Consider the following 141,612-nt stretch of genomic DNA (forward strand, 5'->3'; position numbering starts at 1 on the left):
GGCACGGGAGGGCACGTGACCTACACCTTTTTTTCCGGGAATCATGTGCAATGCGTTGCGTCAACAGTGAATAAGAAGAAAACTTGTTAATATTCTGAGCTAACAAAATGTTGTTCGATTTCAACTAATCTTCTAAATTTTATGTAACAAAACAAAACAAAAAAACACAGCGATTTTTCTTTGAATTTTTTTTCGAGACATATATTTTTTGAATATTTATACAGGTTTCATCCATTTTACTCCACATAAACTAATAACGATTAATAAAATATTTAAAAAAAATCCGAGCTTCTTCACTAAAATTTAAATCCCACTGAACATCAGACGTACCACACCGTCACTGAACCTTCCTGCGACAGGTGATGAGATTTAGGGGGGTGTCCCCGCAGTGTGGCACCTCTATGACCATTAGTATGCCACACCACGCATCATTACGAATGTTTGCGGAGGGATTTGCTTGCTTTGGCGCGGATTAGGTCGTGTATTTCGGGCTTGTGGACACATCGCATATATTGTGCTTCCAGCCTGGTGCATTCCGCCAGATTAATCTCTTCGCTTAATTAAATTTTTGCATTTGCAAACACGTAATTCGACGCGGTTGCTGTTTAACATACCTGTAGGCGCAGTCTCGATACATAAAGTTGTTTTGCGCAACATTTAATCCGGCCGGTGATTGCATAATTTCAGGGGACAAAACAAGTTTTGAATAAACACGTGGTAATTTTGTATTTGGAACAAACTACTCAAAGTACACCCCAAAAACAGTGACAATGATAAAATAGGCCGGAGCTTCGTGGGCATAGTTCACGTAAGCGTCCTTTTCCGCGTCCCAGACAAAGCGCATTCCAGCGTGAAAGTCCTGCGAAGTTTTGTCCCCGATCGTGGCCAACGCGACAATCCGGTACCGCTCGTAAGCGCGCCCTTTCAGCATGTTCCGCAGCTCAACGGCCAGATTCTCGGCCATCCGTTTGGCGCGCTTCGGGTTGTGCTTGTAGCTGGACAAAAAGTACTCCATAAACCGGTTCAGCATCGTCTGGACCTCCTCTCGGCGGAAGGGGCGACTCGATTCCAGCACGAAGTTGTTTTGAAAACGGGGAACTTGATACTGTTGGTAGAAATGTTTCTAAATACTTAAAAAATAGAAATTTTAAACGTAGTCCTTACAATCGTACTTCGGCGGCTGGTAAACTCCCGGGATGCGATTGGATATCCGGAACTCATCAAACGGTTGAACATGTCCGACGCTGATGATTGACGGTGATACTACAAAATTTTAAGATTGTTTTAAGGCCAGTTTAATAGTTTTAAACGTCATACCCACATCTGCCGGACTGCCATAATCCATGCTTTGGCGGATGTTAACGAATAATGACTTTCGCTGTAATATTTCAAACAAATTGAGCTTTTTTGAAAAAAAACTTCTATTTCATAAATCTTACGTAAACTTTTTTCTTCTTTTTATCGGAGCTGGCGGCTTCGTCGGCGGCAGGCTCTAAAATTAATACTCCTTTTTTCTGTTGAACGAGAACATTAGTTTCTAGTTTTTAAACGTTTTTTTTTTAAGAAAACCAACCTTGGGTGTAGATTCAGCCATTTTCGGATACTTTTTTCCGATTAGAAGGAAATGATACAGATGAGTTATCAATTAAAATTTGCTGTGACACACAAACAAATATAAAGACTCTGGTAACTATGATGGGATTTTACTCTGCTTAAAAAATCATCAAAATAAATATTTTTTTCTGCTCAATCATTTTTTACACTATTGTTTCCATAGCGCGAACAACGAAAAATGATCGATCAGCAAACCTCAAACTTTAGTGAAGTATTTTAAGAGCGAGTCCACGAATAGGGCATATCCCTTTGTATGGGACGTCGTTTGGACTCCACATATCTGCCTGAAATTTTAAGGGATTGTTTGTACATACCCGATTTGATGGCGTTCTCAAAGTTCCGAAAAAAAAGATAATTTCACTATAAAAACATGCATAAAAATGCTTATTTTCATCCATTTTAACCCTTTAAAAAATTAAAGTTCAAAAATTCTTAAATTCACATTTATTGAAAATCAAGTTCGTTTCCAAGGGTACTAGATGACACCAAGAAAAAGCAGCTTCCTAATTTTTTTTAACTTTAAATTTTTTTTAAAGTGATGGATGAATGAAACTTTTTTTTTTTATTTTGCAAATTGTGCCATTTTTTCACTAAAGATTTAACCAATTGGGATGCTCTACTCCGCATTTTGTTGAATTTTTCAAGCCCTTTCAGATGCATTTTGATTTTTGAAATTAAATTGAATTTTGCCTTTTTAAGACTTTTTACGTTTTTGAACCATAAAATTTTGTGTCCCGATTTGTCCCACTTCCCGTTGACCTAGATTGCTTATATTTTGACCAGTTGCTAGTTTTATATGAACAAACAACCCCTGAAAATTTCAAGTAGTTTGGTGATGCGAGATGGGTATGTGGACGAACAATTCAGGGAACTCAGAAAAATCATTCATTTGTAAATTAAGCATAATTCCGATGATTTGAATGGCAAAAAGGTTGCACATAGTATATGTAAATATTATTTATGAATTGAGGATAATCAATAGAAGGGTTGCATAAATTTAAGTATTTCAATTTTATTATCACCCTGCTATGGAGTACCTTCTTAGAATTTGTAAAACAAATCATTTAGCTCTTTTTAAATAATAGCCGTGAAAACAAGTATAATCAATATTTCTAGAGTTTTTTTTCGAAAGATTCATTAAACTATTATGTTTCATATGTTTATAGGACCTTTTCAAATTAAACCCTAGATTTGGTTAAATGTATTTGACAATTTCGTTTTCGACATAGCAAATCGGATGATCCAGCGGAGTATGATTTTTTTGAAAAACAATGATACTTGGAAACAATCTTTAAGTCTTGCATCTAAATTTTCAAAATTTCACGATTTTTTTTTTTTAACATTTAAAGTCGGAAACTTCAATTCTCCAGTTTCTTTTTCATTAAGCCGTTGGATCACAACAACTAGAGGTTCAATCTTCAATGTCTGTTAGACTTTTTTAGCAATTTTTCCAAAATTTTTCTGAACCTTTAAAAAATATTTTCAGAAGTTGTCACTATTTTTTTAAATAAAAAACTGAATAAATTTTGCCGAAATCAAGCTTTTGATAATTCAATCTTGAATACGGGACTTTATCAAAAAATCTGTGAAAAACTTTTCGATTGCAAATTGAATTTCCATAAAAATGAGGTAAAAAAATGCACGTAGAAATCTTAGATTTTTTTTCAAAAATCACGATTTTTTCAAAAAATCATAACTCGGTTGCAAAATTGTTGACCATACTTCCTTAAGGCTCAAAAATTGGGGATTTTGTCCCTAAAACTATTATTTAAAATTAATTAATTAAAAAATAAGCAACAACATTTTTTCGTGTATCTATTTTTTTCTGAATGGTCCTCAACAATATCAAAACTTTTCCAAAGACACCAAATTAATCAGAAATCCTTCAAAACTTACAGATTATCGAATATTTACGTACCACTTTTGTATGGACAGATGGACAAAATTGTATGGAGACTTGTAAAGCTAAGAACAAGATTGTCCGTGCGACGCAGTGGTGAACGCAGAACGCTGTGCCAGTTCGATTTTTCCATCAACTGTCAGTCGAACAATCTGCAGGGGTTGCTTTGTTCGATGGTCGATGACTGGCAGGCTATGATAACAGGCGCAAAATTTTGCGTTTGCGTTCAGGCCTGACGGACAATCTTGTTCTTACCTTTAAGGGTGAACCAATGACACAAAATGGCGATTTTGGTCATAGGGAAGGCCCCCTTACAGTTTAGCCAAATAAAAAACACAAACAATAATAGTTCTGGTCGAGTTTTTCAAATTAAAACCGCGGTCGTCCATGGATCAGGCATGTCACATTTTGAAGATTTTCGGGCATATCACAAAAACGCAAACGAGTTTCACTTGATGGCAAAATAATATTATCAAAATCTGTTTTTAACAAAAGAGGCAAAACGTTGTTCTCTTTTTCATGAGTATTTCATTTAATTAAAAAAAATATCGAATAACATGGCAAAACAATACGTTTGAGCAATGTGCCTGTGCTCGAAAATTTGCTAATGTGGCATCCCTGCCATGGATACACGATCACCATTATGGTGACGCATGGTGTGCCAAAGTTCCAACCACATTTTAAATTACGCCATCTCCATGTCATTCTTGAAAACTCCTGAATGTAGACTTCAATGCTTCCGATGTTTCCAGTCTTTTTGTTGGCAAGTCAACCTTCCTTCCAATAGAGTTATCTAAGCCCGATCTCACGCACACTAGCTTACCATTTGTTTTTGCTGGTCGGTACAAAATTTAACCTCAATCTTTTTCGTGTACGTACACGCAACACATGCGCACGTAGATAACTCTATGGATAAACTCTCACACCAATGTTCTTTCCAGTACGGGGCATCCACAAACGACGCATCCTAGAAGATTGATTTCCCATTTTAAAATTGAAAAACATGCAAACCTACTTCATTTTTTGAATTTTTGTTTTGATTAAAAAGCATTCAGATATTTTAAAGATTACTTTTTTCAATTAGTAGCGTGCTTTCATCACAAATCAGCTCAACAAATTGTTAAAATTAGATTATATTTATTTAGCTTCGTAGTTTATAGATTACCCCTATGAAAAAAAATCAAAGCAAACAAAGCGAAAAACGTCAAAAGCAAGCGCGAACGAAAACAAACACGCAAAAGTTTTCGCTTCTTCCGAAAGAAAATGCAAATTTTCCGAAACCAGTGCAAAAGTAGCGATAATGTGCAGTGATAATTAAATCTATATTTCCTAACGCAAGCCTACAAACCAAAGAACCTGCCAGCATGATGGACCCGTCGACCGTCGTCCCGTCGGGGGAGATGGATTTCTCCGCGTTTGTGCTGGACCTGAATCAAAGTCCCAAAATTGACTGCACTGCCGTGACGGGAACCGAGATCCACCGGTGCTGCGCCCCCGAGTCCCGGCTATCGGCCGAGTTCGAAAACAAAATGCAAAAGCTCATCACCAACTTTGACCTGGACGACGACTTGGGTATGCCGGCGATGCGCTTCAGCGATCCGGAACCGGTGCTGAACGGTAAGAGTTGTGTCTCATGATTCCCTTCGATCTGTTAATGTGTTAAAATTTTCGCAGATGAACTGGACGGCACCATCCTAGCGGACCGCGACTATCCCATCGAGTCGCTGGATACGACGGTGGACAATGAGGACGACCCGCTGAACCTCACCGCGGATGATTGCGACGATAGTGGCGATGCCGGTTGTAGTTCCGACGAGCAGCAGCAAGAATCCCGCTCCCTGTCCCTGTCGTATTCCATTTCGCACGCCCAGGAAAACTTTTCCCAATACTCGCAAAGCACCGGTCTCTCGAAGCGGTACGATTCGCCGTGTTCCTACGAGGATGACCGGGAATCGGAAGGCACGAATTTTGACAAGCTGGACGATTGGTCCGACCTGATCAGTGGACTCTACCACTTTTGCCAGGAAGAGCAGCAGACGGCGGCGGAGAAACGAAACAAAGGTAAGGTTTAAACATAGACTAACAGATAATTATTCTAGCGAAAATCATATTGGCCATCAAAATTATGTTGTTAAGGTAAAACTGGACGTCCACCGTTTAAAAACTTCTATGTGACTTAAATCTATTTTTAAAAGCGACAGCTCATTTACCATCTGCCAAACAGAGAACTTTCTAAGATACGATGTATTTCTTAAAACTGGTTTCAGAAACGCGAGTCGGGAATGCATATTTTCGCTATTACAAACTCCACCAAAATCCTTAACTTTCCAACGCCCAAGGCTTCAAAAAAGTTGGAACGGTAACTTCAACTCGCGGGTTCTCGGGCATAACTCAACCAATCAAGATGATTCTTCTTTCCAGTGATTTGTTAGGATGTCTAGATGATTCTAGAACTTTGCAGAACTTAATTTGATCAAATCTCTAATTTTTGCGATCAAAAACATCGTTCCAACTTTTTTTTTTTCGAATGTAAAAAAAAATTCGCCGAAAATTCCGAGGAGGCAGTTGTTTTAAAAAAAAGGTGGAACGATCTTTTCGGTCGCAGAAATTACAGATTTGTTCAAATCAAGTTCTGCAAAATTTTAGAATCATCTAGACATTCTTACAAATCACTGGAAACAAGAATCGTCCCGATTGGTTAAGTAATGCCCGAGAACCAGCGAGTTGAAGTTACCGTTCCACCTTTTTTTGGAGGCTTGGGCGTCCGTGTAAGTTGGACATGCGTTGGGCGTTCCAGTGTTAAAAGAAACTTTCAAAAATCATTAAAAAAAAAACCCCCTTCAAAAAATCCCAAAACGGAACTCTCAACAAATAATGTAAAAGCGGGTTAAAGCCAAGTACGGAGCTCGGAAGGAACGCGGTCAAGAAAAAATGCGTTTTCTTTTCGTGAATTTCTCAAGAAAAGTTAACAGTCGTCGCGCGCCTTAGAATGGTGCGTGCGCTTGAGGAAAAAAATAAAATAATACATCAAAATTACAAAATTCAAAAAATATCAGATTTTCAAAATTTCGAGCTTTTAATCATTTTTGATTTGCAAAGCTTTTTTCAATTTTATTTTTTAGTAAACTTTTAATTTCAAAAATTAAAGGTCTGAGATTCGATAAAATTAAGCTTAAATTTGGGATATTATTGTTCACAACAATAAAGCATATTTATCTGCGTTAAATGGCCCTTTTTTGTACAACCGCAAAGAATTTAAAATGTGTGACTCTTCTTGACAGAAAAGGTCCAACTTTGACAGCTCGTTCCAAAGGGACTATAGTTGATTCATCGAAAAAATACTGTCTTGTCTATTATTTGTCTATTATTAGTGATCAGAAACGGTTTTTTGAGAATAAGCAAATGAAAAGTTAAAAAAAATTCCGGCAATTCTAAAACTCAAAAACTTAAATTATCAAAATTCAGGATTTAAAAAGATTCTTACTAAGATTTTTTTTTAAATTCTTCATAATAAGAAGGCCGAGACCGTGGTGTAAGGGTAAGCGTGATTGCCTCTCACCCAGTCGGCCTGGGTTCGATCCCAGAAGGTCCCGGTGGCAAATTTTGAGACGAGATTTGTCTGATCACGCCTTCCGTCGGACGGGAAGTAAATGTTGGCCCCGGACTAACCTAAAAAGGTTAGGTCGTTAGCTCAGTCCAGGTGTAGGAGTCGTCTCCCTGGGTCCTGTCCTGGTGGAGTCGCTGTTGGACTCACAATCCAAAGGTCGTCAGTTCGAATCCCGGGGTGGAAGCTAAGGTTTGCAATTGCCTCAACAATCAAGCCTTCGGACACCTAGTTTCGAGTAGGAATCTCGCAATCGAGAACGCCAAGGCAATGCTGTAGAGCGAATAATTTGATTTGATTTTTTGAATTTTTTTAATTCTTAAACTCTTAAATTCTTAAATTCTTAAATTCTTAAATTCTTAAATTCTTAAATTCTTAAATTCTTAAATTCTTAAATTCTTAAATTCTTAAATTCTTAAATTCTTAAATTCTTAAATTCTTAAATTCTTAAATTCTTAAATTCTTAAATTCTTAAATTCTTAAATTCTTAAATTCTTAAATTCTTAAATTCTAAAATTCTAAAATTCTTAAATTCTTAAATTCTTAAATTCTTAAATTCTTCAAATTTCAAATTCGGTTTTATTGGTGAATAATCAAGATACAATAAGTTCTTTTGAAGTACAAAACAGAGTTTTGGAGTTCCTTTCAGCTGTGTGTTACATCATAATCCATTTTGGAACAGTTATTGCTTGTAAATAAAGGTGTTACCAAGAGTAAGAAAAATTTAAAAAAAAACTTACTAAACTTGCTAGGAAAAGGGGATAGAAATAGAGAAAGCTTAAAACTAGATCACAGTTTTTTATCCTTTATAGATGTGCTTAATCATTAATTCCCCGAGAGCTAGAAATTGCTCCGCCTTGTTACGGCAGCTCCGAAACCGCGTCATCATCTCCTCCGCGAGAGCAAAGAACTCCGGCAGGGTAAAGAGATCTTCCCCGGTGACTTCTTGCTGGGCCGCATTGCCGCTACCGTCCGCGACCACGCTGGCAAACGATCGCCCCCAGCCAGGAGGGATCGCTGGGTTGTCCGCTGGAACCGTACGCTGGCCAGCTGCAGGAACGGCTGCACTCGTACTTCGTTGAGGAGGGTGGGACACTGCTGCTTTCTTCTTCCTCTTTTCCTGCTCCTCGAGGTAGGACTTGCGCGCGACGCATCCGCGGTAATTACCGGTATGGTTACCGCCGCAGTTCGCGCACTTTACGCGCGGCTTGGTTTGTTCTGCGTTTTCCCCAAGTCCGCCTTTCGTGGCAGTGCGCACACCTCCGAGAGGTGTGACTCACCGCACTTCACGCAGCGGGGCTGGAGGTTGCAGTTCCGCGAGCCGTGGCCGAATTTCTGGCAACGGTGACATTGCGCTGCGTCCGTCGGATTTTGGAGTAAAACCGCCAGTTTACCCAAAACCGTCCAACTCCTTAGTCCGCCGCAGGTCTTGAATCTTGACGGTGCCGCGGTCGAAGTACAACAGGTACAGTGTGTGTGTACCTGTGACTGTTGTCTTCCGCGAGAGGACTTTATGTCTCGCGGCGTTATTCCGGCACCCGAGAGGTGCTCCTTGAGGACGGAGGTCGGGCGGTCTTGGTACCCCTGCAAGACAATCTTTACAGCGGTCTTCTGCGCGGGGTCAAATGTGTAGAATTTGAAGTTTTTACGCTTAAATTTCTCCACAACCAGGTCGAAGTTCTTTTGGTCAAATGTGAACACTTGCACTGACGCTTTACCTATTTTGAGGCAGTACACGAGGCCTTCCAGCTGCTCGTCAACATCGTCCACCAACGTGTCCAAAACAAAAATTGGTGGTGGTCGTTGTTCCTTTGGAGTAATTACTTTTTTTGGCGTCGGCACTTTTTTCCGTGCACGACCATCGTCGTCGTCGTCGTCGGTAGTGCTACCGTCGGTGTTGTTGTAGCTGCTTTCCTCGTCACTCAGCCTCGCGAACTTGTTACTGGTGGGAATGTTGGCGGATGTTGAAGCGCCATCGGTCGACGGATTGCCGGAAGTAGCTGAACGGAGCCTAATAGGGCTGCGATCCTGGACGCGGTAATTAGCGTGTAGTAACTTGGGGTCGAATCCTTTGGCGCTCACACTCCCCGGCGCGATGGCGGTCGACGCGGCGTTGGTTTGTTTACCTTTTTGCACACGGCCGGTAGACGAACTTCGCGGGTTTTTCGAGGCCGCACTCGAATTGCCACGGCCACGGCCGGCCCTTGGCATGCTGTTGGAGCAAACTCGCGGCTAATCACGGTAAATCACGGCGAAAAATTTCGAAAAAACGATAGAGCACTGAGCACTTGACTGCTGCTTGCACTCGTGCGTACACGGAGGAATTTAACTAAAATGTTCTTAAATTCTTAAATTCTTAAATTCTTAAATTCTTAAATTCTTAAATTCTTTAATTCTTTAATTCTTTAATTCTTAAATTTTTAAATTCTTAAATTCTTAAATTCTTAAATTCTTAAATTCTTAAATTCTTAAATTCCTAAATTCTTAAATTCTTAAAGGCCCGTTCTTACACGCGATTTTTTCGTAGCAACTCTGGTTACGGCATTTTCTTTAGAACTGTTATATGTGGGAATGTTCGTTTATTACGTAAGTGAGTTAGGGGGATGTTGGTGTCTGTTACGAAATGTTACGAAAATTGGAAAAGGGGGGGGGGGGATTGCTGAAACATTCTGTTGCGTTACAATAAATTTCATATCGCTCATCTGTTACGATTTGTTAGGAAGGTGGGTAAAAAATCTCAAATTTTGTGTAACGTAATAAAAGAACGCCCCCTTGTCATCTTTTTCAATCTTTTTCATGTACGTATCTGGAGTTTTTTTTTTTTTTGAAAAGGTCCAATAAACCAAATTTCCAGTTTTTGCTTTTTGGGTATTTTTACAACCGCCTTGAGTCAGGGGTATTAAAAAACACCCAAAAACCAAAAACTGAAAATTTGGTTTATTGGACCTTTTAAAAAAAAAACTCCAGAAAAATAGTTTCACTTTTGCGGCCAGTTTGCGGCATGCAGCTCATTGAGCATATTTTTGCAGACTTTTGCAGACATTTTGAAAATAAATATTAAAATGGCATCCCTGAGTTCAGAACTCATCGGCTGCTTATTTTTTAGAGTGCGATACATAACTTTGACATTTCCAGTATTTTCTTCCAACAAGTCTAGAAATTTTGCTTTCGAGGCAAACAAAAATTTCTGTTCAATTTAATGTGAAATTACAACATTTTATTCGCATTCCTGATCTTGAAGACGTTCGCTAAAATGATACGCTGTAAATGGATCGCAAGCTTTTCAATTTCCCCTATAAAATAACGTAACTCCTCCTTTCCAGACTCCCGCCCGGACACGCCAGCCCTGGAACGAAAGGCAAAGGGCCAACACAACTATCTGGACTACCGTGATCCCGGGCTCGCGGACTTTGACGACGATGCCATGATGCAGGGTGCCATCGACGACAACTCGAACGTGTTGCTGATGACCACTACCACCGACGGCGTCGGAGTGTTCCGGGAGCAAGGTATCTCCGTGAAGCGCAAAATGTGCGAGGACAAAGAGGACTGCGAGCGGCGGCTGGAACTGATTGTGGAAAAGTTTCAAAAAACGGACATCGTTCCGGACCGAGGACAGCATGCTCGGCTGCTGGACGAGCAAACGTTTACCCGTTGGTGCCAGATCGACTCGACGCCGACGCCAGTTTTGACCCCCTCCTGCATGGACGCCGACGCAGAGAACCAGACCGACGACGAGAAATTGGTCATGCTGGACGGAGAGGAGGACGCGACGGACTCTCCGGTAGCCACGACTCCGACCAATCCGCGCAACATGCAGCGGCTGTTCAGGACACTGGCCAACGAGGAGGATGGCCTTGGCCAGGCGGATGAAACTCTCGAGCAGCAGCTTGCCAGCGAATCCGACAGTCAATTATTCACCAAACAGCGTTATCAGAAGAAACTGGTCGGAAAAATTGATCCGGCCCAGTCAGTAGCAGGTTCTTCCCGGAAGACGCTAAAGCTACCCCTGATGAAGCAACAAAAGTAGATTGCTCCTGGAGGTGAAGTTTTTGTTCCTTATCAGCTCCATGTTTCTTTCTGATCTCGACTTTATTATTTTTTCATATGATTATTATTTCTTTTGACGAAGAGCAGGATTTTTCGTTCGTCAGTATTTTGTTGAACCATTTTCTTAAATTATTTCTTTTCTTATCGTTTCGAGAGCGATTAACTGCTAGTCAGGCAGATTTTCTGAGTCTGATCAAATCAGTTCTGCCACAAGATATGATCGGGCCGGTAGAATACAACATCGTATAAGAACAAAAAAATAATACTCTACACTTAACATGCTCAAGCAAAAGGCTAGATTTTACCTAACAATAACATTTGTTAACTGAATTGGATCATTTAACCAAACAAAAAGCAAACTATTACTCATATAATACGGAATGTTATCACTAAAAACTGGACAACTTTCAATGAGAAAAGTTGTCCCATTTGAACTTTACTAATTTGAGAGAGTGTGAGTATTTGAAAATAAAAATAGATAGCTTTACGAATCTAAGAATGAAGGAAACCTTTTACCAGTACCTATAGTTTGGCCCGAGTGGTAGGCCTCATCAGAAAACAGAACAGAATCTTTAAGCAAAGTAAAAATAAAGTACCATAACGAAGAAAAATTAAACATTATAGACTCAACCCCTGAAACAAAACCGAAGAAGACTTAGTAAAAATATACTAGATTACAGTGAAACAGTGCGTTGTTGTTGTTCTGTGTGTGATGTCCGAAATCCCTAGAAAGTGTTTAAAGCAAGACATATGTTTGAAAATCAAGCTTTGATTGAAGATCGCGTTATTTGGGACACCCTGCAGATTGATAAGAGTTGCATACAGTCTAGACTTGATTATACCTCCTTTCAAAATTAAAAAAAAATCAATTATAAAATTATAATAAAAAATTAATAATAAAATTCATAAATTCTGAGTTGAACAAGTACACTCAACCCCTGGTGGTTAAACACTTTTTCATTGGCAATTTTTAGTTTGTACTCCGTTGGTTTAACAAAGTCAAACTTCACTTTTCACTTCATCCACGGCACTCACGCCAAGTATATAGAATAGTAAGGTAAGGCGGATTTTCCAGCTGTCAAAATAGTTAATTAGCACGAATCCCGGATTTTTTATAAAGATTTTCAGAAAATTGAAAATTTCACCATTTCCCGGAAAATTCCACCAGATTTTTTTTCTGGGGGGTTGTTAAGCATGCCAAACTGAACCGAAAAATGCGTTTATTTGAATATATTTTTTTGAAAAAATATTTCCAAAGTTTTCTTATTTTTAATTTTTTTCTTTGTTTTTTTGTTTTATTGATTTCTAGTCTTCTTTCGATTAGGTCATATGAACAAATGTAAAAATTGAGTGTGTCCCTCTCACACTTTATGTCAATGTCCATCTGAGTAAGCAGGATAAACTAAATGTTTACATTTAATTATAGGACTTTATAAAAAAGTCGAAATTTAAATTTAAATTTACCTCAATTTTATAATTTATTTCAATCTCTAATTTTTTAAAGGTTTTATTTTTAATCTGTTTAATTTTTCCTGTGTTTTTTTTTAAATTTTTGTATTTATTCTTTTTTTGGTTTTTAAAATTATTTGTCACTAGATTTGTCATATAAATCTTTTCGAGGGGTATGCCTTGTTTGCTTTTTTAATCTATCCAGGTTTTTAAGCGAAAATGGCGTTCGAATATTGAACGTCCGAAATGTCAAAATCGCGCAGTAGCACCAACATTAGAAAAAAAAATGCGGCTGTCATGCCATGGCACACTTTTTGCGTAATGTTGGTACCACTGCGTTATTTTGACATTTCGGGCATTCACCATTCGAACGCCATTTTCGCTTAAAAAGCTGGATAAACTTATTTTTATTTTTATTTTGAAGGATTTTTTTCATTTTCAAATTTAATAAATTTAGAATTTTGAATATTTACCATTGTAAATTTTATCTTCAGATTATTTCTAGATTTTTGTAAAGGCCCAATAGAAAAAAAAAATAGAAATATTGAATAATAGAAATTGTTTATTTCTAGCAAAACAATGCAAAAGGGCCGTTATGGGTTTGTAAACAAAGAGTGTATCCTGCTTACGCTAGAAGATGTTAATTAACATCTGGCATGAAAGGGACACACTCTTTGTTTACAAACCCACAACGGCCCTTTGGCGCAGCGAAGCTTAACGAAGAGTTCCGGTTCTCTGAAACAGCATGTCGGCTAGTTTCGTCATTTCTGGGACAACGGCAACAAGCAGTACGAAGCGTAAACGGAACTTCGGCTATGAGAGAGGTAGTTGATGGCACTCCACAAGGCTCGTGTTTGAGTGCGCTGCTGTTCAGTCTCTACATTAACAGTTTGCCGGCGACTCTCAAATGCAAGTATCAACTGTATGCCGACGACCTACAGATATATCTGTCTGGTCCAATCTCGGAGGTCGACGAATTGATAAGAACCGTTAACGAAGACCTCGATGCGATAACGCGGTGGGCCGCCGGGAACAGCCTGCATCCTAACCCGAAGAAGACTCAGGCCATCATCTTCAACAAGACGGGAAGAGTTGAGCCGCAGACGGACATCGTCTTCGACGGAGTGGTAGTGCCGCTGTTGGACACGGTTACAAACCTGGGACTGCAGTTCGACCACAACATGACGTGGAAACATCAGGTCAACACCGTGGTCCAAAGGCGTTCAATACACTCCGAACGTTGCGTCGCTTCACACCAGTACTATCAACAGCCACGCGCCGGAAGTTGGTTCAAGCCGTGGTGGTACCTATTTTTACGTACTGTGATGTAGTGTACTATCATGGGCTCTCGGCGTCACTCAAAGACCAACTTCATCGCTGCTTTAAGTCGGCGGTGCGTTTTGTTTATCGCCTCCGAAGGCGGGATACAACTGCGGCCGTCAGAAGTACCATCCTGGGACACGACCTGCCGTCGAACTACCACCTCCGGACATGTTGCTTCATCAAGCGGGGGTATGATGGCAATCTGCCTGAGTACATCCTGGAACATCTGACACACGGAAAACAGCAGCGGACGCGGTCACTCATCATCCCGAGGCATACGACAACCAGTGGAAAAAGTGTCCTGGTGGCGGGAGCGTCTTGCTGGAATAACCTGCCTCTGGAAGTGAAGCAGAAACCCACCATGCCTACTTTTAAGAGTGCTGTCAAACGTTTAGTTTTAAATCAGGATTAACTTAAGTTCAGTTTTGATTTGTTGAATTTTATTTTGGATCCTACAGTAATCAATCGATATGATACAATCCTTGACCTGATGCACAGTTTATACTAACAGGCTATCGTAACCAATAAAACAACAAATTACAAATTACAAGTTTTACTAGATTTGGAAATTAATTCTTGAGCACCCCCAAAACAACCCGAATGCATCACGCACACCATCACACACACAGAAACGCGCGATAAAAACATTTCACATCAGCTGTCAAAGCAAACGCGCGCGCCGACTGAGATCGACGTTACTTTTTGCGCCAAATCGCTACAGCTTACAAGTTTTACAAGTTTTCCAAGCAAAAGTGTTCGATTTTCCCGATATTTTCCGGCGATTCAGCGAAATGTCCACCCGTCGTAGTAGCCGCGGCTCCCGGCTGAGTGAAGTGGTCCAGTTGGAGGAGCGTGAAGAGGCCAAAGAGAACACAACGCCCACAAAGCGGCGAGGTCGGCCGCGCAAAACGATCGGCGGAAGTATTCCGGAGGAGGAGGATGACCAGCAGCCGACGGATGCTTCCCCGCCGAAACGGGTTAAAGTGTCGTCCAGGAAGAAGAAGGTGGTTGAGGAGGAAGAGCAGGACAACGCGGAACCGGTCAGTGTGACCGCGATCGGCAGTTTGCCCGAGCGGGAGCGGGAAACGGAAAATTTGGCCAAATACATCGAGGACATTCTGGCGGAGAATGGGTCAGGCAGTTTGTACATCAGGTTGGTTTAAGGTTTTTCGTTTTTAAAAGGGTTAAAATTATCAAGAACTTTCTTTGTAGTGGTCCGCCTGGAACGGGAAAAACGGCAACGCTCACCAAGATCATTAGCGATCGCAAGCTGGCCACCAAGCTAAAGATGGTCTACGTAAACTGCACCTCGATGAGCAGCGCCGGAAGTATCTACAAGAAGATCTGCGAAGAGCTGTCCCTGTCGGTGGCCGGGACAAGTGAAAAGTTTTACCTTATGGCCATTGAAGAGTACCTCAAGCGGAAGCACAAGACGGTGATGCTGGTTCTGGATGAGATTGACCAGCTGGCGAGCAGCAAGCAGACCATCTTGTACAACATCTTTGAGTGGCCGGCGAAGCGAGAGTCCCGCCTCATCCTAGTCGGGATCGCTAATGCGCTGGATTTGACCGACAGACTGCTCTCTCGACTGCAGGCCAGATGCGAACTCAAGCCACACCTCATTCAGTTCCTTCCGTACACCAAACAGCAGCTGGTCGCGATCCTCAAGAACAACATGGTCCAGAACGACACCACCGAAATGTTCAACGATGCCGCCCTCCAGCTGCTCGCCGCAAAAGTGGCGTCCACTTCCGGCGATGCTCGGCGTGCCCTTTTCCTTGCTCGACGACTCGTCGAGAACGCCTCCAAAGAAGATCGCGAAACCAAAAAGGCCAACGCCAAACTACAGGACAAGCCCCTTTCCTCACCCCCCAAAAAGCCCGTCCAAATCGGTCTCGTCGTCAACACCCTCAAGCAGGTCTACGGAACGACGCAAACCATGGCCGACGACGAAGCGTTCCCCCTCCAGCAAAAGCTGCTGCTCTGCTCCCTTCTTCTGGTGCTTAAAGCCGGCAAGAGCAAGGACATCACCGTTGGCCGGCTGCACCAGGTTTACCGTGCGGTATGTGCCAAGCGAAACCTCCAGGTCGTGGACCAAACGGAGTTCCTCAACATGTGCTCGCTGGTGGAAACGCGGGGCATTTTGCGCCTCCAGGGAAAGAAGGAAGCGCGGCTAATGCGTGTGCAGTTGCAGTGGGATGAGGACGAGGTGCACAACACGCTCAACGATAAGCAGCTAATTGCGGACGTCCTGGCGGACACCTCGTGCGCGCAGGGGAAGTAAAAGGGTCGTCGAGAAGGGAGGTTGGACTGTTTTTAGTTTAATTTAAGTTATTATTGACGAGTGATGAGTGAACTGTTTTTTAATGAATGAACAAGGTTAATATTTGAAGCAACCTAGTATTTTTACTATATTTTTGACATCCTTCATTTTGGAACTCAGTTTTCAGCATGTTGGCAATGAGCCATAGGGACATATAATGTTGTTCTTTGCCACAGTAATCTGTTTATTTCAGGGTTGGCTAACTACGTGGACAACAATAAAGACTTTGACACTACGAACCCACTTCAGTGGTTGAGGACGATAAGCCTAAAAAATGTAAGGTTAATCGCGAATGAGTATGTTGCGTATTCTACGATTACGAAGGCACCCAAACGTGACGTTACACTAGTTTCCGAAAGATCTGGAATCTGTGACCGAGATTTTGTCATGCAAAAGATTAAGTTGGGATGGAATATCTCAAGCTTTTCTGGCAAGTCATAAATAACAGGTAAGATGAGATAGTAGGGTGCTTCAAAATTCAAACCCAAGTGTATGGGGAAAACGACAATATACACACACGCACCCTAGTGAGACAGGGGAAAATGGGGCAAGAGGAAACAATCGCTCGTACGATGGTTATTCTTACAATTTTTTAAATATTTTCAATATGAGGAATTGTTACAAGCAATGCAATTAGTTTATTCTACTCCCACATAACTGCCAAAACAACGAAAACGCCTCAGGACACAAGATTGAATGATGTTTTTTCAAAACCTTTGTTTTTTATAAGATTTGGAAAACCCAAAAAAAGACTTAGGGCTCGTTTTTAAGTTCATTTTATGAAAATGCCATTTTTCCTAGATTCAGTAGTGTCCCTATCAATGATTTGAACTTATTATAAAGTATGATTTATCATTTGATTATTTTTGTTGAGATTATTTCAAAAACCTTTTTCAGGTGGGGCAAGTGTACCATATGGATTTTAAGCAGTGTTGGTATTATCGCGCTCTCGCGAGAAAATTTTCTCTCTCTCGAGTTCTCGTCGCGAGTCTCGAGCTGCCGAGAGAAACTCACCGATTGCCCGTGCTCTCCTCCGCTCGCGAACGGGCTTTCTCGCGAGCCAGAATTGCCCGTTCGCGAGAAGTTGAACGTGTTAGAAACGAACAAAAAACAACACAGCGATTGAAGTTACAACTCTATACCATCGCCTGGTTCATATTCATAAGCCTGATAAACAAATTGCTAACTTGGGACGAACGGCTAGCACGTGGCGCTCGCGAGCGCTCGTGGCGAGAGCGAGAACGCGAACGAAAATGCGAGCGCGAGCGAGAAGATAAAAGTACTACAAGTTCTCTCCCTCGTTCGCGAGCGAGAAATGCTTTCCTTCTTCTCGCTCGAATTCCAACAATGAATTTTAAGTGTGGAAAAAAATAAGAATTGCTATTTACAACATCATATTTAATTGGGAAGTAAATAGTAAATACATAAAAGTACTTAAAAACTGATAAACAATTAAAAAAAATTCGTCCCTGCAAAATATGGTGATATTATGAAAATTTACGATTTATCATCAATGTAATTTATTTTAAATTGTTTATTTTAAAAACATTAAAAATATTAGTAAAATATTATTATTTCATGTAAAAATGAAAGTAATGTTTTAAATACATTTTAATGTGATGCGTCTTAGTGTTAGCAAATTAACATGTTTTTTCATTCATTGTTTCTTATGCCCCACTAGTTCACTAAAATCAATTGAGATATTTTTAAATTTAGGGGTTTAAAAAAAATGAATTTTGAAGTTTAAAAATTTGAGAATTAAAGGACTTGTAAATTGTAAAATTTTATCCAGTATTTAAAATATTCAGAATTTTTTAGTTTTAAGTTTTTTTTATTAGGAAATTATGAGTTTTTTGTTTTGCGGATTCATTTCTTTTCTTTTGTTTTTTTTTTTCAATTCTAAATTTGGACCTCCGTGTACACACGAGAGCAAGCAGCAGTCAAGTGCTCAGTGCTCTACCATTTTTTCGAAATTTTTCGCCGTAATTAATAGCGATAACCCGCGAGTTTGCTCCTGCAGAATGCCAAAGGCCAGCCGTGGCCATGGCAGTTCGAGTGCGGCTTCGAAAAATCCGCGAAGTTTGTCTATCGGCCGTGTGCAAAAAGGTAAACAAACCAACGCCGTGTCGGCCGCCATCGCACAGGGGAGCGTGAGCGCAGAAGGAATCGACAAAAAGTTACTACACTCCGGATATGTTCCAAGATCACCAGTGCGAACCCGTTCGGGTACCTCCGGTGCCACGACCAACATTCGCATCAGGAACGAGTTCCAGATGCTGAGCGACGACGAAGAAAACAACAACACCGACGGTAGCAGCACTACCGACGACGACGACGACGATGGTCGTGCACGGAAAAAAGTACCGACGCCAAAAAAGAATAATTCTCCAACGGAACGAAGACCACCTCCAATTTTTGTTTTGGACACGTTGGCGGACGATGTTGACGAGTGCAAGTGATCACACTGAATAAAAAGAACTTCGACTTGGTGTTTGAAGAATTGAAGCGTAGCAACTTAAACTTCAACACATTCAACCCCGAGAAGCCCCCTATTAAGGTCGTCTTGCAGCGTTATCAAGACCGTCCGATCTCTGACCTAAAGAAGCACCTTTCGGACGCCGGACTAAAACCGCGGGAGATAAAAGTGCTCTCGCGCAAGACAACGGTAACAGGTACACACACACTGAACCTGTTGTATTTCGACCGCGGCACCGTCAAGATCCAAGACCTGCGGCGGACTAAGACATTGGACGGTTTTTGGGTAAACTGGCGGTTTTACACCAAGAACGCGACGGACGTAGCGCAATGCCACCGTTGCCAGAAATTCGGCCACGGCTCGCGAAACAGCAACCTCCGGCCCCGCTGCGTTAAGTGCGGTGAGTCACACCTCTCGGAGGCGTGCGCACTACCACGAATGGCGGACTTGGGGGACAAAGCAGAACAAACCAAGCCGCGCGTAAAATGCGCGAACTGTGACGGTAACCATACCGGTAATTACCGCGGATGCGTCGCACGCAAGTCCTACCTCGAGGAGCACTGCCCATGTTCGCATAAATGTCCCATATGCAAAAACAGCAAGCTGAGAAAAACACATTTGAAGTTCGTCCCGTACATAAGGCTACGTGTTAAGTTTTCGCGTAAAAAAAAGATTTCCTCCTGATTTCTAGAACAAAGTACTGGATGTTATAGGCTCTTTTGAAAGAGTACACGATTTCAAACCAAACTGCGTCAATAACTCCAAAGCGATGAAAATGCATATGGGACATTTATGCGATCAGGGGCAGAGCAGGAAAAGAGTAAGAAGAAAGCTGAAGCGTCCCACCCTCCTCAGCGAAGTACGAGCGCAGCCGTTCCTGCAGCTGGCCAGCGTACGGTTCCAGCGGACAACCCAGCTTTCCCTCCTGGATGGGGGTGAACGTTTGCAAGCGTCGTCGCTGCCGGTAGCGGCGATGCGACCCAGCAAGGAGTCACCGGGGAAGATCTCTTTACCCTGCCGGAGTTTTTTGCTCTAGCGGGGGAGATAATGACGCGGTTTCGGACCTGCCGTAACAACGCGGAACAATTCCTGGCCCTCGGGGAGCTTATGATCAAGCACATCTACAATAGATAAAAAAAAACTGTGATCTAGTGTAAGCTTTTTCTATTTCTATCCCCTTTCCTTTGCAATGTTTGTAAGTTTTTTTTTTCTATATTTTTTCTTACTCTTGGTAATCTCTTAGTTATAAGCAATAATCGTTCCAAAATGGATTGAGATTTAACACACAGCTGAAAGGAACTCCAAAACTCTGTTATGAATTGCAAAAGAACTTATTGTAACATGATTATTTACTAATAAAACCGAATTGAATTGAATCAATTCTAAATTTGCTGGACTCTTGAATTTTTAAATTGTTAATTTTTGAATTTGTGAAACTTTTCTAGACCACGTTCCATGCATCTCCGTAGCGTGGTAGCGTACTAATGGTAGCAGAGAACAATATTGATTGGATTTTCTTTCAAACAATCAAATTGACAAAGAAAAGGTTTACTAGATTCAGTAATTTATTTACTTATCCAAATCTCCATTGGTTTGTACAACAGTGTTTGCTGAAGATTCTGTCTGTGTGTTTGTGTGTGATGCGCTGCCTTATGTCCAGCCGTTGTGTGCAAGCTTACCTAGAAGAGCTGAGCCCTTTTTATTTCTTTACTTAATTCTGCCTCTTCGCCAGGTTTTTTTAGCTATGCTAGTTTGCTTGCGATGGAATAAAGATTTGTTTTATATTGAATGAGTGGATACTTTTTTGATTGACCGCAATTTTCTTTTTGTTATTCCAAAGCAAAAGTATATAAATATCTACAAAATTGAAGTTCCCTTTTTAAGAGTTTTTCGTAAAGTGCGCCACACAAGTTTGTCTCTTCTTCTCGTCGTTCTAGTTCTATCCGCTACCCGGGTGCCCTAAAAACTAATCGTACGGTTGCAAAAAAGCACTAACGCTAACCAACCACAGAAAAAAAAGATAGAGGTTTAATTTACGTCCATGGAAAGAGTAACACTTACTAGGTAGAAGAGTAACGAAGAAGTAACTAAACAGCACAAAAAAGTGGGATTTGTTTTTGATTTGTATTTTTTTTTTTTGGCGAGCTGCAAACGAGGATTTAAAAGTAACTACTTTTTACAATTATCCATCTTACAGACTACCCTATGGCGAGGAAACGGGTTGATTTCCTCGATTAATTTAGTTTTGTTTTGCATGTTGATTGATGTTTCGTTTCAACAATAAATTAGTCTAACACTATGAACCGCTTTGTTTGATCAATGTTTTTAAATTGAAGCTTGCTTCTTCTTCTATTTGTGAATAGATATAATCTTACTAGCTACAACTGTTTATAACTTCTTCTTCTCGTTCTTTCCTTTTAGTACAGTCTAATATAATTAGAAACAGGCTTGGTTTTAATTCACTCTCGCTGGAAACGTGAACAAGGAGTTTTTTTTTTTTTGCTTGCAATTGTAACAATCGTATAAAACGGACGAAACAAAAGCATTTCTTTAATTATTTTTTTTTTCTTGTCTTGGAACGGAAATCTTGCACTGTTCCACTTGGCAAGCAAGTGAAACCGCGCAATAATCGACACCCAAAATGATGAAGACAGAGGTTGAGCTTTCCGCGCTTGAGTCTCAACTCAACGTGGCCGCCGCCTCGACGAGCGTTACTTGTAGTAGCCCCGGCGCGACGGTCATCCCATGCTGGCGTGCTCCTTTTCGGTGAACTCCAGCTGCGAAAGGGTTTTGACGACCTCGCCACGGTGCGCCGGTGAGAGGGCCTGACAGAGGCCGATGACGGCATCCAGTGCGGCCTCCGGGCAGTCCTAGTTAATGGAGGGAGAATTTATTTAAATGTTGATTGTATCCCCAGAAAATCATTCCCCAGTATGAACCGTTCCCCAGAAATATTTATAGTGGTGATTATCATAATTTACACAAAATTTTAAATTAAAAAAAAATAAAATTTCTAAAATTTCCATGGATTTAAAAAATTTCAAGATTTTCAAAACTTCTCAATTTTCTAACATCTCTTAATTTTTGAAATTTCTAAAATTTCTAAACTGTTCCAAATTTTAAATTTTTCCGCTTTTCAAAATTTTAAAGTGTCAAAAATTCTAAAAATTTCAACAATTACAGAATTTTCAAAATTTCTAAAGTTACTAAGAACTTCAAAACTCCTTCAGTTTTTAAATTTTCTAAAATAATAAAAATGTTTAAAATTTACAAACCTTCCAACGATTCAAAAATCTTCAAGATTTTTGAAACTTCTAAAATTAAAAAAAATGTAACAATTATATTTTTTTTAAATTTGTAATATTCCTGATATTTCTAAAAGTTCTCAAATTTCTAAAATTCCTCAAATTTTGAAAGTTTTCAAAATTTTAGAAATTCCCAAAGTGTTAAAAATGTCTAAATTATTAAAATTGTAAGCATTTGAATTTTTTTTTAAATTCCTAATGCCTCCATTTTTTTTAAAATAACTATTCTGAAATTTTTTAAAATTCCTTAAATTTGTTTAATGTCTATACTTTTTAAAAAAAATCTAAAAGTTCTAAAGCTTTCAAAATCCTCAAAATTTCTAAAATTTCCAAAACTTCCAAAAATCTACATTTTTGAATTTTCAAAATTTCTAAAAAAATACATTTTAAAATTTAAAAATTTTGAAAATTTTAAAGGCTTTTTAAATTGCCTTAAATATTTAAAATGTCCAAAATTTCCAAAACATCTCAAGATTCAAAAAAATTCAAGATTTTTAAAACTTCGCAAATTTCTAAAATTAAAAAAAAAATAAAATTCCTCTTATTTCAAAAGTTTTCAAAATTTCTAAAAATTTCTAAAAATTTTAAAATTTTAAAAATTCTAAAGTTTTTGAAATTTGTAGTGTCCAATTTTTTTAAATTTCAAATATATAAAAATTTCTAAAATTCCTAAAATTTTAAATATTTCTTTTATTTTGAAAAATTCTAAACGTTCTAAAACTTATAAAATTCCTATAATTTATAAAATTTCCTAAACTTCCCAAGATTCAAAAATTTTCAAGATTTTTAGAACTTCTCAAATTTCTAAAATTCAAAAAAAAAAACATCTAAAGTTCCTCTTATTCCGAAAGTTTTCAAAGTTTCCAAAATGTTTAAAATTTCTAATTTTTAAAGTTTTAAACATTCAAAAGTTTTTAAAAATTTGTATAGTTTCCACAATTTTTACAATTTTATTTTAATTATGAAAATTTCTAAAATTCCTAATTTTTTTAAAATTTCTTAAATTTAAAAAAATTCTGAACGTTCTAAAACTTTTCAATTCAATTCGGTTTTATTTGTGAATAATCAAGTTACAATGAGTTCATCTAGGTACAAAATCTAAAACTTTTAAAATTCCTAAAATTTATAAAATTTCCTAAACTTCCAAAAAATCTATATTTTTCAAGATTTTCACAACCTCTAAAATTTCTAAAAGTCTATACATATCAAAATTTTGAAAATTTCTAAAATTGATTCCTAATATTTCCAATGTTTTCAAAAAATTGTTTTAATTTTAAACTTTCTGAATTTTTTATTTCTAAAATTTCAAAAATTTCTAAAATTTCTAAAATTTCAAAAAAAAAATAATTTTTTTTTTAGAATTTCTAAGATTTCTAAAATTTCTAATGTTTTGTAAAATTTCTAAAATTTTCAAAGTATCTGAATTTTTAAAAAATCAAAAAAATCGTAATTTTTGAAATAAAAAAAAATCGTTTTTTTATATCTAAAAATAATTTAACTTTGAAAATTATGTTTTTGATTTTAATTTTTTTTAATTGGTTAAACAAATAAATATGTATAAATTCTTAAATTTCAAAAAATATATTTTTTTAATTGTTATTCCTTTATTGTTTTTTTTAAATTTCCAGTTCATTTTTTAAAATTGAGAAATTTTAATATTAGTGTGTAGTAAAATTTCAAATTTTTATATAATTTTGATTTTTAAATTTTTGATTTTTGAAAATGTTTTCCTTTTTGAAATTTTGGTAGCTTTCTTTTTTTGACCATTGAAATTTTACGATCGTTATGCAAGAAAAAACGATTGAAAAATTACAAACGAGCTAATTAACACCTAAACTCCCAAGCTCGAGAAAAAGGGGGAATTTGTATGGAAATTCATAGGTGTTAATCTTGTGTCAGCAGAAATTGTAAGTCAAGAGTTTGTCACCTTAAAACAAATTTAGAATGTTTTTTTAAAATGATTCTAATAAGGTCAATTCAAAGGTCCATTAATTAATCCAATTTAAATTTTACTAAGAATTTTCCAAAAAGAAATATTCGGCATTCGTATAACAAATTTAACATGACTGAAAAAGAAGGGTAAATTTTTTAGAATAATAGAACGAGTCAGGCCGATGTTACATTTTCTATTATTTTCTCAAGAATTGTTGCTAAAATGAAGGGAAAATTTCTTGGCAAGGATAAAATTACTTTGTCCAATTTTATATATTAGGGGTTATAAGATATTCTAAATAAAATCTTTGAATTTACTTAGCGACTCAATTCCTAATATTTTTCGCGAAAGAAACTTTTCTGGGGAATGGTACATTCTGAGGAATAGTTTTCTGGGGAACGTGACACAATCTAAATGTTTTTAAGCGTATTGGAGAACTGGCTTACCTCAAGTGCCTTCTGAATTTGCGACACAATCGCGTCCTTCTTCACGGCGTAAATGTTTCGACAGACGGTGGAATCGCTCTTCTTCTGGCCCTCCAGCCACTCAACCACGGGTTCGTTGTGGTTCTCCCACAGGTAGGCCTGCAATCGAAAATCACTTTATAAATTGCTGGATTTAAAAAAAAAACAGCCACAATTCTCACCTCGGTGGCACCCTTGTCCTCGACGAACCACCGGCGCAGCATCTCCTTGGCCTGCCCGACCGCCAGGCTGTCTTGGGCGCTCAGGATTTGCTTGATAAAGTGCTCCTCGAGCAGCATCCGCCGCAGGCGCCAGTAGAAGTAGCTGCGCGAACTGCGCCACGGCACGATCTCGCTGATGCAGCCCTTCTCGAGCATCCGCTCGGGGGTGTCGTGCAGGTCGGCAAAGTGCACCGCCACGGTGTGGTACACGTGCAGCAGCGCCGTCACGCGCGTCTTCAGCTGGCTCTCCAGCTCGTTGACGGTCTCCTTGTTGGCGCCCGCGTTCGCGATCTTTTGCTTGAGCTGGAAGAATTAGTTGATTAAATTTCTGTTGCAACATCTCGAACGCCTAAGAAAAAACTCACGTCCAGCACGACCGGGTCCAGCCGGTAGATGGCCTTCAGGATGTCTTTCTCCTTGAACTTGACCTCGACGATGCCCTCCGGTTCGAGCACTCCGGCGCGCGACTCCGGGTCGGCGTACGTCTCCATGAAGCGCGGGTTGATGGTCGGGTCGAGCACGGCCCACGCACCGCCGCGGAGTTCCGCGTTCGGCGGCAGGTACACCACCACGGGTTGGTTGTACTCGCGCAGTCCGTCCACGATGTACGCGCCGAACTTGACGATCTGCTCGTACATGTCTGAAAGAAAAAGGACGTCAGAAATTTCAAACTGAAAGCAAGATCTCCGGCGTACCTTTCTGTCCACCGGAGAAGCCTCGCCAGTTGGCCAGGATGATCAGCGGCAGCTCTTCGCGGCCAAAGTCCTTGATGGCCTGGGCCGTCTTGTAGGACGAGTCGGGGAACCACACCTGGCCGGCCTGTTGGAATGTTTTCGCCTCGGAGTCGAGGTTCGCGGGATCGGCCGGGATGGTCAACTCGACGGTTCGTGTCTCGACGGCGATTACGCCCACCGGGATGCCACCGAGCTTGGCGCGACCCACCACGACGGTTTGGGCCCAAGGTTCCATGATTTCGGACCAGGTGCCCCGATCGAAGAAGCCCGTTTCCCACTCGGAAGGATTCGCGGGATTAACTCGGCCAGCAAGCATCCAGCGGGGATCGTACGGCGCCTTGGTGGGCATGAAATCGATTGGCCGCTCGATCGGGTCACTGGCGGTAACGATGGGTAGCGTGCCACCGCGCACGTCCGGAATGTAAGAGAGCCAGTACAGGATCGTGTAGACACCGTCCAGGTCGAGAGCTTCGGTTTTGTGCGTGACGCCGTTGTTGTGCATGATCTGGATGCCACCGAGCTGGTTGTTCGAGGCGTACACCTTGCGGCCAAGCAGCTTGTTCAACGCGGAAAATCCGGTCAGGATGATGTGCGAGTTTTCGATCTGAATGACACGTTGGCCCAACCGGACCAGGTACGATCCGATACCGATCGTTCGGCACGTTACCATCGAAATGGTCACCACGTCTTCGTACGCCCGTGAGGTCTCTCCGGCAATCATACCGGCGTTGCGCAGATTCTCCACACCCAGCCCGTCAGTTTTGCCGATGATATCGGTAATCTTGTACCGCTGCTCGCCTTCGTCCTCGATCAGAATGGCACGAACCGAATTTGTGTTGGCAATCTTGCTGTAGTCCTCCGTCGTCAGGTAGAGATACTTGAAGCCTTTCTCCGGCTCATCCGGATCCTCCCATGCGATTTTGAACAGCGATTTCACCTCTTCGGCGAGCCCAATTCTGGCTCCACTGTTTACCGAAATGTAGATTCTCGGACACTTGCGCTGCCGCGACAACTCGGAAGCTTTATAGAACAGCAGATCCTCCTGCGGACCGAACGAACCAATAAAGTACGTCAAGTCGTTCGCAATCACGACGATTTCACGACCCTCGGGGAACTCCGGAGTGGCCAGCACGATGCGCCACGCCACCATTCCGACGTTGTTTTCACCCGGCAATCGCTGAATTTCTTCCAGCGTGTCACCCTTGAGTACGAGCTCGTTGCAAACGAGCAGAATCTTCTCCGGAATCCGAATGTCCTCCGTAGGCCGGGCCTTGGAAAACTCCTTCCACAGCCGCTCCGTCATCTGGCGGAACATGTCCGGGATGTCGTACACGTACGTCGTTCCGTTCGACTGCGCCTGGAAGCGCTTCTGCTGCAGGTAGTCTTTGGTCATGTACGGCGACGAAATCGGCAACATGTGCAGCGGTCCCTGCCGGCTGCCGTACGCCTGGAATTTGATCACGTGCGTCTCCGGATCGGTCACTTCGGTGTACATCGCTATGTCTAAAAAGTACCCTGAGTCGTTGGCAATACAAAGGCGAACTGAGGTAGTGGGCGATTGCGTGTTCTGTCGGATGACCATCTTCAGCTCGGCCTGCAGCACACGCAGCTTCCAGAGCCGGGGTCCGTACCGGAGCACCATCTTGGTGACCGATTCCTCAATCTTGGCCGGGTCCATGATGACCGTCGGGACAAAGTTCAGGAAGATGTGATTGCAGTCGGTGCGCTTCGCCTGAGGATGCGAAAAGGCCACCTCCAGCTCGTCCATCGCTTCCAGCAGCACTCGCTCGCCTTCGTTTTGCAGGTACTCGAACGACGCCTCCTTCGTGATCAGATCCGAGTGACGGATGATCGAGCGGATAAAGAACCGGAAATCGGTAACCTCCTGACCCTTGGGCACCTTGGCACGACCCAGATACAGGTGCATCTTCTGATTCGCCGTCGGCAACGCTTCCAAATCGTACGTACGCATACGGTTCAACTCCAGCTGGAAGGCACACGCCGGCTCCAGATGGCGGTAGATTCGATCCTCCTCAAAGTTATCCCGCGCACGGTACGTAAAGAACTTGGGGAATTGACGCCTGCAAACACAAAAACCCAAAATTACAAAACATCTTCCTTTTCCAACCCACCCAGCTCCAACTCACTTCTTCAACGCGGCAAACGTGATCCGGCGCACCCGCCGGCTCAGCAGCTCCTCCCGGTGCTGCGCACAGAACGCCCCAAACACCGCCTCCATCTGCAGATCGTCCATGTCGCCCATGTCGCGCACGGCAATGCTCAGAATGTGGATCGCTTCCGCCGGGTGGGGTGCTGCAGCGAAACAAACCAAAAAACCGCCGTTCTAGTTTTCCCAAACCTTGCACAACTTTAACGCACTTACCAACCGCTCCCTCGGTGCTCACGACCGACGCGCCCGACACCTGCTCCGAGATGGACACGTTGATCGAGGTGCTCATGCGCCGGTCCGAGTCGCCCGCCTCGACCGCCTCCAGCATCTTCGGGTTGACGAACGCCGTCGAGGCCATGTCCTCGAGCAGGTCGAGGATCTCGTCCGAGTACTGGGTAAAGTGCTCGTACGAGTCGAACGCCGCCATGCAGCCGGTGCGCATGAACGAGTCGGTCAGGTTGTCCGACTCGGTGCCGTCCGGAAGGAGTCTGGAAAGAATGTAATTTTTAGAAAGAAGTCAACCTTTCAAGCGGAGAAGAAACTCACTTGTAACGATTGGGATGTGCCGTCGGCAGCAGGAACTGGAAGTGCACCAGCGGCACTTCGCCGGACAGCTCCAGATGCTGCAGGCAGGTCAGATCGTACGACGTGTACGCCCGACGGACGTAAACCTCCAGCGCGGCATTACACACTGCGCGGTTCGAGTGGTAGAAGAAGTCGTGCAGAATGTCAAAAATGGACGTCTCCGACAGGATCAACCGCTGCAGGTTCTCCGGGTGGAAGTCGTGCCCGTACATGTCAACGGCCGACAGGAAGATGGACTCCATCTGGTTGTGACGCAGTTCGTAAGCCGGCTGGTGGGCAGCGATCAGGACCTGTCGAGCGCGAAGTGCAACACGCGAGTGTTCCGCACGGTTCAGCGAGGTAAGTTCGCTCAAAGTGGCGGCCAATTCGTCCGTAAGCCCGGGCTCGTTTGCCCACAGATGATCGATGAGCAGCGTCACCAGCAGGTTCTTCTTCGCCACCTGGCTGTGGGAAAAGATCGTTCCAACGACGACGTCCATGTTGTCCTTGTGTTTGTCCCGGATGGCCGCGACGCACTTGTCGTAGTGTCCGTGCTGGAACTGAGATTCAACGGCGTAGTACTGGCGCAACAGTTCGTGCACGGCAGCCTTCATGCGGCCGCGGATTCCGTTACGGTAGCGCTGCACCAGCTGGACGATGCCCTGTGTCGTCAGGAAGAACACGTCGCGATCGGTGCGCTTCTGCAGGGTGGCCGCGTGCATGTCAATCACGGACGCAATCTGCTGCGAGGGGAACTGGGCCAGCACGCTGGTGATGTTGCGCTCGTACAGCTGCATCAGCTTGCGAATTTTCTTCTCCACCGAAAGGGGGATGCGTCCGGAAATGGAAGCAATCACTTCCTGCAGCTCGAGCAGTGGCAGCGAAGGATCGCGCAAGCTTTGCATGAACTTTTCGATGATTTCGCGCAGCCGTGGGGCATTGTACGGATCCGGCAGGCAGTAACCAGCGAGAGTGTTCTCGAGAATCATCTTGTACGACGAGTGAACACGGTTGAGCTTCTCGGGCATTTGTACGGAGTCACCGGTCAGTGGCCAAGGGTTCTTGTACGGTTGTGCTTTCGTTACCAGCGAAGGATCGTCCAGTTCAAGGTGTCCGAGAAGCGAACCGGCATCCAGCACAGCTCCAGGGCGTCGTACAAACGAAATACTGCCGGTTTCACCGGCCGTCAGCGTCATGACCATCTTCATCACTTCAATCTCGGCAAACGGTTGGCCCTTGTTCACGTGGGCACCGTCTTCAATGAGCAGATTGATCAGCTTTCCAGCCGATGGCGATCGCAACACCGAAGGATCGTTCTCTTTGTCAAAAACGCACGTCTGATTGCCAATAACGATCCGGTAGCGATCGACTTCTTCCTTCATGTACGTCGTATAGCTGGATCCATCAAGCGAAATCAGCATTCCACCGTCAGACAGTCGATGAACCTCAACTTCTTTGAACGATCCGTTCATCACCAGGAAGTACGTGTTCAGTCCACTCTTGGCCGCTTGCACCTTGTAACGAATGCTTTCGTTGATCAACTCCACGTCAACCACGTTCGTCAGCGTGTTAGCCGCCTGAATCTGTCCCTTCTCCATCGAAGTCTGGAAGCTCGTAAAAGCATCCGTAATCTTCCGATCGGCAATGTGCAACGCACCACAAATCACACCCAGAATAATGTCCGGTTTGTCCGACTGCACACGCTCGGCGATCAACGCGTCCAGCCAAGCCGTATCGATGGTATTCTCCAAGAAGCTGTTCGTCTCCAGCAGCGTAATCAAATATTCCACCGTCGTACGGAAGTCACCCCGAATCGAGAGTTCCTTCAGCGCAATCACCAAATTCTCACGTGCCATTTGTCGATTTTCACCCCACGAGAAGCAATGTCCAAACTGAGAATCGGCAAACTCGTGCAGTCCACCGGACGCGGCCACACTAAAGTAACCCCACACGTTCTGGCTCGATCGGAAGTTCAACTCCTGCACCGTACCCGAGCTGGGCTTGAAGCCCTCGTCCGGATTCTCCGAAGTGATACGCGCCGCAATGACGTGTCCACGTGGTCGTGGCTTGTTGTTCGGATTGTCGAAATCAATTACCGAAGATCCCCACGGATTTTCTCCGTACAGCAGCCGAATGTCTTTAATCCTGTACAGCGGAATGCCCATTCCAATCTGCAGCTGACAGGCGGGCAAATTCACCTCCGCCACCATTTCCGTACACGGATGCTCCACCTGAAGACGAGGATTCAACTCCAGGAAAAAGTACCGACCCTCGGCATCGTACAGATATTCAACCGTCCCCGCACTCACATACCCCACCATCTTGGCCAACCGAACCGCTGCCTTCTCCATGTCCTCAAACACCTCCGGCTCGGCAATGATGGCCGGCGCTTCCTCAATAATCTTCTGGTGACGACGCTGAATCGAGCAATCACGTCCAAACAAACTGATCGCATTTCCGTACTGATCGGCCAACAGTTGCACCTCCAAATGTCTCGCCCCACGCGCCAACTTCATCACGAAAATCGGCGAACCAGGCACCTCGGCCTGCACCTGTCGGAACAGCGCCGGGAACTCATCCGCGCAATCAACCCGTCGAATTCCCTTGCCGCCACCACCCTCGGACGCCTTGATCATAACCGGGTAGCCAATCTTGGCCGCCGCCACCAAACCATGCTCCGACGTCGTGACGCAACCCCGCGCAAACAGGTCACTGGAAATCTTGATCTTCTTGCCACTGTACTGCGCCTTCAGCTCAGACCCCGACCACGGCAGCGTAGGAATCTCCGCCGTTTGTGCCACAATCGACGAGGCCACCTTGTCCCCAAGCGCCCACATGGCCCGCTCCGGCGGCCCCAGAAACACCAGCCCCTTCTTGTGCAGCAGCTCGGGCAGTTTCGGATTCTCGGACGCGTGACCCCAGCCGGCCCAGACGGCCTGGACCTGCGTGCGCAGCGCAATGTCCACGATGAGCTCGACGTTGGCGTAGTTGTTGTTGTTCGATCCGCCCGGAACCGGCACGTAGTGGTCGGCCATCTTGATGTACTCGGCGTTCGCCTTGAGGTCCTCCGGCGTGACCATGACCACGAAGCGGACGGCGCGCTCGTTTTTGAACATCTCGTACGACCAGCGGCGCACCGAGCGCATACACTTGACCGCGGCGATGCCATTGTTGGCGATCAGGATCTGGAAGGAGTGTGCGGGAAGAGAAGAAGGTAGAAGAGTTGGAGATTAGTTGCATTGTCACGGGTACTTGGTGGGATGGGATGCTGTGTGGAGTTGATTGTTTGCCAAGTCGATGCAAATAGTAGGTACGCTCAAATGATGACCTTACTGGGGATGAAAAAGTACGGCGTGGAGTGAAAAGAACTCGTAACACCAAGTTGCTTCAGGAAACTTCCAAAAGTTAAAAAAAAAATGGGGAAATCCCAAAGTCTGTGTCTATTTTAAAATCTCTTGTGCTTTTGTGGAAGATCAAAATTCTGGAGAAGAATTTCCAATATTATTCAAAACATTTTGAATTGCATAATTCGTAATTTGATCGAGAATCGATCGAAAAAAGGTCTTGTTCACAACTGTCGTTGCATGGTTGTTACGAAAAGTCGAAAAAAAAATCCGCGCCAGATCCAACCAGATCCGCAGTTATTGTAACATATTAAATATCGTTATTTTGAACACTAGCGTGCACAGGGTGGGGCAACATAGAGCAGTTGCCCCACCATCCTCAGAAATTTGCTCTAAAATGGCTAAGGGGGTGTCCATAAACGACGAAATTTTCAAAACGCTCATATTGTTGCCCCACCTTCCTTGAGGATCTGGGCACGCTAGTGGTTTTGAAAACAAATTCTGGAAAAATACATAAAATTTTAAATTCAAAATTAAAAAAAAATAAAAGCATAACATTTAAATATAACAAATTATTCAAAACCGAAAATCTAAAAAATTAAGAATCTAGGGATTTTTTACACGATAATCCTCGCCAAAATTTTACTCCGGAAAATCGAAACACAAAATTTATATTATTTTCTTCTCAAAATTTTTCTAAACTAAAATAAGGCTCTGAAAATTATACAAACTAAGAAAGTGGCAAAAATGGCGGTATTTAAAAATTTAAGAATTGAAAAACATATTTTTTTTAATGTTGAGATTTTTTAATTTGTAGGAAATTTTCTGGTATTTTTTTATTTTTGCGTTTTTCAGTCTGTAAGTTTTAGAAATTTCAAATTATTTATGCTATTTTTTTAATATTTGAATATATAAATTCTTAGATTTCTAAATTGTAGAATTTCTGATTTTTAATGTTTTTTTAATGTTTAAATTTCATTTTGCTTGGAGATGGAAATTTAGGCAGATTGCTTAGTGGATTTCGTTCTACCTGAATCAGAGTCTCAACAAAAAAATCAATTTTGCAATAATTTTTTTTTATTTCATTTTTTATTGAAAAAGCATTGGAAGCCTGTACCGAGCTCCAGAGTGCATCGAACATTTACCAAAATATGCGCGAAAATAATTTCATTTGTTTGGCTACAAATCGTAAAATTTAAATAAAATATTTCAAAAGGTTAAATCCAATCCGGATATACCCTAAGAAGCATTTGTGTACGTCCTAACATTTATATCTTTGTAAAAAGTTTAAATTATGATTCAGAAGATAAAAAATTATATGTATCCTGTGAGTAATAACAGAAACAGATTGAAACCAGGTAAGCAGATGTTAAAAAAGAGTTGTAGTGAAATATTGAATTTATATAACAACTCTTAAAACATTTAACAAAATAATCGCTTCTTGAAGATTATTTCGAAGTTTCGTATAAGAAAATAAAAAAAAATCAATATTTTTTAGAAGAAAACTTTCTTCACTTATACCTTCTTAGCAATTGATGTTTTTGCACTCACGAAAAAAATGAATTGAATTTAATATTTTCCTTTGTAACTTGAAAGAAAATCTATCCTTCGGGAGCGTTATTTTATTACGTAACGCAAAAAATCGGATTTGTATACCCCGTCCCCCCGTCCCCCTCGTAACAAAATTTCCATACAAATTTTAAAAAATTTGTATGGAGCGTAACACGGCCTCCGACCTTCTTACTGCGTTACGTAATAAAAGAACACTCCCTTCTCAATTATTTTATCTATCAAAATTGCTATCCGCGCGACAGATCCGCGCCGCCCGTAACAACCCTGCGTTTAGGACATTTTGAAAACTTGCCCGAGATAATCCGGCATAAATGCTTTAGCCAACTCAAAAACATTAGAGTGAATCAATTCTCCCCAAATTTCGGAAATGGATTTTATTTCTGTTTTTTTTTATTTCACAAAAACTTTGTGGGATTTCTCGTGAATTATTTTTTTTGTCCCGGTTTTCCAATTTTGAAAAGAAACATTTTTTTTGTCAAGAAATTCAGATTTAGTTTTAAAAATAGTGGAACAATTGTATACTTAGTAATCGATAGGATTTTAAAGCACTAAAATTTGCATTGGGCATACAAATATCTCCATAAATTTGACTAAATTAGGAAAATTGTTGGAATTGTAGTGTACATTTTCGTAAATTGCCTGTCTCTTTGAATTATTCATGTAATGTCATATATTTTTAAAAGTTTGATTATTTTACTCGCCTATCGTCACTAGTGTGCTATGTTGTGACACTATCGTTTTACAGCAGATATGTCACAAGATAGCACATAAGCGACGTAACTTATATTTGTTGATATTTTCTACACCCAAAACTGGCAGCGCTAGTCCGAGAGAATGATTGTTTCGAGTCGAGAGAATTGTGGTACCATTCACGGACGCAGAGAACACAGCTCGAGATGGGCGATAGAACTATTCTCTCGAGGTTCATTTGCAAAAAAAGTTCATCCGTCAAACAAAAAACCAAAAGTGTCGACAACGGGATTCGAACCAGAGACCTTTGACAAACCAATCCAATGACTTAGCTGCCTCGGCCACCACAGCGTGGTGACCAAGGAGAAGTCAGAAGTCGATGTATGACACTTGTTGGAGATTTATTGATTCAACTAACGAATGAACTCATTTGTTATGATGGTGTGAGTTGGTACCATTATTCTATCGATTTTGGCACTGAGCCAATTTTGAGAGAACGATTATCTCGACTCTGAATTTTGGGTGTATTGTTTTCGGTTAAGTCAAGAACATAGCAGTAACATTGGCAAAATTTAATGCTGCAAAATATATTGTCTCTATTCAGAATGTAGTTCCGAGTTGCTCAAGTTAACGGTAATTCTCATAGTTTTTGTTTGATTTTTTTTTAAATTATCAAATACATCTTATAACTTTTCATTTTAATTAATAAATTTTTAAGAAACTTATATAATAAAAATTACATTAAATAAAGAATTCATGGAAATCAACGAATTCAATGATTTCATGCTTTAAAAATATAATGAATGCATTGAAAAATTGTATTTTATGGTTCTTCCAAAAATATCCCAGGAATTCCAGGAGTTTTAAAAATATTTTTTATACAACTTTGGCAGCTGTAGATTTGGGAGGAATATATTTATTTTTTATTTTTTGTAGAATGAATAAAAGGGGCCAAAACTCAAAATTTTAGCCATAAAGAAGAACGGACAAAAGACTGCCAAGTATTAACGTAGTTTTAGTAGTAAGGAATCATCCATTAAAGTTTCAAAAAAGTTTCCACGTAGTTTATGGATGGTACTTAAGCTTTTATCATAAACAAGCCTTACCCGACAAACTTCGTTCTGCCTTTTTCGTTTGTTGACGTTTTTTTTTTGCTTATTCAGCCTCCTGTGATCAAAATTTGACTTTACGTAACTTTTCCCATACAATCTGCAGAATTTTCGAAATCGGTTCCAGAGTGGCCAAAGTTGTAACTTTTTGGCGTATGAACCTTCCTTGGACTTATACGAACCCAATGCAACAAAAAGCACCTCGATCCGACGTTCCGTGTTGAATTGATTCGCGTTCGAACAAAACCGTCGACATTTTTTATTTATCATAAATTTTGAAGTACCGTCAGTGAAGGTGACATTGGGTCTGGGGGGTGAGATTGGGCCAAAGTGATTCTTTACGGATTTTACCATTTCCCAGGTTCTTCTCAATGAAACTGAATTCTGTTAAAGGGTTGTGTAACGGACATCTTAAGATGACTTCGTTAAAAAAAAAATCTTGAGGCACGTTTTTGACCAAAAATGACCTCTCGAAAAATCATTTTTCTAATATTTCTGTTGGAATTGCTCGAAAACTACCCAAATGTTTGAAAATCTCCACTTCAAACATTGTAGCATGTCAATACGATTCCCTCGAACAAGAAACACTGTTGGAATACCTGTTTTTACCATATCGTTGTATTTGAGCATCATTTTCGTTTCATTTGACCTAATGTCACCCCCTCTAAGGGGTGAGATTGGGTCAATTTTCAAACTATTGGCATTTACATTTAAGGTAGTGTTCATCAAAATCCCCCATATTTTGGGAAAACAAATCTACGTTGAAAGATTTTCGATGTTATTTAAATTGTTTTTGTTATTAAGAAATTACGAGAGGTGTATCGGTTTTTTGACCCATAGTCACTCCCACTGACGGTACTTAACTAAAGTTTACAATTTCCAACAGGGACTTATGGGACCCCAAGATGGGTCGAATGAGATTTATACAGGTAAAACCAGTTCAGCTAGTGCCGAGATAATCGAGAGACATTTTTTGATTTACGTCCCTAACCCTAATTTGATTCTGAGCCTAAAGGTGGACTTCTATGAGGTCTAATTAGGAAGTTCATATATATTCATAGGGCCATGTATCTCTCAAAATAACTCAAATAAAACCAGCCTTTCAATCGAAACTTTTCGAATCATTCCACTTGCGACTTTTGTACGCGGTTAGCGCCACCAGTAGTGCATACTTCCGCTCTGGTGTTTCGACATGCAGAGTCTCCACGGCAGGTATAATAACATTGCTCATTGCGCTCAACAACAACAACAACAACCGCTCAAGGACACACACATGCGTGAAGATCATCCGCATGAAAGCGCAAAGACGGTGGTAGCCTTTCGCCGATCTGTTTTTTTTTTGGTTTGAACCTGGTAATAAGGCGTCATCCATAAAGTACGTCACGCTCTAGGGGGAGGGGGTTGTCGTAAGTGTGACAAAGTGTGACAAGGGGGAGAGGGGGGGTACGTGAGACTGTGACGTCACGCTAGACTATTTATTTAATATTGAACTTTTTTTAAATATAGCTTTAAAATTTAATGTTTGATAACTTTTACTCATAAATCAAACACGATTCAAGGCTTTATGAAACAGAGTTTTTGATGATAGATTTAATATGCTTCAAAAACTGTAATGGTGATTTTTATCACTAAACATTGAACAAAATTTAAAATCCAAACGCAACCTGTAAAAATAAAAACACTCTCGAATGAATTCCAAATTTCAAAATCATCCTTTTTATGAATCATGCCACACAGTAAAACAATGTTTACCTCAATTTAGACTCAAAAAGTGTCATTACACCAGAAAAGTGGTAAAATTACTCATTTTCAGAGGTAAAATTACACATTTTTTCTGACATAAAAGATGTACCCCTTCCCAGATGTAATATTACCATGATTTTTTACTGTGTAAAATTGTACAAAAAACAAGATAGTGCGGAGGGGGTCCGACAAAACGTGACGTACTTTGTGAGGGGGGGTCAGAGCCAGCGTGACAAAGTGTGACATAGGGGGGAGGGGGGGTTAATTTTGGCCGATTTTAGCGTGACATACTTTATGGATGACGCCTAACCGCAACAATAATGTGTTATTGTTCGATTTTTACTATGGGATTCGATAGTTTGAATTTTACGATATTTTGCGATTTTCCCTTATACGTGATGCACGATTAATTGCCTTCCATGCAGGTAAACAGTTTATGCGAGATTTAATTAGCCAAGTGTGCTAAAATGACCCTCGTCGAAACACAATTTGCGTCGCACTTCGAGACGAGCTCACGTCAAGCGGCGTGTAGCTCAAACAAGTCAGTCAACAACTTAGGAATAGCTATACCGCCCGAGAACTTCCCGGCTGGAGTACTCACCTTGGTAATCGCACGTGTTCCGTTGAACTTCTTGACAAACTCCTCCGTCGTGGACAGTACAAAGTCTCGCTCTTGGTAGCGTTCTTGGCCCAACCCAGTTCCGTGGGACATACTAGGCCTGTAAATCAAGGGAGAAGGAAAAAAAACACGCTGCAATTAGTGCTCAATTACACGACGACTAGGACGACGACAACGATCAGTTTGCTAATAATAATTGTGCGGTAATCGGGCCTTATGTAAGCCAAAACTGATATGGACAGCTGCTCAACCAGACCTCGGTGAAGTTTGCGTTTCAGCAGACTCAACAGCGCTCGACGTTGACGCGGCTGCCGATCCTCCTCCACCGTCAACGAGCGGACTCTGGCGGGACCCACTGCGGCACAGAATCGCGTCCAGAACTTTGGACCCCGTCTTGCGACCTTTTTCGATTTTCTCCTTCATGATTGCTCAAACATTAAGCAACGCAACACCATGTTTTCACCACCACTCACGATCGCGCGATCCAACTGGTCCGACAGTTTTCACACCACTGACCGCCGAGACGGTGTGGCCAACGTCGAAGGAGGACCCTCGCCGAAAAAAAAACAACCATCGTTCGGTGATTACGTCCACTCTTCGTGAACGTTTTTTTTTTCGACTATTTGTTACAATTATTATGCTTGTTGGTAAATGGATTCGTACCGACGCCGCGAGCGTCGTTTCTTTTCGGAACACGAAGCGCGAAGATTGCTGCACCTGTGCTGGTAGGTATATCTGTGGGTGGCCGTCAGAGGTCATCGTAGAGGACCAACCAGCAGAAGATGACGAACACGGAGACTTTTCTAGTGATGCGGAACGGTTGCTGGGGCTTTACGACCCAAAACCCAAATAAACAGACGGCGGTGCAATGTGTGTAATCTTACCTACTAAAACATTAAACGAACGTAACGGAGACGATTCGTAATTAATTTCCAGTGGGTGAACTTGGAATTGAAATATACTCACGTATTTATTGATAGGGTTGTGACTAGACCGCTTCATGTACTACAGTTGTACATTAGCAATGCACTTAGTGCTTTTAATTGAATGGAGAAAATGAGTTTTTTCGTTGTGTCGTAGCGCTTACGAACGCTTGCACTAGTTAATGATATACAATATAATTTTTAAAGTTCAGCTTTAAATTATTCCACTTTTTGAACTTTATTTGGTACTGTCTCTTTTTCTGAAGAGGTACATACTGCCGCTCTAATCTAGTCCGTCCCATATGTATTTTTGTCAAAATTGAGATAAACTTGACAAAAGTATTAATTTTACATGTACTTTTAGCCTATTGAATAAAAAAGTAGTGTTCGTTCTAAAAAATCCAAAATAAATATGACTTTCGTGCTGTCCCATATGCAAAATAAAGGCAAGTTAGTTCCTCATATCGAAATGTCTCGCAAATCGTTTAAATGGCTTCGAAATTATTTGAAATCTACAGAGTATGTTTTTAATAGTACGTATAACTTGAAAATATCATTTATTGTTCATTCCTGAAGAAATAGTTGAAGATTTAAAAACAAGATACTCTAAACCTTTAGTGACTTTTTTCTTTTGAAAAGTACAACTACGGATAGAAAATATAAAATACATACCGTTATTAACCATAAAATTAGTTATATTTTTTCTTGAATGAATAAGTTTGATCCTGGTTCTTGGAGAGACTCCACCAACGATAAGCGTAGTTTTAAAATTATTTTCAAGAGCTTAGCAGTTGAGAATTTGCCTCTGTAATATATTTCCAATTTCCTGGTGTCGTTGCAGATCACATTTTCATATCCAGGAACTTTATTAAATACATTATTTAAAGCAAATAAATCTGAAATAAACATTTTTTTTTTATAATTATTCACTTAGAAAACTACCAAAACAAACCTGAAAATGACAGTTAAACCATGTTGAAACTGTGTTGTAAATGTTCAAGCCTACCTTGATATCATAACTGACTTGCCTTTATTTATGGACAAACAAAGTCAAGTTGGTCTCTTGCTGTAAATTTCTCAAATTTACCTCCAAATTGTGAATTTTTTTAATCAAATTTATGGTACTTGCGTTTTTAAGACTGATATTGAAATAACAGTATAAATAATTATATAGAAATATTTAGATTAGAACGGGAAAAATGGTGAAACTTTTTTTGGGTTTCTCACAGCGTTATCTCAACACTCACTTTTTACATATGGGACGGACCAGATTAGAGCGGCAGCATATATGTAGAAAATCTAAAAAAAAAATTATTTCCGAAAATACATTAAAATTTCAGTAAAGGTGATTTCCAATCACTCCTGAAAGTTTCACGAAGAAATTTCATGGTTAAAGTGAGAAGAAAACGATTTAAGTTTAAAGTTTTGTCATGCGCAAAGCGAACTGTCAAACTTTCTTTTTGCGATTTAAACACGCCAATAACATTCCAAAAGGGTGTAGCTCCAAAACATCACTGTTTTCACGAAATTTGATTTCAGATTCGGATTCAGCGGCCAAAATTACTATAAGAAAGCATACCCTGGCCTTTGCGACACATGCTTGCAACATCGTAGAATTTGTAGGCCTTGCTTCTGAATTCTGAGAAATTTTGAAAATTGGCACTTTTTTCTCACTAAAACTCAAATATCTCAGCTCTGGAGTGTTAAAATTGCATTTTCTCAGAGGGAAAAATGTTCGCCATGAAATTTCCTACAAGCTGCATGTACCTATTGGTTTTACTGGGAAAAATAGGCTACCCTAAATTAAATGAGCATTTCTGAAAAAAGTTTCGAAAAAATGCGATTTTTTCGACATAAATCCGCCTGGGAGAGTCCAAAAACTTAGGTTTTGGTCGAATATTGATAGTGCAACTTAATCTATGGACAAAAACCTATCGTTTGAAGATAATGCTCACCAGATCGAATTAGTTTTTGTATTGATTCCAAGCGATTTTAGAAAATTTGTTAAAAAAAGTGACTTTTTTCAGTAAATCGACTAGTTGTCTAAGAAAACATTGTTCCTAACATCACAATCTATCATTTAATAAGTGAGCACTTGAAATTCTTCGACATGACCTCAAAATGGGACAGGCTAATGACCAAGCTCGATTTTCACAAAAAATAAAAAAAATCAAATACTGCCTTCTTCATACACACAGGACCGGTTTACCGAGTCTTTACCAAAATTTTGAGCCAATTTGGTCAGAGAAGTGTTAAGATATCGTGGCACCCATTTTTTGAAACGGCTAACTTCAAATAGCTCAGGGAAATATACCCTTTCTAATCAAACACCTATCTTCGTCATATGGAGAGTTTGATGCTCGATTAAAGCTCCAAAAATACTAGATATTTAGGCTATGAACATACCAGCAATAGCACCGCCTCAAGCAATCACGCAAATTTATGCCATTTACTGGCCAAAAAGATCAAATTTGATGCACTTTTGATCATAATTTCTTTGGTGGCACACACGCAAGATGAGAGGTTAACTGCTTAACGAAAGTCGCCATCAATATCTCTTCACTTGCGCTAACGTTTTTAAAACGCTCAAGATATAAAATTGCTTTCAACTACCGGCAACATGTTCTTTTGCACATTTGTTGCTCACTCACTTGGAAAATAATCCCGAAACATGTAAAAAATTAGCAAGCGCCATCAAAAAACACACTCGCCAAGTCTTTTGGCGTTTGAATTTTGACTACCCATTCCAATCGAAGACTGAGGAAAACCGAGCGAGAAGCAAAGGCAAATAAAGAACAAAGGATGGCCACCAACACCACCAGCAGCGCCTGTCGGAGTAAGCCGGTGATGGCAGGAAATTTTCCCTATAAATGCTACTTTTCGTGAGTGTTCGCTTAAAATTTCATCAATTTTGGCAGCACTAAGCAGACCCAAAAGAGTGCTAGAAGAAAAAAGAACTAAGCTGAAAATAGGCAAATGGACGTGGCCCAATGCACTCGACTGATTAGAATGCATTTGGGAAATATTTTTTTGCTCTACTCGTTGGTGTACTTGGTTTTAGTAAATTTCAAGGAACGCATCCAAATGTCTTCATATTTATTTTGTTAATACAGTCGACTCTCTGGCTGTCGATCTTCTCGATATCAATAATGCTCCATGTACCGATGAATTCTTCAGTCCCTTCAAACTGCATACTTCGATTGTCTTTATTCCTCGATATTTTCTCTTGCTTGAAGGATCTTTTCCTCGACGGTCCCTTGAATTCTATTTGCTTTGAATATCTATTCCGGTTGTCAATAATTTCACTTTCTCATGGCTTGCATAGACATTTTTCTTTGAGAAACGAAGCTTTGAAGGGTGTTTGACATTTATTTGTTTTTGTTTGCTGGACGTTGCCATGATTCTTTCCTATAGCTGGTCAGCAAGAAAAAACAAATTTCAATCGAGTCTTCATTTTGCATCGTTCTGTAAACTGATGATTCTCTTCCTCGACGGTCCCTTGGATATTGACAACCAGAGAGTCGACTGTAGATGAAAATGTATATTTTAATGCCCTGCAAAAAGATAAAAAAAAGTTTAAATGTGTGCTCATACCAATCTCGGACATTTTTTACGATATATATGTATGAAACCCATTAAGAACCTTCTTCCAAAATTTCAGCCAATTCAGAAATTGTGGGATTCTAAAATATTAATTTGAGTATTTTTATTGATACCCTTTTACTCTACCAAACATTTTATTGCATTTGCGTAATGCGATAAATAAAAGTCAAACATGAAATCTCGCTTACTTTTTCAAAAGGTCCTATAAAAAATAATTGGTAACACAAAAATAACCTCAATTACACCTAGTTCTGCAATCCGCACTTTTATATGAAACAAGCCTTATACGACAAACTTCGTTCTGCCTTTTTTTCGTTTGTTGACGTTTTTTGATTTTTTGCCTATTCAGCCTCCTGTGATCAAAATAAGATTTTACGTCACATTCTCCCTATAATTTGCCGATGCTCCGGAATCAGTTCCAGAGTGGCCAAATTTGTAACTTTTTGGCGTAAGAACCTTCCTTGGGCTTATACGAAGCCAACACAATAAAAAGCACCTCGATCCGACGCTCCGTATTGAACTGATATCCGGTCTTGAAATAATCAAAAATGCTATTTTCTTCATCCTTGAATTTAAATTGTTTTTAATTTCATACAACTCTCCATTCTATTTTGACAGCTGTCCATTAGGGTGCCCACAAGCGGAAAACGGGTTTTTGGGTTATTTTAAGCATCTGTGTAAATTTTGTGCAGAATTGGATGAGATTAACCCATTGATACCCGAGCCTAAAGTTGGCGAAAAAAATGTTTTTCATACAAAAATGACTTTTTTAAATCGCTAATAACTTTTCAGGGTCGAGTTTTACAGCTTTGGTATGTTCTACAAAGTTGTAGAGCATTAAATTTTCAATAATAATCTCACTGGGAATATTTGGATGTAAGTAGCGTACCGTGCAGACCAAGCCGTAAGAAACTTAGGGTTTTTCAAACATTCTTTCGATTTTTTCCATACAAACTTCACCTCCGAGTATCAATGGGTAAATGATGACCGATTTTGCTCATATTTGGCCCAGAGTACTAAAATAGCTAAAGGAACAGAATTCAGCTTGTGGAGCGAGTTTTTGAAAAATAGTCCCATATTCTGGGCACCCTACTGTCCATACAAAAATGGTATACGTCAATATTCGAAAACATAGCATTTGATTTAAATTCTAATTAGCAATCGAAAAGTACTTAACAGAAATTTTAATAAAGTGCACCCTTTTTGAGAAGTTTATTTTAACAAAAAATGCAGTTATTTGTTTTTTTTTTTTATTTTTTTTAAATTGCCTCATGAGTGCACCATTTCTGACTTTTTAAAGGTTCAATAATAATGTGTTTTTTTTTTCATATGAAATCAATCATCAAAATGAGAATATTAAATATCATTAATGAGAATGATGTTCCAGTTATGACATTAACAGCAAAATTTATTGAACGAATCATGCTTGAATTCAATGTTGGACACATTCTCCGGGCTAGTATACCAGTGGGAAAATTTCAAAATATTAGAGCATTTCAGCTATACAATTAATATGCAACAACTTTTGAAAAAGAGATAAATTCAAAAAACAAAATTGCCGTTCAGCAAGCAAGGACTAATTCCTTTTTACCACAATCATGAATTATTCAAACCCAACAACCCTTCACTGTTCAATACCACGTCACTTATCTATCGATTAAATACCCTCTTCCGCCTACAGTAGAACCAAAAAGCCTTACTTCAATCGTCCACTCTCGGTCAGCTTCAGGTTGTGCAGTGCCGGAACCTTCAGCTCCCCGGCACCCGTATTTCCACCGGAACTTCCGGAACCACTTGCGCCGGAATCGTTTCCTCTACCAGCACCACCCACCTCCGGTGGACAATCCTCACAGACGCTACTGCTGGCGCTGGTACTGCCACTCGGGACGGCCGTCTCCAGATTGATGACCGGCAGTAGCGGTGGAACCGGTGACGTCACCTTGCTTCCCCCACCCTCACCATTGTCCATCGTAATGTCCCAGCTGGGCTCTTCGCCAGTTTCCGCCAGAACAAATCGCTTGCTCGGCCGTCTCTTGAGCATGGCTCCGTTGCTGATGGCCAAAGAACCCACTTCCCAACGACGAGGAGGAGGAGGACACCACTTGCACTACCCGCCACTCCAGATTTGTTCTGTTGATGAGTATTTGGCTGATTTTATGTTTTTCCTCCTTATCTTCACTGTTTGCAAAGCACTCAAAGTTTGCAAATAGTATCTTCCATTCACAATTTGTTTCCTTTTTCCACTTTAATGCACTTTTCTAAAATATTCGCAATTTAAAATTAAAAACAAACCACCAAGTTTACAACACACGTTCACATTACGCGGCCCCAACTAGTTGAAAACACTCTTTCAGCAGCGATAAAAATCCGATCAACCGCCTCGTCGGCAGTCAATTCGATAATAAACGAGCGAACCCAGCCAGGGCAGGGATATCCAGTCAGTCTGAGAGAAAACCGCAACCGTCATTGAAGTTGCGAGCGAATCTGCGATGAACGCGTTCGTGTTCGAGCGAAAACGTACAGGTATCGTACGATGATGACTAGCGAGTCGAGTTGTTAGAATGATAGTAATGTTGAAGTTTTTCCCCAACTTGATGAGAGAGGTTTTTTCCCCTAACATGGAACGGAGCTGCGGGGTAGCTAATGTCTTAAAACTGATTTAAAAAATAATATATTTTTTCAATGTTTAAAAATAAAAGTTTGACCATTTTAGAATGTTAGTCTTGATTCCAAAATTTTATTTTTTTTTGCGGAAAAGCTCCGAAAATTTCACAAATGTTCGATTTTTTTATAATGAAATGTCTCTTGGGAAATTTTACTGGAAATTTTCTCAACTTTTCGAAAAACATATTTTATGGAATGGACAATCATGAATAATATTTAAATATTCAAAATTCAAACAGTAAATTTTACAATTGCAAATTCAATTTTACATAAAAAATTAGAGTATACAAAAATCGAGAAAAATGTTATTTTTTCCAACAAAAAAACACACTCACATTTTTTTCACAAGGATTAAAATCAGCGCAAAATTCGTGTATTTTTTCCATGGCTCAAAGGTTGCGTCAAAAATGATTTAATTTTGTGTAACTTTAAGTTTTTTGTCAGCGATTTTTACTTAACTGGGATTTCAGAAATTTAATTTGCTAAAAAACCTAACATAAGATGATTTCTAGAGTTTTTTTTATTGAATAGGTGTTATAAACATACGAAACACAATAGTTTATAGGACCTTTAAAAAAAACTCTAGATTTTTTGAATTTCAAAAAAAAAATTGATTTATGATAAAAGATATCAATTGCATTCAAAATAATTAAAATTTTTGGCGTGCTGCCTACTATCCATGTTCACATAAATGTCCCATATGCAAAAACAGCAAGCTGAGAAAAACGCAAGAGAAGTTTGTCCCACACACGTGTGTTAAGTTTTCATGAAACAACTGGATTTCGTCCTGATTTCTAGAACAAAGTACTGGCTCTTCTGAAAGAGCACACGGTTTTGAACCAAACTGCATCAATAACTCAAAAATGATTATCGAAGGCCTTTGCAAAATTTCACTTCGGATAATCGAAACACGAAAACATTTTTTTTCGTTGAATATTTGATTGTTGAGCTTAAGTATGACCCTCAAACTACTCTAAAGTGATTTAGAATTTTTAAATCCAAAATGTTGGTGAAATATTGAAAAAGTGATTTTTCAACCATTCAAATTTGACTAAAATGGGATCGAATTTTATGTTTAAAGTAAGAAAATAATATAAAAATAATAAAATAAAAATTTTGTTCGTGATTACATACATACAACCTTCCGGATAATCAAAACTTCGGATAATCGAGTCTGAACTGTATTTTTTAAAGTCTTCAACTCAAATAAATTGTGTTCAAGTCAAACCCCATCTAAAGTCTACTTCAGAGCGAGTTTTTCACCAATGTGTAACAGGTCGTATTGAGGTGCTCCGATTTTGATGAAACTTTCAGCGTTTGTTTGTCTATGAGATGAGATGAACTCATGCCAAATATGAGCCCTCTACGACAAAGGGAAGTGGGGTAAAACGGGCTTTGAAGTTTGAGGTCCAAAAAACGTAAAAATTCTTAACTCCAATACTCTTAACCTACGTGAAACTTTCCGAGGATTCTGAATATGTCAAAATTGAGACCAAAAATTGCCGCTATGGAAGCATACAGGGCAAAAACCACCGTTGTAAAATGTTTGTTATAGAAAAATCGAAAAACTATGAAAAAAAACTGCGATTGGCCAAAAAGTTAATACCGTAGGCTTATAGTCCATGAACTTCCTTAACTTTTGACTTATAGGAGTATGGGTGTTGGAGGCTGTTGCAAAAAGATATCAGGGTTTAAAAAAAAAACCTTTTTTAACAGTAATTTGCAAAAGCTATGAGAAAAAGTTAAACCAATCCTGGATGTCTATGGCTCATTTTGAAGTGCTTCAAAAGACCTTTCGAATGCATCTAAGAGAGTTGGAATTGATGAAGTTTTACGGAAATGCGAGCAATTTCAAGATTTTTTACGTGTTTTGGACCTCAAACTTCAAAGTCCGTTTTACCCCACTTCCCTTTGTCGTAGAGGGCTCATATTTGGCATGAGTTCATCTCATGTATAGACAAACAAACGCTGAAAGTTTCATCCAAATCGGAGCACCTCGATACGACCTCTAGAACAAACCGAGCAATATTTACAAAAACTGCCTCTTCAGAACACGAATTTTATGCTTTTGGGGTAAAAAAAGTGACTCAATTATCCCAAGTTCCTAAGAAACCTTCGGATAATCGAATTTGGGATAATCGAAATATAGGATAATCGGGGCTGAGGTTCAATAATTTTGTAAAACTTTCAAGCTAGCAAATATTATTCTTGTTAGAAAAAAGTTTTATACGTTGCTCAATTATCCGAAGTCCTCGACAAAATCTTCAAAAAAATGTGTAAGGAAACTGCCGTAACATGTTCTGGCTTGCAGACGATAAATATAACAATAGCAAGAAGTTGTCCAAGAACTGGCGTCCTGTTTTACCTTAAATTAAAATTTCTGTGAAATTTACACAGAACCTAACCCGAGTGGCCACCCTGTCCGGAGCACATGGCACCGTTCAGGGGCAAACACGCGACCAAAACGCGTGCTTTTCCGTGTTGTTGTTCCATGCGTGGCACTTGTAACGTGATTGTGTGCGCGTGAGAGAGAGAGAGAATTTCCAGCAACCCCATCGTATGATCCGAAGGTCTTTTCTCTTTTGGCACACAACGCAGCTTATACTATTCCAATACCAGCTCAGTTCGCCGTATCGACCATCATCATCAACAACGCTGATGAGTCAGTAAAAACCACAACGAACGGGTTAACTTTGGTAAAGGGAAGGGTTGGGGGAGTGGTGCGCGGGCAGCACTATGACGCCATTGAGCCGGCTTCTTCGGTTGAGAAAAATCGAGTTGAAAACAAACCACTTCACGGCGACGTCACTCGTTGGCACGAGTCTGGCGAGCCAGCTACACAGAAAAAAAAAGTTGAATTTTGGAATGTTGAAAAATTGGTAGGTTGAATATTACCTCTTTTTTGAGTAATATTACATAAAAAATGTGTAAAAATGTGAACCTGATGAATATTCATCAAAACCTGATGAATATTCATCATTTTCAAGGGTAAAATTAATCATTTTTTTGCAACAATATCAGTCACCATTTCCTGATGATGATGGTAATATCTTTTTTTTTCTGTGTACCAGCAGCAGCCAGTGTGCAAATTGAGCAAAACTTGTTTTGGAACGGCCAAATTTTTCGTCTGCCTGTTCAATTGGATTGCATAATTCAAAGTCGAATCTTCTCGCACAGGTGGTTTTTTGATTTCGACAATATCAGTCAAAACCTACACAAAACACTCTTACAGGTACTACTAAAATACCCATTGACATTTTTAGAGAAAAAAAACTTGCTTACATTTTTTCAAACTTTCTACGAAAAACGTTTAATATCTTAATTTCAGTAGTGCAATTTTTGGTAAATATTCACTGAAAACAACCCATAGTATTTAGTACGATAATTTAAGTTTGAAAAATATGGGCAAAATTGCAAAATTTGATTTTGTTTTAAAACTAGGAGAATTAGCATGGGAGACCTAAAATTCTTTTTCAGACAAAACATGAGAGTATCCGAAATTTCTGGAACGACAACAAAACACATCGCCTCTCTACAAACTGTATTTTCAATGCCAAACGACGCCACAGGTCAGTTGAATGCATCCAGTTCCGGTTAGGTACATCACCACAATCCAGCAACTTGAACGCCACAACACATTTTCGTCACCATTCATCCCTGGGCTAGTAATTGTACTGCATTTCCAGCGCAAATTCCAAAACCATAAACTGACCAAACCAGCTTGTGCTGCTACAGCAGCAGCTGATGCAGGTTACGTCCGTTCAACCTGTTTCACCACGTAATCTTGGTTCATTCATTCCGTGGCGTCTCCGTCTAGTCTGAGCTTGCATCGTCACAACAACAACAAAAACCTCCCCGCAGTAGTAGTGGACAGCCAAGAGTGAAAATTTAAAATCAACAACATCCAACTGGTTTTTCTTCAACGGGGCGGCCCACTGACACTCTGACTTGCAATGTGAAATGATCAACCAGGGTACACAGTGGGTAATTTAGAGGAGAAACTTCGAATTCCAAGCAATTATTTCACTTCAATTTAATATGGAGTAAATATGGAAAAAAAACTACTAATTTCAAATTCCACCAAAAAAATAAAAATAAAATGTCCGTTATTTATACTAAATTTGACCCACTGTGCAGAGGGACTTTCTCCCTGTTGCTGCTGGCGCGACCAATTAATGCACGAACGGTCAACGGATTCCGAATTCCGTTAGCAACGAGCAATTTGGAACTTTTGGTGTGCAAAATTTTGGCATTTTTTTACTGTAAACATTTCGCGAACTTTCAATAACTTTTGCCCAACAAAATCAAGTTGCTCGCTAGGCTTTCGATCCCACAATGCGACGGTTGATGAGTGAACGTGAATTATATAACTTGGTGGTTTCCCTTCCTTCCGACACGGTGATCTTCACAATTACTGTACAAAAGCTCAATCCTCTGAACACTAACCGCTATGGGTTGCGCTAACTTTACATTCCACTATATCCAATTAGGGGACACCACCTTAAGGAATGCCAATTTTCAACAGACCAAGTCGTTCGTTTAAATCTTCTTCATTTTTTGCGTTTGAAAAAAAAAACCCTAATTGAAAAATTGTCCAACAATACACAGATCAAAAGGCACGGTGTTTGCCAACTCGCGTGCAAGTCTCACAAGTTTTGTGGGGACGCAACCTTAAAGTCCCCGCGTTCCGTCGAAATCGCGCACTTCCGAAATCCGCCACGTCTCAGTCGCAACTGGTCGTCGTCGCTGGGTCGTTGGGATTCGGGCCTTAGCCCCAAAACGGAGGGGTAACAACTGGTTGGTGGTCGACGGTGGTGGTGGCCTGACCAGGCCAGCAAGGTGCCTGTTTTTTTTTCTTCGCTCAAGCATGTTTCTGTGTGCTTCTTCTCCACTCTCGGCTCTCTTTCAGCGGTTCACGGAGGTTTTGGATGTCGTCGATGGGAGAGACGAGAGCAAAAGCGGCTCTGTACTAAACTACTGTTTGTCTTGGGCTGCATAAATTTAGCAGGTTGGTGAAGACACTAACTATTATGAGTTGAGGTATAGTGCATTACAGATTTCAATATGTACTAAACTAATTACTAATTTTACCACATATTTGGATTGTTCAAACCAGCCACCGTAAAAAAATTTGGTTGACTATATTCAACAAAAAAAAAAGTTTGATCAAACCTTGTACAGGCTGATCGTGCAAAACATTTTTCTGTGTGCAGGTTCACATTCCCAAAATGGTGAATCAAAAAATACTATGCCCATTTTAAGCCTAATAAGCGGTCGTGTTAGAATGATGCTTGATAATCTGGATTGTTCCTTGAAATTCACTAAAACCAAGTACACCAACGAGTAGAGCAACTTTTTGTGAACATTTCTGTTTATTTTCACTTTTATCAAAAGTTATGCTATTCCTTGTACAAGCATTTAAAAAAAAAATATTTCAAAAATGCATTCTAATCAGTCGAGTGCATTGGGCCACGCCCATTTTCCTATTTTCAGCTTAGTTATTTTTTCTTCCAGCGCTCTTTTGGGTCTGCTTAGTGCTGCCAAAATTGATTAAATTTTAAGCGAACACTCACGAAAATAGCATTTATAGCGAAAGTTTCCTGGCAGCACTTGATCACTTTAACAGGCGCTGCACCAGCATGTTGGTGGTGTTGGTGGCCACCCTTTGTTCTTTATTTGCTTCAGCCTTCGTTTGGAATGGATATTCAAAATTGAAACGTCAAAAGACTTAGCGCGTTTGTTTTTTTGATGGTGCTTGCTAATTATTTACATTTTTCGGGATTATTTTTCAAGTAAGTGACTAACTAATATGCAAAAGAACATGTTGCCGGTAGTTGGAAGCAATTTTATATCTTAAGCGCTTTGAAATCGTTAGCGCAAGTGAAAAGATATTGATGGCGACTTTCGTTAAGCAGTTAACCTCTCATCTTGCGTGTGGATGTTTGTGCCACCAAAATGATGAGAAATGGTCTCGCAAAATAGAAATTAAGATCAAAAGTGCATTAATTTTGACCTTTTTGACCAGAAAATGGCATAAATTTGCGTGCTTACTCGAGGCGGTGTTGTTGCTGGTAAGTTTATAGCCTAAATAGTATTTTTGGAGTTTAAATCGAGCATCAAACTCCCCATACACAGAAAAAAAAGTTGAATTTTGGAATGTTGAAAATTTGGTAGGTTGAATATTACCTCTTTATTTGTGTAATATTACATAAAAAATGTGTAAAAATGTGAACCTGATGAATTTCATCAAAAGCTGATGAAAATTCATCATTTTTTGGGGTAAAATTATCATTTATTTTGCCACAAAATCTGTCACCATTTCCTGATGAATATTACTATCATTTTTTTTCTGTGTATGACGACCCAAGTAACCAGAAGCACTAAATCAAAACTCTAAATCCACTCTAAATAAACTTTCACGATGCTATGACACTTTAAATCGTCTTTCCCAATGTTTCGAAACATTTGTGGCTTGAAACATTATTATCTACTGTATAATGACATATAGAACAGCCAATTAAAGTTTCAAAGCATTTAGCTCAATAATGTTTCAAAGCATTAATGGTAAGCTTTATATATCAATGTAAAGTAAGCTTTTAAAGTTACATCACCTTTGACATTTCTTCAAATGTTTCAAAACACTAACTCAACATTAGTGAGAGCAAAGAAAGTTTGGCAGTATTTGGTGGTATTTTTGTTGATGCAGGAAAAATCGTTTGGAGGAGGTCCAGGTTTTCTCCGACGAGATCGTGTTCGGAGTGGCATACGTCTACGCCAGCTTCAACGATACCTTCGTCCACGTTACGGATCTTTTGGGCAAGTAACTATCTGGCGGAGCACCGGCGGCATGAAGGTCAAGGCTGATCGTGACGAGGCTCGCTTTACGCTGCTATGTGGCCGCTTTGTACGTAGGCGGAAAGTGCAAGTCCCTCGGAATCACCTCGCTGCACATGAAGCTGCGTGCCGCCGGCGGAACTTGCACCAAGACCCCGGGACCGGGTGCGCAATCGGTGCTCGGTACCCTAGCCCGTTCGTCGATGAATATTGTGAAGATTATCAATATCTTGTAAAGGTTTGAAGTGTATTGATTAATAAATATGTACTTTGTTTCAACCTGGCTAGTGTATTCTTTTTTCATGCAACTAACTGAAGGAAGACTCTATCGACAAAAATCATACGTGTAAACATATTTCAGGACGGGCGAGATGGTTGGCGCAGGGCATCTAGGTGAAACATCTCTGAACATCAATTCAACACGCAGTTTAGAATCTCGAATGAAGCACAACACAGCAAAAAACACAAACAAGCTTTCAAAAACCGTCATCCCAGCGTGAAAATCACTCTCCCAAGAGAGAGAGAGAGTGCCACGCAAAGCTTTTTTTTCTATTTCAAATACTGTCGGTAACGTAGTATTTTGACGTTTTACCGCGGTATAACTCTATATCAACTCTACCAGTCGCCACTCAATTTTACCTCCATGCGTATAAAGTGAATATAAAGTTTTGAGACTCTGTATGCATACTTTATATGTTGATATAGAGGGGATTTAAAGCTACCATATACAGTCCCACGGTTACTTGGGGAAGATAGGTGTTTGATTAGAAAGGGTATATTCCCCCATATGTTTCGATAACGGGAATTGATCCCAAGACTACTAGCTTTGCGATGCAGTGCCTGGGATTAAACCCAGCCTAAATGAGATGACAGGCAACTACGCTAAAGGAGCTATTACACTACGGTAAACAAACAAACAAACAAACAAACAAACAAACAAACTAGCACTTTTTGACAGTTTGCCTGCACGAAAAAAAATCAATTCTCAAAATCGTGAATTAAATTCACGAATGCGAGAACCACAAAGGAATATATTCACGTTTATAGTGCAAATGCACCAAACTCATGAATAAATTCCTTCGTGGTTCTCACATTCGTAAACTTAATTCACGATTACGAGAATTGATTTTTTTCTGTGTGCTTTGTTTGTTTGCCTGGTTTTGTTTGTACAAACGTCAGCTTGCATACATTTCGCATTGTTTGTGAGTTTGTCGCAAACAAGTTTGCGAGTTTGGCAAACTGTCAAACACGAAAAAGTGCCAGTTTGCTTGTTTGTTTGCGGTAGTGTAATTGCTCCTTAACCACTACTCCGCCGGGCCCTGCAATTGCAAACTTATCACACCTGAAATTTGACCAAATATCTACAGATTTCGATCATTTTTAAGGTATGGATCTTATATACATTAGAATCTATAAAATAAATCTTTTAGGTAGAGCCAAAATAACTTTGGCAGAATATTAAATATTTGGCACTTTTGTAATGTTAGTCTTGACTCCAAAATTTTCAAAATATTTTTTCGATCAGAAAATTGCACGATTGTTTTATTTTTTTACATTGAAAATTTAATTATTAAAGAAAACTGGGGACTGTTTAGGCGAGACTTTGAAAACTTCAATTTTCTTGTTTTATGTATCCGCTATATCTCAGCAATCAGTAGTCCAATCTTTAATGATTTTTAGGTGAAATCTTTAGAAAGTTTTCTGAACTTTTTGAAAAAAAACATAATCAGAATTGGTACTATTTTGAAAAATCGAAGGCTACAAAATTTTTAGTAGAGTGCATTTCCATTGAAAATTCGTAACTGTAGTCCAAACTTTTTTTTTCTGTGAGATTTATATTTCTTAAAAAAAAAATTGTTTCAACAGTAAATTATTTTTTGCTATAATTCAATGATACGGGTTTTTCGAAAACAATACTTTTAATTTTATTTTAATCAAGACTAACATTTCAAAAGGGAGTAATATTGAATGTTTGGCCTTTTTGAAATGTTAGTCTTGATTTTTTTTAAAGTATCAAGAAATTAAAAGTGAGAGTGTGTGCAACATGGAGTTAAACTTTCTATGAAGTTGCAGTGAAGATTACCATAGCACTTTGAAAAGTTTAACTCCATGTTGCACGCACACACTCTCACTTTTAATTTCTCGATTGTTTTCGAAAAGATCGAGAACTTCACGAATGTTTCATGTTTTATCATTGAAAATCGGACCACTATTTGCTGAGATATCGACATTAGAAAATGGTGGGTTGTTTGGGTGAGACTTAGAAAACTTCTATTTTCCTGTTTCTTTTTTCTTTAAGCCGCTGTATCTCAGCAACCAGAGATCCAATCTTCAATCAATGTTTCTTAGACAATTTTATAGCAAATTTTCTGATATTTCGCCAAATTTAAACCTTTCTTTTCTATATCTTGATAATGGAGTTCTTTATCAAAAAAAAAAACTGTTAAGTACTTTTTGATTGCAAATTCAATTTACAAAAAAAATAAGTTTTTTTTTTTGCATGAAATTTCTTTTTTTTCCAAAAATTGCTATTTTTTCTTAAATTCTTAACGGCAGATTTTTTGACCAAAGGGACAAGTGTAACAAGCAGGGATGGAATAATCGCAAAAAAATCAATTTCGCTGGCGAACTTTCTTCACCCGCGAAAGAGAGAGGAGGCAAATCATGCAAAATAAAATCACTCCCGAAATTCTCCAAGAAAATCAATCTGCTGATGATTTTTTGTGAATTTCCTTGTCAGCACCACTTTTAAATATTTATTTCGCTTTGTTTACACACATTGCCCATCTACAAAATGTGACAGGTCATTTTTCGACGTGTGACGTTACACTTGCAAGTGTAATAGTGAAAAGGATATTCCACCGAATAATCAAGATGATGATTTTTTTTAATTCTTTTTACCGATCTTTCGTGCGCGAGAGAGGAGAGCCATGCTCCTTTTGGATTTTTTCTCTTGATGAACGTCCAGAGATTTTCTTTTGATGATGATTATTCCATCGCTGGTAACAAGCTAAGAAAATGCTCGTTATGACCAATTAAAAATGTTAAAAAATTTGTCGGATTTTTTAATAATCATCTTATCCCAGGTCTTGACAAGGACTTTGATAGAACAAGTTTTTAAAAAACCCTGTTTGGTAATGTAAAAAATTGATTTTATTTTTTTTTTTTTGATTTTCCTTACGTTCCACTCAACTAGTGGGGCAAGACGAACAACCCTCTGGGGCAAGAGGAAAAATGCATGAAACATCATGTTAATTTGCTAACTATTAAACTGTTATCACTTAGATTAATCAGATTAGAATGTATTCGAAACGTTTTTTTAATTTTTAGATTAAATTATAATATTTTACTAAAAATTTGATCGCTTTTGAGCAATTCTCTACGAAATCGGCCTTTTTTCTTCAATTTTAATTTTTGTATTTTTTAATCCGGCTGAAACTTTTTTGGTGCCTTCGGTATGCCCAAAGAAGCCATTTTGCATCATTAGTTTGTCCATATAATTTTCCATACAAATTCGGCAGCTGTCCATACAAAAATGATGTATGAAAATTCAAAATCTGTATCTTTTGAAGGAATTTTTGATCGATTTGGTGTCTTCGGCAAAGTTGTAGTATGGATACGGACTACACTGGAAAAATAATACACGGTAAAAAAATTTGGTGATTTTTATTTAACTTTTATCACTAAAACTTGATTTACAAAAAAACACTATTTTTAATTTTTTATTTTTGATATGTTTTAGAAGACATAAAATGCCAACTTTTCAGAAATTTCAGGTTGTGCAAAAATCACTGACCGAGTTATGAATTTTTTAATCAATACTGATTTTTCAAAATCGAAATTTTGTCGTAAAAATTTTCAACTTCATTTTCGATGTAAAATCAAATTTGCAATCAAAAAGTACTTTACTAAAATTTTGATAAAGTGCACGTTTTCAAGTTATAGCCATATTTAAGTGACTTTTTGAAAATAGTCGCAGTTTTTCATTTTTAAATTAGTGCACATGTTTGCCCAGTTTTGAAAAAATATTTTGAAAAGCTGAGAAAATTCTCTATATTTTGCTTATTCGGACTATGTTGATACGACCTTTAGTTGCTGAGATATTGCAATGCAAAGGTTTAAAAACAGGAAAATTGATGTTTTCTAAGTTTCACCCAAACAACCCACCATTTTCTATCGTCAATTCTCAGCAACTAATGGTCCGATTTTCAATGTAATATATGAAACAATTGTGAAATTTTCCGATCTTTTCGAAAAAATATTTTTGGAATTTTCAAATCAAGACAAACATTTTAAAAGGGCGTAATATTGAATGTTTGGCCTTTGTGAAATGTTAGTCTTGATTTGAAAATTCCAAAATATTTTTTCGAAGAGATCGGAAAATTTTACAAATGTTTCATATATTAACATTGAAAATCGGACCATTAGTTACTGAGAATTGACGATTTGGGTTGTTTGGGTAAACTTAGCATCAATTCCTGTTTTTAAACCTTTCGCAATATCTCAGCAACTAAAGGTCGTATCAACAAGTCCAAATAAGCAAAATATGAGAATTTTCTCAGCTTTTCAAAAATATTTTTTCAAAACTGGGCAAACATGTGCACTAATTTAAAAATGAAAAACTGCGACTATTTTCAAAAAGTCACTTAAATATGGCTATAACTTGAAAACGGTGCACTTTATCAAAATTTCAGTAAAGTACTTTTTGATTGCAAATTTGATTTTACATCGAAAATGAAGTTGAAAATTTTACGACCAAAATTTCTATTTTTGAAAAATCAGTATTGATTAAAAATTCATAACTCGGTCAGTGCACAACCTGGAAATTTCTGAAAGTTGACATTTTATGCCTTCTAAAACATATCAAAAAAAAAAAAAAAAATAGTGTTTTTTGTAAATCAAGTTTTAGTGATAAAAGTTAAATAAAAAATCACCAAATTTTTACCGTATTATTATTTTTCCAGTGTAGTCCGTATCCATACCTACAACTTTGCCGAAGACACCAAATCGATCAAAAATTCCTTCAAAAGATACAGATTTTTGAATTTTCATACATCATTTTTGTATGGACAGCTGCCGAATTTGTATGGAAAATTATATGGACAAACTAATGATGCAAAATGGCTTCTTTGGGCATACCGAAGGCACCAAAAAAGTTTCAGTCGGATTAAAAAATACAAAAAAAAATCGAATGACCGAAATCCTAGAGAACTGCTCTTTTATGAAAAAAAAATATTACCTAGAAGATAAATAGTAAATTTTCATAATATCACTTTATTTTACATGGACAATTTTTTTTACAATTGTTTATTAGTTTTAAAGTTCGTTTAAGTATTTATTTCCCAATAAAATATGTTGTTACAGCAATTCGTATTTTTTCCATACTAAAAATCTACATGGTATACCATGGTACACTTGCCCCACTTATGACCCAGCTATTTAAATTTTATTAAGTGTTAAAAAAATGCTAAAGTATATCAAGAACGAAGCACACCCTAAACGCCATAATCGTCAAAAGTAGAATCGGTAAAATAAATGTAATACAATCTTATTTGCTTTCTAATTTACAGCAATAGGGAAGTTTAAGTATTGCTATAGAGTTTAGGCAAAACTTTATAACTTTTTTTAAATTTTTTTGATAATTACACAATAAATTTAATTCATTTTAACATGCATAGTAAATGTAAATATGTGAATAAAAACATAATTTGAAATAAAAATTCATATTCAATATATATTGTTCATCACATCATGGTGGCCGATACTGTAAAGGCGCAGATTCGCCATGTCAAAGGTTTTGGGTACGATTCTCGATATTTTATGATTGGCCCTGCTTTGGGGACCGGCCATGCAAAAATTGTTATTTTTGGAAGCTATCAAAGTTTTTAGCAAAAAATCCTAAAAATATGGTGTCTTGGGGAAATTTAATGAAGATCTTAGTTCTGAGGATTGCGCCTTACACAGATAAAAAAACTGAAACAGTTGCTTTTCTCCATACATTTTGATGTTTTTTCCCATACGAACTTCAAGGGCTTTTAGAGGGACGGGTTCCCGTGGTCAGATTGAGCTCAAAATTGGAATTTAGCTTAGTTATAGGTCAATCTTTGATTTCAGGGTGAAGTCCTGAGTAAGCCCGGATGTGGACCACCCTAGGGTGTATGGCAATTTTTTTTGACGTTATGCAATCTTTAAATAAAAACTGTAATACCGAAAAGTTTAAACTTCAAAATATTTCTCAAAGATTCTAGACGCAAAAATTGATTACGTAATCAGCGACCCCATCATACAAAGCACGGTCGTACGTTCAATTACGACGCTAAATTATCAATATTTGTCCCAGTCACGGTTTACGTCAGCAAACACCGATCGGGCGCAGTGCGAAATCCGCCTGATAATCTTGAACATCTCGTTCCTCAAACATCAACCAACGGGTAAATACTCTGCCCCAGCACTGCAAACTACCTCAAACCGTACAAGAACACAACTTATGAATCTCTTTTTATGACCGATTTTTTGTTTATCTCTGGGTCAAATTATCATTTCCGTACGTGAAAAAAAAAACACAAAGATCAAGTAATTACCTCAGCCGCCGTCGCCGCTCGTTAAGATTCGTTTCGTACGCCGCGTGCGAACCGTGCCCAGCGCCGTTCTCCATCGTCTGCGGGAACTCATCCTTGGACTCCTCGTCCAGCTCGCCCACGGAGAAGCGCGGCCGGTCGCCGACCTCTCCCGGTCCTGCCCCGGACTCCATTGCGCCCGCACTGCCCGCGATTGTATTTTCGTTGACCGAATCTAGCGTGGCGGCGTCGGTGCCGTTTTCGACGAGCAGGTTCGCGCTGCTGGTCCCGTTGGAGCTGTCCGAATTGTCGTCGTCACGTCCCTCGTAGATGTGATTGGCATTGGAGAACGAAACCCGTTTGATCTGCGGTTGGTGCTGCTTTCCGGCGGCGGCGGTGGTTGGTGTTGTTGCAATGACGTTTCCGTTGGTCAGCGACGCTGGCGGCCCGACGACGACGGGTGGCTCTGTGTCGCAGTTGCCCTCGGTCGCGGAGTCACCTGGAGGAAGGAGGGAGAGAAGGAAGTTGGAGTTAGAACTTGGTTAGTGGATGCGGAGAACAGACAAATTACCGGTGATTGGGAGGAAGGAATTCAACTAGGGGTGGAAAATCAAAGAAAAGAGGGTTCGTTGGTTACGTACAAGGGTCACGAACGGTTTGTCCTTTCGATTCGGGTTCTGATTCGTCCCGATCTTTGGACCACCAATTTTGCAGGAATATGTAAGCGAACAACACTACACCAGTGAGCATCAGGTATATCATTTGGGTTGCTTTTGGCGTTTAGGCACTGATTTTGAAAAACATCTTGGACCTCGTCCTCGTTCAACCTGAGGGAGAACGAGAGAAGAAAAAGATTCAGATTAGCCCCAAAGATGCTCACTGATTGATTTTGGGAAAGGGACAAAAAGAACTATTTCAATAAAACTTAAAATCCCCCAACACACCAACCTCGCACTCTACAGCAACACTACAAATTTGTATTAACGGAATTCCGAATCGCGACGGAACCTCACCAGCGTCGGTTCAACTGGTAATGAGACCAGTTCATTGAATAATCCAAAATGCGACCAACTTAAACCCCAGCAAGGGAAAGCCTTCGTTCCCGATCGTGACCGAGTCAGAACTGAAAGTGCAACTTTCTGGGACCGACCGTCCAACCCCCATCGTAAATACGTAAGAACGTGTGATCTATGTACCGTTCACTGATAGTGGAGCACTTTGAAATATATATAACATGCCAAACGAAAAAAAACGCTTACACAAAACAGTTCACCTATAGCAAGATCAAGGGAAGCTCGACGATGTTGAATAATCCGCGATAAGGGCTCGCGAAAAGTCAGATCGCTCCGGACGACTCAAGGTTGCCGAGGGGTCAACTACAAACCGGGGGCGCGCAGTATTGATTACAAAGTCATGTGATTTTTGTATATGGACCACGCAGCTGATGACTGCTGACATATTAACCAGTGGAAAGTGAAGACACGCTCAAGATTAGGCTACTGATCAAAAACATTTCCAATTTAAGTATAGAATAACCCCCAGAATCAAAGTGCAAACGTAGAAGAAATCCGAACTCCACGCTCGATTGAAAGTGCAAACTTAAATACATTCTACAAACAGTTGAATAAACGATTGCCTCCAGAGGTGTGTAGCAGGCTCATTTACGTCAATTGACAACAAAAACAGTGCCTACACCGAGGAGTACGAAGAAGGTTCGACCGAGCTTGGGTGGAAAAAAAAAATCACAATATTTAGTTGATCGACTGTTGATGGTTGAACGCTTTGACCTTTCGTCCATTTGCGTATTTCAGTTGGCGATCGACGAGCGATCCCCGTATGTACATAATGCACGTGAACAGTGCTGTAAAGTTCGCTTTTAAAAAGTCGGACAGTATGGCTGTTGACTTATATTTTCTGCGATTTTTTTTTGTAATACAACAGAAATGTTACATTTCTTAAACAATCAATTGCAATAAGAATTGGATTTTTTACTGTACAGTTCAGACTCGATTATCCCAACTTCGATTGTTCGAAATATCTTAAGAACTTCGGTAACACCGACCAAAAAAAAATCTGCTTTCCTTCAAGTTGAAGTACAGTCATCCCATATATTCGGAACGGTTTCCAGATTGGCCAATGTTCAAAAAATCATAGCAAAACGATAATTGAACTTAATGATTCGTTTTTACCTTCATTTGAAAGCTTTTATTGCGATCTTTCGAATGCTGTATCGAACATCTGCAAATTTTAACTTTTATATGAAGTTTTTGAAGAATTACTTTGACCCTTGAAATCCAAAAATTCGGAACACTTTTTTTCTTACGAATGTAAACAAACTGTGGATCTCTCCAGGAGTACATATTTATTATCAAATAATGACTTCACTCACTGAAACCAATGAAACTCAAGCTTAGTGATGTTTTATACATGGTTTGATAACTTTTGTTGTGGAAATATCAGTTAAATTCAGGTGTTCCACAATTGTGGGAGGCACAATAACATCCCACAATTATGAAACAGGCCATTTGGTGGCAGTGTTTTGTTGCTATGGACAAAATAGTCTTGGAATGAAGTTTTTTGTTCAAAAGTACTACTTTTACTAGTGAAATAGCAAGATAATGTCCAAATGAAGGTTCTAAAAATAGTAAGGTCGACAGATAAGCTACTTTTGGCATGCCATCAACAAATTATCATAAAAGTGTTCCGAATTTGTGGGTGTTCCGAATATGTGGGATGACTGTAGTTTGAGTGGCCTTAAAAATTACCAAATGCATTTTCTCCCCGTCATTTTGGTCGCCATCTTGAAGCTATTTTAAACAATGCAAAATAATCCAATATAAGACATTATATTTCTTCCTCGAAAAATATTTAAACTTTATATAGCAACTTGCAGATTGGCACACAATGAACAATTTGCTTTACAAATATTTCGCGTGTAATCGGGTTTTAGTGTTTTGAAATTAAACTGAAGTTATTTTTCAAACTGGTTGGGTATTTATCAGAAAAAGTTCTTTTCTGAATACAGTGGACTCTCTCGTTGTCGATATTGAAGGGATCGTCGAGTGCGGGAGTTATCAAAAATTACAGAACGAAAAATCAAAGCAATCTATTTGAAGGGACTGATCATTTTATCGACAGCTGGAGCAATATTGATATCGAGAAGATCGACAACCAGAGAGTCCACTGTATAATCCTTATTTTTCTGGTGAAATACTTATTTTTTGTTAAAAGATTTTGTTGTATAAGCTAACAATTTGTTTTTATTTTTATATATTTAAAAAAATTGATCCAAATCAATAAGCTCAACGCTGGTATTTTAAAATATTATGAGCAAATTATGATCAAAGGACTCAAAATGTCTCTGCACGACTAATTTTTTTTTCTTTATCGAATAGTTGCGAATGAATTTATAGTACTGAATTCCGGGGTGACTTTGCAGCCAGCGGTAATGAAATGTTAAAAATTTTTTTTTTTTAGATTTTATATGCAATTAACATTTAAATTTGACAAAAAAATATGTCGCAGAACTCGAATTTGATGTTAAAATTAAGCAAATAAAAAATGCGAAAATTGTTGATGTTCGGGATTCGATTATCCGAATCATACAATCCTACGGATAATCAAATACCGGATAATCGAAACTTCGGACAATCGAGTCTGGACTGTATCGAGAAATTAAAAGTGAGAATGTGTGCGTGCAACATGGAGTTAAACTTTCTGTGAAGATTACCATGACACTTTGAAAAGTTTAACTCCATGTTGCACGCACACACAATCCATCATTTTGTGCTGACGTTATAAATAAACAAAGTCGATGTTATGAATTGAAAGAAGTTATATTCTTAAGTAAGAAAGGCTCTATCTCATCCCTGGTGGGATTAAATCGGGTTTTTTTTTTGAAAATGTCCAATAAACCAAACATTCAGTTTTTACTTTTTGGGTGTTTTTTAAAACCCCTGACTCAAGGCGGTTTCAAAAACATCCAAAAAGCAAAAACTAGAAAATTGGTTTATTGGACCTCTCAAAAAAAAAAAAGAAAGAAATGTCAAACAATCATCAAAGCTTCTATTCGCAAAGCAAAATGTTTATGGAAGCCATGCGAAAGTGAAATTATTCGGAAGAGATTTTTAAAGCAAAAAAAAAATCCAAAGGATCGTCGAGGAAGGGTTCCTCCAACCAATAAAAAATATCGAGGAATAAAGAGAATCGAATTATGCAGTTTAAAGACACTGAGCAATTCATTGGTAGATGGGGAAATATTGAGATCGAGAATATCGACAGCCACAAGGTCGACTGGAAAATGATGACTTTTTTTTACAACTAAATACTAAATTTTTAAACAGATAGAGATGAAGATTAGACATAATTGTAAGAATCACACGAAAATTGTAGGGTGTCTTTGGAATTTAGAATTTCATTGTATCACAAATATTGTATCAACTGAATTAACTTCTGGTTATTTCGATTTAATAATTACAATTTTCGGATCCAACTCTCTTATGTTAAGATCTTGAGACCAAAATTTTAACAGGCTTAACTTTCTTCACAGTGTCTGCATGTTTATTTAGCAAAATAAGCGCCAGCAATATAATACGAACACAAAATTCTTACAGTAAACGAGACACGAACCGGAATTTCGAACGCCCTTGATACGAACAAACCCACAATCGGAGCGTACCCGAAAAAATGTATGTGTGTGTGTGTGTGCTTTCTAAACACGCAAAAATCCACATCCAGACCCAAACTGGATCGAGCGCCAGTCACGTACCGAGTGATTCCTGGCTGCAATCTACGTTTCACGACCTGGCCAGCTGCTCATCAGCTGGGCAGGACGCAACGCACCGAGTTTTCGCGTTTCATGTTACTCAGGAAGACGACGATAGAGGAAGGTACCATATTCTCTTGAAAGCGATAACCGCGCAATCTGTGGTGAAGCTGTGTGAGAGAATCGCGCGACGCCACCGCCAACCAATCGCAGATTCGCTGATCGTTCGATTGTATACAAAACACTAGTTGATAAACAAGCATCTCACCCTCTCTCTTTCGTGTGAGTGGTTTAAGCTGGATTAGGTTGTGGAAAGCGTTGTAACGAAGACTAAGAGATGTACAGATTACGAAGAAAAAAACTGTCTACAGCGCTTTTTATTATTTTAAAACATTAAGCCACTTAACAAAAATAGTAGTGCACAGTGTTACAATTTTCTAAAACATTTGAATTAAAATTATGTTAAAAGTTCATTTAAGGCAACTTATGTTCAACGATAAACATTATTCTATAAACTTAAATTTTATACATATTTTTCAACTGCTGAGTAGTTCAGTAAACTGGAAACTACTAAGTTTGTTAAAACATTACCGAAATTCGGTAATGAAATTATTTATTGTTCATCTTACATAAATTTTTTGGTAATTTTTTGTTTATTTCGACAAACGGTTTACCGATCTAAACTTTACCGATTTTGTAACTACTGATTTTGGTAAAAAAAAATTAATTGTTTATATCTGTATAATTTTTTACCATTTTCAATTGTTTTATGCTATTGTTTTATTTGAGAAAAAACAGATACTTTTAGCAGTTCAGTAATTCAGTAATTTTTAAAGTAAAATATTTTCATGTTTTGCCTTTTCCAATCGGAAACTGATTTAGGAAACAATTTAAAGAACTTTTCAAATTTTCATGAAAATGACTTCACTGCCCATGTTCGCATAAATGTCCCATATGCAAAAACAACAAGCCGAACCGGCTCCGTGGCTTAATGGTTACGGCTTCTGCCTCACAAGCAGAAGGTTCAGGGATCAAATCCCGGTCGGTACCTTTGAAATTTGGAATCAGGAATTGGAACAAAAACGAAACTGAATCAGGTGGGATTCGAACTCACACCTCTGGATTGATGGTCTGGGACTCTAACCAGTCGGCCATCTGAAGGTTATAAAACATGTTGTATTCTTCTCATATTAAATACGCTCTGATCCCTGATTTGCCTGAAGGGATTGGAAGTCTTAAGATAGATCAAGGATCCGTCTGGTGCTTGCTTCTATGTTAAGGCGGGGCCGGACAATGCCCAACGACCTCGGAATTGGGCCGCTAGGATCTTTGCCATTCTGAAATGGGTCGTTGGAAGCAGCGCAAGGGCTATCACCACCTAATACCCGGGATTGAGATAAGTTGTATCAGCATTCGGCATATACAAAGTCTGATACAAATTATACTTTCCCATAATTTCGCTACCGGTTAGCGGGTATTGGATTGGACCACACACACACACACACACACATATGCAAAAACAGCAAGCCGAGAAAAACGCATTTGAAGTTTGTCCCACACATAAGGCTACGTGTTAAGTTTTTGCGAAAAAAATGGATTTCCTCCTGATTTCTTGAACATTGTTATATGCTTTTCACAAAGAGCACACGATTTTGAACCAAACTACATTATTAACTCAAAAGTGACGAAAATGCATATGGGACATTTATGCGATCAGGGGCAGTTCAAGAACACCCTTGTTCTGAACGTTGGAGTTATCTTTTTCCACCTATATTGTTATTTAAAGAATCATTCCGATAAGCCTGAAATTCAATTTACTGTTTTGATGAATCTAGACTTAGGTGTAAGGTGCAGGTTTTTTTTTTTAATAATGGACGGAGATCCATTTATTTACAGTCGAATCAATTATCATAAAATATAAATAGTTTACTCAACAAGCTCAAAATGGTTGAATAGATCCAACAACAAAAAACCAACAACACTAATTTTGATTACTTTTATCCCAGGACGCTGTTTGCGTGAGAACTGGACAACTTGCGAAAATTTCGTGTCGCGTCTTTATCTAATCTGCCTTGAAGCGCAAATATTCGATAATTTCCTTGGCACGGTGCAAACGCACTGCGTTGCTAATGAACTTCATTAACTGTTACACTTATTGTACGGAGTGTTCATAGAAGGTTTAAGCGATCAGCTTAATAGTGTTGACCTGTCGGTATATAAACTTTTTGTCGATTCATTGAATGGATAACAGCAAAAAAAACAGACCTCATCAATCATTCATTAGATGTTAACTTTACTCACATATATACAATCAATGCCTAAATCACACCCGACGAAACGGTTTAATGAACTTTGAACTTATCTATCAACACCAACTACGCAAGTGACAATATCCAAAATTATCACCTTTTGTAAGAAACACCCACACGGATTATCCACGCGTGACCTTCGCAGCGATCCACTTAGCTTAATAACAGCCACTAAACAGCACAAACACAAAAAAAGTCACACCGCTGTCACCGACGAGCTGCTTAGAGCGAACCGACTCCGAACTGGCTCAAGTGACGACTAAGAAGAGCCGCGCGGGCTTTCTTCGCGCACGACGTAAAGAATCGGGCCGCGAAACCTTAAGCCAAGGGAAAAGGTTTACGAATACTAAGAGAGCAATACCTCTATCTAGACTAAGTGTTCCCTGCTATAAATTCATCAATTCACTCGGGCTAAGGTGGAGGTGAGGCGACGCCACGCGACCTGTTATCAATTCCTTCTGTACGAATGGTGTGGTTATGGTGCGCGAAAAATGTGGGACCACCTTACACAGACAAACGAAACTTGGAGATAAGAAGGAAGAAGTCGGCGAACAGTTTGCGAATGTTGCCAACTGGGGAAAGAAGTATACCTTGACATTGCATCACAGATAAGACGGGATAGCCGTTAGTTTTAGTGAGACTTTATTACTTTACGATCGTACGGAGTTATTACAGTAATACTTGTGTGAGGAATATTGAATTTGGTATCTTGCCTTTATACATATTTTCTTCGATGAAATCAGATCATTATTTAATACAAACAAATAAACTTAAATAAGTTTTTTTCTACTGATATTATTTGGCCTATTTTACAACCATCAATCTATTTAACTATTTAACAACCATTATCGGTTGCCTTTTTTATTTTTTGCGTATTTTCCAGCAACTTTTATATTTTTGAATGTTTTTTTTTACATTTTTATCAGCTATTAAGAATGAGCGAAGACGTTTCCAGTGCATGAAATAGTAGGCATTTCTTATTCAAATAACAATACAAAATAAAATATTAAAACAACACTTCAACAAAATTAGCAAATTTAAAAAATAAATGAGATTATGACAATTTTAGAAGAATTGAAAATTGATACACTTTCGAAGTTCATAGTTGGAGCCTAACATTTCAAAAGGGCACAAAACTTTTGTAAACAATAGTGTATCCCTTTCACTCGAATGGTAGTTTGCATAAGGTGTGAGAGGGATACAATCTTGTTTACAAAAGTTTTGTGCCCTAATAAAATGGAAAGCACGAGTTAAGCTTTACCAGCAAAAATAAGACGACTTTTTTTTCAAATTCGATAATCGGTTCAATTATCCAAAAAAAAACGTTTTTCCGAGGACTTTGGATAATCAACTCTGGATTGTATTGAGAAAATGCATTTGGTATGCCAACAGGCAATCAACCACCAAATCAAGCTTTTTGACAAAATATCACAAATTTGCATCCCTAAAAACTTAAAAAAAATCCTAAAGTTTATATAACTATAGCAAAATTCTGCAAAAAAAAAAACAAATTCAAAAAGCATTTAAAATGTAACAAAATAAAGGTTGACACCTTTCAATTGGTTCTAAAAGATGTTATCGGCATTTGATTAAAAATATACTACAATTTTAAAAGTTCAAATAAATCTAAAATTCACATTTATTGAAAATCAGCTTTGTTTCCAAAGATACGAGCTTCCTATTTAAAAAAATTAAGGGAAATAACTAAATGAAAATAAACATTTATATGCATGTTTCTTTTGTGAAAATGGAACAGGATCACGGTGTATTTTTCCGAGAACATTAAGATAAAAAAGGGCTCTTTCCCGATATTTTGCGGGGTCCGGCGAAATATTTCGTCGGGGGGTCTGGAGCAATTTTTTTTTGAAGATTTTTTTTTCGATTTTATAGAATTTTTCTTCAGAAAAGTCGATGGAAATCGATGGGTTCATGTTCATATCCATCAAATGTCTTGAATTACATAATTGACCTCAAATCAAAAGTTTCCAACCCAAATTTACCAGATTTCTAGCTTTCTTTGAAATAACCCCAACATCCAAGCTGGAAACCTCAAAACGACCGAATAAAAATCTTTTTTTTGCACAATTTGTCATGAAAATAAAGCAACAGATTGCCGAGATACAAATTTGAGCCTAAACCATTGCTAAACTTGGAGTACATTAATTTTTCGATCCTTTGCCATACAACACTAAACTATTTTAAAACATTTTCGAATCAATCACATTGTAGAGAACAATTCCATAAAAAAGTATCAGTTTTCTGAACAATTTCCATAAAAAGTATCAATTTTGGTTCAATGTAAGCAGAGATATACCCAATTTCGTAAAATAAAAAGTGACATTCTCCAAAATTTGTGGTTTTGATTCCCATTCAAACCAAAATTGATACTTTTTTATGGAAATTGTTCAGAAAACTGATACTTTTTTATGGAATTGTTCTCTACAACGTGATTGATTTGAAAATGTTTTAAAATATTTTAGTGTTGTATGGCAGAGGATTGATAAAATAATGTTGGGAACCTTTTGGGTAATAATTAGCTTTAAAATGAAATACTCTAAGTTTAGCAATGGTTTAGGCTCGAATTTGTATCCGGGCAATCTGTTGCTGTATTTTCATGACAAATTGTACAAAGAAAAGAGTTTTATTCGGTCGTTTTGGGGTTTCCAGCTTGGATGTTGGGGTTATTTCAAAGAAAGCTAGAAATCTGGTAAATTTGTGTTGGAATTTTTTGATTTGAGGTCAAATATGTAATTTAGAGTCGCTAGAGGCCATTAGTAAGACATTTGATGGATATGAACATGAACCCATCGATTTCCATCGACTTTTCTAAAGAAAAATCCTATAAAACTCGAAAAAAAAATCTTCTGCTCTAGACCCCCTGACGAAATATTTCGCCGGACCCCGCAAAATGTCGGGAAAGAGCCCTTCTTTCATGGTGCCAAATATCAGACTTGCCGATTTTTTTTTATCTTGAGTTTGTTCTAGGAAACACACCGTGTAGGAACTTGAATTCGATAAATTTATGACCAGAGAATTTGAGCTCCCGATTTAGTATATCGTCCGATGCCCTCAAGAAAAGGTTATTCCGGGGGGTATATTGGCCTAACCATAATATCATGGTTATGACTATGCCCATCGATACTGAACTTGAAAATTGGCATTTTAACATTAGTAGCCAATGATTAAAATGTAATAAAATTCACATAAAAGAGCATTAGGAAAGTTCTTTGTCATATTGGTCATGTGTAACATAACCACCTGTACCATTTTCATCTAATTTTCGAAGTGCAAAAAGGATTGCAACGAAGAACTCTATAATTAATGTTAAGAAAACTAGGTTTTCGGTGATTTGACCATAAGAAAAATGTGAAGAAAGTGACTTGAAAAATATGCCAGATAGTATTTATACAGTCCAAATCAAAAAAGATCTTTTTTGTTTGTATAATTTTTGATTGTCGCGCACGCGGACCCATTTTGAATGATCATGTAAAATGGCCCTTTGACACGGCTGTAAAGAGATTTGATAATTCCTCAAACTTAAGGTTTAGTTTAAGATACTTTATGTACACCTTCATAGTTTTTGTTATCATTTAACTTATGATCAATTAACACCTTGGTTCCGACTACACAAAACAAATATATTGTCAAAAAATCTATCTTATTGAAACAATTTCACATGCTTCGACAAAATTTTCATCAAACATTTTTGAAAATATGTTATGAAACATTAAAATTTGATGAAAGCAGAACACAGTAAAAATAGCAACAATCTAAAAGTTCAACTTTAACTAAAAATTCAAATTTTAGAAAAACTAAAGTGTATTCAAATAAATATCATTGATTGTTTTTAGTCACAAAATATTTAATAAACCCTACCCCTTGACCACCTTGTTATACAAATATTGTATAACCTGATATCAATGTTTGTTGAGGCATGAACCAAGCAAGAACATGAACAATTCTCTGAAATTTTGGTCATTCGATTTTTTTCTATTTTTAATTCGGCTGAAACTTTGTTGGTGCCTTTGATATGTCCAAAGAAGCCATATTGCATCATTAGTTTGTCCATCTAATTTTCCATACAAATTTGGCAGCCATACACAAATAATATATGAAAATTCAAAAATCTCTATCCTTTGAAGAAATTTTTTGATCGATTTGGTGCCTTTGGCCAAGTTGATGGTATGGATAAGGACTGCAATGAAAAAAATATACAAAATATATGAAAATTATATTTTTTTGTGATTTTTAATTTTACTTTTTGTTTACTAAAACTTGATTTGAAAAATCACATTTTTTTTGTTTTCTGATATGTTTTAGGGGATATCAAATGCCATATTTTCTGAAATTTTGAGAATGTGCAAAAACTCTTTGAGCGAGTTGTGAATTTTTGAATCAAGATTGATTTTTTCAAAAGAATCGAGATTGATTTTTTTCTAAAAATCGAAAAACTGGTCGCAAAAAATTTTCAACTTCATTTTTCGATGTAAAATTAAATTTCTCACAAGACGACTTAATCCAAATATGTATTCATCAGTAAAACCGCCCTCAACAAACTAACATCATTTTATTGTTATTGCCAAACAATACACCACCTTACCACCACCCGGGCCCGGTTACTTTTCACTGCCACGGTCGGTCGTCGCTACCGCCACCGTCAGAACCGGGCAGATTTTTATTTTCGTTTTGTTTACAAAAGTAACATTCCCCCCGTACGACAGTATTGGTGCGCTAATGCGGCGCTGATGATTGTTCGTTCATCCCGCGCACACACCACGACACGTGGCGTTGACCTTGAAGACCAGGATCAACGCCGAAAGTGCCATTGCCTAAATTGCGCGCTGAATTTTGGGGACATTTTTTTGGGGTTTGTTTTTTTTTTTCGAACGTATAGTAGGCCTACCCCAAAAGAAGAAGATAAAACGTCACAATTTGCGCCGGATTTGGGATTGCCGAATCTTGATTGATGATTGCCGGTTAAATGTGTTTGTAGGAGCGCGTTTGATGAATGAACGGGCAACAAAACGGAACCGCCCGGGAGGGCAGGTGGTTCGTCTGGAAAGGGCGGGGGGTGGTGGGTGGTGGCATTTCAAAACACACCAACACAGCTTTGCGCAAAATCTTCGCCTCTTTCCTGCTCTTCTAACGTTCAATGATGATGACAGAATCACACCATCGCTTCTGATTGGTGGAAAAAAAGCTAAGCCCATTTTAATTGGACAACAATGCCGTCACGGAACGAAATCTCGTCGGAATCTGGCCCGCCGCGGTCGAGATTGCTTATCGAAATTTGGGTGGAATTCATCAGCACGGGGTTTGTGCAATAACCGTTGGAATAATTTGGGGGCTCGTCCCAGGGAAAGGCAAAGGAAATTCAACCTACACTTTTCCATATTTTTCCGGATTTTCAGCTCAGCACTTGACGGATCGATTTTCCTGCCACTTTTTTCCACTCGGAACACGCACGCTTTTCCCGGACCTTGTCCCGCAAATCCACTTGACCGACGTCCACGAGGGCTCTCACTAGATTCTCGACTCACTTCCCCGGGGAACCGTTATCAACGCACCGCAGATTCCGACACCCCAAAAATCCCGTTTTCAACTGGCTGCTGCTTTCCACTCCAATACGCACAAACGCACACAGGCCCGGCCTCGCGCGGATTAAAGACGCATTTTTGCGCACACACTTCGTTAGTAGCAGCAGCTAAAAACTGATGAACGAAAATTACCCAAGTCAGCGAACTTGGCGATCTGTTTTTTTTTTCTTCTTCAGCGGCCCGCAAGTTATGACGTTTCTCGCCTCTTCAGTAAAAAATTGCCCAGCGGTTGCGCGAGACGCGTGGAGCAAACCCCGCTGATCTAGATCAATGTTGGGCGCGCGCGTCAAAACGACGAGAAACGTCAAAACCGGATCAAAACAGAGCGCGGCGCGGTTGAGATTTGAGGCGATCCAGAGAAAATCGTAAATTTTAAGCTTGTTTTTGGTGATTTTGCGTGAATTTTGCTTGCGAAGCGAGATGTTTGAGAACCAGGCCATTCACACCGAGCACAAGGACGTGATACACGATGTGGCGTACGATTACTACGGCCAGCGGATGGCGACCTGCTCGAGTGATCAGTATGTGAAGGTAAGGGTAGGGTGCGTTTAGCGGCGCGAGCCGGTGCGATAGTTTTAAATCAAGAAGTTGATCGGAATGATGATAAAGAACTTTGTCTTAAAGATCTATCTGCGGTGTCAATCCAACTTTTTTAAAGATGCCGCGCGTCACCATCGTATGCCTTCGGCGTGACATTCTAGGTACTTGAATCTTACGTCCCAAGAAAAATGATGTCTGTAACGCAATAGTTTTCTATTGCGTGGAAGCAGCAACATGCCGTGCGATACTATTTAAGTAGATCTGGCGAGGATTTAGTGTCGATCAGACTTTTATCAACGACGGATCTTATGCTGGGAATTTTGACCAGTACTGGCCACATACTTCCGCGGTCGGTGCCCTGAGGAAGGTGTTACCAGGAAGATAGTACACTAAAATATCGCCCAAAGACATGAACATCATAAACAGCTTTTTGAATGACATCTTCGTGGCCGGAGAAACTGTTGCTGACCAGAGTGTTGGCCAGAAATTCGGTGTCCAAGGGAACGAAGGTTGTGACTTAGTTCATCACCTCGGAGTAGACACCGGCTGCTGCGATTTAGAAACACAAATAGTCAATTTCAGGTCCTAATCTAATCTAATCTAATCGAACACAAACGCAGCCAGTCCGAAGAAAGCATCCTGGAAGAACTTGTGGTTAGATTACGCCCCAAGTTCTTTCTTGTCAATAGTAATAATTGCAGTACATCCGAGTTACCCCGAAAATGTATAGCAAAAATTAAAACGGCCAGGCCTACTGCGTTGCATTAACCGCAGAGACAGATTCTGTGAACGGATCACATTTCACAGAATCATCAGGGGAGGAAGGATGCGTGAACATACCGTACCAAACGCTCCGAATCAGTTAGGTGTGGTGTGTAAGTGTAAATTGGCAAATTATTTTATTTTAGGGGGAAGTGGGAATCGGAAAATTGGGGTTGGGGAAATCGGGATTGGGGAATGGAAAAGTGGGAAAGGGGTAGGAGGGTTATTCAATTTATAATATTATATAATTTAGGAGAATATAATCAAATATCAAATAATTATGGAAAGCTCTCACCAAGAAACAGTGAATTTCAGGTCCATCAAATTTCTCAACAAACAGTTGTATCTTGAAAAAAATTGAGAGTTTTCGTCCAAAATGGTTGAAACTTAGCTGTGATGTCCGCGTTAAGGAATCTGAATAAAAATTATGTTCTCATTATTCTCAATTTATCGATTGACAGTTGTCCCGTTTTTTTAGAAATTGTTTCATAATTTTGGTCTAAAAACGAGATTTATAACAATCACAACCATTCAATCACAACTATTGTTTATAATAATCTGGTAGTTGTTGTTATGTGTGTGCATGTTCGGTACAAGAAACGTGCCAGCACCAAAGAAAAACCACAAATTTTTCAACCTTAAATTTGAATGACTTTGGGTGTTTGATATTTCTCCCAGAACATTTCATTTCCCTATACTGCCGTTCTACGCATAATTGTCCCATGTTCAAAAAAGTGCAACTGAGAAAAACGCGATTGAAATTTTTCGACCGATTTTTGTGTTTCTACGCATAATTGTCCCGTGGGTTCCTATTCGCCCTATGTGTCCCTAATCGCCCCAGTTAGCAGTTCATCACCCTTATTTGTTATTCTCTTGCTATACAACAGGTAAACAAGACATAATGCTTAGTAAAACTAATGATTCCGTGTAAGAAAATACTTGGTGGGACAATTATGCGTAGAAGTTTAACGATGGGACAAACAGACTTGGTGTTGTTTTTGATGAGTTTCCTAACAAAGTACTAGATTTTATTTGTTTTTCGAAAAGTAAACGTCAAACTAAACCTAAAAATGACAAAAAGTCAGAATCGACCAAAAATGACATGGGACAATTATGCGTAGAACGGCAGTATACAGGTCCCTAGTATTGACGACTTGAGTTTTTGGATGCACCTTTTAGGGAAAATGCCGTAACGTATGAAATTCTGTTTTTACGGCTAAATAGATCAACAGAAAACAACAAAGTTGAACAGAAAATGACCAAAACTATTCAAATTTAAACTTCACAAAAATCTGCAATTTCCACCAGGTGTGGGACCAGAACGAGAGCGGCGTTTGGAGCGTAACGGCCAGCTGGAAAGCGCACTCCGGCTCAGTTTGGCGCCTTTCCTGGGCCCACCCGGAGTTTGGCCAGGTGTTGGCCACCTGCTCGTTCGACCGGACCGTGTCCGTGTGGGAGGAAACCGTCGGCGAGAAGAGCTCCCCCACGATGTCCCCGGTGAAGCGCTGGGTGCGGCGCACAAATCTGGTCGACTCCAGAACCAGCGTTACGGACGTCAAATTCTCGCCCAAGTCCCAGGGGCTGGTGCTGGCCACGTGCTCGGCCGACGGAATCATTCGCATTTACGAGGCACCGGACATCATGAACCTGTCCCAGTGGACGCTGTCGCACGAGATTGCAGCGAAAATTCCACTCAGCTGCCTGTCGTGGAACCAGTCGATGTTTAGACTGCACGCCCCGATGATTGCCGCCGGCAGTGACGACTCTTCGCAGAGCAGCGGCGGAAAGGTGTTCATCTTTGAGTACAGCGAAAATTCCAGACGCTGGACGAAGACGGACACGATTAACTCAATCACCGATCCAGTGCACGACATCGCGTTCGCGCCGAACGTTGGCCGAAGCTATCACATTTTGGCCGTGGCCAGCAAGGACGTGCAAATCTTTAACCTGAAACCGATTCTGTGAGTAGAATCGACATTGTTTTTTTTTTTTTGAAAATTTTATATCCTAAAATTCACTTTTATTTGCTCACAGGGAACCCACATCGAACTCACGGCTGGACATTCAAGCCGTGGCAACGTTTGGAGATCACTACTGTACCGTTTGGCGCGTCACGTGGAACATTACCGGAACAATGCTCGCTTCCACCGGTGACGACGGGTGCGTTCGTATGTGGAAAAGTGTGTATTCTAACTAGTATTTCCTATACGATAGTTTAACAATGATTCTTTTTTAGTGAACTATCTGAAAACCTGGCGTTGCGCAGCCGTCCTCAAGGCGGAAAACTCACAATCAACGCAGGAGGTGTCGAATGCTCCCTCGCTGAACCTGTCCAGCCTGGTCAACGCAACGGCCAAGTACTACAAGCGCGGTACCATCAGCCATCCGAGCCAGGTGCCGAGACATTAGGCGCTGAGGGGGTTGGTCGAAGGTCGATTTAATACTTTTCTTACATTGTTTGGTGAACTCACAGGATATCGTTAATAAAATTGTGTCTACAAAAGGAATGTTTTGTTTGCTGGTTGAGAAATCCATCAATAAAAAATATTTTTAAATGTTGGTTTGTTTTTGGGTGAGCCTTCAGATTTTTTGCTCTCCGACCGCATGCTTGAATAATTGTCTGGAAAATAAAATTGACATAAGTAATTTTACACATTCTTAGAGTTTCTTTTAAATTTGTGAAGTAGGCCAAATTTGTTGATTTTTAAGAGAGTTTTTTTTATTTTCAAAAAAGAAACAATCTTGGAAAATATATGTTTGCAAATTTGTAACCAATGTAATTTAGCATTTCATAAAAAATTGCCCCTGATTTTTCTTCAACGAAATAAGGCCGAAATAACGAGGAAGATGAGGAGGGGTAGGAGCAAAAAAATCTTTTGCCCCCTTATTTTTTGAGCCGACCTCGGTCCAGAATTTGTGAGTTTTTTTTTTTTTGAAAAGGTCCAATAAACCAAAATTTCCAGTTTTGCTTTTTGCGTGTTTTTAAAACCGCCTTGATTCAGGGGTATTAAAAAACACCCAAAAAGCAAAAACGGAAAATTTGAATTATTGGACCATTTAAAAAAAAAACTCCTTGATGTTCATAGGGTATTTGTCCCTTTTTTTTGGGCCTACTAAGCCGAGCGCACTTTTTATTTGATGTATTCTCAAAGGCTGCTATAGACAACCTTGCTTTTATTACATGAATAAGTTGGTTTTTTAATGCTAATGCTCTTACTTAATCACATTTTTGACGAAAATACTTTATATTTCTGTATAAGCCCGACAAACTGAAACATTTTTTGTCCCTATTTTGGGGATATTGCTTCTAGCATACGACCTTATTTGTACATATTTTCGGCCTACCTTCTGATTGGTTGAAATCTCGAAGCACGTGGCGAACTTTTTTGACGTACGGTTCAGCCCCAGCTCGTACAGTACAGCCGCACAAATTCGGTCTATAAACATGCTCAATCATTGTGATGTTTTAAGCCACAAACCAACATTAGAACGATTGATGTCACTTGCATTACGTGCATAATAAGCTTGGACATGATTTATAACATTCTTTACGAGTTTTAAACATAACTAAACATTTGTTGCGTAGCCAAACAACAAACCCGTAATATGTAAGAAACACTGTAACTATTGAAAAGCGCACACATACTGTCACAATTTGTAGAAGTGTCAAATGGACTGAATATAAAGCCATTTTCTCCGAAATGGACGAAGTTATTACACTCAAACCCCGATGGTTTGACACCAACTGTTGTCAAACGAACGGGGTCACGTTTTAGTTTGACACCCCTTTTACACGGAGTTCACACACACTACCAAACGTTTGTTTTGATAGTGTGCGTAAGCGCGGTGTAAAAAGTGACAGTTCGTCACTTTTTAGTTTGACTTTGACCAACCAACGGGGTACAAACTAAAAAAGTGTCAAACGAAAAAGTGACCAACCACCGGGGGTTGAGTGTAATCAGTTTCTTTATTGATTTGGTGGCAGTTTGGTGATTGTTTTTTTCAACGGGATTGTGCAACCCACCTAAAAAAAAAAACAAAAAAATATTGCCGTTGGTTGGAGATTCGGGGACGGCTCTCATTCGTGTGCTGAGCGATGAAAGCCGGGCGCTGAGTGTCAACAAGCGGTAAGCAAAAGTGGTGAAAATTTTCGCCCTAATGGGCAATTAGCGATTTACCAAGAAAAAAGTAAAGAGTGCTATTTTTATAGCTTTATTTTTAATTTAGAAGGAAAAAGTAAATTATTCTTGCCCACCAAAATGAAGATTATGACTGCACGTATCATTATCAAGTGGCAGATTCCTGCGAGATTTGGTGAAATGCTCAATTTCGTTGAATTAAGTTTGGTAGACCCAAAATAGTTACAAGGCCCAAAATAGGGACAAATACCCTAACATTATTTTTTTGTATCTGGGTATGCGCCTTTTTGAATTGTTTCATCAATAATTGTTACGATACCGAGTAATGCGAGGTGTTTACCGTAACAAGTAACTTTTATTAGATCAAGTATAATTATAAGTAATTACAGACTGATCGCACTTCTTCAGCCGGCGCGGGTGCAAGAGAGAATGGAAGACTCTGCACGGCTGATAGATGTTGATGCTGTCACGAAGACAGTTCGCAGTCGGGTGCGAATAGGGTCGCATCCCAACACCTCCCCCTTTCTAGAAGTCGTGCAGCTTGCAGTAGACAGGTGTGAACCGCAATCTCGACGAGCGTCGCAGGTGTGGTGCTTCAGGATGAACTCTACCCGCGGAGAATCTTGATGGGCGATCCGGGCTTGATGGCTGGAACTGTTGACGTAGCTCGTTCAATCCTTCAGGTTCAGCTGGCTTCAAATTCCGAGCGCCCAGCAGAATGTCAAGAGAAAGTTTCTGCTCTGCTCGACTCAATACTCCTTCACAGTCGTCATTGTGTTGCCACAGCTGATCGCTGAATAAACAGATGATACGATGTCGTTCCGGGAGTCCAACACGTTGCAAGAGCGGTCCTGGATCCCAAACCCAAGCAGCGTACCGAAGAACCTTGAAGATGTTGAAATCCTTGGTGCTGTTCTGCTGGATGAGCTGAACTTCCAGCGCTAGCATTGTTGTTGTTCTCCACGTTGGTGAATTGGTTGTCGCCCGGAGGGCCTTTCCCCCCGATGATGTTGCTTCGAATGTCTGCTGGCCTGTGGGCGCAAAACACTCTGCGGACTCGTCCGACTTGAGACCGCCGCGGACGAATCTGTGAACAGATCGACCGACTTGCACGTGCCCGTTGAGGTGATGTTTACTTCTACCTGGGCACGATCGCTGTGTTTGATCGCGGCGCTGCTCCTGCACCTGTTTGACGACCAAGATGTCATCGATTTGACTGACGCCGCAGACCTTGTTGTTTACCATCAGATGAGATGCATCCGGTGTGAATGTTTCCGGAGTGCGAGTGATGGCAAACGATGAACGATGTGGTCGATGCGGATCGATGACTGACAGGTCGGTGCGTTCGGACAGCGCGCCCTCCGCTGGTGTGATGACGTCATCCAGTGAAGACAGCGACTGTTTGTTGAAACTCTCTTTGGCGGCCGGCTGGGTTGCTGTTTGGCCGGAAGACAGGTGTAATTGTTCCTGCTCCAGCTCACCTGTGCGCACGATCGCTTGTGATCGTGGCAGCCGGGTCTCCACCGCTTCGTGCGAGTCACCTTCGGTGTGGTCCCCGTGTGTGAGGTGAGAGTTGGTGCTGCAGGGCTCGCGGCTGCGGGCGAACAGATCTCCCGAAGGCGTTTGAGCCTCCAGCTGGGACGCTGCCGTGTGTGCGTCCAGCTCGTCGAGTTCCTTCGTCGGCTGCTGCTGCTGACACAGGCTCTGTTGCAGAAGCTGCTGAACTGCCAGGTCATCCATCGCGCACCTAACCTCACTTTGGTGTAGTGAGCCAGCACTCGGTGAAGTCGCGAAAACGACCACGGACGGAGCCGACTCCGTAATCCTCGTCGCCAATTTGTTACGATACCGAGTAATGCGAGGTGTTTACCGTAACAAGTAACTTTTATTAGATCAAGTATAATTATAAGTAATTACAGACTGATCGCACTTCTTCAGCCGGCGCGGGTGCAAGAGAGAATGGAAGACTCTGCACGGCTGATAGATGTTGATGCTGTCACGAAGACAGTTCGCAGTCGGGTGCGAATAGGGTCGCATCCCAACAATAATAAAATGCAATTTTCATCGCTGCTCCACCCAAATCCAAACTCACTGGGCATCATCGCACAGCTCGTGTTTTGGTCGAATCACTCCCCCGTCCACCAGCCAGCAAAGAAAAATCAAAACACAAAGCAAAACGTCAAACAATCCCTGTTTTTTGCGTAAATTTTCTCTGCCTCTGTGTGTGATGTGTCATCCAAAAGTCAGTGGAAAATTGCGTGTGTGAAAAATCGGAAAAATCAATTGCATTTTCTCCAGCCGCGCGGAGGAAATTCGTTCGTTCCTGAAAAATAAGTGTAATTCTAGTGGTGTTTGTGTGTGCTGCACAATAGCTTTTATTCCTTGGCACAAAGTAGAGACACTGAACTGGTTCCATACTCGTCCGGTGCTAGTAAATAAATAAATCGAAATTTCTCAGCTATTGGCCAAGGAAACTCTAGTTCCTGCCTGTGAAGGACTTTTATTTTCCATTAAATAGGTGTATGTAGAAAAATGTTGCGCAAAAAGTTGTGCTATTCGGTTTCTCTTAACTAACTGCAGCCTTCAGCAGAATTGTGCGACCAGAAAAGGGTTCCCCAAAGTGACCACAAATAGTTTTCGCTTAGTTAATAGTGGGTGGGGATCGTGGTCCCTTCAGCACCCTCCTCTTCCCCCGTTTTCCGCGAAAGAAATACACACAACCCCTTCCCCCGAAACAAGAAAATACTCGCCAAGGATCACCGTCAGCTGTCCGGCCGTGGTGTTTGCCTCGGACACCGCCCCTTTGGAGCAACAAAAATGTCCGATAAAGGCACCTCCAGAACCTGTAGCACCGTTCCTCCACCCGCCTCCGGTCCAGACAACAACAAATGGCTATATTTGAGCGGCGCCTCGAGCAGAAGGTTGTCCTAGATGATACGGAAGCGATCGCCTGCCACATCGAGACCGCACAAAACATCGACGGCCACACGGTAAGCGTTGGGAAATGGGGTGTTCTGGGGGAAAGGGGGCACAGGAGTCGTGTGGCGGGGAGAGAGATAAGACGGGACGGGTGGGGCGAGTGGGGACCGTTTTCCTTGAGCACAGGAAATTAACTATCTGGTTTTGCATAATAGTGAAGCGAATTGGAGGCTAATGGATAGATTGGAGTTTGATTTCGTAATTTCATGTGGAAATGACTTAAAGGATGATTGAAGCATAATTGAAGGCGGAGAATTCATTGAGTAGGTTCGGGTAAAATTGTGCGCTGTATTTGAAGATCTTGAAGAATTTTATGAGTTCAATTTATTTAAAAATAATGGCATACATACAAAAAAATATTTTTTTTTCTCTCCGCGTCATTTTTGACAAATTTTATTTTTTCCCTTTATATGCATTCTTTTATAAGGATTTTTTTTGTGTTAAATGGGAATTTTGTCGTTGTCGAAGTGAATTTCGCTGAAAATTAAATAAATCGTTCGGAACTGCCAAGGATCAGGAACATGAAAAGTAAGTGGAAGGGCTCAACCAAGCTGGAGGAGGCCGTTACCAGAGCGTTTCAAGAGGCTTTGGTACCAGCGAAACATCCGGAAATATTTGTTGGGAGTGGAGATATTCGGTGCTAAAGGAACACTTCCACTTCATCCGACCGGCCTGTGTCCTGTCAAGATCCTGGTCAGACTATCGGGACACCACCACCATCTGGCTGTGGTTTTGAAGATTCACTGTTTCTTGGTGAGAGCTTTCCATAATTATTTGATATTTGATTATATTCTCCTAAATTATATAATATTATAAATTGAATAACCCTCCTACCCCTTTCCCACTTTTCCATTCCCCAATCCCGATTTCCCCAACCCAAATTTTCCGATTCCCACTTCCCCCTAAAAATAAAATAATTTGCCAATTTACACTAACACACCACAACTAAATGATTCGGAGCGTTTGGTACGGTATGTCCACGCATCCCCTGATGATTCTGTGTAATGTGATCCGCTCACAGAATCTGTCTCTGCGGTTAATGCAACGCAGTAGGCCTGGCCGCTTTAATTTTTGCTATACATTTTCGTTGTAACTCGGATGTATTGCAATTATTAATACTGACAAGAAAGGACTAGGGGCGTAATCTAACCGCAAGTTCTTCCAGGATGCTTTCTTCGGACTGGCTGCGCTTGTGTTCGATTAGATTAGATTAGATTAGATTAAGAATAATGGCATACATACATTTGACACAGATTTTGATAAAAAAACAGATTTATTTTGGACTGAAAATAAATAAAGTTTAAAAAATTAAATTAAAAACAATTGCACAAGACACCGCTGCTTCTGTGACTTTTTCACTATCACAATGTGGGATTTAGGTTGGGTCTTCAGGATAGTACAATTGATTTGTTGCATAGCATTAGCATTTAAAAAAACGTTACTTAATCCACCTTTAGGTGGTTGGTGCCTTCCTCTCATGTATAGACTACCTACAGACTTTTTGTCAAGATTATACAGACACGGCCTTTGAGGAAAATGGCATCCCTCTACACGACTTTTTCGTGGCGATCAGACCTGACCAGTTGAGGTTATGTGAATTCAGACCATTTTTTAAACTGCTTGTAATTTGAGATAGGTAAGTCAGATCTTGAAAATTCTTACTCCACCTTAAAGGTCTTCTCATATGCTTTTTAATAATATATAACATGTGAGGGTTTCATGAAAAAACCACCCTTTTTACCATAATTTTAATTTAATATGAAACAGTTTTTTAACATAACTTTTCAAATACATGATAACACTGTATGAATTTAAATAGCAAGGTAGGGGACGTTAAGATGGATCGATTAAAACCTTTCCGGCCAAAATCGGTTGAGCCTGTGACGAGATATTCCAGTGACATTGATTTGGTACACATGTCTACATACAGCCAAACACACAGACATTTGCTCAGCTGGTGATTCTTAGTCGATATGTACAAATGAAGGTAGGTCTAGGAGGTCTAATTAAAAATTTCATTCTCCGAGTGATTTTATAGCCTTTTCTCAGTAAGGTGAGGAAGGCAAAAAGTTAGTTGCAATTGTTAAGTTAGAGTAATACTGCCAATAAACTTTGATTGATGTAGAATGCTAGGCATTCTTTTATGTCAAATTGTCCATAGAGTCTCGATCAATTAATAATGTAATGATATCGGACAAAATTCGTTGATCTGTTGAACTAACGGTTTTCGGATTATGGTTGTATCGACCATTTTTGCGAATCGAGGAACTACGGATCATTTGACGTAAATGGTCATTTCTTTTTCAAATCGCGATTCTATCCTATTTGTATATCAGTTCATAAATTTTTATTGTTTTTGATAAAAGTAGTACTACAACAGTTAAAGGAATGTTTAGTTTTGAACATTAAATTTAGAGGATTTTAGATTAAAGTTTAGATTTTTAATCCAAAGTAGTTAGCAAATGAATATTTGGACTTAAATGAATAATTGAATAAGTTGGACTTATGAATAACACACAACTGTGCATTTATTCTAGAGTCAGATCCATACAGCGTCAGTGTTTATTTGGTCGAAGTGTACTAATTCATTGGCAGATCTGATTCTGGTTGTAATGAACGACAAGACTACTGACGGACGTGACAGGACGAGGGCCCAGTTTAGAGGTTTCGATATCAACGATGTGCGGCTGGATCACCCTCCCAAAAAGAAAATAAATAAATAAAGTTTAAAAAATTAAAATTGCGAGCCAAACATTTGAATAAAAAAAATGTTTTGTAATGCTCATGAGTTTTCAAAATATCTAAGCATTTAGGCCGTTGCAAATATTTTGTCACCAAAAATGCAAAGCGCACGTGTTTCTGGGGACCCCGAAGTTCATGCTTATCCTCGAGTTGAGCCTGCGCTATCTTGCTCCTTTCAAAAGATGATTAATAATTTTAAACAGTTATAATAGTAAGTAAGTAAGTACTGTATTCAAATGAAAATGTTGCTAAACAGGGTTAATACTCTCAAAGTGTCATGTTTTGCCTTCCTCACTGAGGTAAGGCCATAATCCTGCTCCAAAATTGAACTTTTTATTTTAAGCTCGAAAACCCACCTTGATGTATACATATCGACTCAGAATTGAAAACTGAACAAATGTCTGTGTGTATGTGTGTGTGTATGTGTGTGTGTATGTGTGTGTGTGTATGTGTGTGTGTATGTGTGTGTGTATGTGTGTGTGTATGTGACCAATAATGTCACGCAGTTTTCTCAGCACTGGCTGAACCGATTTTGACCAAACCAGTCGCATTCGACTTGGTTTAGGGTCCCATACGGTGCTATTGAATTGTTTGAAGTTTCGATAAGTAGTTCAAAAGTTATGTATAAAAATGTGTTTTCGCATATTTTCAGAAGTTGAATAAATGGCAGTAAACTGAACCAAACATCATCATGCTATACATCGTTAGTTAGGTAGTCAAAGACCTTTCCAACGAGCCTACAACATTGATAATCTGGTAACCCTGTCTCGAGTTCTCACCACTTAAGTGATATTTATGCACTTTTTTGTAGCCGGATCTCACTTAAATGTATGTAAACAATGTCCAAATCCATCATCCGACCCATCGTTGGTTAGGTAGTCAAAAGACCTTTCCAACGAGCCTACAACATTGATAATCTGGCAACCCTGTCTCGAGTTCTGACCACTTAAGTGATATTTATGCACTTTTTTGTAGTCGGATCTCACTTAAATGTATGTAAACAATGTCCGGATCCATCATCCGACCCATCGTTGGTTGGGTAATCGTGAGACTTTTTCAAGGAGTCTAAAATATTGAAGATCTGGCAACCTTGTCTGGAGTTCTGACCACTTAAGTGATATTTATGCACTTTTTTGTAGCTGGATCTCACTTAAATGTATGTAAACAATGTCCGGATCCATCATCCGACCCATCATTGGTTAGGTAGTCAAAAGACTTTTCCAACGAGCCTAAAACATTGATAATCTGGCAACCCTGTCTCGAGTTCTGACCACTTAAGTGATATTTATGCACTTTTTTTGTAGCTGGATCTCACTTAAATGTATGTAAACAATGTTCGGATCCATCATCCGACCCATCATTGGTTAGGTAGTCAAAAGACCTTTCCAACGAGCCTAAAACATTGATAATCTGGCAACCCTGTCTCGAGTTCTGACCACTTAAGTGATATTTATGCACTTTTTTTGTAGCCGGATCTCACTTAAATGTATGTAAACAATGTCCGGATCCATCATCCGACCCATCGTTGGTTAGGTAGTCAAAAGACCTTTCCAACGAGCCTGAAACATTGATAATCTGGCAACCCTGTCTCGAGTTCTGACCACTTAAGTGATATTTATGCACTTTTTTTGTAGCCGGATCTCACTTAAATGTATGTAAACAATGTCCGGATCCATCATCCGACCCATCGTTGGTTAGGTAGTCAAAAGACCTTTCCAACGAGCCTAAAACATTGATAATCTGGCAACCCTGTCTCGAGTTCTGACCACTTAAGTGATATTTATGCACTTTTTTTGTAGCTGGATCTCACTTAAATGTATGTAAACAATGTTCGGATCCATCATCCGACCCATCGTTGGTTAGGTAGTCAAAAGACTTTTCCAACGAGCCTAAAACATTGATAATCTGGCAACCCTGTCTCGAGTTCTGACCACTTAAGTGATATTTATGCACTTTTTTGTAGCCGGATCTCACTTAAATGTATGTAAACAATGTCCGGATCCATCATCCGACCCATCGTTGGTTAGGTAGTCAAAAGACCTTTCCAACGAGCCTAAAACATTGATAATCTGGCAACCCTGTCTCGAGTTCTGACCACTTAAGTGATATTTATGCACTTTTTTGTAGCCGGATCTCACTTAAATGTATGTAAACAATGTCCGGATCCATCATCCGACCCATCGTTGGTTAGGTAGTCAAAAGACCTTTCCAACGAGCCTAAAACATTGATAATCTGGCAACCCTGTCTCGAGTTCTGACCACTTAAGTGATATTTATGCACTTTTTTGTAGCTGGATCTCACTTAAATGTATGTAAACAATGTCCGGATCCATCATCCGACCCATCGTTGGTAAGGTAATTGAAAGGCCGAGTTTAAAACATTGAAGTTCTGGCAACCCTACCTCGAGTTCTGACCACTTATGATGCAACTTATGAGCCCTTGAGTGATATGTGTGTGTTTTTTTTATTCCGGAACTTAACGAAATTAGACGAAATTTGTGTCCAAACCCATCATATCACATATCACCCATTGTTGGAAAAGAGTGAGGAAGGCACCAACCACATAGGTGGATTAAGTTAGTTTTTTTTTAAATTGGGAAACGGACTACATTATCGGATTCTTTGGAAAATTTAACACTTAGAACAGTTAAATCAGTTTCAAAGTTACAAGTTTTGACTGTTATTGAAGCATTATTCTAAAATATCTTCAGATTTTTAGGAATTTTTAGATGAACAAGTATCTTATCAAATTTAGTTTTTGTTTTAGGTCGTTGCAAATATTTTTCAAAGTTTATGTCGCCCCCCTTCAAAATTGGTCCGAAAAATCAGGGGACAATATATATTTTTTCAAAAAAATATCAAAATTTCAATGGAAATAGAATTCTAATCAACTGAGAACAATCTTAAATGCCTTTTTCTGCATTGATAATCATGTTTAATATGTTTGGACTCGTTTAAAAATATTTTGAACTTTTATGAAATTACAATGTACAGCATCGCAAAAACATTTTTTCTCGCAAAAATAAAATTTTCGTCAGTATTTAGAAATTTTGGAAATCAATTATTGCAAAACAACTGGATAGGTGTATGATGCATTTTAAAACACTTTGTTTATATAAATGTTGACACCGTGGCCTGTAATTTCAATTTTTAGCTTATTTAATCAAATCAAATCAAATTATTCGCTCTACAGCATTGCCTTGGCGTTCTCGATTGCGAGATTCCTACTCGAAACTAGGGGTCCGAAGGCTTGATTGTTGAGGCAATTGCAAACCTATTTTTACACCTAAGCTTCCATCCACCCCGGGATTCGAACTGAAGTTTATTTTTATTCCTTTTGTTACCGATTTTTGGTTAATTTTTGTTCATTTTGAGAGATGGTTTGCCGATCTAATCTAATGACACAAAATGGCTACTTGGAAGGTCCCAAAAAAAAATTAAATAAAATCCATTTCTGGTTTTGGTGGAGAATTGCTAAATAAGAGCAATTCCAGCTCAAATCAGGAATTTTTCTGGTACTTTTGTACCCGACCCTCTCCGATTTCAATCAAACTTTGTAGACATGTTATCCTAGGCCTATATAAGCCATTTTTGTGTATATGGAGCCAAAAGTACTCGAAAATAACATTTGAGAAGGGCGTAAGGGTTTTAAATATTTTTGTATTTTGTAATTTAAAAATTACTGTATCTCGAAGCCGTTGCGTCGTATCAAAAAGTGGTCAAAGACAAACTTGTAGGAAATTGGACGGGCTTTCTGAAAAAAATACACTGAAACAAAAATACACGACACATCTATGAGATTTTTTGATTTTTAAGTCTAAAACTTAAATTTAAAGGTGATGTCACGATTTTTTTTCGTTCAAAATTTTTGAGGAAATAGCCTAAAATGTTACCAAAAGACTGACGAAAAATGCAGGATGGTATGTCTCTCTAAAAAATACAAAAATCAATTACTAAAACAGTTTTTTTGAAAAGTGGTCTAAACGTCAAAATTTTTAAAAACCGGTAATGGCAATCGATTCTCCAGACAATTTTACATAAAAGTCTCCATATTGACCATGGTCCTATGTCCAATCCTTGGGAAGATACAGCGGTTTTAATAATAAAAATGTTGAAAAAACGTGTTTTTTGGTGGTTTTTGGCAATTTCTATATGACAGACTTGGTTTTTCAGTCTCGTAAATAGTTTTACCGGAAAGCTCGTCCAATTTCCCAGCATTTCAATTGGATGTAAGGGCTTACAGATATAAGCTTATTTACTATCCAGGATTCTACCGCACTGAAAAAAATATTCTATTTTCAGTTATTAACAATGTAGTTAAGCTTATATCTGTAAGCCCTTACATCCAATTGAAATGCTGTCAAAGACAAACTTATGGGAAATTGGACGAGCTTTCCGGTAAAAATATTTACGAGACTGAAAAACCAAGTCTGTCATATAGAAATTACCAAAAACCACCAAAAAACACGTTTTTTCAAAAAAAAATTTATTAAAACCGCTGTATCTTCCCAAGGATTGGACATAGGACCATGGTCAATATGGAGACTTTTATGTAAAATTGTCTGGAGAATCGATTGCCATTACCGGTTTTTGAAAATTTTGACGTTTAGACCACTTTTCAAAAAAACTGTTTTAGTAAATGATTTTTGTATTTTTTTAGGAGAGACATACCATCCTGCATTTTTCATCAGTCTTTAGGTAACATTTTAGGCAATTTCCTCAAAAATTTTGAACGAAAAAAAATCGTGACATCACCTTTAAATTTAAGTTTTAGACTTAAAAATCAAAAAATCTCATAAATGTGGCGTGTATTTTTGTTTCAGTGTATTTTTTTCAGAAAGCCCGTCCAATTTTCTACAAGTTTGTCTTTCACCACTTTTTGATACGACGCAACGGCTTCGAGATACAGTAATTTTAAATTACAAAATACAAAAATATTTATAACCCTTACGCCCTTCTCAAATGTTATTTCCGAGTACTTTTGGCTCCATATACACAAAAATGGCTTATATAGGCCTAGGATATCATGTCTACAAAGTTTGATTGAAATCGGAGAGGGTCGGGTACAAAAGTACCAGAAAAATTCCTGATTTGAGCTGGAATTGCTCATAACAAAAATAAAAATCATAGAAGTCACTTATATTTCCCTGCTTTCCTTGGTATCTTTTGTTGTTGCGCAGGAATACGTGCTGCGAGTTCAGCGTGGACCATACCCCGAAAACAGCTGGCGCATTCTAAGACGTTACAATGACTTCGCTTCGCTCAACACGTGCTTGCAGATATCAGGGATTGAGTTGCCGTTTCCTGGAAAAAAGTTCATTGGTGGGTATTATGTGCTTTTTACTCAGCGAAAAAAAAAAATGGATTAATGAAAACGCTTTGTTTTAGGTAACATGCGCCCTGAGTTCATAGCTGAGCGGTTGTCTGCACTACAAGAATACCTAAATCAAGTACTAATGAATCCCATTTTGGCATCATCGCTACCGACCAAAAAATTCATCGACCCGGACAGCTACTCGACGCCGTTCCATGGTAAGTTGTCTAGTTGATGGTAAAATTGAAGTTTCGTTTGTGGGTAAACGCTGTCGTTCTCCCACAACCCCCCAACAGATCTTGCCCTGCAGTATGCGTCCATGTGTTTGCGCACCGAGGGCGTCTACACGCTGGGCCAGTCGCTCGGGCCGATCGGGTGGCGTCTGCGAAAGCACTACTTCAAGGTGGTGCACAAGCCCCAGGGTGGCAACAAGCACTCCCCGGGGCACTCGACCACGAAGCATCATCTGATCAAGTCGAGTTCGCAGTCGCACGGCAAGCAGCACACGACGCAGGTCTGCGTGACCACCTCGACCGAGAAGGACTACAACAACTCGAAGGAGGGCAGCGGTAGGGACGATCTGATCCTCACCTGGACCGAGTTCGGGCCGGATCGGTACATCGACGAGAAGGAGATTCACAACGTGCTGAAGAACTTTGGCAGTGTGCAGCATCCGTACATCGTGCCGATCGAGTACATTGCGTCGAACGACAATGGCGCGCTGGTGATTCGCAAGTTTTACAAACAGGGCTCGTTGAAGGACGTGCTGTGTGGCGTGACTTCGCCGTGCAATCCGTTTCTGTCCAAGTATGGCAGTCCGAAGGGGCGAGCCCCGTTGCCGCTGAAGGAGCTGGCGCTGTACGCGAGGCAGATTCTGGAGGCAATTCGGTTCCTGCACTCGAAGGGGTTGGCATGCGGTCACGTCCACTGTGGCAACGTGCAGATCTTGGACGGAGTGGCCCGGTTGATGGACGTGGAGAATTTCCTTTTTGGAGTACCGTCGTTCTACCGGCCGTTCTTTGTGCAGCACAGCAAAATAAACTCGTGCGAATCGATCGACGTGTACGGCTTTGGCCATTTGCTGTACGAGATGTGCATGGGCTATCCGCTGCAGGACTCGTACGCGCGCCAAATCACCGACTGTCCGGATAGTTTGAGTAAGTTTGATTTCAATGAGTTTTCTAGAGTTTGCCCAATCAATAACATGTCCGCTTTCGTTCCCAGAATCTCTGCTCGAGTCGATCCTGCTGAAGGACGCCTGCAAGTCATCGCTTCCCACGCTCGATCAGCTGGCGTCGCACGCGTTCTTCAGCGAGTACGCGGCCACCTTCAACGAGCAGTACGCCGCGGCCATCGCAGCCCAAAAGCCACACCTGAAGTTTTCCACCAATGCCAAAGAACAGCTGAAGCTGGCGGTGCAAAAGACTGAGAACCGCGTCCGCGACGAGCAAAAGTCGGTCAAAAACCAGAAGCGTCTAGTCAGGGTGCAGGAGATGATGACCTCCGAGGAGGAGAAGAAGAAGATCAAGCAAAAAGCGGTGAGTTGTGAGCGATGATGATGAAGGTGATTTTGAAAAATATTCCTCCCCTTCCAGAAACAAGAGCACCGTCAGGCCAAGCTGCGAGCGCAAAACTCGCTCCAGCTGAACAACGGCCCACCAACGACGGTGACGGTCAGCGCCAGTTCCGGCTCGGCCGGGGCCGTCATGTTCAAGTCGGACAGTGCAAATAGTATTACCTCGCCGCACGATGCGGCCCTCATGTCTCCGCCTCCGCACGGCGCCCCGGACAGCGGCGGCAGTGGCTCGTCTCCGCTGAGGCAGCCCCCGCCGTCGGCACCGCCGATTCCGCCGCCCAACACGCTGGCCCTGTTTGATCAGGCGCTGCAGGCCGCCGCCAGTGGTGGTGGTGGCGGTCGTGGTGGCAGTCCCAACCAGCAACATCTGAAGGCCGCCGGTCGGCCCCAGCTGAACAAGTCAATTTCCGGTGACGATGGCTACTGCAGCACCACCCGCAACGCCCTGCTGGACTCGATTTGCAACTTTAACAAGAGCGGTCTAAAGAAGGTAAGCAGCAGTGAGAAATGAACGTGTTCTTTCCTAGATCGGCGACGACGATCCAATCAATCAAAAGATGTGTAAAATCCAGAGCACTAATATATACTAGAAATCCCACCACCCTGACAAAGGATTAATCAATCAAAACTACGTTTAACACGCAAGCTAGAACAAAACTAAATCATTTCTCAGCAGAATACATAAAGTGGAGACGATGACGAGGGGCGAACAGCAGCAGCTGACGATACCTAAAACCAACTGATCAATCTGATGGAAGTGTTTCGGACCAATTTTTTCGTACTGTAGAGAATTATTAGTAGGGGAACGAAAAAAAATCAATAAAATGAGACAAACACAGAACAAAGTAAACAAACAAAAAAACAAAAAGTCGTAGATAACATAAAACACACTGGAATTATTTGATTGTAAACTGAGGATCTGCAAACGAACAGTAGGAAATGGAGAATCCGACATCAGTGGCTGTTGAAACAGTTGAATGCAACTAGTTTGTTGTGTAGCATTGTAGGAAGCACACATGAAGGTACTTCTTGTTTTGAAAATAGAGAACTTTACCATTAATTTGTTTATTAAGTTGTCTCAGCAGGTTTCCGGTAGTTTTTCAGGTCGGTTTTGAAAAAGGTACACCCTAATCTTCCATTTAACTCCAAAAGTATAAAAATTTTAATCTCTGGGGAAGTTTTAATCACAGACAAACAGACGTAAATTACTTTTTTTAAATCTGAAATCCATCAATCACTTCTCACTAGAGCCATCTACTTGTGTACGAACGTACCGCAGGCAAAGTTTGGTAGTGGAGGAGGAACGGTTTGACGGTTCTACGAGGAATGTCAGACGATTTGGGACGAGAAGAAAGCAGCGCGGGACAAGTGGCTGCTGCATAACATCCCTGTGGGAACAAGGAGTCGTACAAACAGTTGCTAAGACAGCAAAGAGTTGGAGTGCCAGCACATGGAACAGCTGTATCGCTCCAATGATACGCGTAAGTTCTACAAGAAACTCGCTCTATCCCGGAAAGGCTTCGTGCCGTGTGCCGAAATGTGCTGCGAAAAGGACTCGGTTTATAGCGAAGAACTATGGAAGATCATGCCCGAAAACGGCTTTCCCGGGAAGCTGATCAATAATGGTGACTGCGACAAGGTGACGGTATCTCCGGCCTTTGTTTCAACATTGGGCTTGAAGGTGTCATGAGACGGGCACGCTTCAACATGCGGGCACGATTATCAACCAATCCAGTCAGTTCATTTGCTATGCCGAGGACATGGACATTGTCGGCAGAACGTTCGAGGAGGCGGCCAGGAGGTACACCGAATTGAAGCGGGATGCGGAGGAGGTTGGATTGAAGGTGAATATGGCGAAGACGAAGTATCTGCTGGCAGAAGGAACCGAGTCCCTTGGGGCTCGCATAGGACCAAGCCCGATCGACGGGGACGAGTTCGAGGTCGTGGAGGAATTTGTGTACCTCGGATCGTTGGTGACGTCGGCCAACAACTGCAGCAGAGAAATTCGGAGGCGTATCATCACCGGTAGTCGTGCCTAATACAGACTCCACAAGACCTTAAGGTTTGATCTGGAAGTTTCGAAGTGCTTAGGGTGCATTCACATTCTTAATACTCACCGATGACTTCTTCGGTATCCCAGCAGGCGCTCCATCACTCTGCTTCTTCTGGTTGTTCTTCTTGCCCGCCTCGAAAAGATCGAGTTGTCGCCACCGGAACTGACAGTTCTTTCCGAGTGCCTCAATACCCTTCAACGCTTCGAAAAAAAAAAACCAGCGCTATCCTCTTGTCCGCTCCCTCATTGATGATGCGCGCTTTTGTATGGTCCGTCCCGGCCGGAAGAGTGTGAGTGAAAATTGATAACTTTTAATCTAGCGAATTTTTACAACTTTTTATTTCAAAAGCAAGCTACTTTTGTCATTGAAGTAATATTTTCTGTGAGTAGTTTTAAACATCGGTCAAACACGTGCAGTTGAGCTGTTTGTTAATTCAACTTTGTCATGGTGATTTTTAGAACACTCAAAATGTCAGGTCAATCGATAATTGGAGCCGAACATTTCAAAAGGGCACACAACTTTTGTAAACAATAGTGTATCCCTTTCACTCAAACAACAGTTTGCATAAGGTGTGTAAGGTATACGCTCTTGTTTACAAAAGTTGTGTTCCCTAATGAAATGGAAAGCGCGAATTGATGGATTGTTTAAAAAAGAGATTAAAGTCATTTGGTTTGTGGTTAAATTGACAGTTTTCTAGAATTTTAGAGAAAAGTTACGAAAAAAAAATCGATACCAATTTTGCTTTGCGATTACAAAAAGGGGATCCATTGTGTCCCAACATTTCGGTTATTAGACTCGTTGTACTGAGATTGAATCTCAATTTTGTAACTTTAAAAAAAATGGAAAATGTCCCCAATTAGTCCTATTTTTTGTTCGAGAAATCTCTAGATTTGTTCGATTTTGGAAATATGAACGTTTAATATCGTATCAGTTGGTTATTTTATTTTGTTTAATCCTGAAATTAAAATGTTTAAAAAATATTATATTATTTTTTTTTATTAATCGTTGTTTCCTGTATGTTTTCTTCTAAAGTTAATTCCCAAAAACATGGAAATTTAAGAAAATGTATCTGATTTGGCCCGCCAATATCTCTCCTAAAGATCAAGATTAACAGATTCAAGACATTGTTTATCAAACTTTTCTGGTCATAAACGACTTGTTTAATATTATTTTTGTAATACATTTATCATTTCGGCAAGGTACCTTCAAATGCAAGACTTTAGGGAAACTAAATCAAATTATAATAAAACACATCTCGTTGGAAAAACCAACCACACATGATCAACTATTGGCAGTGCCAGCCGGGTTCCAAAATTGCACACGATTAGTCCGGTAAGAATCGGCTGGATTAGCTTTAGGAACCGAACGTGGAAATAAACATGCTTTAAAAAGAAACAAACCAATGTGGGTGGAGAGATGAACCTTAAATTTAATCAACACACAGAACATCCTAAATAGTTAGCACATTCGATGGCTATGCGTAACAGTAACAAAGAAACATATATTATTAAGCAGTTAGTTGTGCTTGTCGTTATGTGAGAAAAGAAAATATTGTGGAATAAGAAATAAGTTGGTCCTCCCAGTCCCAAGCAAAATGTGAACGAACCCCACGCGTGGGGTAAGCCTAGTTTGTGTCGAAGCCCTTCTTTATCATCCTAGTTGTTCCTAAATTAATGGTTGACGTTTTTGGAAGAGAGAGAGAGAGAGAGAGAGTTGCACAAAACACCCCAACACCCACCCACCTTGTTGTTCCTTGTTTGAGTTTTTGCTCGTGTCTGTGATTATGTGTTTTAAGCCCCGAACAACGTTCGGATACCTCAACAGATTGGAGGGCAAAGTGCGGCTTTGCCCCTTACGGAGAGGTGTTGAATGTGTTTCTTGGTTGGAATCGAAAGCGTTGCAAGTGGAAATGATCTTATGAAAGAACTAACGGTTATTTGCGATTCACACTCGCGTATATAACTCTTATAAAACAAATACGCAGTACTAATCGTTAATCGGAGTGTTCGTAGGGGACACGCCCAGCAGTAAGAATAGAGAAACTATTATAAAAAGTAAAATAAAATACATTCCAACCCACACACACACACACACTTACTCACAAAGTGATGTAGTCGTTTTTCTCGATACCTGTTCATCTATCGCAGTCGCAGTTTCACGTAATTATTTATGTTGTTTATAAACCTTGTGCCATACGAAACCTCCTGGAGAGAGAGAGGACAGTGTAGTAAGAGTGGAAAAGTTCTTAGCGCCCTTTGCTAAATCGATGTTTCAAAATTTGTATCGATCAACAGACTCATCAATTCCAATCATGCATAAAAATAACCTTTTGAAAAAATATGATTGCTCTCACAATATTGTATCGAGTTAATTTGAAAAACAAAAAATCTTCCGAGTCGCAAATGTCTGTAATACTATTTAAAATTATTTTTCATTTACACATCGTTTTGAATCTTAACGGAAATACAACATTGATAAGCCTCACCTCGTTTGAAATTGGGTTAAACGACTTATTAAAATGTTCAATTAAGTTTTAATTTTAATATCTTTTTGAAACATTGACAATGTAGGGCGTAATAGGCATACTGTTGCAAGCGAATAATACAATTCTACACTCTAAACATTTATAGCAAGCAAAACTTTTCTCACTATCTCTCATTATAATTGTGATTTATGTCAACTAACTTTTATCCTGATATATATCTCCCCTTTTATAACAACATTATATACTATACAATTTTAAACGATACCTTACACCAGTGTAAAAAATATTCTACTAGCAAAATATCAACATTAAATTTAAACACACAAACAAAAACTATTCATATTTCGTGCAGCGGATGTTGTTAACAAAAGAATAAATCAACTTTTTGATAATGGAACTAAATTTATAGAAACTACACTCATTTCGATACGCAGACTATTCACCACTAGTACTCTCACCTCTAAAAACACACTAACGACACCTAACGATCCCAAGAACCAGTGTAAGAGCATCAGCAGGTAGCAACCTAACGTGTAAACTCATTTATAATACGCATACAATCCGAGTAAATCTGTGGTAAACATTAATACAAATACATGCAACAAAAAAAAAAAAAAAACATAACATTTGAATAAGACATCCAGTTTTATCTAGCAAGTTCCACTCAAAGAACATGTAGTCCTTCCCAGGGTGAAACAAGAGCAGAAACAAAAGATCCATCTATTTTTGAGCACATTCACACAAACGCAGCAGAGCAGTCAGTCCAGAATCAATCATTGAACAAAACAAGTATGAATCAATGTAGTTTTTATACGTCGTATTGTAAACACGAAATAAAGTTGGTGCAAAACCATAATCACCAACAAAACATCAAATAAAACAGTTGCATTTTCCAAAGGATTAAAGTATTGGTCAGCCGTCTGCAACCTACAAACACGCAAAAACACAATAACATACACACACACTTACAGTCTGGCGGAAAACAAGTTGAACAATTACGGTATAAGTTATTTATACATACATATATTAAACTGCAGTACGAGACACCGACAACCGATCGAGAGGCAGAGAGGAAACAGAAATCGTCGAAGGAATTATCCCGCAGGAATGAACTCATAGACCGCATATTGGCATTCAGTAACAATTCCGTGAACACAGATTATGATTCAAATTTAAACCAGAGAAGTATATTTGTCAAATTGGATAACGCAGCTCGGTTGTTTCGCGTTTGATTGTTTGAGAAATTTCCCTGATTTTATCCACACAGTAAAAAAAAAACATGGTAATATTACATCTGGAGAAGGGTACATCTTTTATGTCAGAAAATATGTGTAATTTTACCACTTTTCCGGTGTAATTACACTTTTTCAGTTTAAATTGAGGTAAAATTACATTACATTAAAAGAGGTAATATTCTTAAATTACACCTTCCAAATTTACACAATTTTGTACTGTGTATTTTGCACAGTCTAGAACAGCTATTCTCAACCTTGTTCTAGGCCGGTACCCCCTGCCATGTAAATCAAGTAGGCCCGGTACCCCCGTTGAGAATCGCTGGTCTAGAACCATGCAATAGTTTAAAAATAGTCAAAATAGTGTTTAAAGAGGATTTTACGAGTCAGTCATATGCAGTGCTTGCGAAGTTTCGACTTTGTTTGTGATAGCTGACAGAACACTCCAATCGTCTTCACCACGACAACCTGATTTTTACATTCTACTTTCGTTCGTTTCACACACAAAGGAATGAGTGCTACGCAAAGTCACTCACACAATCATTGACTTCCCTCCAGGAAAAAATCGCTGGCAATTCAGGGTTAAGGTTTAGAAGAAAGTGATATTCGGAACACTTTTAGAGCTCTAAAAACACATTTTTAAGGATCTTAAGGGACAAGGGTCAAAAGTTACAGCCATTTTAAGGTAAAAAAGATGCAAATTTAAAACTCAAATATGCCTTTTTGAGATAAGCCAAATTTTAAGCGCAAGGTTGCATTTGGAAGAGGAGATCCAGCACTACAAACGCTGAAAAAAATCTCAGAGGAGTTTTTCTTTAAACTCGAGAAATCTTCATTTGAAAAAGTCTAATTTTCAAGGGAAAACCATATGGGACCACCCTAACGAAATTCGAAAATTGTCCAAATATATGTTTCTCCATGTAATTTTGCCCGCTAAATCTGAATCTGCCCTCAGAATTGAGCTAAAGTGTCGAATATCGATTTTTGGTCATATTTTGGGTTTCCATGTAAAATTATCATTTATACTCTTGGAAGAGAGAGAGACAAAAACGAGGGAAAGAGAAAGAGCACGTTGTCTCGTTCGGGCGGCTGCTTGAGTGGTGCTCATTTTTCGTTCGTTTCGTCTTCGTGTTTACGTTCACCGACCGTCGCCAAGCATTCTCTGGATTCCTCGCAAAAATTTCACTTCGGATAATCGATTGGATAATATAGAAATTTAGAAAATTAAAAATTTTGTAAAATCTTTTTAAAAAATGTGCCAATTTTGAGCCAAATCGGTTAAGGGATTACATACATGTAAATCGTCAAAAATGTCTGAGGTTGGTTTGAGCACGCATTTAGACTTTTTTTTAAATCTTTTTGCAGCGCATTAAAATATACATTTCCATCTATTAACAAAATAAATATGAAGACATTTGGATGTACCATTGCCGAGATATAGATATTTTAAGTTAGCAGTTTCAAAAAACGGTTGTCACGATATCTCAACACTGCTTTGACCAAATCAGCTAAAAATTTTGGTGAAGACTCGTTAAATCGGTCCTGTGTGCATGACGAAGGCCAATTTTTAAAAACTTGATTTTAGAAAAGATAAAAATATTTTTAAGTTTTTCATATAAAAAATCGTTAGTTTTGATTTTTGTATTTAAAAAAAGCAAATTTTCAAAATCGGGCTTCGTCATGCACACGGGATATGTCTTGGGAGTCTTCACCCCAAATTTTAGCCAATTTGTTCCATCCCATCTCCATCTCGAGATATCGTGAAACCCGTAAATCAACTCGGTGTTTAGAGAAAAATGTTCACAAAGTTTGACAGTTCCCTTTGCGCATGGCAAAATTGTTAACTTAAGTCGTCTTATACTCAGTCCAGTCATGAAATATCTTCATGAAACTTTCGGGAGTGATTTAAAACCATCTTTTTAGTGAATTTAGTGAATTTTTTGTAATATGAAACTTTGTGATTTTCTACATGTATGTAACCCCTAAAGGGTTAAGGGTCGCTTTCGGTCATTGAAGTTTGTATGAAAAAAAAAAAAATGGAAAAATGTATGGGGAAAGCAAACATTTCAAAATTCCACCAAAATGTGGCGTTAAATGTATCGGATCATTGTCAAGTGTGAGATTCTTAAGTGAAATTTTATGACAAACAACTTTGACGTAGATCGCAAAACGATCCGAGTTAACCCTGACGAGTTAAAAGTGATTTTAAGAAGACTTTTTTGTATGAAGAGATTTTTGCCCCCAAATTTTAACGATCTGTTGCGGCCATTAAAGCTTAACTGATTTCGCTCCAAATTTTCACAGTTACTTATTTCTGCCTAAGGAATCGAATCGGGGTGTATTCCTTAGATCGATTTTTTAATGATCACCCTAATAATCACTCGAAAAAAAAACTTTTTTGCGTTTTCCTTATTTTTGATGATTTGATTATGCAAAGATCCAAGGTTTCAAAACCTTCGGATAATCAGGGCCTCGTATAATCGTAATCGTGTAAGTTCGAAATCTAGTCTGGACTGTATAAATTTTTTCAAGTCATGTGCAACTTTTTTTCATTTTGTGATTTAAATATATTTAAAAGGATTTTAGTGCAAACTGCATTTTTTTTCGTGCAATACTCGAACATTATTTCTGCTTAGCTTCAAACTAACCACGACGTTTACTATGCAGTGCAGTTTTCTTCAAAGTTAGCACCAAAATCATTCCGTGCTCCAAAGCAAAAACCAATCCCGTCAAACCACTTCCAATGGCCAGCACGTACCAGGCCAGTTCCAGTTCGAGCATCCCCAGATCTCGCCTGTTCGCTATCTTCTGTTGCAAACTGGCAGAAACCCGATTGAGATGCATCACCCCGAAGCTATACTGAATTTTGCGTCGATCCCAAAAATCCAGCAAACCAGCTTCAAAAAACGCTCTGTGAGTACGTTCCAACCTCGGAACCAGTGGGTTCCGATAGCCGGTAAAGTGGAACGCAATCCGAATCCCCAGAGCAAATCGATCCAGAATGACGAACCTGCTCTGGTCTGACTCAAAGTCGTACTCGTCGGGGTTGTTGATGGCGTACTTGATCTCGCCCAGCACTCCGGAGAAGCCACGTTTCCGGTTAAAGTTCCGCCTGATCTCCGATCGGTTCTGGAACTGTCTGTCGTTTGGATCGTACGTGAAGATCTTCGCTTCAAGCGATTCGCTTTCCCAGAAGAAATCATCCGCGGTTGCCGCATGTTGTATAGTAATATTCTGCCGGATGAGATCCTCCAAGGTTCGCGGATCTGGCGTGGAAGGGATGCTCGTCATCAGCGCAATAATCTTTGCCTCGAACGCATTGGTAAGTAGAAAGAAGAACATTATCAGTGAAATGAGAACGAATTGTTCCATAAGAGGGACTTTGTCGAGGCACTTCTTCTCAAAGCCACACAATGGATGCAGAATCAGATCGTTCTCGAAGTGAATTGGACAGAACATCATCACGGCACAGCACATTCCTAGCAGTGCGATTAAAGTGCACCAAACCTCCAGCTCAAACGGAACCAGGAAGATTTCCAGCGCTGTGAGACGATGTCCCTTGGGAGCAGCCACCGCCATTGTGTACGGAAGTGACGACTGCAAGTAGAACGGTCGAACCTGTCCTTCCAGTGGAACTGTGCGAATTAAGCAAAAGTCGTAAAAGATATCTTCGGTGAAATAATACAAAGTATTCTGAAGCGTAGTAATGCTTGATCGATTGGCGTCTATCGTGGCTAAAATATACCCTCCATGAACACTTTTAATTGTATTCACAACCCACTCCGTATTGGAGTCTCTTAAAAGATCATCTTTTGTATGAGAAGGGTAGTTAAGGGTCGATATTCGCAAGGTAATTCCTGTGAGATCTGCGGTTTGATCAACAAACACCCCATCCACTGTTACGGACTGAAGTGTTTTGTACTGTTGCCGGTAGGCAAGGAAATAGCTCACCTTTAACGTGTTGACTGAAATATGTACCGTGTTGTAATAATGTGTCGTATAAAATGCATTCACGAAATAGATCATTTCATCACCAACGGAAGTGTCATGCAACGCAATAACCTTCATCGTCACAAGAAACTCGTTGACCGCGAGAAAATACTGCAAATTGTAGTAAAACTTCTTGTAACTCTCACAGTACACCACCATCAGCGAAGGGTCTGGGTGAATCGCAACATGTAAATTCCCTGCAGTATGGAGCAATTTTCTTGGCACCATGTCAAGGCTCTGAGAAGTTGCTAACGCGTCCAAAGCTGTTTCCTGGGTAGGATCAGAAGAAAATTTCAAAAACCAGCAATTGAATGCACCTGATCTTTGCTCGGCCATGTTAAGGATAAGAGATTCAACGTAAGTTACTACTTCGGTGGAATATAGTACTTTGCAAGCTACTAGCAGTGCGTTCAATGCCACCAATGAAGTTATCAAAATCGGAGTCATGTTGACAGTCACGGTTGCAGGATGAATTTGAATCATTATCAATGGAAAGTATATATTTCAAAGCCCCTAGAAAGCTTTCAAGCAAAAGAAAGTATATAATCAAAGTCGGCTAATAAACTGTTATTTGATAATATTCCTCGAAATGATGATCGATTGCCGACTAGGAAATCTTTTAAAAGCTTAAATTTTGAGTTATGGCAAAGTTGAAAATGTACATGAAAGGGTTCAAAATGCAACAAAATGAAGAAGCATTTTAGTGAAAAGGACTAGAGTAGAGGACCCAGAAATCGCCCACTTTATAGTGGCAATCTAGGAAATTTGATGAGAATTGAATGACAATTTATGGGTTTTGGTTCTATTTGTTGTAGAACGTTGATAAACTATTTGATTTTTAGTTTCCACAAGGTTTTTGTCATTTACATGTTAATTTTTGATAAAATTTTGCGTTTTAATAAAGTGCTCTGAAGAGCCTATTTTCGCCCCCCTAAATCCTATTTTCGCCCACCCTTGGAACCAGTTTTCGCCCACGACAAAAATCAAGAAATTAAATGAAATTATGACACAAAGCTAAGCAAATATGGTCTCTTGTTGATACACAACATGTTCCCGAAGCTCAATTTCATTGATGTGCACATATTATGTCATAAAATAAAATGAAGTTCAAAAAACCTTAGGAGTTTTCTTAACAGATATCCTACTAATTTTGAGGTTGTATATTCTTACTAAAACCAAAACATGTTCTCACTCTCACTAAAAAAATATGATTAAATCAAAATTTGTGATAGAACTCACGTGTCCCTATCCACCCAAGATAAGGACACACAGTTACAATTAGCTCCATGTTGTTGTTGATTTTGTTAGGGGAGCTTTAACCCTATGGGTCATTCGCTCCCGAATTGACTCAATATAAAACTTCAAGTACCTCTTAGTAAAAATATTAAAGCACACGTGTAACTACTTTTCCATCCTCTGTGTTCTCCTCTGTACCAGCAAACTTTTACTACATTTGAACTAGGTGTCCCATATCTTAGCTTAATTTAATTTTTGAATTGATGTTTATACCAAAACCCCCTAATGAATAAAAGTAATCAAAATGATTATTTATCCTTTCAAAATAGTCTAGAATGCTCCAAATAGCACATTTCGCAGCGATTAGATAAGTTTTTATGGTAAACGAAAACTGGTTCTAGATAAAATCAGAAACACACTACTAGATTTCACCCTGGACGAAAATTGGATCGCATGTTTTTTCATGACCCCAGAAATAGCCCACTTTATTTTATAGAAATAACCTATAGAAAGGTTTAAAACAGGTAAATCACTAGATTTTCGTGAAATTCAGGCATACAGTGAACTAATTAATTATTCATTTACATTATTTTCGGACAAAATGAGTTGTTTTCCCTTATTAATATTATTACCCGCTGTAGTCTAAATAAAATACAGAAATTGACAAAAATATGGCGGCTGCAGTAAGGCTTTTTTTGGAAAGCTAATAAAAACTTTATAAACAATAGAAATTCATTAGGAAAGTTTCTGTTAGTACTAGAAATGAATGAATATGTAAACCTGCATAATCAATTCAATCAAAAAATGGTATAAGTTTGCTAAATACAGATTAAATCCAGTAGGTGGTCGAAAACTGGAGCAGGGCGAAAACTGGGTCCTCTACCCTATATTGAAACTCAAAAAAAAAGTGAACCTGGGACTACCTTAGATCCTACTTCCTGTAGACCAGGGGTGACCAAAGTATGGCCCGCGAGGTGATATTTTGTGGCCCGCGGACCCATTTTGAATGATGATGTAAAATTTCCCCTTGACCACTTGTAATTTTATCATTTTTTTTTCAAAAATAAGGTTTATTTTAAACTTTTTTATGCTAACCTTTTTTAATTTGTGTTAATGAAAAAAAAACATATGATTTCACAATATTTTGATTCCCACTTTATGATACAAATAATTTGTTCAAAATATTTTATAAATAAAACAATTTTATACGATTCAATGTGAATGAAACTAGTAAATATCGTTAAAACTTTCATCAAACATTTCTAGAAATATTAAAAAAAAATCGTTCAAGTTTGACTTAGGTAGAATTCTGTAATAGTTGCAAAAAATAAGTTTTCTTTATTAATTTGCAATTCATAATGACCCTTTTATGAACTGACCCTCAAATTTACATTCCACTTCCTCCGGGATTCGAACTCATTACAGATAGATAACGAATCTGATTGACTACCAACTGATTCAGGCAAACAAAATGTGGAAATCGGAGGATCAAGTTTGTTGCAAATATTTTACCAAGCTTTCGTCGATCAATCCACCCCATCACCAATATTTAAAAATTGGCTCGAAAGCTAGTAGTAAAAATATATAAATTCAAAAAACTTCAAAAAAAAAAAAATGAAATTCAAGTGCAATCAGATGAAATTATTTAAATATGCATTCTTTTGCATTTAGAATCATTTGAGCATGTTTGGGTTTATTAAAAATAATTTGAATTTTAGCGAATTTTGGATGGAAATAAATGTTTTTTCACCTAAATGTTTTTTTGTCGAATTTTTTTTTTTGAAAATAATGATTGCAGTTTAACTTTACGGAAGCTTAAAACATTTTAAAACTTTTTTTTTTGTTGAAATGTTGAAATTCTGACTCTCAACGATTTTTCATTAGCCACACTTAACTTATAGATAAAATTACGCCCTAAGATGAATTATTCAACATGTAATGTCACCATTTTCGAAATATAAAAACAAAACTTTATTTCTTTATTTTTTGAAAGCTCAAATACAATCAGCTTAAAACTTTTTTTTTCAAATGCTTGAAATAATAAAATCAGCAATACCGATAAAAAACCGTTATTTTGAGGTTTCTATTATTTTGAGTTGATTTTTTAAATAACAGAAATTGAATCTTTTAAATTTAAAATAACGTAATTTTATTCTTTCAATATTTTTTTTTGTATTTTTGGCCCGCATTCTCATTTAAGCATCAAATTTGGCCCGGCCTCCAAAAACTTTGAGCACCCCTGCTGTAGACAATTTTATCAAATTCGAGTTCCTGAGCCAATCGGGAAATTTCAATCTTCATTTTGTCGTTTATTGGAGCCCTTTAAGATACTTTTTGAATTTTGAAATTTAATTTAATTTTGCTTAAGTTGCAGAATTTTTGAGGTTTTAAACCAACTTGCAAACAAAAGGTTGGAGCGATGTTCTCGATCACAAAAATACAGATTAGATCAAATCGAGTTCTGCAAACTTCTAGAATCATCTAGACATCATTACAAATTACAGAGAAAAATAAATGTCCCGATTGGTTGAGTTGTGTCCAAGATCCAGCTATTTGAAATTACCGTTCCAACTTTTTTGATGGTTTGGGAATTGAAATTTTAAACCGAGCGAGTTGTGGCGCTATAATTACGGCAAATAGTGTCCAGGGCTTTCGTGGAAATACAATACAATACCCTCTGGGATGGGGGTCCCAAACCTTCTTAGCATGGTGCTCCCAACAAATACAACCAACAAAAAAAAAAAAAACTCGGAGCGTATGGTGGTGTGTCCCCACGCTTCTTCCTCCCCTGTCGATTCAGAATTGTGTTGTTGTTCGAACACTCAGTGCTCAAACTCAACCCAATTACGAGTCATCTCTGCGATACGGCTTTACGCAGTAGGCCTGGCTGGTTTAACGCTTGTGATGTTTCAATGCATTCTAATGCAATGGCGTACTACAAATGTTAATAAATGACAAGAAGAGTGCTAGGCGTCATCTAACCTAAGGCACTCTCCAGGATCCCTTCGAAAGATTGGCTGCGCTAGAGTCTGATTAGATTAGATTAGATTAGATTTGGGAGTCGAAATTTTAAACCATGTTTGAATTCGATTCATGCATTATACTCCACAGAAAAAAAAACTCAATGTCACCCCGGTTAAAGGATATGTAACAAAAAAGTTTAAAATAAAACTATAAACTCGTTCTTTGCACTGAATGGAGTCATCACAGTGATGTGAAGATTTTCTCACCATCTCTATCAGTCTAGCACCTTTCAGAGGGGTGAAAAACTCCCAAGGACCAAGGGTTGTGAAACCTCTAAATGACCAATTTTTAATACTTCACATAATTACACACGCGGCGCACACTCCTCTAGCTCTTCAACAGGTTTTTTTTCCCCGTTCGTGAGCGAATTTCCCGTGGTTCCGGTGGTTATTGAGGGGTGGGCTTCCTTCTTTTTCACACATTTTTCCTCTTTCAAGAAGGGTGAAACATAATTTTCCCTCCCGCATAGGGGGCAAAGTCGACACGTCGTGGGTGGGCGGATGCCACTTTGGTACAACAAAAAACTGTATTGAAAGGAAGTGAACAGAACAGAACAAAAAAAAAAAACTTTCCGAACGAGAGTGGAGCAATGTTTGTGTACCGATATTAGAGGGCTTTTTTGTTGTTGTTGTTTGGGAAAAGTGAAAATCGGAAATGGCGCCATGACGCGCGCAATTTGTGCCGATGGTGATGGGAAAGAATGCTCGTTTTTTTCCTCGGGCAGAGTGGGCCTCTTTCTGATGGGGGCGAAATAATGTTATTGGGTGAAAGTAATTTCTGTGGCTAAATGGAGGGACCCTTTTTCTATTATCCTTTTCCGTTCACCTGTGGTTTATACTCACGGGCAAGGGGTTTTGGATGATTTTGTTGGTTGTTGCGAAATTGGAAATGCCAGGTGGACTGGTGGACTAAAGGTATTGAAATAATTTTATCAATTGCAAAGATAACATATACTCACATATTTTATGGTAAGTTGAGTCTTTATTTGCTAATGTTTTCCAATAACTTTGTGTATTTTGTGACATATTTGCTTTTCAATATCATTGTATTCTGCAAGAATTAACAAAAGTCAACGAAATTTATTTGAACAATCTCTGTTCGAATAGTAACTTACCAGAAATGTTTAATAAGCCATACTTTTCGTTATTATACAAAATCCTAATTATCCCATTTCTCTTTTTTTTGTGGCTTTATCTACACCAACATTTTTTTCTACACAATCAAACTTTTAAGAAATTTTTAATAAAAATAATTTCAAAATTTTGAAATTAATCTAAAAATAGATAATTTTCCTTATATTATATTTAGGATCAAATTTATTTTTTGAATTATTTACAATGAAGAGATCACAAAATTTCGCAAAACTTTCATTTTTTTAATTCAAAATCGGACCAATACTTCACGAGATATCGTCAGTTGAACATTGCAGGCTTATACGGTTACACCTAACGAAATTAATTTTCATCGACTCAAATTCTTTGTGAGGTTGTATCTCAAAAAACTAGTTGCCCATTTTTTAAAGTTCCAGAGAGAAAATTATTGGCAATTTTCTCATCTTTTTAAAAAGAATTCGATATTGCTTTTAACAATGATTACTATTTTGTTTTCCAGATGTTTTATGTTTTCAAAAAAGCACTATTTAAAAAAAAACATGTCTCCTTAAATATCTTCACGCAGTAGTGCTCAAAGATGTATTTTTTTTCTGAAAAGTCCTAATTATAAGCTACAGCACAACTTTTTCGAAGATACCTAGTCGATCACAAAATCCCTTCTCAAGAAACATAATGTCATACATTTACATGCCCATATTGTATGACCAGCCCTCAAAATTGTATGAAGGTTTCTGGGGAAAAACTAAAAATGCAAAATGAGTTCTTTTAACGTAGGGCAAGCATGAATAAATTTTCAAAAAATGAAAATTTAAAAATCGTGAAAGAATCTATGACATTTCCCCGAAACCCACATTCCCGAAGAGACATTTCCCCGAATGCCACATCTCCGAAAAGACACTTTCTCGAAATGTCATTTACCCGAAAATCATTTCCCCGAACGATCCATTTCCCCGAACGGCTACATCCCCGGATGGCGACTTCCCCTAAAAACCATTTTCCCGAATGGCCACTTCCCCTAATTTTCCACATCCCTGAAAATCATTTTCCCGAATGACCATAATCCCGAACGGCCATTTCCCCGAACGCCACTTCCCCAAACCCGGTCAGGCGGGTATGGCCGTTGCCCAGAAGCGCGCGCGGTTCTGGACAACGGCCATACCCGCCTGACCGGGTTCGGGGAAGTAGCGATCAATAAAGTATCATGTCCACAATAGAGCTTTATGACGTTTCGCGTACGCACACTAGTGCATCATTTGATTTTGCTGGCTGACAAAATTTAACCTTACTTAATTTTTGTGTACGTACACGCAATACGAAAGAACGTAGATTACTCTATTGAACGTTCAAAAAAATCCGAGCTTCACTTGAATTTTGAACATTCAAATTGATGTAAGTGCGACAACTGGCCAAAGGGATTTCAGGTCAGAACGTGTTTGACACACGTTCAGGCCCTACTACCGCAAAAATTTGTAATTGTTACTCGGGACCTTGGCAACCAAAATCAGCTGTCGAGCTTAAGTATAGCCCCTAAACTACTTTAAAGTGATTTAGTAATTTTAAATCTAAAATGGCGGTGATGAAATATTTAAAAAATGCTTTTTGTAATTCAATAATCAACTATTTAGATTTGATTAAAAGTGTTGGTCGCAGAACTCGAATTGGACGTAAAAAAATAAAAAATAATTGTTTAAAGCCTTCATCCAGCCAAAATTGATAAAGACAAATTAGTTCAGTTAAACAAAATTTAGAACAAACTGAATCCTGCGCATCGAGTGGTCGCATGAAGCTATCGTTTCTGGTCTAACCTTAGCACGTAGATACCGTTTTGGAAAATTGTCCTTTGCTGAAAATGGCCGCTACAAAAAAAATATTTTTTTATGGAACGTGGATGATCTCAATACCCCGCACTCTTGAAGTGTCCGCGTGGTTTATTAATGGCCTTCTACGGTTATTTGTTTTTTTTTAATCTTACAAAACACGTAGGAGAATTTAATATTAACGTCATACTTTTATAAAAAAAAACCCTAAATAACAATTTAGTATATATCTAGGTCATCATTCGGAAAAAAATGATTTTTTGGTGAAGTAACCATTCGGGTATATGTAAATTCGGGAAAACGGCAGTTCGGTAAAATGACCATTCAGGTAAATGACATTCGGGGATATGGAATTTTCGGGAAAATGATTTTCGGGGATGTGGAATTTTCGGGAAAATGATTTTCGGGGAAGTGGCACTTTCGGGAAATGATTTTCGGGGATGTGGAATTTTCGGGGAAATGATTTTCGGGGATATGGGATTCGGGAAAGTGGGATTCGGGGATAAGGGATAAAACCGAAAAACTTATGTCATTCTATTTTAAGATGTTAAATTAAATTTGGAATAAAAAAATTAAACCTTTCATATTCAGAAATGAGATTTTCGAAAAATGGTTCTATGGTCAGAGGATCTGCCCGTTCTCGTACGAGTGAAAGGTGTAATTTTGAAGCTGTTCCTCTTTTTTCATGTAGTTTACTTCCAATGTATTAATTATTTCACTAAAAACCAACCTAAATCCACATCCGATCTATCCAACGCAAAACCAATTACGGTACAGTCCCTCCGGATCTGGCAGGCTGGCTGTGACTGACGTGTGTCTGTGGTTTGCGGCTAATGCCACTCGGTTTTCCAAACAGTATCGACCAAACGGCCTATCGGAGAGTAAAGTTTTGCTTGTTTGGTTTTGGTGCATTGTTCAGGCGCTTACCAAGTTTGCTTAAGAAACCCCTGATTTCACCAGAGCATGCGAGCAGTTTAACTTAATTAAAAATTCAAACTTAGAGGGTTGAGCTGATACTAAATAAAAAAAATGAGTTAATTAAAATTTTATTGAATTTGTCATGAAAAGCTATTTAAAAATCTTCTAAATATTGAAGCTTAGTTAAATTCCCTTTCAGAACCTCAAATTGCAATACTTTTCTACCTTATTCGCGAACGAACGAATCCAGCATTGCCATAACTCAAATGTCTGCAGTAGACATACAGACAGCTGTTTTGTTAGACCATCAGGCATTTTCAAACCACCCACTTCCTTCCTCGCCTGAAGCATAGGGTACTTGGACCAAAAATGACACATTTTGACTTCTTTTTTCAATTGCTTTTCAAAGTGTTTTCAAGCTTAGCGCACTACTATTTTTTCTTAATCAGAAAATCATAAAAAAGTATGAAATTCATCCGAATTTAGCAGTTACTCACTTAACGAAAAAACAACAGCCCGAATTGCCCTCGGCACCACTACATTGACTGTATACTTTTTGATTCGTAATGGTGTGTCTTCGCCACGCTTTTTGCATGTTAACCCCTTACCGCCCTCAGTGGAATGGGGTGGGGCGAGGGTGATTTGAGCCCCTGGGAATAGTTCGTCCTTCACATGGATTTGGTGCCCATGCAGATTGTATGGGGGAAAAATTAGGACGAAGGAGAAATTGAGATTCTTAAGCAGAAAAAAGTGTATGTCTGTAAAAGGTATAATTCTATGTTGGTTATTCAATTCTATAATTAAAATTCATCAATTTAGAACTGGTTTGCTCATTATTATTTGCAGGAGCATTTTCCATACTATGATGAATTTCTCAACATTTTAAAATCGGAATGTATGGAATGTATTGGATACGTTTCTTTTACTTTATTTTCATATTCAGTTTTTATGGATCATACGTTAATAATTTCAGAAAAGATTGTATTTTTAATTTGATAAATATTTAATGCAAGATAATTCCACTAAACTGAATTACTGCAGTAGATACACTTACACATATTCTAAACAGCCTTATACCGAAACCCCATTTTTCCCTAAATAAAAGGGCACCCAATTGGGCTCTTGTTTGTTCCATTCCGAATCCCTCCCCCCAGAAACGCGAAAACCCCCCTAACCTTCCTCAAGAACTCCCTGCGCGATGCTTGCGCGCGTGGAAAATCAAGTGTGTTTGGAAAAGTTTTGCGCCCATTTTCCTTCCAGAAAAGAAAAGAAACGCTCGCCCGGCCGCTCGCGGGGAGCATGACAAAGGACTATTTATTAGAGTGCTGCTGGCTTTGCTTCGTCCCACGTGGAGCATCATCAGTGACGTTGCGCGGAATCGGCGGCGACCTTCTTCGGAACAACATTCCGGCCTCATAATGGAGGTAATTTGTTCTTTTCGCTTTCTTTTTTAAATATTGCTACTGATTAAAAGTTTTATCCTTACATCTTGTTATTTATTTCTTGGTTGTCGTCGTCGTCGTCGTCGTCGTCGTCTTCGTGACTGGTGTGCGGTTGGGCCGTGACACGTGACTGGTACATAATTAAAGCAAACTGGCGCCAATGCTGCTGGTGCTACTACGGCCGGAACAGCCTCGGCGGCCCCGGTCGCGGTCACAACGATTCCGTCAATCGGTCTGACAACAGCGACGGCAGCACTAGCGGTACGCAAAACCGCCCCAAATGTGAGTTCTGCCCTGTCGGGTCCGAAACCTGGTCGGTTCTTTGGGTCAGCGTTCAGCATCACCAACCGGTACCGGGCCAACAGCAGCAACCTAGGCAAGGTTAGCCTGGCCATCACGAACCTCAAAGTGCTGAACAACGTGCCACTTCCGCCGCCCATTTGTGCCATGGTCGCTTCGGATACTCCGCCAGCGTTGAAGTTTCAGCCGACGTACAGGCTCGACTCGAAGAACCCCTTCAATCGGGCCGCCTGCGAGGTGATCCTGCGGGAAGCTCTGGACAAGGCACTGCAGGGTGTGGAGTACAGCTCGTACTTTGCGCCGTCCCTGTGCCAGCAGATCTGCGAGGACGTCAAGGCCAAAGTGAAGGAGCTGAATTTTGATCGGTGAGTTTTATGGCCACTTTCGTGTTTTTCTTGTTTTTCTGTCGTAAAATCGAAACTAAAGCGCGGAAACAGATGGGCTCCGTCTAGTTTGGAATCCGTGTCGTAAAGTGTGCTTAGATCAGTGGTTCTTGGTTATTTTTATTTTTTTTCTTTTTGGGATGAAAATATTCCGATCCGATTCCGATTCCGGTCAGATTCAACGGGCCTTGGATGCATTTTGACAAGCTCGGATTTCTTTTTTAAATTAGCCACAACTAAAAATTAAGTTTAAAAGATGTGCACCAGTCCAATCAAGCTCATATTTGGGATACGAGTTTAGTTTGCCCACAATGTCCTGAAAGCCCGGTAGCGTGGTTCTCGGATATATGAAAAGATAAGTGTTTAATGTCAAGCGCCTCAACCGGAATTTTCAAGCAATATGGCCTGAGAAGCTAGCCTGAAATTTTGAGCGCTTTTGCTTATGGTTTAGTTGTTTCACCCTTGACCTGAAATTATAATGGAATTTCAATAAATTTAATTCATTTATTTTTGAAATGAGTTCATAATTTAATGCTAGCTTCGGGGAACATATTGCTTGAGAATTCCGGTTGAGGCGCTTGACATTAAACACTTATCTTTTCGTATATCTGTTAACCACGCTAACGGGCATTCAGGACATTGTGGGCAAACTAAACTCGTATCCCAAATACCACCAAAAATCACGATCAACTTGGATCGTTTTGCACTCTTCGGCAAAGTTGTAGGGAATTGAATTTCCTAGAAGAATCTCACACTTGGACAATTTTGGCTGGTCTCGCCCACCTGGCAGATAAATAATGAAAAGATGATTTTCTGCATACATTTTGCGATTTTCCCCATCTAATCTTCAATGATAAAAAGCGACCCTTAACAAAAATCATTTACTGAAACTGTTTTTTTCAAAAGTGCTCTAAACATCAAAATTTTCAAAAACCGAACGCGAGACTCAATTCTCCAGACAATTTTACATAAAAGTCTCCATATTGACCATTATCCTAAGTCCAATCCTTGTGAAGTTACATTGGTTTTAAAAATAAAACGTTACCTAATCCACCAGAAGGTGGTTGCTGCCTTCCCCCTAATCCTTGCAACCACACACTACGAAAGCTTTGGCTAACGCTTACTTAGTAAAGACACTATACATCTTAGAGCTGCCATCTATGATAAATTTAATGAACATTTTGAAAGCACTGCAGTGTTTGTGTGCGTGCACTGAGCGGAAAGTTCCGACAGCTATCCACCGGAGCTTTTAAAATATGTAAATAATGACCCTTTTTTGTATCAATCAAAAGTGTTTTTCTATCATAACTTTTGAAGTACTGCACAAAACCGGATGAAATTCAAAAAAGACTTGAAGAACCTGAAAACGAATCCAAAGACATAGATCCGGACAAAATCGGTCGAGCCAGTTCCGAAAAAAGTGAGTGAGAAAAAAATTCTACGTCCATCCACACGCACAGACATTTGCTCAGAATTTGGTTCTGAGCCGATATGTATAGGTAAAGGTATATCTTGGAGGCTTATTTAAAAAGTTCATTTTTTGAGTGATTTTATAGCCTTGCCTCAGTGAGGTGAGGAAGGCAAAATGCTGAAAAAATATTTTTTTTTATGGTTTTTGGCAATTTCTATATGACAGACTTGATTTTTCAGTCTCGAAAACATTTTTACCGGAAAGCTCGTCCGATTTCCCATAAGTTTGTGTTTGACCACATTTCAATTTGATGTATGGGCTTACAGATATAAGCTAATTCACTATCCAGGTTACTATACTACACTGAAAAAATATTATGTTTTCAGTTATGAGCAATGTAATTAGCTTATATTTATAAGCCCATACATCCAATTGAAATGTGGTCAAATACAAACATATGGGAAATTGGACGAGCTTTCCGGTAAAAATATTTTTGAGACTGAAAAATCAAGTCTGTCATATTTTGGGCGGTGCATTATAAATTCTGTAACATTCTTAATAGTTGAAAATCTACTTCAGGGATGCTTCCTGGCTCGATTCATTAGGCAAAAATAAGTAACTGTGTCAATTTTAAGCCAAATCGTTTCAATAATTTTCTGCCAGGTGACGCAGCTTTCACAAAAAATTGTCCAAGTGTGAGATTCTTGTAGGAAATTCAATTCCCTACAACTTTGTCGAAGGGTGCAACACGATACGAGTTGATAGTGCTTTAGAAAAAGTATAAATACTATGGCGTCATCCATAAAGTATGTCACGCTCTAGGGGGAGAGGGGGGGTTTGAGAAAGTGTGACATTGCGTGTTATAAGTATACACCCAGAACTGGGCATTGGCATACGAGAGGATAAAGAGCACGATTCGGTAGTAAAATGGTACTGTGTGCGAACGGAGAGGATAAATCCCGAAATTACCGAGAGTATTTTACTCATGGGTTCATTTTCAAAAAAAAAAATCATTTATCAAAAAAAAAAAATAGTACCGGTACCGAGGCTCGAACCCAAGACCTTCAGCTTATTGAACCGTGCCTTTGCGGAATGGGCCACCATGGTTCGGTGACTAAGTGGCGGTCATTTATCCATATAAGCCACTCTATAGGATGAACTGTTCCAATGAACGAATGAACACGCGAGAGGTCTTTACTCTCGCAAAATAGCACATTCCTCACGTTTATTTTCGTGAGGACTATCCTCTCGTTCTTTAACTTTGGGTGTAGGGAAAATTTTGGCTGATTTTAGCGTGACGTACTTTATGGATGAAGCCTATATTATATTTATACACCCAATATACTTTGAAGTATCTAAGCCGATTTCTTTTCATCGCATTGCTAATAACTCATCAACTCGGATCTTCTTGTACACTTCGACAAAGTTGTAGGGTATTGAATTTCCAACCAGAATCTCATACTAGAACAAATTTGGAAAGACACCTGCGCCACCTGGCGGAAAATTACTGAAATGATGTTTTTTCCCATACATTTTCGCGATTTTTCCCATATAAATTTCAACGACAAAAAACGATCCCTTTACCTTAACCAAATTGGTTCAAAATTGGCACAGTTACTTATTATTGCCTAAAGGATCGAGCCAGGGGGTATTTCTAAAGATTTTTTTAAAGGCTCAAAAATTTGACCTGCACCCAAAGTTAAAGAACGAGAGGATAGTCCTCACGAAAAGAAACGTGAGGTAAGTGCTATTTTGCGAGAGTATAGTCCTCTCGCGTGTTCATTCGTTCATTGGAACAGTCCATCCTATTGAGTGGCTTTTATGGACAAATGACCGCCACTTAGTCACCGAACCATGGTGGCCCATACAGAAAAGGCACGGTTCAATATGCCGATGGTCTTGGGTTCGAGTCTTGGTACCAGTACTTTTTTTTTTTTGATGGATGAACTTTTTTTGAAGATGAACCCATGAGTAAAATACTCTCGGTTATTTCGGGATTTATCCTCTCAGTCCGCACACAGTACCATTTTACTACCGAATCGTGCTCTTTATCCTCTCGTATGCCGATGTCCAGTTCTGGGTGCAGTTACAACCAACTGTCAAAAGCGTGTACATGAACAGTGGTACCATGGTGAGTTTTCGGTAATTTAAATTGATCGTTAAACTTTTGATCGATGGACTTTGAAAGAGACTTACGTCTGTTTGCTTCAAAAACTGTGGGATTTTGGGCACCACTGGTTTAATCTCTGAGACACAGCTGATACATATTGCTTCGGAGAAATTGAATGGTGGTGAGATTGGAGATTTACGAGCATGAAATGGCTGAGAAGGAGAGGGGTGCAATTGTACACAAACACACACACACATGTGCGGCTTTGCAACACGCGTTCCGAGGGGTGGTAGATTGCACTTTATAAGGAAATTTCCCTCGAGGGTACCACCGGAGCAGTAAGCGTGTGTGTGTGTGTGTTGGTGCAATATTTTATGCAATACCGGTTGATCCTGGCTGCCGTTGAGCACGCTGACTGTTCAAAGTGTGTACTTACTCTCGGGGTGGATAAAACGGCTGTAGAAACGTGAGATTTAGTTGCACGATCAGCCAACACATGCCAGGCTCTGGGAAGATGTTTACTACCGAGGAAAATATTTACCGCTCCTGGTGTGCTTGCTTTCGAAATTGGATTGATGAAGTTTGTCGATGCTCAGCTCTGGCCCGAGGCGCATTAGCTCGGAAAATTGCGATTTGATCTTGATGAAGACGAGGATGGAAAAACTGCTTGAAGAATATGGCACCTTAAATATCAGTACTGGTAGTTCAAATGTCGATGTGTGCTGGTTCTAAATTTTCAAAATTCAATAAAACAATCTTTGGTTTGGTTCTTGGGTTATTCGACACTTTCTCAATATCAACCTCTTTTGGATTTTCGTAAACTTTGCCAAACATTTAGTTTTCCAAAATAGCTGAATCTCTTACCATAAAATAAGTCTATTTTTAGATCCAATTCAACCTAACAACAAGTTTTCACAAACCATACTTTACACATCATCCCCAGTCGTTTGTGACGTACACGTAAAAACTTAATTGAACATAATCACTGCTTCCAAACGAGAGAGCACTTCCACCAAAGGAACGTTTAAAACTTCAGTAGAACTTCATCACCAGCCACTGCTCATGAAACTATAAGTACAACCCGTAAATACCCCGGGGCTCAATTTGCCAATACACACAAATCCATGCTGCCTGCTGTCGAACTTGGATAATTTAATGAGCAGACAACGTTTACGAAATTGAATTTTAATTAGAATTTGTTCGCTTTACCAGTACACCCATAAATGAAAGCTTTGCTGCTGCTGAGGGGGTGGTGATGGAGACGCCCGGTAGTTCCTAAACATCGTAATGAGTAGGAATTCTGCCCCCCCCCCCCCTCCACTTCCCCCTCCTTTACCTTGCAGTGTACAACGAAGAATATGTTTTGTGTGTGTGTGTGTGCTCTCGTCGTTCGTTCTTTAGCAAAGAAACATAATCTTGCTGTTTGCTGCTGCTGTCGACGACGGCTCGTTCGATTTTGCCGGCGAAAATGCCTTGCCTTGTTTGTAGCTTAATCTATATATCGTTGTAAAACAAGCTTATGTTGTGCTGCAGCTTTTCTGGGGTTTTCCTCGGTGTTGATTGCTGTACGGTGATGCTGTACGGTTACACTGGGTGGCTTATTTTATTTAAAGTTGCCGTTTAATTTTTCGTGTTATTTTTGTATTATTAACTTCTATAAAAAAATCTAAAATAAATTTTGAAGCTGAAGTTATTTTTTTAAATTCATTATTTGTTATCTTAGGTTTTGTTTATGTAATTTTGTACAACTTCATGTGCAATTCCGATACTATTTTGAGCATTTAATTTTTGCACCCCAGTGAATGCCATGTTCTACGTGTCGTATGCTCTTTGGCATGTCATCGTCGTCCTGGTGGATGTCGTCATCTCCTACCATCATAGCCAGCACCAGGGCGGATCTTGATTTTTACTTGTTTCTGATTAGTACAAACATTTTGCTGATTCGATCTGTGCGGTGCGGAAATTCGCCCCATCCATGCGGGAGAAGAAGGTGGAAATTTTCTTGCTTAAACTTTTCCCGATGGCGGTAGCGTCGCCTTGTTCAACTTTTGTAAATTAGCGACGTGGGTTAAAAGTTCTCGACGAGAGTACAGATGCGGGCTGGAGAAAGGTCGTTGCACGCATGGGGCGAGATTTTATCGGGATTGGAAAACGCTTTCGGGAGCTGGTGTCAGATGAAAGCCTCAACTCAACAACTCTGTTTCGAAGAGAACACTTCTGATGTTGGCTTGCCAACGTTTACCATGTTCTAGTGCAAAACATCTTTCTGATGCATCTTCCTGTTGGTTTTGTTGCTCGTTCCAGGTACAAACTGGTGGTGACCGTTACGATGGGCGAACGGTACATGCAGGGCATGAAATCAATAGCTCAGTTCCTGTGGGATCCGGAAAAGGATAGCTACGTGTCCTGTATTTACGACGCTTCGCCGAGCCTGTTTGCCGTTGCAACCATCTATGCCATCTATTTCGAGTAGTAGAGTGGTGACTATTTGTATACGTTACATACCAAGATCTCCGAAGCTCGGGAGATTTGAGGATTGTTTCATTTGTTGCTGCTGCTGTTGTTGTTTATTGAACTGTTATCCTGTCGTAGAGAGCGAACCTCATGAATAATAAAGCTCCGCTTAAGGGCACCATGTCAAGGTGGTGTATCACATTGCAAAGTGCAAAGCTCCCGGTGTTCTTTATTGCTGTGTGAGAACAAGCTTATTTCATGGCAGTCGATGATGATAGGGGGTGAAGGGAATGCCGCTGAGAATTCCCTGTCCAGAGCTTCGAGAACATGGCCAATTTTGCATTATTTATTGGGTACATATTCCGAATGCCGGTTAGTAGACCAACAGATGCTAGAATGGCATTTTTAGTGCTCGGAGAGTTCTCAAGAAATATGTATTATTCAGTGACGGTGTCTACAGCACATAATTCGGTCAACATCATTGCGAGAAATTTACAATTTTAATCATGTTTTATTGCTGGTAATTCCCTTGTTTGTTGTTGCTGGGTTGTTCAAATAATACTACAAAATAATTTTAAAACATATTAGGAAATGATATTTTAAAATGAAATCAACGAAAAATCCAAACATTGAGGAAGACGCAAAACTAAAACTGTCTCGATTAGTCCCTTTCGTATAGTTTTACGGTAAATGATTAAAAGTCACTTTACAAAGAACGATTGTTTTTTCAACATCACGACGTTCAGAAAAAATTATGAATTCGATTTTTTTAATCCAATGCTTTTAGAAGATCAGCATTGGTAGGAAAAACATTTTTTTAATGTAGAAGCTTACTCAAATGTGAGGTAAAGTTATCCTGCAATTGTCCATTTTTTCGTTTTTTTGTGTTAAGATGTTCATTTCTAGCAACTTTTTTTGGTAGATGACTTCATGTTTTTTATTTCCTTTTATTTATAGTTTAACGCATTTTATTTTTTTACTACTCTTTTTCGTGATGGAATAGGGTGTAACAACAAAATCGATTTTCCAGCACAGCAATTTTTCAGTTCCTTTTGTGGTCCTAAACAACTTCTCAGAGTTTGGGAACGATTGGTTTAGTCCTCACTTTGCGCAATGCGATTCAATTTTCCCATGGGATTTGCATGAGAACATTTTTTTTTTGGATTTTGATATTTAAATAATCCACGTTTCACGCTGTAACAAAACCGGACTCGTATTGCTCCAGAAGGTGCTCTACAACTTTCCCGAAGAGAGTATGGTGCTTACTTGCTCCTAAAAGAAGATACAGCTTCCTCAAAACTGGTCTAAAACACGATTTTCGAGCAAATCTCGACCATGCTTGTTTCTGCATTTCAATCCTGAGATATTCAATAAAAATCAAAAAAGCTCCGCGGATTTTCGTCACTTTTCATATGACAGAAGTTTCAACCATGTCGTGCTATCTTGACACAACCTGAAAATTGATGTAAGTGCGACAAATGATCATAGGGATTTCAGGTCAGAACGCGTTTGACACAGGGACGAGCTCGACTAGCGTAAACATTTTCAATCATAACTCGGGACTCCGGCAACCAAATTCAACCAAACTTCGGGACAATGAACAGAATGGTCAACAAAAGAAAACGTGTTTGTTATTGTTTACATTGCGGGCACTCGTTTTTGTTTATTCAAGGTTGGCACGAACAGTGAGACATCTGGGGAGCAATGAGACACTCTACGAAAATCAATTCGATTCTAGCTAAACATCATGTTTTTGTGTTGTATCCTGGTAGGTGACTTGTCCAACATGAAACTTCAACTGACAAAAGTTAACCTAAAAAGGATTGAAAAAATATAAAAACCATATATTTGCTTCACAAATGCAAACTTTCCCATGTCAGATGTAGATATCGCCACTGTCGCTGCAAGCCGTCGATCAACAAGTTGCTGTTTCTCTCATTCGATAACAATCCTCTTCAGCAGAGTTGAGCAGTTTGCTACGACGATCACCTCTCCACGTTTCAAGAGAGGCCTCAGCAGCCATGTACCGCTAGCGTGGTATGAGTATAACGTTATACCTAGCACACAGGTTCTCTTGCTCTCGAAAGAAAGCCAAAAACTCCCTGGCGATAAATCCACTCAACATACCTGTGTGCCTTCGCGGTTGCCATAACAAACGTGAAGCCCAAACAGGTTGATTGGCTTTGTGTTGAGGTTCCCCGGTTCCTCAGGTGTGGAGGAACTCAGCCACGGTCAGATTTGAGTGAATTCGATGAGTGTGTTGAGCGGTTTTTGGACGTTGGGGATAGTCAAGCGGGAAACCTGTTTTTGTTTCGTATACACTATGCTGATTTATGCTACACATGTTTGGATATTTATGTTGACCATCTTAAGTATTTCTTTGTGATTGTGTTAGTATTGTAGATATATGAAGTACTACTTACTGATGAATGGAATTTGAAACTATTATTTTGAGCTAAATAATGATGTATAACCTATATGCTGCGTTAGTAATAATTTATGAAATTTTTATCATTATTGATTTTGGTATCGATTATAATTCACATGTAGCTCGCTATGTTTTTACGTCCAAATGTTAGTCCAAAGACGATACTTAATCCACCTGGTGGTTAGTGCCTTATTCACATAAACATATATATTTGTTTTTGTAAAATAAAAACAAATGCGTTATTTATAAAAAGCGCTTAAGACCTCACAAAACTACCCGAGAAATGGCCTTAAAATTTAACTTTATGAACTCATAACTTTTCATAGGGCTCTCAATATTTTGGACACGTTGGATATGTCATTTGATTACGCAAAAAACGATTGGTTGCAAGACTAGTTTTCTTTAAAAAAAACTGTGATCTGACTTCAAAAATCTGTATAACTGACACTAAAGTGATCATAACTTTTGATAGGTCTTAAATTTTTTGGAAGTGTCTTTGAATTACCTTATACATGGAATTCGAAGAGTTTCCTACTACTACTACTTTTTCACTTTTTTGCCTTCCTCACTTTACTGAGGAAAGGCTATTAAATCACTCGAAAAACTAAATTCTTAATTTGACCTCCTAGATCCTGAGCAAATGTCTGTGTGTGTAATGGGATGTGGATCAAAAAAATTTTCACTGTATTATCTCGGTACTGGCTGAACCGATTTGGTCTCATTCGAATCGTCTTGCGGTCCCATAAGTCGCTATTGAAAATTAAAAAGCTTAGTGAAGTACTTCAAAAGTTATTCTAAAAAAATGATTCTAACAAAAGTCCGGAAGATTGTAAAAATGGCGGTTTTTGTAAGAAACCCCTTCATGTTATACATTTTTAGAAAGATTTTCATAAGACCTTTCCAACGAGTTCAAAAGTGTGAAGATCTGACTACCCTATCAAAAGTTATGCGCACTTAAGTGTTATTTATGCACTTTTTAGAGGCCGGATTTTAGAGGCCGGTTATTTATGCACTTTTTAGAGGCCGGATCTCATATATTTCGAAGAAAACGTTGTCCGGATCTATCATGCGACCTGTCGATGGATAGGTGATCAAAAGACCTTTCCAATGAGTTCAAAGGATTGAAGATCTAACAACCCTATCAAGAGTTATGCGCACTTAAGTGTTATTTATGAACTTTTTAGAGGCCGGATCTCATATTTTTCGTTGAAAACGTTGTCTGGATCTATCATGCAACCTGTAGGTGATCAAAAAACCTTTCCAACGAGTTCAAAAGATTGAAGATCTGACAACCCTATCAAAAGTTATGCGCACTTAAGTGTTATTTATGCACTTTTTAGAGGCCGGATCTCATATATTTCGATGAAAACGTTGTCCGGATCTATCATGCAACCTGTCGATGGACAACCCTATCAAAAGTTATACGCATATAAATGCCCTGAATTATGAAGATCTGACTACCCAATCTGATGGTATGAATAATGAATCAAGTTGATAGAACACTCCGCCCTTGTGTATCTATTTTGGATAGCATTACCCTCTAAATGTGAGGAAGGCAACAACCACGTAAGGGTGGATTAAGTAACTTTTTTTTTCGACTAAAAAGTGCTATAAATGTGGGGAAGGTACAGATCACATCCATAAGAATAAAATTACAATTGGATAACTTGTTTTTTTTCCGCTTGAATTCTGATACAATTTTAGAGATTTAAAGACGGCATTTAACAAAATGTAAAAGAATAAAGTTTAGCCCCAAATATTCAGCGAGAACCACCCCAAACGCTCGATCCGCACTCAACTGTGAGTGACTGGAGGTTCCCGCAACCTGCGAGTTGCACTGACTGCGTGAGCACCGCGAAGTCATGTACACTGTCAAAATTTATGGAAAATGTTTCTTTTAATACTATCGTTCTTTGCTTGACTTTAATTATTCTTGTAATGTCATGTAAATTTAAAGGAAAAAACATGTTAAATTACATGGCAAATTTTTACATGCGCTAACTTTACATAATTTTTGACTGTTCATTTCGCCCGCGGCAAGTAACCTGCCACAGTGTTGCTGCTGCTTCACTCGGAGTGCTTCCAGAGACCACAGAACTCGTTTTACCACACAGACTACCTTGCCGTCGAGTTTCGCGCGATTCGCTGGAGTTGTAGTGGACGCGAGTCAAGCGATCACGCTAAGCCGTTTGGAAGTAGCAGTCTTGCAAGTGCCTTCGGTGAGAGTGGTCGTCGAACTCTCTTCTCGCGTGGCGTCGCGTCGGCTTGTCTATTGTGTGTGTCGTTTGATCTTGGTCTCGGATCTCTTGATCCGCGCTTTAGTTGGTGTTTTATAGTTTGTGCGGGGTTTCCCTTTTTTGCGAAGACCACGACGTGATTTGAAAGGTTTTTAATTGCCGCGGGTGTGTGTGTGTGTTCGTTTGTGTGACGGTGCGTGCGTTTCTTCGTTCGATACGGTTAGTAAAGTGTTCCACGTTCTCCAGGAACCGTAAACTTGCGAAAATAGCCAAAGGAAAATTGATTGTAGCTTCCTGTATCGGTGAACAGTGGTAGCGTGTGCTACCGCACTGCATGAAGAAGCTATTCTGTGCCGGATTCGCTCTGGATAATTATCTATTCAGTTATACGAAAAATCAATGCACTCAATACGGTTTTGGGTCATTTGCATCTCTCGGCTGTGTGTACTGTGTAGATTGTTTGAGCCGAAGCTGTTCGACGCAAAGCTGAACCGCTCGCTCATCTTCGGTATCTCGGTGTCAACTACGAGGAACTTCGTGTAGAAAGAGTCGTGCAGCTATCTCTGCGCGAGACTTTGCCGAACGGCCGGAAGAAGCAGATTGTGATACCTGTTCGTTCGAAATCCGGATGATGTCAGCGTTCGATCTCGGCAGAGAACCTGTTTTATCAACTGGCGCGGAATTTTAAGCCCGCCTATATTGTTAGCGCGTCGTTGACGAGAGACTCATCGGGTAGAAAGTGACAGTTGATTACGTCGTCAGCGTCGGTTTTGACGACGGCTCCACGTGATCTCTATTGTGTCTGATGGCTCGTGCGAACAAGTGAAAACGAATATTAAACATACAAAAATAATAAAAACAAAAATCTGTTAACAATAGTCGAGTCGTGTGAACTCCCTTTTTGCCCGATTGTGTGGACTGCGAGGACTGTGGAGTTGTCGTTACTTTCGGCCATAAACCAACACAGCACGGGGGAGGTGGAGAGGAAAACAAACACCGCGGGTTGGGCTGGTCAAGGGGAGGAGTGAATGAAACTGTTTGTTGTTTTTTGTGATTTTTGAAGGTTTGACACGGAAAAACTTAATCCGTGAATACTGAAGATAAATGATAGAAAAAAATAGCCAATGCACAGTCGCAAATTTAAGTGGAAAACGGATTTTCCGAAAAATAGTAAAGTTTTGGAGTTTTGGTGTCTTCAGAAGAGTTGTTGCAAATGAAAAGGGGCAACTTTTGGTTTTGTTGAAAATTGGGATGGTTCACTATTAGGGTGATTTTGAAAATCTAACTTTTCAGGAATATTTTTGGGATTTTTTTGTCTTCTAGAAAGTTGTTGAACTTGCCAATTCAAGCAATTTTGTCGAAGACACCAAAATTTTATCTCGTAATCTACGCCTTCTACGACCAAACTAATAGAAAGCATCTAAGTAAACCTTCAAAAATCAGTGTTTTTGAATGTGGCAATTCAGGGTTAAGTTTTAGAGAATAGTGATGTTTGGGGCACTTTTAGAGCTCTAAAAAACAAACAATTTAATTTTTTGACAGGTCAATTTGGACTTAAGGCTCAAAAGTTACAGACATTTTAAGGTAAAAAAGATGCAAATTTAAAACTTAAATATTTCGAAAAGGCGTTAGTCAAATTTTAAGCACTAGGTTGCATTTGAAAGAAGAGATCCAGCACTACTAACGCTGAAAAAATCCCAGGGGTGTTTTTCTTTCAACTCGAGATATCTTCATTTGAAAAAGGCTAATTTTCAAGGGAAAACCTTATGGGACCACCCTAACGAATTTAAAAAAATTGTCCAAATATATGTTTTTCCATGTAATTTTGCCTGCTAAATCTGAATCTGCCCTCAGAATTGACCCAAAGTGTCGCAAAATCGATTTTTGGTCATTTTTTTTTTCTGTCTGAGTAATCTACCACTGAAACCTGATTATAGGTCTATTGTAGGATTTTTGGTCATATTTTGTGTTCAAATGATAATGTCACATGGAAACCCAAAATATGACCAAAAAGCTCCAAAACTTCACCATTTTTCGGAAAATCCGTTTTCCACTTAATTTTGCGATCTGGACCACTGTGCAATGTATAGAAAAGCTTAAAAAATATGAAAATACAAGTTTAATCAATTGAAAACTATCGAAAATGTTCCCATCCAGGTTCTGGCATCATAGTTTTCAGTTGATCAGTTGATTGAAGTTCAATTGCAAGATTTACACAAAAATCCACAATATTAAATATCACAATGTATTTTCCGTTTAAAAGCGTTTACAAAATTGGGCTATCAAGACTTGAACGAAAAACGTCTCGACAACATTTTATCATATTTCGATGATTGTTGTTGAAATGATTCATGAAAACAGTTTTTTTAAATGCTTGTTATTATTATTTATTCAAACCTGGGGGTTGTTGATTGCAATTCTATTTCTATTTGAAACTATAAAAAATTATGGAAAATCTTGTAATCTCTTATTACGCAAAGTATCATGAACATTCAGATTCAGCTTTGAAAAAATGTTTTTAATGTTATTGTTTTTAAATATTAATTACATCAGTTTTGAACAGTTAGCAGTCTATTTTTAAATTGATATATTTTTGCTTTTGTTAAGAAATCAAACTAGTTAAATTTTCAAGCTGTATATATCTAACAATATTGGATGAAAGGTACTCCAAAACACTACATTTGTTTTGAGTTGAACAAAATTTAGCTTTTTGCTAAGCTAATAAACATGAAATGAATTGAATTTAAATCATGCAGGTTAAGGGTGACGATTCTCGAATTTCGCTGGGATCGAAGGTTGAATTTTGCTATTTCTCGGAAATAAAAGTTATTATTCTAAATTATTGCTTTGGTGTCTATAATTTAGTTCTGGCCTTAGAGAGTTCAATTACGTATTATATAAGGATGTTTGATATTCAAAACAGATTTCTATGGTTTATTTTAACGTTCAATAAGAAGTCATTCAACCACATTTTTTGATTTTTACCAACGGGAGCGAATGGCCCATAGGGTTAACGTTCCCCTAATAAAATCAACAACAACAAGATTCTTTGATATAATAAGATTTTTTTTTGCGTAATGGTTTGCATTTGCATGAATTTGGTAGTCTTTTAGTTTTCTTAATAACGATGCAATAGATGATTGTTTAATACATTTATGAACTGAAAATGTATGTATGTATGTATGTATGAACTAAAAATATCACAAAAGCAATAAGAAAAATTCAGAATTTATTTAAGGACTTAAAGTGAAATTTATATTCTCTTGGAAAATCAGACAGCCTTTTTTAAACTTCTTGGAAATAAAGGTTTTCCTGCAATAATAAAGCAAGCTCTACTCCGAACTCCACACCATGCTAGTGTTATAATTAATTTTTCCTGCATTTTCTCCATCATCTGTTCCCACTAAACCACGCGATCGCGTTCCCTCCGTACTTTCCGTGTACCGCCGTCGTCGTCGTGGACTTTCCTGAACACGACAACATCGTCATCCCCGTTCGACGTTGAATCATCTCATCGGACGAACTGCTGCTCCACGTCTCCGCGCACAGTTTAGTTGCCACTGAATAGAGAATAAGGTGAGTTAATTTTCATAGTTTTTTCTTCTTCTTTTCGTACCTTTTTGTGGTCGTTTAAACTTTTCGTTGTTTTCTCTTCGCGGTTATGAATAAATCAGTGTTATTGAAATTACTTTTCAGCGCCCCATGCAGACTGCTGCAGCAAAGGGGTGATGTCAGGAAATAGGGATGAAGACATTATCCGGGGTTGAGCCGGAAAGTTGAATGACTTTGTGTGTGAGCTTTGGCTAATTTTGTTGACGTAAGTCCGAGACAGGGGTGATCTGTTTGCTCAAGTGGTGTTCATGGAACAGTTTTTTTTTTCAAGTTTGTCTGTTGATTCGCGAATGGTACTTGAGAAATGGGTTGAACGGTTGGATTAGTTTGAATGTTCCTGTACTTGTAAACATCTCACCTTAGCTTTTGATTTTATTGGTCAAGTTCTGAAACCAGAAAAGCCAGATCAGAGATAAAGTTTTTCAAGTGCTGGAACGTTTTATTTTTTAAGTTTTGATTTTTCTTTAATCAAAATCAACCCAAAAATAGAATATTAATAAAAATCGAAGTTTAAACAGATGTTGCAATGCAAACAATTTTTATTTTCATATTCTGTTTTAAATTTTTGCCATATGCTGTCACTGTAAAAAAAGTTCCAATAAAGCTCACGTTTTTCCTACCAATTATAAACAAGCAAAACAGACACGTTAACAAACGATAGCAAAACACAACAATACGCCCATTAACCACAAAGCACAATAACTAACCGCCACATCACGGGTGACAAATGGGTCATTCAGGTCTCGCTTATTTATTGCATAAAACCCCAAAAGAAAACCCCAAGAACCTGTCACTGGCATACTTAGCGCGAAAAAAACTCGCTTTCCTTCACACTCACACATGTGCTATCGAAAGCGAAAATGAACGCAACTTTGCGCAGTTTGCTACAGTTATTTTGCAGACCGGCTGATTAAAGCTACAGGTACACCTATGGGTCTGGGTGTGCACAGGGGGGGCATCGTCTCGTCATAGGTGAACAAACCTGTTGTGACAGTGTGGGGAGGTCCCCTCGGGGTGGGCTACCACGAGCACGAAGACTGGTTTTGTACCGTACTTGCGGTAGGTTCTGTCTGGATTTGTGGACGTTATTTGTTGTTGATATGACTTTGAAGATCTTAAAGTTTACATCTTCCAAGTTTGCATATTTTTTACTGTGTAAAAAGATTTTGATAATAAGAAAAAAAGTTAAGAAAGAGCGAGTTGTGGCGCTATAACCACGGCAAATAGTGTCCTGGGCATTTGTGGAAATACGGTGTCCCATCCCTAGAGGGTCCCGGAGCACCAAAACTTCTTAGCATGGTGGCTCCCAACGATAAATTGCCTAAACAAACAGGAACGTGAGCGGGGGATCCCCACGTTTCTTCCTCCCCTGCAGATTCAGAACTGTATTGCTGTTTGAACATTCGTGTTCAAACTCAATCCAATTCAACGAATCATCTTTGCGGTTTACTTTACGCAGTTGGCCTGGCCGCTTTAACGTTTGTGATGTTTCAAAGCAATTTATTGCATTGGGGCACTGCAATTGTTAATAATGACAAGAGGATGCTAGGCGTTAATCAACCTAAGGCATTTTCCAGGATGCCCTCGAAAGACTGGCTGCGCTAGGGTTAGATTAGATTAGATTAGAGATTAGATAAGAAAAAAAAGTTAAGAAAACTTCAAAAGGGATTTAATCTCTCTTCCAAAGTAAAGGAATATAGCTTTTCAAACAGCAGAACAAAGGAGAGGGAGCGATTTTTTGGTTCTTTTTACCAAGTGCTTACTCTACATTTAGAATTTTTCCACAGATCTTGCAACTCCCTTTCCCCTCATAAATGCTAATTATAAATAAATGTTAATGTTATCAATATTATGTAATCAAACCGTGCAAGAAATTCTTGAAAAAAATCAGATCAAGGTGTAAACATTTGGTCTTCTGACATCCAATGCGACTTCCAAACGTTATTTTGACACAAAATAACCACTCACCACTTTGGCAGATATACACAGTAAAAAATCATTATAATATGGGTAATTCTACGCCAACTCACACAGCAGTTGCCCCGACCCCTCTTCGATTTGTGTGAAACTTTGTCCTAAGGGGTAACTTTTGTCCCTGATCACGAATCCGAGGTTTTTTTTTTGAACATGCGAAAAAAGAGGTATTTTTCAATAATTTGCAGCCTGAAACGGTGATGAGATATACATTTGGTGTCAAAGGGACTTTTATGTAAAATTAGACGCTCGATTTGATGGCGTACTCAGAATTCCGAAAAAACGTATTTTTCATAAAAAAAACACTATAAACGTTTTAAAAATTCTCCCATTTTCCGTTACTCGACTGTAAAAAATTTTGGAACATGTCATTTTATGGGAAATTTAATGTACTTTTCGAATCTATATTGACCCAGAAGGTTCATTTTTTCATTTAGAACAAAATTTTTCATTTTAAAATTTCGTGTTTTTTCTAACTTTGCAGGGTTATTTTTAGAGTGTAACGATGTTCTACAAAGTTGTAGAGCAGACAATTACAAAAAATTGATATACAGTATGTAAAAAAAGTATTTACACCCCTTGGGCACTATGCACATTTTGTGATGAAACATGTAAAAAATTTAAAGTTTGACAGGAACCTAGTACTACGTTTTGTTCAGAAACTCATGCCAAACATTTTGCTACAAAAACTCATGAAAAGATGATTTCTATAAAAGTTATATATAATTACGAAAATAAAAAGTACACCTTTCGAAAATTAACATAAATAATGTTATTTGTTGACAAATCACCATAAATCAGTCTCAACTTCCATCCTTGACTGATTAAAAGAATTTGGATTGAATATAAAGTTTACTAACTACTTAGTATAAAAGTTTATATAACCTGAAATTCTATATAAAACTTATCTAAACTTAATTTGCAAACTTTTAATTCAACTAAGTGTCATATATTACCATATAATTGCTAAATAAACATTTGGAGTGGGTATAACACCGTTTTGGGGTATTTGTATCGATAGAATAGATTTTCGTTGAATTTCGTACAACCCGGTATTACGTCGCCGGCATCTGAATGGTCCACGATTCACAAGTTGTATGTGGAATCGGAAGGCATAAAATTTCCGATCTTTGATACCCAAACATCTAGGTTTTCTTTAAAACCTACGTTTTAAAAACCTAAGCAAAAACGTTGTTATGGTTTCGTTTGAGCAACCTGCCAAAATGTATGGAATTTCGTAATTTTTGTTCTCGTGGATCAAACTTACTTTTTGCCCAGGTATTTAAAAACGTAGGTTTTAAAGAAAACGTAGATGTTTGGGTATCAAAAGATCGGAAATTTTATGCCCTTTCCGATTCCACATAGGTTGACTTGTGAATCGTGGACCGGTTCGGATGCCGGCGGATTTTCCTACGACGTAATTCCGGGTTGGTACGAAATTCCAACGAAAATCTATTCTATCGATACAAATACCCCAAAACGGTGTTATACCCACTCCAAAATGTTTATTTAGCAATTATATGGTAATATATTGACACTTAGTTGAATTAAAAGTTTGCAAAATTAAGTTTAGATAAGTTTTATATAGAATTTCCAGAGTTATATAAACTTTTATACTAAGTAGTTAGTAAACTTTATATTCAATCCAAATTCTTTTTTTAATCAGTCAAGGATGCCTATTTGGAGTTGGGAGACTGGATTTATGGTGATTTGTCAACAAATAACATTATTTATGTTAATTTTTCGAAAGGTGTACAAACTTTTTTTGCACCTTTTTTATTTTCGTAATAGTATTTGTTATATAACTTTTAATAGAAATCATCTTTTCATGAGTTTTTTTGTAGCAAAATGTTTGGCATGAGTTTCTGAACAAAACGTAGTACTAGGTTCCTGTCAAACTTTAAATTTTTTACATGTTTCATCACAAAATGTGCATAGTGCCCAAGGGGTGTAAATACTTTTTTTACATACTGTATAGACATAAGGGGTTTGCTTATAAACATCACGAGTTATCGCGATTTTACGAAAAAAAGTTTTGAAAAAGTTGGTCGTCATCAATCATGGCCGTTCATGATCACCCGCGACAGACACGGACGACGAAACAAAGAGAAACGCAAAAAGTAACTTTTTCAAAACATTTTTTCGTAAAACCGCGATAAGTCGTGATGTTTATAAGCAAACCCCTTATGTCTATATATTAAATTTTTTGTAATTGTCTGCTGTACATTTTTGTAGAACATTGTTACACTCTAAAAAATAATCCTGCAAAGTTAGAAAAAACACGAAATTTTAAAATGAAAAATTTTGTTCTAAATGAAAAAATGACCCTTCTGGGTCAATGTAGATTCGAACAGTACATTAAATTTCCCATAAAATGACATGTTCCAAAATTTTTTACAGTCGAGTAACGGAAAATGGGAGAATTTTTAAAACGTTTTTAGTGTTTTTTTCGATGAAAAATACGTTTTTTCGGAATTCTGAGTACGCTATCAAATCGGGCGTCTAATTTTATATAAAAGTTGCAGGCTGCAAATTATTGAAAAACACCTCTTTTTTTGCATGTTCAAAAATGGAAGGGGTTGTACCGCCCCACCGTCACGAGATATCAAAAAACGGACCTCGGATTCGTGATCAGGGACAAAAGTTACCCCTTAGGACAAAGTTTCACGCAAATCGAAGAGGGGTCAGGGCAACTTTTCCCGATTTCGTGTGAGTTGGTAGAGAATTACCCATATTACATCTGGGATGGGGTACATCTTTAATGTTACAAAAAAATGTGTAATTTTACCTCTGAAACTGTGTTTTCACTTTTCTGGTGTAATGTCACTTTTGTTGTCTAAATTGTTGTCTAAATTACATAACAAAAAGGTAACCTTTCAAATGTATGCAATTTTTTACTGTGTATCTATCATGAAAGATGCACAGCTAAAAAAGTAGTAATCCAGCTGCGTGTAAAAGGCCTGGGTGTAAAATAAATATTGCATTATTTTTTGCAACTTAATGTAATTTTACACCCTGAAATATGTAGCCCTTCACTATAGGGGGATGGCGTCGCTATTTTTAGACCACGTTTTCCACTTTTTCTCATCGAAACTGACTACTTTATCGACTTCATTTTGCTGGGTGAGATAGGACACCGTCTATTTTTAGACGATGACTCAGCACTTTTCCACTCTTGCGCTTAAAAAAACCAGGTGGCAGCACGATGTAACGCCACGTCCCTATGGGAAACCTACTTGAACGAAATGTCAAGCTCATATATGTGTTTATCCTTACAACTTTTCTTCGGTCTGATGGCTGAGTGGGCTAAGGCGCCAGTCCTTACTGTTGGTGTTGGGTTTGAATCCCGTCGGTTGCAACTTTTTTTTTGTGTTTGCAAAAATTGTACATGCAGTGTGTAATATTAAGTGTTTATTTTGACGAAGGTGATGTGCATGCTTTTGCATTCGATTTTACCATCGGATTTTTTGCTGTGTGTCACGCTCTATCGTCTTACGTACACGCAGAAAAATATTTTGTTCGATCAGCCTGTACGAGGTTTGGATCAACAAAATTTTGTTGAATATAATCAACGCAGATTTTGCGTTAAAAAAAAAACGAAAAACGAAACTATTGGCACTACGCCCCCCGGGGCATGGCCTTCCTCTAACGTGGGATTTCTGCTCCAGCGCCTCTGACGAGACAGGAGAAACCGGGACCGACGTTTTACTTCACCATCCGATAGAAACTCAGTGGATAAGGCGGGAATCGAACCCGCGTCTCATAGCATCATCGGGATCGGCAGCCGAAGCCGCTACCCCTGCGCCACGAGACCCAGCTTTTGCGTTGAAACAAACCTTGATTATCTCAATTCTACAAAAAATCTGTTGTTGTTATGAAAAAGTTGCTTAGACGTTTAGCGTTGATTCAACAAAAATCTTGATTTTCAAATCAACAAAATGTTTTGTTGATTTAAATATGTCTTATTTTTCTGCCAGTATTAAAAAAAGTAGTTATCCAGCTGCTTGCAACGTGTCTGCGTGTAAAATAAATTTTGCAATATTTTATGAAATTTTAAACCCTGAAATATGTACCCTATCAGTATAGTGACGTGGCGTTACATCGTGCTGCCATCCGGTTTTTTAAGTGCAAGAGTGGAAAAGTGCTGTGTCATCGTTTAAAAATAGACGGCGTCCTATCTCGCCCAGCAAAATGAAGTCGATAAAGTTGTCGGTTTCGATGGAAAAAAGGTGTAAAACGTGGTCTAAAAATAGCGACACCATTCCCCTATGGGAAACCTACTTGACTTCAAGCTCATATATGCGTTTATCCTTTTCATTCTTCAGCGATCTGATGGCCAAGGGGGCTAAGGCGCCATTCCTTACTGTTGGTACTGGGTTTGAATCCCGTCGGTTGCATCTTTTTTTGTGTTTACAAAAATGGTACATGCAGTGTGTAATATTAAGTGCCTTTTTTGACGAAGGTGATGTGCATGCTTTTGCATGCGATTTTACTATCTATTTTAAGCTGTGTGTGTTAGATTTCAGCACTGTTGTCTTATTAACACTGGAACGCCCAACGCATGTCCAACTTACACGGACGCCCAAGCCTCCCAAAAAAGGTGGAACGGTAACTTCAACTCGCTGGTTCTCGGGCTTAACTCAACCAATCGGGACGATTCTTGTTTCCAGTGATTTGCAAGAATGTCTAGATGATCCTAAAATTTTGCAGAACTTGATTTGAACAAATCTGTAATTTCTGCGACCGAAAACATCGTTCCACCAATTTTTTTTTTACACGCAAAAAAAAAGTTGGAACGATGTTTTTGATCGCAAAAATTACAGATTTGATCAAATTAAGTTCTGCAAGGTTCTAGAATCATCTAGACATCCTAACAAATCACTGGAAAGAAGAATCATCTTGATTGGTTGAGTTAGACCCGAGAACCATTGAGTTGAAGTTACCGTTCCAACTTTTTTGGAGCCTTGGGCGTTGGAATGTTAAAAAAGGTAGTCAATGATTGCTAGAGCTGTGCTGAAACGTGGGAACGCCAAATCTGGCTACTCAGTACAGCAAAATCTACCCAAACTTGGTCCCCCAACGGTAATCAGCCAGTCATGCACCGCGCGGCAACAGGTTTCTTGGTCGCTCGCTCGTGCTGCAAAAAGACGCAGTGGATCGTCTTTAGACCAAGCCACGGGTTGCTCCCCAAGTCAGCCCCATCGGACAAACAGGTTTACGGTTTCACTTCTTGTCGGTCGTGTCAGACAGATTGTTGCTGGGGATTTGGGGTGCCTAGCCGTCATAATCGCTGGTATGCGCGCGCGTATTTTTTTGGCGGTACGGTTGGTGAAGGGAACAATCCGCCGTGACTATTCACTCCAAAAGATGAAGATGGAGATGTTCTGACCTGGAGCGGGGTAATACGTAACAATGGGTCATTGTTTGCAGTAGGGGGGGGGGGAGGATTTATAGAGGTGAGATGTCATAAATTTTGGCACTGAGAAACGCGCAAATTTGCCAACCCTCGTGTTATGGAGGGGGAGGAGGCAAATTAATTTAAATGGTTGATTTTATCTGGCTCGTTGGACCCGAGCAGGTTCACCGCCATAGCTAGCGTTCCACTGACGCAGTCCTTCGGCCAAGGTTTCACAGGTGGCTGACTTGTTGTTGTGGTAGTCGTGGTGGCTGTGCTAAAGTAAAACCTTAGGCCTAATTGATACCTGTAAATAAACATTTGTCATTGCACAAGTCGGAGCTCGCAAAACAGGCACGCAGGTCTCGGACGGTCGTGGCAAGTCGCGACGAATTACCACAGATGGAATGGCGTAGATCAACGTGGAATGTGTAAGAAAAATTGTCCCTTATTGGTGCGCTGTGGCCGGCGGGCCCATGGACCTTGGGACACTTGCAACTACACCAACTACACCGATTTTGCCGTAGAAATCGAGTTTTGTCGTATGACCTACATCGTAGCACATGGATAAACGTGCAACTCTTGGAACGCTTGCTTGGAATCCTGTCCACCCCAAGCCAAAAATGTCTCTCCCCTTCCTCAGGTGGGGTGTGCGTTCAGCTCAGGTGTTCCGACCACAAACCCAACTTTGCCAGTCAAAGTCGTTTCGCATGAAATAAGGTGTAAATGACACGTAAAGATGGGGAGGGTCGTTTGGGGTAAAATTTAATTGCACTTTTATTTGCTCGTTATGAATATGGGGCCCCTGTGATGCGTTGTCACACCGGCACAGCGATGGAAGAAAGTAGCGCCCCCAATTAGATACAATTGGCTGGTGCGCGCTAGGGGGGCCACATGGGATGATGATGCGTCGACACGCGCCTCAACGTCGTCGGGGCGCCCTGAAATGCAAATTGCGAAAGTAAAAGTTGACGAAGACGCAGACTTTGCAAATGAGCGAGGAACTATGCCGGTTTTGGATTAACTGTTGCTCGATGAGTTGTGATGCAGATATGGAAACTTGGCGAAAGTGATAGCCTAACGTGATTATGGTTTGCCGAAAGGTTATTGGAAAAAAATTCAGCTCCAAAAGTAGAGGGAAAGAGCGTTGAACTGGCGTTTGTTTAACATGTTTTCAAATGCAGTTTTGAGCGAAATAAGGAAGTCAAAGTAAATGAACTTATTTGCGATGACTCCCGCCTTTAATGCCGTAACAGCTCAAGACTTGATTGGCATACCTCGTCAGCGTTGTTTCCCGTGATGGACATTCCCATGTTAAAATCCCATCGCGTTGTACAGAAAAGAACCCGAGAACACCACCAAGGGATCAGAATAAGCCGTCCTTAGCAGACCTTATTTGCAAAGGTATCTGTTGTTGAACTTCAGCATAAGAGCCCCCACCGGTCAGCGAGGCCTGCAATGACCGATGGAGGGTTTGGGTAATGCCGAGTTTATGTACCTGTCCCGCTAATTCGTGAGATATGCTGCGTCTGACCACGGTGAACCTGGCCGGTACATGGCAGACAGCTTTGATGGCAGATTACATAAGTAGCAGCCAGACTGTGTGGTCCATCCAGCAGCAGTGGAGTTCAGCCCTTCTAAGTTACACTGCGTGGTATGGTGGGAATCTGAACACATGTTTCGACGGTGCCGCACAGAGATTTGCGCGCGGGATTATGGATTTGAACGGGGAGGGATGTTCCATCGTGTGATAGGTTTCAAGGTTCACGCGGTGGATGTTACCGAATGGTGGTGGAGGCTTTAATGGATGTAAAGAATGAAGTTTATTGACACTGCAGTGTAACCGTTTCGAAATGGTTTGTTTATTTTAAATCATGCTTAACGTTGTGCATGGTCCTAAATCTTACAGTTGATGCGTTATAACATCATTAAAATGGTATGCTTAAAATAATGATAATCAAAATAACAAAATAGTCAGCGACAGTCACGCAAATTAGAAATAAATCCAAGGCAATGTTGTAGCAACCTTTACAGTGTGACAAAATTGAGCTTGCTCTAAAATCGCCTTAAAACATAGCCTCTAGCTACAATTTTCATCGGTTGTTTCGCCGATTTTGGATCCGTCCACCGAGATACCTTGCACAAAGCGTCGCAGGTTAATCGCACCGGACCGGTCTCCGCTCAGAACATTAGCTGGGAGCGAGACAAAGTGTTACTTTGAAAGTTGGCCCCACAAAACGGGGGGGTTATTTGACCTAGGGGAGGGACGTGCCAGAGAGGGGTCAGCAAGTTTGCTCCCTCACGTTTTATGTAGTAGATATTTTTTGCAGCTCAGCAGCTGCGGCTGTTGGCTTTATAGACTTTTAATAAAGCGATTATTACTTCATACCGAGCGGCAAGGGGAGCCCAGATTCCATCACACGTTGCTAGCGTTGGCAGTCGTGAAGTCCAGGGTTGACCGGGCCGGTAGGCCCGGGGTAGAGGCTTTTCAAAACCAGTGACTGGAGCTTTTTTGTAGTACGGCTGTGTCAGTGTCAGTGTGGTCCTGCTTTGAACAAGCCCGGCTGGAATGCGATAGACCTTGATGGTCACGGGCTATTCAGCGCTACCCAGCGGACAGGTACACCGAACCATTGTCGCGCAGTCAGCGTGGACACCGTTATTCAGCATCACCCTGTCGTAGAGTTGTTTCGATTGATCTTCGACATTGTGCCCGCGCACCACGTGTCCGCCCCGGGTGGTGTTTGTGTTGTCGATTCGCACTTTTTATCCCCACCACCGTGTTGGCTGCGTTTGTTGGCGGCAGGTGGCGGGTTTTGGACGAAGATTAAATCTACTGTCCGCCTAGAAGTACTTGGCTTGTCCCGTACAACGGCAGCCAGTGTGGTCCCTGACACCGTCGTCAACGAGGCAAGGGTGCTGTTGCGAAATCAAAAGGGAACAGGTTTATTTTTCGGCAACCACTCTGAGGGGCATTCTGTGGAGGCTGATTTCACTGTTGACCATTTATTAGCGGCCAGAGTTGGTTCGATGATGGAGAATGTTTGAAAACCTCATGTATAGAATCTTGTCATTGTCCGATATGAATCTGAAAGGGATTGTAAAATATACGAAGCAGGTTTTGATCTTGTCCTAATAAAATCCCAACCAAGGTCAGATATTCGATTGAATTTGGAAATGTGCTTTGAAAAGTACTTGCAACGGCCTTACTGAATTTCAAGCTACAATTATGAATAATAAAATGGTTTGATCGGAATCAAGTCTCTTCACTCTCCCCTATATAAAACTTTCAAAATTAAAACATACTAGAACCAAGTTAGTTTGCTTCAATTGACTGCAAGTTACTATTAGAGATTAGTTAGATAGATCCTCTAAGTGTCCAGAAAAAATGTTCTAGAAAAGTCAGTTTTATCTCCTCTACAAATCTGTAAAATATCGCTACCAATCTAGAAACCACCATTTGTTTCGTCGCAACCTTGACTTTGAACTACCGTCACTCACTCACCTCCTGCGTCGCCAACAGGACGTCGACTCGCCTTTCAGACTACAAACCGTGCGAACGCTTATTCATCCATATCTGAGTCCCAATCTACACCACAGTATTGGACCGTTCAGCCAACCGGCAGCTTCCAGCTATTATGGTCTGTGTCTGTTCCCGCGTAATCCGACTAATCGTGACCAGTTTCAAGCTCTCGTTAGAGTTACCATGACTTCACTGGGGGAGCTGATTTCCGTGCACGTTACCGTTCACCATCGTCATCGTTGATCGTCGCAAGTCAAAGGAATTCTGATGTAGGAGTGCCAGCACAACCGGGGCTCCAAGTTGTTGTAGTAGTACAAACGGCGTAAACCGGAACCAAAAACCGGCACAAAAAAAGCCCACTTCAGGCGCTGTGTAGACATTCATTTGGCGAGTAGCGTTGACATTGAAATTGAGACACCGCCACTAACTTGGCGAACGAGCGAAGGTGGAGGAAACAACCATTTTTGAACACCTTGCCATTGACCACCGGTTGGGCCGGCAGTCGCCAACAGTTTGCGGCGTGAAGCTTTCACAAGTCATTCGAGGAAATGGGAGGTGTTAGAAGGTCAGAAGGTGTTTTGGTGGATGGATTTGGTTTCCTGGTTTGAACGAAGTGATTGGATAGAGGATGATTAACTAGATTGACATCAAAGAGTAGTCATTTGTAAGAGAAATCAACTGTTAAGTTTTCTGGAATAGACTTTGTTTAAAAAAAACCTGCCTAAAGAGCGAAAAACTGGTAGTAAACATTTATTTATTGGCGAAATTTATTTAAGTTATTTATTTATAATAAACAAGGAAGTAAGACAATTTGACATAAATTTTGTTTTTTGGTTCCAAACTTGATTAAGATTCTCAAATAAAATTTAATGCACTACTGTAACAAAACTCAAAAGTGCCACGATTTGGAATTTAACGATTATCATTCTCATTAGAACTTATCAGCGATAAAAGGGTTCTTTACCCTCATAGAGGGATAAGTTTGAGAAAACCTTGCAAAAATGTAGGTCATAGAGTCAACAATCTAACAAGCATTTCATTTAAATCTTCAACCAGTTTTTGCATACCTTGAACTGCATGGATTTCTTCAATTTTTCCGAATTGTTTGCAATGCCAAATTTCAAGCCGAGGAGGGAGGGCATCAAAGCAGAAAATCAAAACTGCTTGTCGTTCATCAATATTGTTCTTTTCCAAACATTTTCGAGCGTACACCTCAGCTTCAGCTCTCTAATTCCGCCGGTTCAGTACGCTGAAGGTCGCGCAATCGCGCGTTCAGGTGTTAATTTGCATTGCTAACCAACAGCAACAAAAAAAAAGCAAACCTCTCTTCTTTGCGTTTCACAGATTCCAAGTCTGTGCAGCAAGCCGAGAGCCTGCGATGATGAAAAACGTAAACAAAACAACCAGCAAAGTGCTTTATGAAAGGAAAACCGGTCCCTGAATAAGTGGCTGGTCATCACTACCATGCTCTCCGCCGAGCGTTTCGCCAGTATCATCCGTTTGATTGGTCACTATTATTGTTGGGGTTGGTATTTTATTGCCGTTGTTCACATCGATCATCGTTTCATAAATTTCGCGCGGGGGAACGAGAGTTTGCTGGGAGAGATGCCACGTGCACTGCATACCACACAGTTCACGATGGCTTATAAACGGTAGTTGACCAAGCTCCGACTAGGTGGGAGTCGCAAAATAAGATTTTAAAAGAGTATGATGAGTAAAATAAGTATATGCAACATGTTGTAAAAATAAGAGTTTTTAGCATGAGTATATTTATCCAACAAGGTTGTCGAGTAGGATAAATACGATGAGTGTTGACAAAATCGAGTTTCCGTATCACAGAAAAAAAGAAATAATCCAGCTGCATGTAAATTGCCTGGGTGTAAAACAACTTTTGCATTATTTTATTTATGAATTCGTATGTAATTTTACACTCTGAAATTTGTAGCCCATCAGTATGGGAAACCTTCTTGACCGAAATGTCAAGCTCATATATGCGTATATCCATTCAAATATTTATCGGTCTGATGGCCGAGCGGACTAAGGCGCCAGTCCTTACTGTTGGTTTGAATTCCGTGGTCTTTGTTTTTCTCGTGTTTACAAAAAATGTACATGAAGTATGTTATATTAAGTGTTCTTTTTCACGAGGGTAATGTGCATGCTTTTGCATGTGATTTTACCATCGGATTTTTTCCTGTGTTCCTTATGCCATAAGAAGTAATTTTGCTTAATTAGTTTTTCCATATATCCGATTTTTAATGTTAAAAAATAAAATTCTTGAAAAATTTTGCAATTCAAATAATTTTGAAATGATAAAGTTAAATCTAAAACATGAAATGAAAAAAAAGTAGAACTTTTCAGCATTTATTTTGAAAAGTAGGCTATTTCGTCGTTCAAGAATGACAGGAAAAGTAAGTAGTTTCACGACGGAATTGCAAAATAGTAGTTTATGCAACATGTTGCAAAAAGAGGATTTTTTCAGCACGAGTCGTACATTTATCCAACGAGGTTCACCGAGTTGGATAAATACGAAGAGTGCTGAAAAAATCAAGTTTTGCAACAAGTTCCATACAACATTTCTTGCAATTCCAAAAAACACACACTTAGTGAAATTTTATGTCAAATTTTCATGTATTTTGTCAATAAATCTTTAAATCAAAAAATGTTCAAATGTTCAAAAGTGTTACTTTTACTTTTCGAAACAAGTGCTGTAAAGTTCAACTTTTCAGCACCCATTTGAGTGCTGAAAAGTAGAACTTTTCAGCATTTATTTTGAAAAGTGTTGCTATTCGATTCTGTTATTTTTGGTACAGAAAAGTAGGCTATTTCGTCGTTCAAGAATGACAGGAAAAGTAAATAGTTTCACGACGGAATTGCAAAAAAGTTATTTTATTCCTTTTACAAGCATTTATAAAAATCACAAATGCATTCTAATCAGTCGAGTGCATTGGGCCACGCCTATTTTCCTATTTTCAGTTAGTACTTTTTTTCTTCCAGCGCTCTTTTGGGTCTGCTTAGTGCTGCCAAAATTGATGAAATTTTAAGCAAACACTCACTAAAAGTAGCATTTATAGAGAAAATTTCCTGGCATCACTGGCTCACTCCAACAGGCGCTGCTGGTGGTGTTAGTGGCCATCCTTTGTTCTTTATTTGCCTTCGCTTCTCGTTCGGTTTTCTTCAGCCTTCGATTGGAATGGGTCGTGAAAATTCAAACGTCAAAAAACTTGGCGCGTTTGTTTTGTTGATGGCGCTTGCTAATAATTTACATGTTTCGGGGTTATTTTCCAAGTGAGTGACTCATTAATGTGCAAAATCACATATTGCCGGTAGTTGGAAGCAATTTTAAATCTTAAGCGCCTTGAAATCGTTAGCGCAAGAGAAAAGATATTGATGGCAACTTTCGTTAATCAGTCAACCTATCATCTTGCGTGTGGATGTGTGTGCCACCAAAATGATGAGAAATGGTCTTGCAAAATAGAAATAATGATCAAAAGTGCTAACTTGTCGTAAGTACATTTTGGGCCAAATTGAGTTAGGAACGCCATTTTGTGCAGCTCACAATGCCTCACCTTTTGTCTTTCACAGATCTCCAAAATTCGATTTCAATCCTGAGATATTCAATAAAAACCGAAAAAACTCCGTGCATTTTTGTCACTTTACATATGAAGAAATTTCAATCTCGTAGTGCTATCTTGTCACTCCCTGAAAAATTATGTAAGTGCGATAACTGGCCAAAGGTATTTCAAGTCAGAACGCGTTTGACGCACGTACAAGTTAGATTACCGTAAACATTTGTAATTATAACTCGAGACTCCGGCAACCAATTTCAACCAAACTTTGGGACAATGCACAGAATGGTCAGCTAAACAAAACGTGTTTGTTTTTGTTTACATTGCGTGCTCTAGTTTTTGTGTATTCAAGGTCAAACGTAAAAACGTGTTTTTCTCAGAACGTCAAAATGGCGGGTGCGACAAGATAGCACGACGACGTCGATATGACGAAGATAGGTGTTTGATTAGAAAGGGTATATTTCCCCTACCTTTCTTACATGAAGTATTACAAAAAAATATGTCTTGAAATTTCCAAAAAGCACTGATTTTGCTTTTTGAAATAAAAAGCAGTCGATTTGCAAAATCGAAGAAAACTACTCAACTGTGTTTTTTTGTATTGAAAAGTTGTTCTTTAAACAACCCTCATTATTTATGATAAAATTGTCGTGTTGCCGATGAAAATTATTCGAAACGAGTTTGTATTTTGTTTCAATGCCATTTTTTCTAAAACATTGTTACCTCTCTCTCCACGGGATGCGATGGGATCTGATCGAAATGTCGTCAGCCGGTGATGATGCCCTAAATGCATCCGTTTGGAACCCCCTTTTTCGTCGCTGGAATTCGAAATTTCGCTTACATTGGGGTGTTATCGTTCGTTCGTCGCTAGTCTTTTTCAAAGTGGTGTGAATTGATTTAGCGTGCCAGCGTGAAATATTTTATTGGAATTTCTTTCAAGAATTGTTTGGTTTTATTTTTCTGCGTATAATTTTTACTAGTGATGGAATTATGAAGTTTTCTGAAAACTTCTACTAAAGAACAATAAAAATCGTTTTTTTTCTGGAATCCTTCTTTGGCCTTTCATTTCATGAATCAAATCTGGAAGTCTTAACTGAAAAAGAAAATCATTAAACCATGAGCCATTTAACTGGTAATTGATTTGCTAAATGTTTGTAAAACAAATTGGAGAAAATCAACAAGCCAATCAAACGCCAATCGCCAATTATTGCAGTAATATTTACAAATTGGAGCGTCGTATCAACGTTACAAAACCAAGCCAACCCAGAATCAAACAAATGTCGGAGAGATGAACTGAATAATAATAGGGTTAAAAAAATGTATAGTGCTATATCAAAGTCTCACACCACAAAACCGAACATCGGCGAACCACTAGAGTGGTGTTGGGGCCCATTGGCTTGTGCTCCGGGGCTCGATGGCGGATTGGACGGTGACGGGATTTGTTTGCCAAACCGGTTTTTTTTCCGTTGTGATAGTGTAGGTACTGTTTGGAATGTAAATTGGTTTAGTATGATGGGTTGTTACACGGTTCGTGTAGGAGCAGTTGGCAGCCAGTTACGATGACAGTGCAGTGGCGCGCAAAAATGACTGTTTTTAACCTTGAAATGTTGGTAATGGTACGTGATCTGCGGATGCAATAACTGCAACGCGATTGAAAATTGCGGTTCAGTGCGATAATACTCGGTTAAGTAATTGCTTTGAAATGGGACTTTTGGCATTTTGTAGAGGATTTAGTGACAGTACAATCGAGACCCATCTATCATAACGCAGACTCGGATCAGAACGAGATTTCTAGAACATGGTCAGCTAATTACTTTCCTCTCCATAAATTATCAAGAGTGAGTTAAGAATTCCCACACCTTGACCACCCAGTTATGACTCATCAGCAAGATCACTATGTTACTGGGCAGCAAGCTCACGAGATCTGGCTGGGAATTTCCCACTGGTTGGACTTTTCCTCGTGCAGCCACTCACTGATACAGTCTCAGAAAACATCAGCGTGATGAAAAATGAACACAATGATTCGCATGTGCTCCCCCTCCTGTACATGCATGGATAGAGTAGTGCCAAAGCCATCTCTATAATAGTGCCAGTGACCTAGGTCTAGGTGTGGCGGCACAGCTAGAAAGAGGAGTTAGACATCGGAGATACGAGTACGAAGAAGGGAAATCATTAATGCGGTTTGCTGCAATTTGCCACGTCATGATCTCTGTGCGGTTTCCTTCCGAAGCAAGAATGCAGCCATAATTGACTACATGTTAAGGTATTTGACAGGAGTCTATAGAGTTGTGGAATGTGGTTGAACTTGGAATTCATATCATTTGTTGGCTTCAATTTCAACTCGAAATCATCAGTCATGCAAGCTTCAAGGTTACATCAAATCACCAAATGCTTAAACGGCGAAGAACATCGCCAACCCACCAAACCGTTTGCCAATCCCAAATGTCCAACTGGCCGGCCCTCAACGTGACGTGACTGACAACAACTTGCTATTAAAATGTGTCAACAACCAGATGCCACATCGCACCGGCGGCGTCGTCGTCGTCGTTCAACCGCAATCAGTTTCAATCATTGGCCGGCTAGCTGCAAATCTGGGTAGAGGGTCGATTTTACATAATGTCGCCTCCAACGCCGATGTAGCTGCGTACAAAGAGCCGCATCTTCATTGGCCAAAAGGGAGACGATTGTTCTTCCCCAGCAGCTTGGCAGCTATTCACCACAACTTCGTACTCCATCATTAGTGTGGTCGGTTCTCCATACCCTCCGAGAGCTGCCACAGTCGGTCGAGAGTCGAGTCGCTGCTAATGTAGGCAGGAGTTGGCACAATGCCCATGACATGAAGATTGCCCAAACTGTCACGCAAAAAGCGATGTGTGAAGCAACCACTTTGCTCGCTGCTGTAGATGATGAGTTTGTTCTCCTTTGGATTGCGTTACTTGTCGTATGCAGTACTTGAGAGAGAGGAAGGGAGGTGACCCTGTATTCTGCGTGGATAAACATTGGTTTCGTGTTGAGCAAATTGCTGGTATTTGAGACATCGTGCTGCACTTGGCACAACCATTTACAGATGTATCTGTGGGACGTACTATAACGCGGACACGTGATTTAATTTGGACAGTATTCGAGTGCCGATGGACGATCGATCACTAGGTCACGATTTTGGACGAAATCTGGTGGTTGGTTTTGTCCAACGGACGCCAGCGATGGTGTAACTTTCATCTTGTAATTTACGTATGGGTATGTTTATTTAAGCCATCCTGTGTGATTCTTTTGGATATGATGCAGGTGCTGCCTTTTAGCATGGGAGTTTTCTCCTTGCCTCGAAGTTCAATTGATAAATCTCAATTTGTTTCGGGGTCACTATCGCTTTAGCTTTTTAATTATTTTATTTAAAGTATTGTATAAAAAGTATTTGATATACCTAATTATTCCTATTTTAATCATTGTCCCTTTGTTTAATTGCAGGTAAATTGCTGAACTGAAAGTTTCCACTCAAAATTACATAGCAACATATAGGTATCAGATTATCTTTGAAAAGGTAAATCCATGGACTGCAGTTGAGGTACCTGACTCTCCAACAATGACAAACTTTTTCTATATTTCGTCCAGAAGTCGCTGCCGTGCGAACTTGTCGCGCGTCGCTTTTTGACGTTCCGAGAAAAAATGCGTTTTGATGTTTGACCTTGAATAAATAAAATTAAGACCACACAATGTAAACAATAACACAAACGTTTTGTTTGGTTGACAATACTAAACATTGTTCTGAAGTTTGGTTAAATTTGGTTGCTGGAGTCCCGAGTTATAATTGCAAATGTTTTGTAGTTTGTAGTGTTTTGTAGTGCATTTTCATCGTTATTGAGTTAATGATGCAGTTTGATTTAAAATCGCGTGCTCTGTGTGAAAGCCTAAAGAGCAACTTTCTATGAAATCGGTATTTTTTAATTAATTTTTTTTTTGATTTTACGATCCTTGATTTGATTTTTTTTAAATCAGCATTGATTCAAAAATGCATAACTCGGTCAAAGATTTTTTGCACATTCTAGAAATTTCAGAAAAGTTGGCATTTGATGTCCCCTAAAACCTGGGTGATGAATAGAGAGAATGCGTAACGTGATTTTCGAATGATCTCACTTTGTTTACATCTACAAAGTAGGAGGCTGTTCAAGCATAAGTAACAATAGAGACAACTTCTGGATGAATAAAACCGCATCGACTCCATGAACAACTTGTATTCATAAAAAAATCGATCTCGCCAGTAATTTTCTTAAGATTTCTTGACTGCAGGTCCTCAGAAACCACACATTTTTCATTCTTGCAAAAAAAAACAAACAATTTTTAATTATCGATAGCAATACTCTCTACTTTTGACGAACAGTAAATTGGTTCCACTTTGACAGTTCA

General features: G+C 39.3%; 7 protein-coding genes across 14 annotated transcripts in view; 5 read left to right on the forward strand and 2 right to left on the reverse strand.

Moving 5' to 3' along the window:
* Nucleotides 1-721: 721 nt before the first annotated feature.
* Nucleotides 722-1,453, reverse strand: LOC6037036 (dynein light chain Tctex-type protein 2). The gene is made up of 4 exons (XM_001846946.2): nt 1,440-1,453; nt 1,322-1,378; nt 1,165-1,263; nt 722-1,105 (listed from the first exon to the last, which is right to left on the reverse strand). Exons 2-4 carry the CDS (start codon nt 1,343-1,345, stop codon nt 740-742), a joined length of 489 nt encoding a protein of 162 aa, XP_001846998.2. The 5' UTR covers nt 1,346-1,378; nt 1,440-1,453; the 3' UTR covers nt 722-739.
* Nucleotides 1,454-4,715: 3,262 nt separating this feature from the next.
* On the forward strand, nt 4,716-11,857 carry LOC6037037. The gene is made up of 3 exons (XM_001846947.2): nt 4,716-5,131; nt 5,189-5,575; nt 10,442-11,857. Exons 1-3 carry the CDS (start codon nt 4,879-4,881, stop codon nt 11,146-11,148), a joined length of 1,347 nt encoding a protein of 448 aa, XP_001846999.2. The 5' UTR covers nt 4,716-4,878; the 3' UTR covers nt 11,149-11,857.
* A 2,742-nt stretch (nt 11,858-14,599) lies between these two features.
* On the forward strand, nt 14,600-16,336 carry LOC6037038 (cell division control protein 6 homolog). Its single transcript, XM_038265524.1, has 2 exons — nt 14,600-15,093; nt 15,153-16,336. The coding sequence occupies exons 1-2, from the start codon at nt 14,732-14,734 to the stop codon at nt 16,222-16,224; spliced, it is 1,434 nt and encodes a 477-aa protein (XP_038121452.1). The 5' UTR covers nt 14,600-14,731; the 3' UTR covers nt 16,225-16,336.
* A 3,947-nt stretch (nt 16,337-20,283) lies between these two features.
* On the reverse strand, nt 20,284-70,637 carry LOC6037039 (acetyl-CoA carboxylase). Of its 3 annotated transcripts, XM_038259882.1 has the most exons (12): nt 70,246-70,637; nt 58,430-58,615; nt 57,813-58,287; nt 37,190-37,307; nt 28,113-31,315; nt 27,780-28,054; nt 27,544-27,709; nt 25,358-27,477; nt 25,028-25,302; nt 24,624-24,965; nt 24,424-24,561; nt 20,284-21,609 (listed from the first exon to the last, which is right to left on the reverse strand). In XM_038259882.1, the coding sequence occupies exons 2-12, from the start codon at nt 58,548-58,550 to the stop codon at nt 21,478-21,480; spliced, it is 7,365 nt and encodes a 2,454-aa protein (XP_038115810.1). In that variant the 5' UTR covers nt 58,551-58,615; nt 70,246-70,637; the 3' UTR covers nt 20,284-21,477. The 3 variants fall into 3 exon arrangements, with proteins under 3 accessions (XP_038115810.1, XP_038115811.1, XP_001847001.2); XM_038259883.1 differs by lacking the exons at nt 57,813-58,287; nt 58,430-58,615; nt 70,246-70,637 and adding an exon at nt 43,434-44,093; XM_001846949.2 differs by lacking the exons at nt 57,813-58,287; nt 58,430-58,615; nt 70,246-70,637 and adding an exon at nt 37,464-37,645.
* Nucleotides 70,638-70,751: 114 nt separating this feature from the next.
* LOC6037041 (nucleoporin seh1) lies at nt 70,752-94,261 on the forward strand. 4 transcript variants are annotated; one of them, XM_038259885.1, is made up of 7 exons: nt 78,043-78,236; nt 78,419-78,890; nt 86,802-86,943; nt 87,010-87,153; nt 87,232-88,092; nt 88,160-88,473; nt 88,531-94,261. In XM_038259885.1, exons 2-7 carry the CDS (start codon nt 78,789-78,791, stop codon nt 89,020-89,022), a joined length of 2,055 nt encoding a protein of 684 aa, XP_038115813.1. In that variant the 5' UTR covers nt 78,043-78,236; nt 78,419-78,788; the 3' UTR covers nt 89,023-94,261. The 4 variants fall into 4 exon arrangements, with proteins under 4 accessions (XP_038115812.1, XP_001847002.2, XP_038115813.1 ...); XM_038259884.1 differs by lacking the exons at nt 78,043-78,236; nt 78,419-78,890 and adding an exon at nt 70,752-70,990; XM_001846951.2 differs by having other exon boundaries at nt 78,043-78,890.
* A 13,323-nt stretch (nt 94,262-107,584) lies between these two features.
* Nucleotides 107,585-114,694, forward strand: LOC6037044 (tctex1 domain-containing protein 1-B). Its single transcript, XM_001846953.2, has 3 exons — nt 107,585-107,803; nt 107,969-108,486; nt 114,330-114,694. The coding sequence occupies exons 1-3, from the start codon at nt 107,798-107,800 to the stop codon at nt 114,496-114,498; spliced, it is 693 nt and encodes a 230-aa protein (XP_001847005.2). The 5' UTR covers nt 107,585-107,797; the 3' UTR covers nt 114,499-114,694.
* Nucleotides 114,695-119,052: 4,358 nt separating this feature from the next.
* Nucleotides 119,053-141,612, forward strand: part of LOC6037046 (putative ferric-chelate reductase 1 homolog) — a 65,440-nt gene continuing 42,880 nt past the window's right edge. The window contains exons 1-2 of one of the 3 annotated variants that reach the window (XM_038262336.1): nt 119,053-119,363; nt 122,694-122,720. The gene's annotated coding sequence lies outside the window, so the exon portion shown is untranslated. The remainder of the gene's footprint in view (nt 119,364-122,693; nt 122,721-141,612) is intronic. The other 2 variants (XM_038262337.1, XM_038262338.1) reach the window with 2 other exon arrangements.

Source organism: Culex quinquefasciatus, chromosome 3, assembly GCF_015732765.1.
Source record: "Culex quinquefasciatus strain JHB chromosome 3, VPISU_Cqui_1.0_pri_paternal, whole genome shotgun sequence".
Taxonomy (NCBI): Eukaryota; Metazoa; Arthropoda; class Insecta; order Diptera; family Culicidae; genus Culex; species Culex quinquefasciatus.

Coding starts and splice junctions, on each gene's coding strand:
- LOC6037036 (XM_001846946.2), bottom strand. CDS start 1,345: ATGGATTATGGCAGTCCGGCAGAT. Junction 1,264..1,321: donor ATTATGGCAGTCCGGCAGAT/GTGGGTATGACG, acceptor AAAATTTTGTAG/TATCACCGTCAATCATCAGC. Junction 1,106..1,164: donor CCAGCCGCCGAAGTACGATT/GTAAGGACTACG, acceptor TTCTACCAACAG/TATCAAGTTCCCCGTTTTCA.
- LOC6037037 (XM_001846947.2), top strand. CDS start 4,879: ATGATGGACCCGTCGACCGTCGTCCCGTCGGGGGAGATGGATTTCTCC. Junction 5,132..5,188: donor TCCGGAACCGGTGCTGAACG/GTAAGAGTTGTG, acceptor AAATTTTCGCAG/ATGAACTGGACGGCACCATC. Junction 5,576..10,441: donor GGCGGAGAAACGAAACAAAG/GTAAGGTTTAAA, acceptor CCTCCTTTCCAG/ACTCCCGCCCGGACACGCCA.
- LOC6037038 (XM_038265524.1), top strand. CDS start 14,732: ATGTCCACCCGTCGTAGTAGCCGCGGCTCCCGGCTGAGTGAAGTGGTC. Junction 15,094..15,152: donor TCAGGCAGTTTGTACATCAG/GTTGGTTTAAGG, acceptor CTTTCTTTGTAG/TGGTCCGCCTGGAACGGGAA.
- LOC6037039 (XM_038259882.1), bottom strand. CDS start 58,550: ATGATATACCTGATGCTCACTGGTGTAGTGTTGTTCGCTTACATATTC. Junction 27,710..27,779: donor GAGCACCGAGGGAGCGGTTG/GTAAGTGCGTTA, acceptor GTTTCGCTGCAG/CACCCCACCCGGCGGAAGCG. Junction 25,303..25,357: donor CTTCTCCGGTGGACAGAAAG/GTACGCCGGAGA, acceptor TTTTTCTTTCAG/ACATGTACGAGCAGATCGTC.
- LOC6037041 (XM_038259884.1), top strand. CDS start 70,880: ATGTTTGAGAACCAGGCCATTCACACCGAGCACAAGGACGTGATACAC. Junction 86,944..87,009: donor TCCTGGAAAAAAGTTCATTG/GTGGGTATTATG, acceptor GCTTTGTTTTAG/GTAACATGCGCCCTGAGTTC. Junction 88,093..88,159: donor CGACTGTCCGGATAGTTTGA/GTAAGTTTGATT, acceptor TTTCGTTCCCAG/AATCTCTGCTCGAGTCGATC.
- LOC6037044 (XM_001846953.2), top strand. Junction 108,487..114,329: donor AAGGAGCTGAATTTTGATCG/GTGAGTTTTATG, acceptor TGCTCGTTCCAG/GTACAAACTGGTGGTGACCG.